This window comes from Monodon monoceros, unplaced genomic scaffold (assembly GCF_005190385.1).
Source record: "Monodon monoceros isolate NGI ecotype Baffin Bay Population unplaced genomic scaffold, NGI_Narwhal_1 Super_Scaffold_10, whole genome shotgun sequence".
Lineage (NCBI taxonomy): Eukaryota > Metazoa > Chordata > Mammalia > Artiodactyla > Monodontidae > Monodon > Monodon monoceros.
This window is the reverse complement of record NW_021703766.1, coordinates 14,645,212-14,768,154: the sequence shown is the minus strand read 5'-3', so window position 1 is coordinate 14,768,154 and position 122,943 is coordinate 14,645,212. Positions and strand designations below refer to the sequence as shown.

The following is a 122,943-nucleotide window of genomic DNA, read 5'->3' as shown; positions in this document are numbered from 1 at the left end:
ACTTAAATATCCCCTCATTGTTGCAAATTTAAGGTGATTCTAATTTGTCTTTTATAAATATCTTATATAAACACAGGGAAGTGAGGTAGGAGGCCAGGCTCACTTTATTCCATATGGATATACAATTGATTCCGGCATCATTTACTAAAAATCTTAAGTGTTCAGCTTGATGAATCTTTATATAACTCCTGTGTAATCAATACTCAGATCAAGATTTAGAATATTTCCAGCCCCCAAGAAGCCTACTTTGGGTTTCTTCCAGTCAACGCCCAACCCCCCAAAAGTAACCATTGTTCTGACTTCTCTATCTTGATAGAATAAGTTTGCCTGTTCTTGAACTTCATATAAATAAAATCAAATAGTAGTCATTCTTTGTTTCTGGCTTCTTTTGCCCATCATTATGTCTGTGAGAATCATCCATGTTGTCATATTAGTTTACTTCTTTTTTTTTTCTTTCATTGCTGAGAAGTATTCCACTGTATGAATAAACCACAATTGATTTATCCATTCTCCTGTTTATGGATGTTTGAATTTATTCCAGTTCAGGGCTATTTTAAATAAAGCTGCTTTGAACATTCTTGCATGTCTTTTGGTGGATGCATGCACTCATTTCTCTTGGATAAATACTTTGTTGTGTCAACGGTAGGCATATATCTAGCTTTGATAGATACTACAGAATGGTTCTCCAATATACACTCCCAGCAGCAATATGGCAAAGTTCCAGTTGACCCATATCCTCGCCAATGCATTATAATTTTAGCCATTCTGGTGCATATGCAGCAAAATATAATAATGACTTTAATTTGCATTTCCCAGACATCAAATGATATGTAGAACACTTTTTATATCCTGTTGATCCATTTAGATATTCTCTCTATGAAATGTCTTTTCCTTGTTGATTTGTTAGGAGCTGGGGTTTTTTGTCTTTTTTTTTTTAAGATATTTTGAACACTAATCTTTTGTTAAGTAAATGTATTGTCAACATCTCGCATTCTAAGGCTTGTCTTTCACTCTCTTAATCGTGTATTTTGATGAACAGAAGTACAGTATTTTTTTTAATTTGTTTATTTTTTAGTTTTGGCTGCGTTGGGTCTTCATTGCTGCGCATGGGCTTTCTCTAGTTGCAGCAAGCGGGGGCTACTCTTCGTTGCGGTGCACGGGCTTCTCATTGCCGTTGCTTCACTTGTTGTGGAGCACAGGCTCTAGGCACTCAGGCTCCAGTAGTTGTGGTGCACGGGCCTAGTTGCTCCACGGCATGTGGGATCTTCCTAGACCAGGGCTCGAACCCGTGCCCCCTGCGTTGACAGGCTGATTCTTAACCACTGCGCCAGCAGGGGAGCCCCAAGTTACAATAGTTCTGAATTTTAATGTCCTAATTTATCAGCTTTTTAAATTTTATGGTTAGTGTTTTTTGTCCTGATTAAGAAATCTTTGCCTATAAGATTATGACAACATTCTCTTAAATTTTATTCTAGAATTCTATCTTCACATTTAGGTCTATGATCCATATGGAATTAATGTTCATGTATGATGTGAGATAAAAGTTCAGGTTCATTTTTTTCCATATAGATAAGCAATTGCTCCAGTATCATTTGCTGTAATGATCATCCTTTGCTCCTAATTTGCAGTGGTATCTTTGTCAGAAGTTAGATGACCATATATGTGTTGGTCTCTTTCTGTATTCTTTATTCTGTTCCATGAATCTATTTGTTTAATCTTAGGCCAATGCCACAGTCTCAATAAGGAGTAGTTAATAGTAGATCTTGCTATCTGGTATTTCAGGTGTTCCAAATATATTCTTCTTCCTCAAGATTGGTCTGACTGACTACTCTAGGTCCTTTGCATTTCATCCTCATATTAATTTTATTTTTTAATTAATTTTATTGGAGTATAGTTGATTTACAATATTGTGTTATTTTCTGCTGTACAGCAAAGTGAATCAGTTATACATATACACATATCCAGTCTTTTTTAGATTCTTTTCCCATATAGGCCATTACAGAGTATTGAGTAGAGTTCCCTGTGCTGTACAGTAGGTCCTTATTAGTTATCTATTTTATATATAGTAGTGTGTATATTTCAGTCCCGATCTCCTAATTCATCCCTCCCCCCCTCTTACCCCCTGGTAACCATAAGTTTGTTTTATACATCTGTAAGTCTATTTTTGTCTTGTAGGTAAGTTCATTTGTACACTTTTTTTTAGCTTCCACATATAAGCAATATCATACGATATTTGTCTTTCTCTGTCTGGCTTATTTCACTCAGTATGACAATCTTTAGGTCCATCCATGTTGCTGCAAATGGCATTATTTCGTTTTTTATGACCGAGTAATATTCCAGTGTGTGTGTGTGTGTGTGTGTGTGTGTGTGTGTGTATCCATATATATATATATATATATATATATATATATACTACATCTTCTTTATCCATTCCTCTGTTGATGGACATTTAGGTTGCTTCCATGTCCTGGCTGTTGTAAATAGTGCTGCAATAAACATTGGGGTGCATGTATCTTTTTGAATTATGGTTTTCTCTGGATATATGCCCAGGAGTGAGATTGTTGGATCATATGGTAGCTCTGTTTTCAGTTTTGTAAGGAACCTCTATACTGTACCAACTTACATTCCCACCAACAGTGTAGAAGGGTTCCTTTTTCTCTGCACCCTCTCCAGCATTTATTGTTTATAGATTTTTTGATGATGGCCATTCTGACTGGTGTGAGGTGACATCTCATTGTAGTTGTGATTTGCATTTCTCTAATAATTAGTCATGTTGAACATCTTTTCATGTGCCTCTTGGCCATCTGTATGTGTTCTTTGGAGAAATGTCTATTTAGATCTTCTGCCCATTTATTGATTGGGTTGTTTGTTTTGTTTTGTTTTGTTTTTTTGATATTGAGCTGCATGAGCTGTTTGTATATTTTAGAGATTAATCCCTTGTTGGTCTCTTTGTCTGCAAATATTTTCTCCCATTCTGTGGGTTGTCTTTTCATTGTGTTTATATTCTCCTTTGCTGTGCAAAAGTTTTAAGTTTAATTAGATCCCATTTGTTTATGTTTGTTTTTATTTTCACTACTCTAGGAGGTGGATCAAAAAAGATCTTGCTGCGATTTCTTGTACCTCTTTCATTAGATTTATTCCCAAGTATTTGATTTTTATGCTATTGTAAATTATATTTTAATTTAATGTGCTAATTGTTTATTACTAATATAGGAAAGTACAATTAATTTTCATATATTGACCTTGTATCCAGCAATCTTGGTAAATTCACTAACCAAATCTAATACTTTGATTAATGTTCTACATTTTTAGGTACACAGTCATGCCATCTGCAAATAATGGCTCTTTTACCTCTTCTTTTCCAATCTTTTTTTTTTTTTTTTTGCGGTGCACGGGCCTCTCACTGTTGTGGCTTCTCCCGTTGCGGAGCACAGGCTCCGGACGGACGCGCAGGCTCAGCGGCCATGGCTCACGGGCCCAGCCTCTCCGCGGCATGTGGGATCCTCCCGGACCGGGGCACGAACCCGTGTCCCCTGTATCGGCAGGCAGACTCTCAACCACTGCGCCACCAGGGAAGCCCTTCTTTTCCAATCTTTAACCTTTATACCTTATTTCCTTTTCTCACTTTATTGCACTAACTAGAATTTTCATTACAGTGTTAAATGGAAGTAGGGAGTGGACATCCTTGTCTTGTTCCCAAACTCAAGAAGGCAGAAAACATTCAAAATTTCACTCTTAAGTTAGTTGTAGGTTTGTTTTGTTTTGAGGTTGTTGTTGTTTTGTTTTGTTTTTAGGTATCCTTTATAAGATTAAGGAAGTTACTTTCTATTCTTTGTTGAAGTTTTGTTATTTTTTTTAACATAAAGAGATGTCAAATGCTTTTTCTTTATCCACTAAAATTTTCTCTTTATTGTGTTAATGTGGTGAATTACATTGATTGATTTTTGAACGTTAAACCACCCTTGCATTTCTGAAATTAACTTCAATTTCTCATAATGTAGTCGAATTTTTAAATATTGCTGGGTTTCATTTGCTGATTTTTCTAAAGGATTTTTCCATCTGAGTTCATGGTAAATATTGGCCTATGATTTTCCTTTCTTGTAATGTCCTTATCAAGATTTCATATTAAGGTTATGTTGATCTCGTAACACAAGTTGGGGAGTGTTCCTTATTTCTCTATTCTATGAAAGAGCTTATGTAGGACTGACACTATTTCTTCCTTAATTGTTTGGAGGAGTTTGCCAATGAAGGCCTACAGGCCTATAGTTTCCTGCGGGAAAACTTAAAATTTCAGATTGTTTCTTGAATAGATAAGGGACTGTTCAGAGTTTCTGTTTTTTCTAGTGGTAGGTTGTGTTTGTCTAGAAATTTACCCATCTCAGCAAAGTTGTCAAATTTATTGGCATAAAGCTGTTCCTAACATTACTCTATTATATTTGTAATATCAGTAGGATTAGTAGTGATGCCCTGTCCTGATATTGGTAATTTGTGGGGGATTTTTCCCTTTTTTCTTGAAAAATCTTGCTAAGGATTTATCGATTTTATTAATCTTTTCAAACTTCAAACTTTTGCTTTAGTTGATTTTTTCTATTGTTTGCCTCTTTTTCTTTCAATGATTCCCACTCTTAACTTTATTATTTCCTCTTTTTTTCTTACTTTAATTTTTTAATTTTCTTTTTTGAACTTCTTAAAGCAGAAACTTTTATCAATTTTAACTTTTCATTTCTAATGCATGTATTTAAAACTATATATTTTCCCCTACATGCTGCTTTACCTATATCCCATAAGTTTTAATAAAATTTTTATCAATCAGTTTAAAATATTTTCTAATTTCCATTTTATGTCTTGTTCATTCCATGATTATTTAAAAGTATGCTGTTTAACTTGCAAACATTTGGAGATTTTAAAATTATTTTTCCACTGTTGATTTCTAGTTTAATTACACAGTGGTCAGAGAATATACTCCATATGATTTTTTAAATTTATTTATTTATTATTTATTTTTGGCTGTGTTGGGTCTTTGTTGCTGCACGCCGGCTTTCTCTAGTTGTGGCGAGCGGGAGCTACTCTTCATTGCAGTGTGCAGCTTCTCATTGCTGTGGCTTCTCTTGCTGTGGAGCACAGGTTCTAGGCGCTCGGGCTTCAGTAGTTGTGGCACGTGGGCTCAGTAGTTGTGACACTCGGGCTCAGTAGTTGTGGCTCGCGGGCTCTAGAGCTAATGCTCAGTAGTTGTGGCGCACGGGCTTAGTTGCTCCGCAGCATGTGGGATCTTCCCAGACCAGGGCTCGAACCCGTGTCCCCTGGAATGGTGTTAAAATGGAGCTCTGCTTTTGAATCAGTGTAAGAAATCAGGAATTTGCTTAATTATGGCTCCAGGAAATAGTATGAAATTAGTCCTGGCCACAGAGAAATCAGCATAGCTGTAACCTGCTAAGCCCCCAGGTGGCCCTCCTCTCTGCTAGGGAAGCCCTGGGCTCCTTCCTCTGTTGTTGGGTGTAACCCAGTGGATTCTGGCCAGTTGTGTTTGTACAGTTGACCCTTGAATAAGGGTTTGAACAGTGTGGGTACACTTATACACAGATCTTTTTCAATAAACACGTACTACAGTACTGCACGATCTGTGGTTGGTCAAATCCGGGGACCATAAAGTTATACACAGATTTTTGACTGCACAGAGGTCACTGCCCCAACCCCTGCGTTGTTCAAGGGTCAACGGAATTTGTGTCTTCGGAGATTTGGAAAGATGGTGGAAAACTCAGCTATCTTCATCCCCAACACATGACACGGCCGCCAGCAGGAAGTAGGATCTCAATAAATGATTCTTGGAAGAATGAGTGAGTGAAAGAACAGATGAATAAGGGTCAGCTGTATTCACACACACATATGTGTATACATACATGTGTGTATGTGTGCATATAAATATATATTTGTATGGTTGTGTGTTTGTTTTTTAATGGTTATGTTAGAGTCTCAACTGTAGTTGAAATTCTCATCTAACCAGAGTGAATTTTTTAGGATCCAGGACATGGATTCCACACTTTTTGCTCCGTTGAGGTAGGAAGGTGTCACTAGATCCAGTAACCTTACAAATTCCACATCCAATAAAATGGACGAGGCTCAGCAGGCTAGCCAACTTCTCGCATAACCGAGGGCTGAAATGGCAGCACCTCAGTTATAGCTTGCGCTCGTCTGGGCAGGAAAGGGGTTGTGCTGCCCCAGGAGGCTTCTGACCCTCCAGGCACAGCTTTGTTCCTGGGTCCAACCAAGTCGACCCTAGTGACTAAAGGGGTGGCAGGTGGTGCGGGCAGGTTGCCTTCACGTGCTGTAACTCTTTCTGTTTCCTGTGGGACACTTGCCAAATGTGGCTTTCAACACCCAGGAAACCTCTCCCTGGCTGGCAAGAATGCGGGGAGTTTTCATGGTAATTGCATTTCCTCCCCAAAAGGCCCTGCCCTTCGGAGCCTGGCCCCTGTGTTGCTGCCCAGGTATTTCACAAACACCCCCTGCCTGCCGGTGCTGGGTCATTCCCACCCTGCCCCTGCACACACACCTCTCGGCCCTGCCCACCGGTGTCCTCTTAGCTGTGACAGCCACACTAACTTCATTTCCCACATTTACAACAACAAGTTTCTTAGAAAAAATTTCCCTGACTGCCAAGATTCCACAGGTAACATGATAGTCTGATTCCACAGGTAACATTCTCACACTGTGCTAGCACCAGAGATCGGCACCTGGAGGAAAGAGAAATCTTGACATGGGTCTTAGCCAAGTAGAAAGCAGATAACATATCTTCCAGGTAAGTACAAGATTACAGTATGTCTCAATCTGGCTTCTTTATTAGCTGGGATTAAATTTGGCTAAATATGAGGGAAAACCCCAATTGACAGTGACTTAAGCACACAAGGTTTTATTTTCTCAAATAAAAGAGGTAGGGAAATAAGCAGACAGAGCTGGCATGAAGCCCTTTCCAGCTTATGCCTCTGGGATGACCTTGATCCTCAGGTCTAAAAAGGCTGCCAAAGCTCCAGACATCATGATCCGGGCAGCGGCAGACTTCCCAGAAGTTGCACACAGTACTTTCATACGTATCTCACTGAGTAGAATTTGGTCATATATCCACATGCAGCTACAGCAGAGATCAAAGGCTAAAGGAAATATAGCCTTTATTCTGGGAATCCAGAATGTAGAACCGTTTATAAGACAACTCGCCTGATGTCTTCAGAGGTGACGGCTTTAGATTTAAAAAGACTAAAGAAACATACAGGTGAGCCTTGATTGACTCTAGAAATTATTTTTAGGGCAATGGGGAAACTTGGAATATGGACTAAATGTTAGATGATATTAGGAAATCATGGCTGTTTTCTTAGGTAAGATCATAGAGTTATGTTTTCATAGGAACATATCCTTATTTTTAGCAAATGCAGGCTATGAAGTACTTAGGAGTGAAGTGTCCTGACATCTACCATTTCCTTCAAAATGGTTCATCAAAATACTGTATATAAATAGATTAAAAAGATTGGTAAGAAAAGCATGGAAAAGATAGAAAGAATTAATGAGTCTAGGTGGAGGGGGGTATAGATGTTTGTTACACTATTTCAACTTTTCTTATGCCTAAATGTCTTATAATAAAAATTGGGGGAGAGTAATTCTCTATTTGGTTTGGCTGTTCCACGGTCTTTTTCACATAAGGTTGACTACCTCCTGATGAACAGGAATGCTGTTCCTGTCGGCACTCTGGAGCCAGCCAGTTCAGAGGGTCTGCGGGTAGTGGGTTGAATCCTGAGTCTTAGCCAGGGTGGATCTCAGAGTTTGTGGGTGTGGAGAGAGAAGATGGCATCTTGGCCCTCAACTTCTCCAAGGGTATCCCCTATCACCGAGACTGCACACAGCAGCAAGGATCCACAAGTCCCATCACCTATTTGAGATAACAAATAGATAGAAAATGAATCCAAGACATCTTGTATAGCAGAGGGCTCAGTGGTATATCAGGATACTACTGGGTAGAGTAGAGCAAGTGCTAGACTTGAAATTAGGAGACTCTGTCCTCCCTCTGCCATTTCTGCCCATATCATCTTGGGGCAGGCACTTAACTTCAGTTTCCTCATCTGTAAAATGCAGATCATAATCTCTACCTCACCTACCTCACACAAAGCTGTCTGAAGATCAAAGAAGACACTGTGTGTGATTTGCTGTAAATTTACCAATGTACAAGATAATTAGGAAGATGACCTTGCTTGTCTGAGAACTATTTCATCCTATTAGGCTGCCATGCAGTTACCACAGACACCAGGACCAAATGAACTTTTCAAAATTCTGCTCATGGTGGTTTAGAAATATCTCCACAAATTCTTTAGACATACCTCCCTTCAAAAATGGAAACTAATTTCCCTCCTCTTGTACTGATATGTGTGCTGGACTTAGTGTCTTGCTTCTAACATAGAGTTGCCAGGTAAATTACGTTATGCCCAATTAAATTTGGATTTCAGAAAAACAACAATTTTTTTTTTTTTTTTTTTTTGCGGTACGCGGGCCTCTCACTGCCGTGGCCTCTCCCGTTGCGGAGCACAGGCTCTGGATGCACAGGCTCAGCGGCCATGGCTCACGGGCCCAGCCGCTCCGCGGCATGTGGGATCTTCCTGAACCAGGGCACGAACCCGTGTCCCCTGCATCGGCAGGCGGACTCTCAACCACTACGCCACCAGGGAAGCCCAACAAGTAAATTTTTGCATAAGCATGTCCCAACTATTGCATGGGATGTACTTATACTTAAAAGCATATCCATTGTTTATCTGGAATTCAAATTTAACTGGGTATCCCGTTGTTTTTGTTTGTTTTACTAAAACTGGCAACTCTATTCTAATGAAGAGAATGAAAGTGACATAAGTAATGGTGTATGACCACCAAGACGAGGTCATAAAAGGCATCGGAGCTTCCACCTTGCTGTAGGTCACTGGCTCTGGGAGAAGCTGGGTGCCCTGGCATGAGGACACTCAGGCAGCCCTTCCTGCCAACGGCCAGCACCAGCTCCCAGGCCATCTTAGAAGTGGATGCCCCAGCCCCAGTGAAGCCCTAGATGACTGCAGCCCTGGCCAACCTCCTGGGAGACCCTGAGCCAGAACCACCAACTGATTTGCTCCTGAATTCCTGACCTGACACTGTGTGGAACAGTAAATGATTGTTGTTTCAAGCTGCTATGTTTTGGATCCTCAGGCTCAGCCCTGGCTGGCACTGTGGTCCCTACAGAATGTCCCCCACTTCTACGGGACTCTGAGCTTCGATCACTAGATCCCATTTGACCACCTTATTTCAGACCAATCAAGTGCCCAGGGCAAGTATCTAAGAAAGCTTTTTTATAAAAAGTAATTGCACACAGGAAGTCTATATGTTAAAAGAAGATGAACTTTTGAGGGAGAAGAGAAGGGAAAAGGGACTAATAATACTTGTCAGAGGTCCTGTAAGGACCTTTACCTTCATCAGAAGGAGATACTCAGGCCCTGGGGCCCAGTTCCGCTGATTCCCAGCTGCCTGGTTTGGGGAGGTTATTTAATCTCTCAAAGCCCTCATTTTATCTGTGAATACAAGCACAGTAATACCTATTTGCAGGACTTTTTTGATGATTAGAAACATTGAAAATATTGTTTATTAAGAGATTAGGATGTGCTGAGCCATATTGCCCTTAGTATTTAATCCTCAGAACAGCCCTTTGAGATGGGTCTGTCCTTCTCCCCATTTTACACATTAGGAGACTGAGGCCCACAAAAGTTACATGATGCCCACAGCAGGAGGAAAGACAAGCAGGGTCGCCTGAAACAACTGAGAATGGGTGAACCCAGGGAAAGCTACACCCCTTCTGTTGCCCTTCCCTGCAGGTTTTTTTTTTTTTTTTTACATTTATTTATTTATTTAGCTGTGTCGGGTCTTAGTTGCGACACGCGGGATCTAGTTACCTGACCAGGGATCGAACCCGGGCCCCCTGCAGTGGGAGTGCGGAGTCTTAGCCACTGGACCACCAGGGAAGTCCCCCTGTGTCTTATTTGAAGTCTCTTCTCTCTCTCTCCCAGATACACACACACACACACACACACACACACACACACACAAATGGATGTGGCAATCACACTGGCTGCTGCCCGAAGTGGCTTGCTAAACCCACAATTCCTTTTTTCTTTTTCCACCAAGGAAGAGACATAATGGAAACTATCTCCAGTGAGAAAGTGGAGAAGGAACAAGTTTTTTCCAGGGCAGTTCTTGAAAATTCCCACGTGGAGCAGCCTAAGAGGAAAGGGGCCTCTCTTACAAAGTTGTAGAGAAAGTATAAACTGAACAACCCCCTCTAATGGCAATCTGGCGGTAACTATCAACATTTTAAGTGCACATGACCTTTGCCTGAGCGATACCATTTCTGGGAATCTATTCCACAGAAATTTTACTGGAAGAGCACAAAGATACATAAACCAAGAGACTCGCTGATGTACTGTTTGTGATGTGAAAAACAAGCAGCCTACACGTCTAGCCATAAGCAAATACTGATATATCTGAGCTGCGGAAAACCAAAGGTCTGTTAGAAAGAGCAAGGTAGATTGAAGGGACGGACATTGAAAGACTCCATGTTTATATGGGGGAAAAAAGCAAGTTGTGAAATAAGATTTAACTTACTACTTATTTAACTAATGTGAAATTGGCAGGGGATACACACAACACAAAATGCAAGCGTCAATAATGTAAATCATATTAGCAATTCTGCACACTAATCCACCCAACAGTCCTGGGCCTCACGGGGCATTGGCAACCTGGGCCTCCTCCCATGTGTCTCCCAGCATCGAGCTTCTCTGGGCTGAGTGTAGTTTCCAGCGTTAAGAAAAACAGGTACTCCTTACAGCACAGGGCCCCTGAACGCAAGCCAACTACTTACGCGGGTGCTCAAGAGAAACAGCAGCCCGCTAAAGCTGTGCTAAAAGACAGATTGTCAGTCTCCAACAGAGAATCTTCCAAAGGGCAACTCTTCCCCTTTCCTTCCCCCTTTCCCTGAACAGTTCAGTCATAAAGCCATTAGCTGGCACAGAGCAAGGTAGGTGCCTGCAGTGGCAGCAAAAGAGGAGCAAGGGGCTCAAAGTAGAAAATCAATCAATACCCACACAGGACAAAGAGGGCGCCCACAAATTGTGTGTGTGCGTAAGCATTTGGTGCGGGGCGTCAGAGTCCTAGCTTACAAGGAAAGTGGCCATGCAGGGAGACAGGCCAGCAAAGAAGTCAGAGCCTAAATGAGGTGAGGGGGATGTCTGCCCCCAGGAGCAGCCTGGAGCAGGTATCGGAGCTGTACAAAGTGAGGACAGTGCCCAAGGGGTAAGGGATGGTGAAAGATGTCAGGACCCAAGCAAGGAAAAAGGATGCCAGCACATGGCAGGGGGTGGAAACCAGAGATTACTTACATATGAGAGGACTGATCAAATAAGAAAATAGAGTAAGTATAGAGGTAGTCAGGGTTTCCACAGTCAGAGAAGAGAGTTACAAATATGGGAAGGGAAGAAACTAGAATTAAACTTATGGTTTGGTATTGGAATTGAAGGTATCAGTCTGAACTCATGGTTTTCAATATAGAGAGATATAGAAATATAGATGTATGTGTACATGTATACTCCCTAGCTCTATCCCTGGTCAGGGCACTAAGATCCTGCAAGCCACGCGGTGTGGCCAAAAAAAAAAAAAAAATAGTTCTTTGTACTATTCTTGAAACACTTTTATATGTGTGTGTGATAGATTTTTTTAAAAAGACAGAATAGCTATGGGTATGTGCTTGCATATACAAAGAAAACTGGAAAAATCTAGATGGATACAAAAGTTAACTGTGACTACCTCTGATATGTGGGATTGTTTGAGGAGGGAAGGAGGTAGACAACATTTATTTGGGGGCTATACTGTTTAATTCATGAATAGGTATTATTTTCATACTAAGATTCTTTTTTTTTAAGAGATCATTACCTCTATTTTTTATTATTTATTTATTTTTGGTTGCACTAGGTCTTAGTTGCTGCACGTGGACTCCTTAGTTGCGGCTCCAGGGCTCTGTAGTTGTGGCTCACCAGCTCCTTAGTTGTGGCATGTGGGCTCCTTAGTTGCGGCACGTGGGCTCCTTAGTTGTGGCATGCAAACTCTTACTTGCAGCATGCATGTGGAATCTAGTTCCCTGACCAGGGATCGAACCTGGGCCCCCTGCATTGGGAGCACAGAGTCTTATCCACTGCACCACGAAGGAAGTCCCTAAGATTCTTTTTTAAGAGACAGGAAAAAGATCTTTGTAAAAGACAGCAGGAGACTGACTGTTGGCTTCTTGGCAGAGGCAGTGGGCAGAGGCTGAGGGCTGAGGCCGAGATTCAACGATGAGGCAAGGACATATTACCTCTACAGCAGCCACAGGCCTCTCTAGAGCTACCAAGAAATTTTAAAATCAAACCTGCACTGAGGTGAAGGGAATAAAGGTAATTTCCTGTTGGCTGCGAAGGCGTACTGACATCTACAGCACTTCCCAGCCGAGGTTTTCAACTTCCAATCACCATTTGCTTTTCAGTTTTGAAAAGGTTAGCGTTTCTGTTTCTTTAGTTAATGACTAGACCTCTTGAGCCTCTTGTCTAGTGTCTTCAAGCACCTCGAGAACCTGCCTGCCCAATGGCCCACAAGTCACAGATTTTTAAATAAGGGGGATAACAAGCCCATTTTCTGAACTATGTCTCTCCAAAATTGCCATGTTAAAATCCAGACTGGCAGTATCTCAGAATGTGACCTTGTTTGGAGACAGGGCCTTTACAGAAGTAATCAAGTTAAAATGACCAGCATGACCAGTGTCCCTCTGCGCACAGAGGGAAGACCAGGTGCAGACATGGAGAGGACGGCCATCCACAGCCCTATTCTTGCAACTTTTATCTAAGTTTGAAATATTTTCAAAATACAGTTAAAATTTTAAATAAAAATAAAGATAGAATGAAAGAGAGTCAAGCTCCTGGGAAGCCCACTACAGATCCCGGGGGAGCAGAGGCCTGGAAGAACCTACAGGATCTGGGCAAGAGGGCTGGGATTTAAATCCAGTTTTTAAATGACTTTATTTTACCGTGATTTTCCCTCCAAATGTCTAATGTCCTTGTAATATTAAAGGATCCTGGGATTTGAATCTAGAAAGAATCATGGATGCAGTTCCTGTCCGACAAGTGGTTGAACAAAGCCTTGCATTGCTTCTGGTGACCCTCATGCTTGGCTTTTACAGTCCAGCCGGTGGAGGGGCCCCTGTGGTTTGGGGATGTGGTCTCCTCTCTCCATCAGCCACAAAGGCTCGCTTGATTTAGCGGGACGGTTCCAGATCAGGCTTCCTACCGACCCATCCTCACCTCCGATGATCTGCTCCAATGGCATCTGTGACTCTGGTAAAACCCTGCTCCCTGGAGAAAGAAAACAAAGCAATTTCAGCAAATGGTAAAGGAAAGACCTGGCTCTTACTGGAAGCCCACACTCAACCAGGCTCTATCTCGTCCATAACTGCACCTGCCTCGCTCTCCCAAACGCATGCTCATGCCCTGTACAGTGTCTAAACCCTGGAATCTACCCAGGTCTTCAGGCCAGGGAGGGAATCAATTTTAAGTACCGACAGCTCCTGACATCAAGCCAGTGTTACTGAATTAACAGGAATGCCACCAGAACTCCTCGGGCCTATAAACACCATTGCCTTGGAAGTTAATCTTGAATTCCTTGGCACTGTTTGACCTTTGTCAAAAGCGCAACAGGGTAAGTTTCCCCTGCGTTTGGGGTGTGCCCCTCACATACATCTTCAATGAAGAATAAAGGCTGATGAACAGCATCCCCTTGATTTGAGTCAGTCTGAGTTGATACCACATTAACTTTGCCTGGTTCAAGCCACAGGTGGCCCCACTCACTTCAAAAGGGCCTCCAGCTCCCGCTTGACTCTGCCCACCAGGGGTGGCCCCCGGTAGGTGAGGGCTGTGTACAGCTGCACCAGGGAGGCCCCCGCCCGGATCTTCTCCAGCGCGTCCTGCCCGCTGCTGACACCGCCAACCCCAATGATGGGAACTCTGCCTGCAGAGAAGCACACAGCACACTGTGAGGAAGGGTGGGTGACAGGAGAGCCAGGAGCTGTTTGGCTGCAGCCCCGGCCCCCTGCTGAGTGCGGCAGTTCAGGAACCCCGATACCATCACAGACCCGGCGCCTGAGCCACACGTAGATCTGAAGACAGGGACACCAAATTCTTGCCTTGGGTGAGTGCATACATCTCCCTGATGGTTTGCGTTGATAAATCTCGGAGGGGCTTCCCGCTCAGCCCTCCCATTTCAGAGCGCAGGGCCCCCTGGAGGCTGGCAGGGCGACTCACTGTGGTGTTCGTGACAATCAGTCCATCGATGCCCAACTGCAGTGTGAGACAGAGAAAGAGTCCCTAAGTCAGGGCACGATGGACTTGGAGAAGCTTCCCCGGGGGTCTGAGAGAGCAGCCGGGCTGGGCGCCTACACCTAAGGCCACAGAAGCAAGAGCTAGACCAGGCCTCACTCACTATGCTTTCTGGGCAAGTGTCAGAGTGAGCCTCAACATGATAGTAGCAGCCATCATGTACCAGCCACCCGTACAGTTCCCCCAGGACACGGTTTAATCCTTAGAACAACTCAATCTAGAGTGTCCTGTCCAAAGCCTCCAGGTAGTAAGTGGTGGAATCAGGATTTCAACCCCGGACTGCCGGGCTCAGTCTGTGTTTGCGCTACTCCCCTATGACACAGAGACCCAGGGTTAGACTGGAGAAAGACAGAACACTGCAGTCTGACCAAGACTGAAGGATGCACAGCCTTAAAGCCCTTGCTGAAGGAAGATGAGGGAAGAGGAGGGAAGAGGCAGGAGAAAAGGACCCATTCAAACATTTATTGAAACGTTTACTTTCTATTCCAGGCATTGCCTCATTTTATTGCACTTCACTTTATTGTGCTTCACAGGTACTGGTTTTTTTTACAAGTTTCTGGCAACCCTGCACTGTCAGATGATGGTGAGCATATTTTCAGCAATAAAGTTTTTTTTTTAATCTGGATTATTACACCTCAAATGTTTTAATAAAACAGAAAATAAGAATAAAGTATTTTTTAATTAAGGTATGTACATTTTTTTTAGATGTAATGCTATTGTGCACTGAACAGACTACAGTAGTGTAAACATAACTTATGTGCACTGGGAAACCAAAAAGTTCATGTGACTTGCTTTATTGCAGTGGTCTGGAACTGAACCCACAATATCTCCAAGGTCTGCCTGTATACGATAAATTACATCCTGACAGCCCTCCATATAACAGAAAGGAAACCACAAAGACTGCCGTCTGGGCTAACCCAGCTGGCCAGGTGGCCTCTACAGGCAATGAAGGGCGTCCCCCAGGCACCGACCCTCACCTCTCTCACCACACTGGCAATATCCTCCTTGTCCTGGGCCGTGAGGTCAGGAGCGATCTTCACCAGCACGGCTGGCTTGTGCACTACCTTCAGGGCATCCCTCTCCTGCAGCACCTAGAGCAACATGGGGCCAGAGATGAGGACCCCCAAGACTGCAGTTGACAGTATAACCGTGACCTGCAGCCGCAGACCAGTGTGTTTTCACACTAGCTGTCAGAATAAAGCACCAGCAATTTCTCCTTTTCAGGAAACACTGCTCTCAATTATGCAAAAGACCCCACCAAGTCAGAGCTGATTCCACTCTCTTGAACCAAGGGATCCCCAAGAGTGAGTCCCTAATGTCATTGGCATTGGCTAATATATCAAGGTTTATTTAGACTTTTGTTCCTAAAAGAGACAGCAAATACTGTCACAAGCACGGTTTAATGAAAAGTCATTCTATTCATTCATTCAATGTGCTAGACGCTAGGGACAGGGTGGTAAATGAGAGATGTGGTCCCTGCTCTCACGGACCCTGTGGGTTAACAGCAGGGATAGATTACTGAGCAGCTGACTAATACTGAGCACAATCAGTGTTATATAGGGAATCAGAGGGAAGCAAGGGATCCTAACTGGTCCAGGTCTTAAGGACAACTCCTCGATAGTGGATAGCAACGTTGAAGCTTTGCCCTAGAGGATGAGCAGGTAGGACAGGCTGGTGGAGCGGGATGTAATTGCCCACCTTGGTCAGCAGGCGGCGCAGCTCGGCCTTTCCCTGAAGGCTCCTCAGCCCAGCTGTGTTGGGACTGGACACATTCACTACCAGGTAGTCAGCCAAGGGGCCCAGGACTCGAACCCCCTCTGTGTAGTCCGAGGCAGCGTCCACCGAGGTCTTATTCTTCCCCAGGTTTATTCCCAGTGGCAGCCCATCTGTAAATATCACTGGTCAGGATTTTGTCCCCACTCACCGTTTCCTGTGCAACATTTTGAAGCCATCCTTGACCGAAGAGCCCACGAACAGCCTCACAGGCTTTCCAACTCCAAATGTGACCTCTCCCGCGCCAGCTGACAAACGCTGACCTATGCACGGCGCTGTTGCCTGCGGGCCAAGAACCGAGCCCTCCACCTTCATCTGCGCAGCTGGGTTTGGGCAGCTCCTAGGATGTTTTACCGCTTTGTGCCCTTTTTCTTTTTTAAAATTTAATGGAAAATGGAGAAATTAGGAGCGCAAATACTAGTGTTTAAAAAGGTAGGGCTCGTAAATGAAATACGACTGAGAAGAGACAGAAGTCAGTAGCATGCCACAGGGGCAGCTGTTTACCCTCAAGGGCTGCTTGTTAGACTTGGGTCACGTGACTGGGTGTGCAGTCGTGAAGAAAAAGCAAAATTAAAGGATATGTATAAAATACTGGAAAGTATTTTCGAATCTCATGCCTAAAATGTAGAGGCATAACGGTTTTATAATTTCCATTCTCTGAGAAGGGACTCCCCCTTGTAACTAGGGTGACCACACATCCCAGTGCTCCCAGGACAGCCCTGAATACTCCTGTAGCCTGGGCATAATTATTCATGCCTGCATTCCTTCCACTCTCAAAAGTGTTGTCTCAGTTTGCACAGTAAGTAATATGGTCACCTTACTTTAAAATCCAGGGAATTATCACCTGACTTGTATTTTCGACTTTCAGTGTGTTTCTGAAATGTATTTTTCTATGTGTGAAAGCAAGGGCTTGTCTGTACTTGACTTCTCCTAAGATACTACCTTATCTGCAAAGGCTAAAGTATATCCATGGTACCACCTGCTTTTTCCAGCTAACTGGGACGTCCAGTTAGCTCACAAAATATATGTCAGGTCAGGGAGGATCAAAGAACAACATCCAGTACTGCTAACTACCTTCTCATACCTTAAATGCAGTCACCTGTTTTATCATCAACTTGAAAGTAAATGAGATTCGTGTCACTCACTTCATGGGTGGAAGGGAGGGGAGGGGTTTAGCATCCAGTTAGACAAATTATATAACAAGGTCTCCAAGCCTCCCAAATCAAGTGAAGATGGTTTGGAAACTGTAATTCTTTTCCACACAGGTAAACCGGCTTAATAGAGAATATCACTTTCATGTAGCCAGTGGATCTTTCATTAGTAGTCATTTGCCCCAAATGACAAGATTTTGGAGTTAGACAAAAATTGCTGAATTACTCTATCCGCAAAGGGCACCACAGCTCTTAACAACTCATGTTGCTTGGTATGATGCTAGCAATAAGCTGTCTTCAAGGCTTCTAGCTGCCGGTGAACACTATGTGCAGAGCTCTGCTGTGGGATTTTGTCTCACTGCAACAAATGTTAGCACCACAGTGGGGGGCGAGGAATGGGCAAGGGAGAACAGGGGAGAAAAGTGGTATAAGGGGCACTGTGAACAGTTAAAAGAAGGAAAGGGAGACAAGAAGGCAGGAGAGTATCACAAACCATGAAAGTCCTATCATGACCTTCAAAGCCCACAAGTGGCAAGGTCTATCTACAGTATAGCAGGGTCTGGTTCTGCCAGAGCCAGGGAATTCCAAACAAGGTCATTTCCTACTCCCCAAATCAGAGATTGCTAACTGCCTCGGCCCTTTCAATCTCGCGTTCAGAAATGAATCCAATACCGCAGGTTTTTCTCATCTCACCACCAGGACATCTAATGAGGCTAAACTCCTGGAAGGAGTTCCAGAAAGGCCCACCAAGGAAGATGGCCGCAACCCCATGCAACCCTAGAGGGCACCTGGGAAGGTACAGTGAGGATGGCATGGTGCCAAGACCACTATGTTCACCCCAAGGGACAGCAAGGCAGAGAGCCCCAGGGAATGAGTATCAGCACCTCCAAGGCAGCCTTCAGAAGTGCATGGTGTGGGCTTCCCTGGTGGCGCAGTGGTTAAGAATCCGCCCGCTAATGCAGGGGACACCGGTTCGAGCCCTGGTCCAGGAAGATCCCACATGCCGCAGAGCAACTAAGCCCCTGCGCCACGACTTCTGAGTCCGCGTGCTGTACCTACTGAAGCCCACGTGCTAGAGCCGGTGCTCCGCAACAAGAGAAGCCACTTTAATGAGAAACCCATGCAATGCAACGAAGAGTAGCCCCTGCTCGCTGCAACTAGGGAAAGCCCTAGTGCAGCAACAAAGACCCAATGCAGACAAAAATAAATTAATGCATTAAAAAAAAATGCATGGTGTTTCCAAATAAGTCATGAAGGATATTTTCCCCAATGCCGGGAGTAGTTATCTCTGAGTAGGGAAGAGTGTGAGTAATTTTAATGTTCTTCTTTATGCTTCCCTGCATTTACTAACACTTCTATAATTAGCATTCATTATTTATAATGGAGAAAAAGGACAACAGAGCAGGATGTACAAAGATGGCACCCAAGCCCTGCTCGCATCAACTGCCTATGTGATCACAGAGCAGCCACTCTGCACTGCTTACTTCCAAGCTGTCCCAGTTCGACACAGGTTACATAACGAGGCAGGAACTAAGTGTATCTTTGCTCAGTTGTGAAATTCAGTTAAGAGCTTGGAGGGTGTGATGGAGCCAGGAAAATTCCTCTAGCAGAGGAGCCCTGAGTTCCATACTGTTTTTTCCTATTGTTCAATCATGTTCATTTCACTAGGAATGTTCCTGACTTTCTCCCACAAGTTTCCTTCCAACAACTGAAGAACAGCCCTCTTAGGCAGGCCCCCTTTACCTTCTGTGAGCCTGGCCTGCGTCTGCTGTCTGGCCCGTAACCTGTGTTCCACCACTGAGAGTCCATGACTGTTGAATCCGTATCTGTAGCACAGAAGAGCGTTAGGGAGGAGATAAGGTTACAGCCCTCAGGCAGAAAGCAAAGACTCTGGAGGGATGGCTCCATGGCCATTTTCAACATATATTTATGATGTAAAAACCAAAGAAAAAAATCAGAGTCAGTTCTTAGACTTCTAAAGTCTAAACACCCCTGGAAGTCCTAGAGAACTTGCCAAAACACCATCAAATACAAAGGGAAAGATTAAAATTTGCCAACAAGCCACTTAGCCAACTAGCACTGTAAACAGCCCAGACCTGTCTGGACCTAGCCCACTCCTGCTTCCCACCCAACGGGGCCCTCACCACTCTGATGACCCATCCTCCCACCTCCTGCCTGTGCCCCACGAACACGCTTCCTGGAACCCATCCTGCCACTCCATTCCCCCATCCTTTCTACCTATTAAATCTCCCTCTTCCTGGCCCAAGTCAAATGCACCCTCTCCTCCTTGCATAAAGCTCCCAGCCACAAATGATCCCTCACCTCCTGGCATTCATGGAGTGCTTTGTACCTATCTTTCTCCTAGCTTGAGATGTACGTATATGCTTCAGTTCCCCTACTGGGTTCCAGTCTTCTCGAGGACAAGGGACACGTCTCCTCCCTCACCTGCCACTAGACACTCCGCAAAGGCTGGGCCTCGCCCCTCTTGCTCATCTCTACGTCCCCAGCCCCACTGTGGGTTGTTGGCCTAATGGCCATCCCCACTCCCTTCCTCCTTGCCTGTGGAACCCAGCTCCCCTGACACGGGGTGAAAATGCCAATGACTCCTTTCCCAGCCTCGCTGGCAACTCAAGCATGAACTTGAGACGGGGCTTGGTCACTGAGACACAGGGTGATGCCTACCAGGGAGCTTCTGGGAAAATATCTCCCCCCATATCCATACTTCCTTTCCCTTTCTGCTCTCTGATGTCCTCATGCGAGGACGTATGCTTGCAGCTGGGGTAGGCATCTTACAAACGAGAAGGGAAGGCCCACAGAGGTTGGACCAGAGTACTGACGCCTGGGCTCAACCAGGCGTTGAGGGCAGAACCCTGCCGCTCAACCAACCGTAAAACTGCCTACTTCACCTGTTATGAGAAGAAAATAATAACAAACGCCTATTGTTTAAGCCACTTTGTTACTTGCAGCCAAAAACACCTAACAGATACATGTAGTTGTTGACTCATGTTCATTCAGCACCCACCCTGTGCGAGGCAGAGCAGGGAGCCTGGGCACACAAGTGCTTGGAGCTCAGGCCCGGCCCTCTTGTGCCACTTCTCACCCGCGGGACTCTGCCAGGCACTGTCTTCCTGGTACCTGCAGTTATTTGTGGCAGCCGAATCATCAACAAATATCTTTTGCCTGAACACTCTGAAGATATTGACCCCAGCCTACAGGGGAAAGGTCAATAACTCGATGTCTAATGCTGGAAATTTTCCCCGAAACAAGCACGATGAAGCAGGACGTGCAGCCAAATAAACCTTCCACACGTCAGTCTCCCAGGAGGCCCTTCATTATCCCAAAGGTGCCTACCAAACACCCCCAACGAGGCTCTCAAAACTCTGTTACCAAAAAGAAGGAACTTTTTCACTCTCTGGGTTAGCTGTAGTGAAAACTGCCCAGGGCTTACAAAGAGAAGGGCTTTACACAGTCTAGAAGGACCTCTCTTCCTGAAAGCAGCCGTCTATGTTGATTATTAAATTTCCCAGTTACTAAAGGCTGGAGCTGTGCTGTCAGGTGCAAGAGCCACTAGCCATGTGTGGCCACTGAGAGCGAAGCCCGGCCAGTCCAAAGCAAGAGTGCCGTAAGGAAAACATGCTGGATTTCGAAGACTTGGTACAAGTGGAAGAAGGTAAACAGCCAGTCATTTTTATATTGCTTAATATTAAAATTATGATAGAGTATATTAAGTATTTCTAATTAAGCAGTATAATAAATAACTGTTACAAATAATAATTAAATAGAATATATTATTAAAGTTAATTGCACCTGTTTCTTTTTGCTATTTTATTGTGGCTACCAGAATATTTTAAATTACATATAGGGCTCATATGATATTTCTACTGGACAGAGCTGGGCAAGGACACTGGAGTAACAATGTGGAAAAAGCACAAACTCTAAAGTCAGATAAGCCAACATCCATTCCCAAGTTCTCCTGCTTCTGATCTCATGACTGTAGCTAAGTCGTGTAGCTCTCTTAACCTCATCGTGTATACGCGTTAAACTGAAATCATAAAACCTGCTTTTACGCCCGCACAGAGTAGATGCTCAACATGGTTCCAGAACATTCCAAATGACAGAAAAATGTCCACACTGTATGGCAGAAAAAACACCCCGAGTGTCCTGCTGGGGAGAAGGCTGCTCACCTACCTGTTAATGACAGCTTGGTCCTCAGGGAGGCGGAAGACCCTGGGCCTGGGGTTTCCTTCCTGAGGTTTTGGGGTAACACTGCCTATCTCAACAAAACCAAAGCCCATCTTGTAAAGTCCATCCACAGCTTCCCCGTGCTTGTCAAATCCTGCAGCGATTCCTACTGGATTTCGGAATTTATGGCCCAGGACTCTCACTTCCTAGGGAGAAGGAGACAAAGTCACAGGTACACAAGGCCACGTTGGTGTTTCTCAAAGCGTGGTCCACGGCACGCCTACATCAGAATCACCTGCTTGTTAAACAGCAGATCCCAGGGCCCATCCCCGGACTAAGGAATCAGAATCTCTGGGGGAGGGTGGGGAAGAATGGAACTCTGAGGGAACCTGTTTTTAACAGTGCTCTCCAGGTGATTCTGATGCCAGCCAGAGTTTGAGAACCATCGGGCTTTATCATCACTGAGGAGAAAAACAGTGTTTCCACCATGGGTTGAGCAGGAGACAGGTGCTGCCTTTTCCAATTACGGTGAAGAACTGTACCTTCTTATCCACTATTTAGCCCCTAGATGGTGCTATTCTGAAACAGTCAGGCAGCAAAATCCTTTAATCTTAGTAAGTCAGCGCCCGCTGTGTCCCTCCTCAGCCAGGTGATACCAAGGCCCAGCTGTGTCCTCACGACTCCAGTGCTCGACCCAGCAGCACTGATTGCTGGGCCCCAGAACCAGGCTGGGCTGGAAGCAGGTTCTTCCCTGGCAAACATGGGGCGGATTCCTGATTGTTCTCTATGATGAAAGTGACTGGGGCTTAATTACTGTCAAGTCTAGCCTAACTCCTGAGGGACTTAGTATTCGCACCCTGATCTAGCCAACAAATCTAGAAGCAAGATAAATACGTTAAAATGTGGGAAAGGAATCGGGATATCGTAAAGTCAGCAGTTGCCAACAGAATCGTCACTGTCAGCTGATATGGCAGGAAAGCCTGTGCCAGGACTAGCAAGGACCTCTAAGGGTGGCACCATCTGGCCTTGGAAGCAGGAGGAAGCAAGGCTGCCCCACGGAGGGGAAGAAGAGATGGCAGTGAGTGTGTGCATGCGGTGCCTCGGGGACTGGGAGGCTGGGAGGGTGGCCACACTGGGGGCCCTGGGGGCCATGCTCCAGGACGGGTCTCTCGGCCCCGGCTGCTCAACAGGCTCCCTGGGCAGCCTTCAGTCCTCAGGCCCAGAGATGACCGTCAAATGGGGCTGGCACCAAACCAGAGCATCTGCGTACAGGTCTCCCCCACTTTTCCGAAGTTCTCTTTATGCCACTTTGCTTTTACGAAAGACCTACATTTGTACCTGTTTTCTCTAACCAACAGGAATCCAAAGAGGATTTTCACTTTTACAGAAAAAGGTGCCACGTGTGCTCAAAACTGCAGGATGGGAAGTGAAAGGGATTCTAAGACAAAAAGGGAAAATGTAGAGAAGGCCCCTTTGATTGCTAACAGTGACCCTTCCCCAAAGAGGTCTGAGTGTGTTTTCTTCATGTTCACATCATTCTAATGTTCCCCATTTGGTAAGAAGTCTCCTAAATGGAAACTGTCTGGGCTTGCACGAGGATGTAGATTCTAGGAGGACGTGGATTCTTGCACTTTGTTCGCTGCAGAAACCCCAGCACACAGAAGAGTAAGGGGATACGGTGGGGCCCCTGTGTTGAATGCAGGACGGAATGAGGCTGGGACAGGAGTCGTATGCTTTCCTCAAAGGGCTTGGCTAGACATGCCTACATCACATTAGATGTTAGTGATGCTGGCATGCTTCCCTTTTCAGCAGAGCTGAACACTGAGCTACCCGAGACCTCCGCGAGGCAGGATGGCGGCTAACGGACGGATGCTGAGCCAGACTCCATGGGTTTGATTCCTGGCTCAGCCACTTCCTAGCTGTGTGCATTTGGGTAAGTCACTTAACTACTGTGCACTTCAGCGTTCCTGATCTGTAGATGGGGATGACGGTTTGGGGTGGGAGGCTAATTTGGGACTCTGGTTTTCAAAAGGATCAGCCCCAGCTAAATAAATTAGGGAACTTTGACCTTGACCCTCGTGTCTATCGCACAAGGTGTTACAGGAGTACCTACCAGCATGTCAGAGTCTTGAAACGTGGCACGAGGAAGGAGCCCCAGGGAGGTGACGTGAACAGCCAGCCTGTGGGCTGCCTCGGGGTTCAGCAGCCCCTGCAGAGCTGGCATCAAGTGGTCCGCGTAGAAACGTTCATCCCCCGTGGCCGTCAGGTAGGAGGCGAAGAGAAGTCCTCCGCCCCCCAGGATCACCATGGCATCCTGGGCCCGCTTCTGGAAAAAAGAGCCAATGGGGCCCCCTCAAGGCTAGGCTGTAGCACCTTCTCTGAACCCTTTACACGACTTACACACACACAGAGGACATAACATGCAGTGATGTCCGTGGCCTTCTGCTAACGCTGGTCTCCTTGGGTTCTTGCTCACGTATTGCCTCTACAGTCAGAGGCTGTATCTGCACTTCTGCTGACACGCCCTCCTCTAGCCCTGAAGGACTCCAGGCCAGGGATTTCAAGAGGGGCAAGGCTTCCCTGGCGGCGCAGTGGTTAAGAATCCACCTGCCAATACAGGGGACATGGGTTCAATCCCTGGTGCGGGAAGATCCCACATGTCGCGGAGCAACTAAGCCCATGCGCCATAACTACTGAAGCCCGCACACCTAGAGCCCGTGCCCTGCAACAAGAAGCCACCGCAATGAGAAGCCCGCGCACTGCAACGAAGAGTAGCCCCCACTTGCCGCAACTAGAGAAAACCCGCGTGCAGCAACGAAGACCCAACGCAGCCAAAAATAAATAAATAGTAAAATTTTTTAAAAAACTTTAAGAGAGGCAGTATTGCCCCCTAGGGGCATGTGGTGGGCACCCGGAGGAGAATGTTAATAGATTTAGTGAGCAGGAAGTCAGTAAAGTCAGAACGGTCCCTATCGTGTGTGACTTTTGAACAGACTACTGACATTCACTAGGTAAAAATATATGTTCATATTATCTGAGCCTAGAAATGCAAACTCTGTTTCCCCACATAAACACAATCTCCTGTGCGGTTTTCATCTGTATTGACTTTCCAGGAATGCAATTACCTTGTAGATTGAGGGATGACTATACTGTTTTGCACAGAACATTACCAAGAATCACTCACCGTTTCAGAAAATCCATGTGGAATGGTTCAGTGCTTTGCTTAGATGTTTGACAATAAAACATTCCTGTGGCACTAGAATTTCTAAGTAGAGGCTTAAACACCTGACTCACTACCTAGGTGACTCATGCCCTAATATTTATGGGTTGAAATGCATATTATTTTATTATAAATTTACTTCTCCTTTATATTCCAGTTAGGACATTATGTTGACTTTTTAAAATTATATATAGAAAGATTACATTATACATAAATTCCACTTCAGGATAATAAAGAGGGTTGCAAAAAAATTTTTTTAAAGGAGCATCAGGTCTTTTTTTAAAATTTTATTAAAGTATCATTGATTTACAATGTTGTGTTAATTTCTGCTGTACAGCAAAATGATTCAGTTATACATGTATATATTCTTTTTCATATTCTTTTCCATTATGATTTATCACAGGATATTGAATATAGTTCCCTGTGCTATACGGCAGGACCTTGCTGTCTATCCATTCTACATATAATAGTTTGCATCTGCTAGTCCCAAACTCCCAATCTTTCCCTCCCCCGCCCCCACCCCCTTGGCAACCACAGGTCTGTTCTCTAGAGAGCATCAGGTCTTCTTGGATCAAGCTCAAACATCGCTCATAATACTTTTCTCTAATTATCACTGCCCAATGCTGAGTCCCTCACTCATTCATTCATTCAATCATTCAGCACATAGTGACTGTGCACTCAAGGATGGGCTACAGACCGAGTCCCTGCCTTTACAAGGAGTACAACCTCAGAAGGAGACAGAAATCAATGATCATGCAAACATATAACTATGACAAAGCTATGAAGAAAAAAGTGAGAGAAGAACCTAACAATCAAAGAGGTAGAGAAAGGCTTCCTTGACCAAGTGCCTTAAAGCTGATATTCAAAGGATAAATAGAAGTTAATTAGGCGGCAGGGCGGGGCGGTGTAAATGCGCTCTCCACTCTTGGCGGCAGAGGAGAATGAGATGCACCCAGGTGATTTGAGTTTCGTTCCCTGAACAAGGAAGTGACCTGATCGGATTTGCCTTTAGGGTCACTCCTAGCCGTCAACATAGATCTAGCATTCATTTTTCTCCCTTCTCCTCCAGGAGACTGTAGGAACGCCCCTTATGTTGATCAACAGATTTCTGAGCGCCGTTACAAAGACCCTGCCCTAAACTTTTATCTAAAAGGGTTGGCACCATGTTTTACTGTAATTTCATTCCAGGTTGGATGCTGCACACACTGCTAGGCGATCCTGTGTTCGCTAAGCGCCCTGTGCCTGGCTCAGTAAAGGCCCACGTGCGCTGACACAGATCGGCATCTACTCCGTTTACACGTCCGTTTACACAGTGACCACGTACATGTGTAAATGCACACACATGATCATTTGCAGGTGTCCCCAAAGACACACAAACGTGCCAAAGAGGCCCACCCTCTCGGAGCCGCCTCCCGTCCACACCTCGCCCAGGCTAGCCTTCCCTCCATCCTCCCCGCGCCTGCCTTCCCGCAAGTTCTCTCTTCGCCGCTGCAGGGCCGCACCAGCTGAACTCACTTTGAGCTGTCTCCACGCCATGCTCCTTTCCGCCACTGGGCCCGCCTCTGTCTCGTTTCCATTGGAGAAGATGGCGGTGACTCCTCTAGTCTCCGCCCCTCCAGCTGCCTACTCACCAATCGCTGGGCAAGAGGGTGGGGCGGGGCCCCCTCCGCGGAGGGAAAAGCCCCGCTCAGCTCCGAGAGCCTGGTTGGGTGCTCACGCGCGGGCGCAATCCCCGTGTGCTCGCCCGCCCGCCCGCCCGCCCGCCTCCTGGCGTCTTCGCTGCGCTTTGCGGAGGCTCAGCCGAATCTGGTTGGGTCGCTTCGCAGAGCTTTCCTGCATCCTGCAATCTGGAGAGAAGACTAACTGTATGTTGATTCTTCGATTCTAAGCCACACTCACCAGTTTTTTTGTCATTTAAGTTAAACATGCTATTGATAGTGTTTGTGCTTTAGATAAAGCATGGGTTGAATATATACCGGGCACTAAAAAGGGTTGAAATGATTTACAGCGCTGTGTAAGATACCTGAGTTGACTTTAAAAGAAGATTCCTTGAGCATCAGGTTTCACTTTTTTAAAATGCCTAAAACATATGTATGTATGTTTGTAAGGATATTGGGAAATTAAGACTGTGAACTTCGAAAAGTGAAAGTGTCCTGCACCCAAACTGTTCCATTGCAGCCCAGACTTGGACTCCTCTGCTCAGAAATCTTCCCCCCAAATTGCAAACTCTTATTTTCTTGGCGTTTGAAACAATTCAGTTTTCTAGTTTCAGTTCCCACTACTGTCCCTCTAGCCCCCCCACAAAGAGAGCATTATTTCTTTCTCTGTATAAATGCCTTCCACTGTCTCACCTCCATGCATTTACTCTCGTGGACGCTTCTGCCAAGATGCCTGTTCCGTTTTCCTAGACATGGACACCCTTATATGTTCAAGTGCTGGAAATACATCTTCATCTGAACCTTCACAGATTTAAGCTATACCTCTGTAGTGGAACTTTATTAACTACACTTGTTACGTCTTTTCTCCCCTAATTAGACTGTAAACTGTTTGAAAGTAGGGACCATACTATATTTCATCGTACCAGTTGTTTATTGCATTGGTTTTCAAACTGAGGGATGTGTTCTTGGGGTTTACACTTCAGAGGATTTTTGATTTTGGTGTCCACTTCCACAATGATTTTTTTAAAGTAATGTAAGCATCATTTGGACCATTTGGATAACCAACTGAACCCTGAAAGCTGCTAGGAAATTTCAGTGCCCACATTTATTTGTATTTGTGATCTCATTTTGGTGCCAAGAAAGAGAACTGGCTAAAATACATAGATGATGGATGTGCTACAGGTGAAGATCAAATGACATGCTCTATGAACAGAGGTTATTTATTTTATTTATTTATTTTTGGCTACGTTGGGTCTTCGTTGCTGCATGCGGGCTTTCTCTAGTTGCTGTGAGCGGGGGCTACTCTTCGTTGTGGTGCACGGTCTTCTCATTGCGGTGGCTTCTCTTGTTGCGGAGCACGAACTCTAGGCGCGCAGGTTTCAGTAGTTGTGGCTCGTGAGCTCTAAAGCGCAGGCTGAGTAGTTGTGGTGCACGGGCTTAGTTGCTCCGCGGCATGTGGGATTTTCCCGGACCGAGGCTCGAACCCATTTCCCCTATACTGGCAGGCGGATTCTTAACCACTGCGCCACCAGGGAAGCCCTGGACAAAGGTTTTCAGCAAATTAATTAAAGAAAAGTGGTGAGAGAATTGATTCTTCCCTACAGTACGAAGTAGCGTGAATGACAAAATCAAAAGAACCTGTGCAGTCGTAGGCCAGAGCTGTGTTTATCTGCTAAGTGGCTATTTAGTTTGGCAAAATTTGAATTTCATTGGTTTTCAGTTTTGTTTAATTTCTATTCATTCTTTCATCAAATATTTATTCTTTGGCTTTTATGATTATGTAAGAGCTTTAGGAGAGAGATTACGCCTAGGTTTGTGTATAAATGTATTTAAGAAACAATACGATAATTTAAATCCATCGTAGGGGGTCTGCAAGAATGGTTTTCTTTAAAAAAAAAATACATTACTAAATTTTTAGCAACACTGACTTAGATATTCATCGTCCTCTATCCCCTTACAGCTTAGACTTAGCAAATAAAGATCTATTATAAAGTTAAAGGTATAGCCGGTTGTGTAGACACAGGTGGTGCTACCCTAGCTGTGAAGGCCCATTGCTTTATTGATCTCTGGCATTTGTTTTCAGCTTATAGGAACTCCACCTGGGTCCTTAAAACCTTTTGTCTCCTTGACAAATTATTACCAATTTCTAAAAGAATAATACTAATAAGATAAACCCACCAAGAATGTATTTAAAGGACCAGGCAGCTGCTGAGCCCCAACACGTTTTTTAAAATTTATTTTATTTTATTTTTTATTTTTGGCTGCGTTGGGCCTTCGTTGCTGCGCGTGGGCTTTCTCTAGTTGCGGCGAGCAGGGGCTACTCCTCTTTGCGGTGCGCGGGCTTCTCATTGCGGCGGCTTCTCCCGCGGAGCACGGGCTCTAGGCGCGCGGGCTTCAGTAGCTGTGTGAGCCTCTACACTTCTCATGTGCACAGTGCACAGAGAAAATGTTCTTCAAAGGAAGAACCTGGCTTTGGTTATACATCACAACAGGTATCGTTCTAGGAAATGAGCTGGATAGCCCAGAGCAACATGGAGAACATAATTGTTATCAGCTTAACAGGTTTCATTGCAGCTTTCAGGAAGCAGAAGATTACTGTCGTGCTCAGAGAGGACACCCTGCTTTCACTTGGAACCAGGAGGTTCAAGACCTCCTCCGGGACTTTCCGGAAGAAGGAAAGAAGTGGTAGGTTGGGGAAAATTTAACGCTGCTGGGAAAACATCAAGAAAAAACAACCCAGGTAAGGCTCTGAGGTTTAGCGTTTGTGAAGGAAACTTCCTTACTTATACTCTGAGACAAGAGAAGGAAAAAAAATTAAATCTTTCCCCTTTTGTATACAGAAAAAGCAATCACTTCACTTTGTTACCATCATTCCTCTGAAATATCTTCACTTTTGTGCTCCAGCCTTGGTTTGTCTGTGTCAGAAAAATGATGAGATTTTTCTCAGAGCCTCTCTAAAGTTAACTTACCTGCTATTTCACTAAAAGTGTCGTGCGAGATTCTGAAATGGGAATCCTTTTACGGTCACTTTTTTTTCCTGGTAAATATCTCTTTATCATTCTCTGCCCCACATTTCCTAACAGAACCTTGGAGAGAAATTATTTGCCTCTTGTCTTTCTTACACAGATATTTTCAAAATTATGCACCATAATCCTGTGGTCTTAGAGAAAAATCCAAGGCGTTATTATATCATCTTCATTGACGTCTAGGTAAATTAATACTAAGCCTTGTGATAATGCATAATATGAAAAAATAAACTATAATTTGTTGGGGGGGCAATCCTAAATTTCCATCTATTGGAAGCTAGCAGGATTTGGTCTTCATAGTTATATTTTTCTAAATGTTCGACTTTTGAGTATGAGCCTCATCTGGGTCTGGTCTCCCTGCAGCAGATGTCACAGCCCACTGGGCCCCCACGCCCACCTGCATTTACCTGTTCCGAAACCCCAGTCGGATCTCGTCAAAAGTGGACTTGTGCTCACTGGGGCGTTAGTTCATTTGCCAGGCTGTTAAGTGATGAGACCACATGCTGCCAAAGACCTAATTGTCACAAACTGATTGTAAACAAGGAGAATGTGTGAGAGCAGTAGGTAAAGAGTCTGAGTGATGGACGGGAGAGGCTTCCTCCTGCAGCCCCTCTGGTAGTTGGGCAGAGCCGTTCCTTGACGTTCCCTTCACTTCCTGACTTGGTGGGCTGTGGGAGAAAGTGGACTGATAAACCCCATTAACCACATGTACCCCTCCAGTCCTTTTAGCATTTGGGCTTTAGGGGGAAGAACAGGAAACAAAGGAGGAACACAGAGTACAGTGGAATATAGGGGAGCTTGTTATCATTTAGAGGTTTGCCTCTTCAGAGGTAGGAGGTGAGAATTAAGCAGGGGGTGTGCGTAGTTGCGGTTTTTCTTCAATTAACGTTCTTCATGCAGTAGTCACAAAGCATTTGTTCATAGCTCAGTGAATTGACAGAGAATTCTGAGAATTCTCAATGATGTCTCAGACTGTTTAGGTAAAAATTTTGTTGCACTTTTTTTAAAAAAAATCACAAATACATTCTTATTAAAATATACAGCAGCTCTGGATGCTTCATAAAACAGAATACATTGCAATATTTCTCTATTACAAGAAAAAAAATCACCTTCCTCAAATACTGGCTATTGAAAGGACGCAGTATTTCGAAGTAATATATTTCTAGCTTCAGACCTCTCCTTCGTCACCCTTTCAAGCTCTTTGTGATATCTTTGTCCCTTTTGCCATGATAACATGCATGCTATTTTAAAAAATTAATTTGTATCAGAGTATAGTGGCTTTACAAAGTTGTGTTAGTTTCTGCTGTAAGCATGCTATTGTTAATGAGGCCAAGGCTGTGAGCATAATCTCTGCACAAGTCAAGTGCCCAAGTGTTTCGTTCTTACAAACTGCATCCCTAGAACTGGCAGCCATCTTACAACTGTGCGCTTTTCTCATCATCACAGGAGTTTATTTCGCCAGACCCATCTCCAGGATTGGAAAAACAACCCCTAATGTAGTCTAAATAGTGTTGATTATCCATCCATTTTTCACTCTCCAAGAATTGAGCTTTTAGACTTTCTCAGTTACTCTTGGTTTTGGAGTGAAGATGCATTTCCCGGTATTTTTCACGTACTGGCAAGAGATTTCTGCTGTAGAACATAGAAAGTTTGTGCAGAAGAAAATCTTGGACAAAAAGAATTCTGTTCAATTTACCCAAGCCAGTTCTGTAAATTCTGAGTCTATGTTCCGATAATGAGAGGAAGTAGGTCACTGCGGTGAAGAGCTGGAGCTGTGGAGTCGGGCTTCCTGGGTTCCCATCTTGTTTCTGCGACCCTGGGCAAGCAGCTTAACCTCCATGCAGCCCAGTGTCCTTCCAAGGATGGTTATGAGGATTAAGTAAGACAATACAAATAAGGTATTAGAACAATTCGCGGCATACTATAGCAATTATTACTGTTAACGTTATTGTGCAGTTTCAATTTTTTGTTCAAAGTTTACCTTCTGCTTCTAGATAGCTTCACATTCATGTCAAAGGTGAAAACACTTTTGGAGATCCAATATTGGTATTAAGCATTATTATCAGAGTGTTTATACATCTTATTATGAATTTAAGAAATGCCTCTTCCAAAATAAGATGCTGGTAGGAGAAGTATTTGTAAATGTTCAAATACTTAACGTTCAAAAAAGAAGTCTGATGCTTCATATTGTACAATATTACTTCAGATACTTACTGAGTTTTTCAACATTTGAATAGTTGAACTCATTTTTCATTTACTTTAAAAATAAAAACACTTAAAGCTCACATGTAAGAGCATTAAGAAATTGGAACAGTAAACAAGTTGGAATAAAAAGTAACAGTTTGTGTTAAAAGTGGTGTTACAAGAGGAATATTAACCCTATTACAAGTGCCAAGACAGCCGTACTGGTTGTGAAAACTTTGAAATACTTCCATGCCATTGGTAAAGTAAAGTAATATTATAAACTCATTACTTCAAACTAACGATCATAGGATGATATGACAGCCATTGATAAATGGAGATCTATCCTAGGGACATCTGAAAAATATTTTTAGACCTATCTGCCATTCTGGCTAAGGTCACAGTGTTGCACATCCTTTGAAACACTCTGTGCTTTAGGAGAAGCATCAGCATATCATTAGCTTAAATTACATACTTGCTACTACTTCTGAATCATGTAGCTTTGACTCTGGTTTTGTTGTTAGTGTGTTATAGCTCTTGTTTAAGTAGTACATGCGTGATGTTTTGATATTTATAAATTCAATAGTTTGTAATAAAATATGAAACACAAGTTCCCACAATCCCTAATGAAAAAATGGATCTAGGGAATAATCACCAATGGCTGCTAGACTAATAGTTATTAGTTGTCACACAGGCATTATGTGACTCCTGATGGAAGTACTTGACACCACCTACTAAGTATTCTTATAGAAAGTAGAACTTGAATCTGACTTAAGCCTCTAGAGCCAACCAGTTTATAAAAAGTCAGAACCGAGAACATGTGAGATGGCACCATGGGAATACAGTCATCAAAATCCAGAACTGGGAAGCTTTACAGGATAAACAACTCAGGTTTTAACAATAAAGACATCGCAAGATTGAGGGGAGAGAATGAGGAGGAAGTGGGAAAGGGCCACCCAGGAGAGTGGAAGTGAGAATAGACTGAGGGAAATACTTCGATTACCAGGCAGGGTGAAGGCAGGCCCCTCGTAGTTCATGATCCTGAATTTAAGCTGAGATGTAGTCAACGGGGTTGTATGATTTCTCCAGCCACGTTCAGCAGCGTGATAAGAAACAGCAAGTATACACAGAGAGGCACATTCAAGAATGCTGTTGCCCACCTTCTGAACTCTTTAATCTCTACCAATAAGAATTACCGAATACAAAGGAGAATCTTATGCTTAGAATGTAATTTCCTAAAGTAAACTTAATTCTCTGTCTTCTCACTGTTGACCCAATTGGTGGACCTAATTTTGAGATGTTGTGACTGTGCTCCAGAGCAAAAGACCTACTTCAGAATTCCTACATTGTTGTTCTTTTAAAAAACAACTGGATAGTTATCTTTAATTTGTTTTCTTTAACATATGTTTTAATTATCACATATGTGCATGTACTGATTATTTTACAGACTACCACCTAACGTTTTATCCTATAAGTTAACTTTTGCATTGGCCTCCAAATAGATGCCTTTTCAGACCAAGATGCCAGTTATGAAAGAAATGGGAATAATTCTCATTCACATAGGAAACCCAAAAGGACAAAAAGAGAAGTCACAATACCGAGAAACAAAATGACCTCAGGTAATGTGTAGTGAAATCAATTCCACCCTTAAGGGATGCACAAGACTTAATTAATGCCGAAATGTGTCCACATCACGGGTAGTCAGTAAATATTCTTTACATTCTATTTTGTCTGATCTTAATATTGCAGTGTTTGCTTTCATTTTTTAAAATTTATTTGTTTTTATTTTTGGCTGTGTTGGGTCATCGTGCTGTGCGTGGGCTTTCTTTAGTTGTGACGAGCAGGGGCTATTCTTTGTTGCGGTGTACGGGCTTCTCATTGTGGTGGCTTCCCTTATTGCAGAGCATGGGCTCTAGGCGCGCGGGCTTCAGTAGTTGTGGCACGTGGGCTCAGTAGTTGTGGCTCGCAGCCTGTAGAGTGCAGGCTCAGTAGTTGTGGCGCCCGGGCTTAGTTGCTCCGCAGCATGTGGGATCTTCCTGGACCAGGGCTCGAACCCATGTCCCCTGCAGTGGCAGGTAGATTCTTAACCACTGTTCCACCAGGGAAGCCCTAAGAAAAGTTTTTTTCCCACAAAAGTTTCCATCAAAAGAGTCGTGTTAAAGCCCTTGCAAAGTCTTTCATATCGTGGTATTCTCCCTTTTTTAAAAAAAAAATTTTGAAAAACAAATACTATTTGGGGAAAATGCCTGGGTATGAAATGACCTCAATCAATATCAATGTTGGCTAAGGATCTAGGGTTTCCCTGGTGGCGCAGTGGTTGAGAATCCACCTGCCAGTGCAGGGGACACGGGTTCGAGCCCTGGTCCAGGAAGATTCCACATGCTGTGGAGCACCTAAGCCCACGCGCCACAACTACTGAGCCTGTGCTCTAGAGCCCGCGAACCACAACTACTGACCCCACGTGCCACAACTACTGAGCCCACGCACTTAGAGCCCGTGCTCTGCAACAGGAGAAGCCACGGCAATGAGAAGCCCGCGCACCGCAACGAAGAATAGTCCCCGCTCGCCGAAACTAGAGCAAAGCCCGCACGCAGCAACGAAGACCCAACGCAGCCAAAAATAAATAAAATAAATAAATTTTTTAAAAACTCTTTAAAAAAATAAAATAATAAAAATAAAGTGGATCTAGTGATATTCTTAGGGGTGGCAGCGCACAACTTCAAGGGTTGGGTGTCCTTGTCAACAAGCCCCTTAAGTATCCTTTAAAAAAGCAATTTAGAAGGTGTGATTGTTGCAGAGATATTCTCTCATCTAGAGAGAATATGTATCTAAAGAACAAATGTAAAAATCAGCTTTTCTGGATACTTTGTAAATGAGTACTTGTGAGTTAGGGAAAAAAGATAGTGATAGAATTAGACCGAAGTAAAGATGAGATATTTTGGAAAACCTAAATAATTCTGAAATTTCTTCTGGTTATAATGAAAGCAGTGATGTTGAAGATGCATTTGAAAAGTTTGAGTAAAGCTATGTCATGAAATTGAGTTTCAGAAGAGCAAAGCTTCTAAATTAATATACTACTTTGTATAACGTGATTTTAATTATGCCTTTGTAAAACTAAATTACTGAATTAAATAAGTAGACATTTGTTTTACATACATCCTTCAAGTTTATATAGTCAAATTTGCTCAAAAATAACTTTAAAAAAATCTCATTGAGAAAGGAGGTCACCTTATATTTATGTATTTGGGGTCCTTTAAAAAATTTTGTGTCACTTTGCTTTAGGTGTGTGCCTACTAAATTTCATGTAAATGCATCTAATTATTTCACTCACTGAGAATATTTTTATAGTAGAGTTTATCATATTCAACTTTATTTTAATAACATGTCATTCCTTGCCTTGTTCTGTGCTTTCTGGTTCTAACGCTTCCTTGCTTTTGTCTTTTGTTGAAATTTTGTTCTTCAGTAGTCTTGTGTTAATTATTTACCTTCAAGAAGTTTTTTTTTTTTAAACACATTCTTATGTTTTTCTAGTTGTCGGGCTTAGGAATGAAACAGTCTCTTGAAATCCCCTCATCTGGTTATAGAATTATAGTACAGGTTAGTTTTTTCACCTCCCTACCCTCACTCACTAGATCTTGTTAGGATATTCTGTGGGTTTTATTCAGGTTATTGTTATAGTAAATAATTATTTTTATACTATACGACTTAACACTTGTTTCATGCTTTTATGAAAGCCAGATTTCCAACAATAATTTAGAATTTATTTCTGTTTTAACTGGTTTCGTATTTATCACCAGCCACTTTGTACCATAACTTCCCACTTCCGAGTTCTTAGTTTCGTTTCATCTCTATTCCAATTGTTTTTTCAAGAAAGATCTATTGGTGGAAATATTTTGGGAGCTTGTGAATAATCAAAAGGGGTCTTTCTTGTCCCTTCCTAATGTTAAAGGAAAACTTTCCCCAGACAATCTACTGATCTAGTAAGCTTTTATTCAGTGACTCATGAGTTGGGCAACATCCACCCTAGCAGACAGAAAGGATCTCTTAAGAGCTGTACAAGGGGAGAGATTTTTATAGACAGAGATGAGCAGGAGCAAGGAGGTTATACTGGGCATTTACTAAGTGGTTAAAGCAAGTTTACTTATAAGGAGCAAAGGGAAGTGATGGAGCTGGGTTATGTAACTTGTACTGGGCAGGCAGCCACTGACTGGTTGACTTTGGCCTTCCCTTCCTGGAAGAGCTGTTTGCTGATGCGGGGCTTAGCATGAGTGACTCCATCTTGGGCCTGATCTGGTTACTTTAACACCAGTGAGGCATATGTTAGCAGGGTGTACAGTTAAAAGGTAGGATCAGTTGCTGTAACAAAGGCCAAAATGGTAGCTTAAACAAAATAGAAGTTCATTTCTCTTTTACATAACAGTCTGAGTAAGAGGCCTAAGGCTGAAAGGATCAGTGGTTTACAGGACCCAAGCTCTTCCTTGTTCTGCCATCATCAACTTGTAGCATCCATCTCAGGTCTATAAAAGCTGTTTTATCACCCTGCACTCTATGTTCACATTCCAGCAAGTGGGAAGGAGAGAGGGGTGGGGTGGGGACTGATCCTTTTTTTCTTTTTTAAGGGCACAGCCTGGAAATTGCATCTACTACTTCTCATATCCTATTGGCCAGGACCTGATCACATGTCCACACCACTGCAAGCAAGGAGGGCTGGGAAACGTAGTCCTTAACTGGACTGCCATGTTCTCATGGAAGGAAGGGAGAACATAGTAGAGAATAACCAACACTCTACAATGAAAGTGATGCAATTCTTTCCTCACAGTCTTCCCCCTCAAAACTCTGTAGACATCATTGTCTTTTGGCACTTAATGCCATAGTGGAAAAGATTAAGGCTAGCCACTCCCCCTTTTTTTTCTGGTAGCCTTTTTTTCCCATATCAGATTGCTTGTAGAATTTTTTAATCCTTGTGCTACAGAAACTTTTTTTTAGCATGCATCTAGGTTACTTTTCACCGATTTTGCCTAGAATGTGATGTGGCATATATACATCTTTCTTGGCTTATGAAAGTTTTATTCAATTCTGCCCACTTATCCCTTCTATCTCATTTGCTCTGGTTTTGTCCCTGAGCAATACCAGTTATCTATGTGCTATCCTGCTGGCTTCTGTCCTCCATATCTTTCCTGTCATTCTTTTAAGTGAAACGATGGTTTCCTATTTATCACTCTTTCTGGTACATTCTGAAAGAACTCCTGACATTTATCCTGCGTACCACTGATTTGACTTTTCCACCTCAGTTCTGTCCTGTATTACCTCCAACATGGATCTTAATTTTTCTGTAGCATTTTTGGTTTTCTTGAAATCCTCTGCCATTTATTTCTCTTTTAATCTATCTCATTCTTATGCATATTAGCTTCAGTTGGTTTATCTTTAAGATTCTCTGTTTCACGGTACAGCCAAAAAAAGAAGACTTTGTTTCATTTAAGGATGTTAAACAGCTTTCTGAAATATTCTTCTGGATTTTGCTGTTGATGATTTTCAGAGCTACACTTTCCTCTGTGTCCTTTGGAGTCAATTCCCAGGTTCTAAAGTGCTATTCATAGGCTCCATTTTATTCTTTGTTTTTTCCCTTATCTTTTAAGGCAAGATCTGTCAAAACGCATTTGTCTAAGACTAAGAAATTGTATCACCCTAAATTCAGCAGCCTGTTGGCTTATTTAGTGGTCATAACCCCTTCTCAGATCGACAGTTGAAGTTCTGGGTTAGTTTGCTGTTCTCAGCAAGCTGTCAACCTAATGACCCTAATCTGAGGTGAGGTTTTACTCAGCTCTACATACATTGCTTTAATTTTCACATCGTTGGATATTATTGCACCGGTTCTCAAGATGAGAGAACTAAGAGGTTAAGTCATTTGCTCAAGGCTTCATAGTTACAGTGAAAGGCAAACCAGCTCTGGACCCCAGATTTTTGACTTGTAGAATCCAGTTTCTGTTTTCAGTCCTCCATCCTGTTAGTCAGTCTTCTGGCTTGTCTACAGATGTATCAACAGTGGGAAATGATCACTGTGGTTTCCTATATAAGACAATTTGTGTTGTTTTTAGCCGTGAATAATCCTCAAGTAAAATAGAAATATTTCTATCCTAAAACTTTTCCTTGAGCTTCATTGACTTTCTTTTTCCTATATGACTTTCCTTTTTCCGCTCATCTTTCAACCACATGTCACCAACCTGCTCTTGCTAGTCTGATAAGTACTGACCTTCACAGTGCACATCTTGAAATATTATTCTTTTTGTCATTCTTGGTGGGTCCTGGCAGAACTCTACTGTCTCGTAGAGGGCTCTGGATATAATTTTTGAAGAAGGAAAGGAAAGTACTTAAGTGCAGGAAAGAATCAGGTTTGGTGGATGCTTTATTAAAGAAAATTTGAAAGCCTCTGTTTGGCTTTCATGTTGGTATAGTTAGCATTTGTTTGTTGGTTGTTGGTTTATTCCCTGCTTCATCCCAAAAAAGGACTTGTGGCATCTTACCAAAATATATGCAATGCAATAAAATTTAATAATTCTTTTAGGGGCTTCCCCGGTGGTGCAGTCGTTGAGAGTCCGCCTGCCGATGCAGGGGACGCAGGTTCGTGCCCCAGTCCAGGAGGATCCCACGTGCCGCAGAGCGGCTGGGCCCGTGAGCCATGACCGCTGAGCCTGTGCGTCCAGAGCCTGTGCTCCACAATGGGAGAGGCCACAACAGTGAGAGGCCCACGCAAAAAAAATTTTTTTAAATAAATAAAATTAATTATTTTAAACGGGGAAAAAGAAAGAAATCTGAGTGAAAGGAAAATAAGTGTAGGACCTCTGCATAATCTATAAATTTCACCTTCAAGAGAATTCCCTGGCAGACCAGTGGTTAGGGCTCCATGCTTCCACTGTAGGGGGCACGGGTTCAATCCCTGGTCAGGGAATTAAAATCCCGCAAGCCACTCAGCATGGCCAAAAAAAAAAAATTCACCTTCAAGAAATTTCTCAGCCTTCTTGCCTCTGTGTCCTGCATAGAAACCTTTTAGTGGATGTCTAAATATAGGTGCATATTTATTTGATCCAACATTAACTGCAAAATGTAAGTTTTCCAGCAACATAAAAGAGAACAGGGGTGAAATAAATACCCCTTAAAGCAGCATTTCCCAAGTGATATTCTGTAAGATAACAACCAACATTCTTAAAATGTTGCCAGAAGGAAGGAAAAGGTTTTTGACCTTAGGACTTCTCAGAGCCTTTCATGTGCTGAAGCCTAACCACTGCGCACCGTCTCCGAGCGCCCGTCATCTCCCATCTACACTGTGCATGTGCCTCCTCCTGATCTCCCTGCTTCCAGGCCTGGCCCCTTGCTGTCCCTTCTCAACCCAGCAGTCCGAGGGGGTCCAGCACAATCAGATCATCCTGCTGCTCCTCAGAGCCCCCAAGTATTTTCCTATCTCATGCAGAGTAAAATCATACTCTTCTTGATTGCCTGACATGACATGCTCTCTCCACCCCCGTCCCTTCCTCCCACCCCACCCCAGGATCTTCCTGGCCTCCCCCAATTCCCCCTTTTGCTCCTTGTTCCTCAAACAAAGCCAGCAGGCTGTGGCCTCAGGGCCTTTGCACCCCTCAAATGTCCATCTCCAATGTATTGGCAGAGCTCTCTCTCTCCCTATATCCAACTGTCAGCAAAAATGCCCTCTCCTGATAGCTGAGCACCCTTTCTCTTCATCTGCTTACCTTTGTTTTTTTGTTTTTTACTGTACTTTATTCAGTACACGATACAATTTGTGTATCTGTCACCATCACAAAAATGGAGGCTCCGTGAGGGCAAGAACTTGGCTTGTTTTGTTCATTGCTGTATCTTCAGTTCCCCAGAACATTGCGTCACATAGTAGATGTTTAATTATAATTTAGTGAATGGTTGACAGTAAGCCCAGTAATATAAATTGTGAATTTTAAAGAGGGTACTATGGTGTGCCACTTTCTCAAAACTGTGAGCGCACAGGATCTTTTTGAGAGAAATGCCTGTTACTACTTCACAGGGCATGGGGGTTCTAGAACACTTTTAGAAATACTGCCTTAATTATTCATCATTTGATATAATCATATTCAGCCTTTTCCTTTGCATATTTTAATCTTTTAGTCCAAGACCCCGCGCCATTCCATCAGCCCATTTCCTTCAATATCACCTGGAGTCACACCACAGGGAGTATCAGTCATGCCTGTACCTACCAGCCAGCCTCTCCCTGTGCCACCAGAGCTCACCAGGCCTGCATCTGTAACACATGCTGGAAAAGCTCCAGTAGAAATAACTTCAAGCCCCAAAGAGGACTCACATTCCAGGTGTCTTCACCACTCATCCACAAGCATCATTTCAGAACACATCTGATCAGGTAAATATGGAAAATTGAAGTCACAACTTGGGTACCCTTGTGACCCTGAAAAAACACTTTTACTCTTTCCTTCTAATATGGTGATGTTTCAAGAAAATGATGCTGGAAAGGAGCCAGGTTCACCCTTTACCTCTAGAGCGGAACCTAAGAATGCCTGACAGCTGATGGGGTTCAGGGCAGGCTGCCCCAGAATGTGCCACTGTGGCACGAGGATTATTTCAAGCCGAAGATGGTGAAGGCCCAACGAACTCAAGAAGAGCTTTTTTTTTTTTTTTTTGTGGTACGCGGGCCTCTCACTGTTGTGGCCTCTCCTGTTGAGGAGCACAGGCTCCGGACGCACAGGCTCAGCGGCCATGGCTCACGGGCCCAGGTGCTCCGCGGCATGTGGGATTTTCCCGGACCAGGGCACAAACCCGTGTCCCCTGCATCGGCAGGCGGACTCTCAACAACGGCGCCACCAGGGAAGCCAAGAAGAGCTTTTTACCTCCCTCTTAATTGCCAAAAAGAAATTAGATAGGGAGCCTGTACCAGGAAGAGAGCTATTACCAAAGATAACTTTTCTTGCATTAGAAACACATCTCCACATGGTGTGGCAAACTATTTGTTTACCAGACCTTTCCTCTTCTCATCTTCTGTGAAATGTCTTCCTCCCCTTTGATGTCCCAGACCCCTACCCACTTCTCCTTAGCTCAGGATGGCAGCTAAACCTCAATAGCCTGTCCTTGAGTCTCCCATCTTTGGGACTCCCATACATACGTAATTAAATTTCTTTTTCTTTTGTTAATCTGTCTTATGTCAACTTAAAAATTACTAGACCAGCCAAAGGACCTGGAAGGGAAGAAGGGAAAAGTGTTCCTCCCCTAACAAACAAGCCTATATCCCAATTAAAAGCAAAAACTAAATAAGTCCATGAAAATATTCCACAATGGGTTTTATACCCATTTCAGGATTTAATGTCTTCTTTTTTTAATTTATCTTTTTATACAGCAGGTCCTTATTAGTCATCGATTTTATACACATCAGTGTATACATGTCAATCCCAATTGCCCACTTCATCACACCACCACCACCACCACCACCCCGCGGCTTTCCCCCCTTGGTGTCCATACGTTTGTTCTCTACATCTGTGTCTCAGTTTCTGGCCTGCAAATCGGTTCGTCTGTACCATTTTTCTAGGTTCCACATATATGCATTAATATACGGTGTTTGTTTTTCTCTTTCTGACTTAGTTCACTCTGCAGTACGCGGGCCTCTCACTGTTGTGGCCTCTCCCGTTGCGGAGCACAGGCTCCGGACGCGCAGGCCCAGCGGCCATGGCTCACGGGCCCAGCCGCTCCACGGCATGTGGGATCTTCCCGAACCGGGGCACGAACCCGTGTCTCCTGCATCAGCAGGCGGACTCTCAACCACTGCGCCACCAGGGAAGCCCAGTTCACTCTGTATGACAGTCTCTGGATCCATCCACATCTCTACAAATGACCCAATTTTGTTCCTTTTTATGGCTGAGTAATATTCCATTGTATATATGTACCACGTCTTCTTTATCCAGTCATCTGTCGATGGACACTTAGGTTGCTTCCATGTCCAGGCTATTGTAAATAGTGCTGCAATGAACACTGGGGTGCACGTGTCTCTTTGAATTATGGTTTTCTCAGGGTATATGCCCAGTAGTGGGATTACTGGGTCATACGGTACTTCTATTTTTAGTTTTTTAAGGAACCTCCATACTGTTCTCCATAGTGGCTGTATCAATGTACATTCCCACCAGCAGTGCAAGAGGGTTCCCTTTTCTCCACACCCTCTCCAGCATTTATTATTTCTAGATTTTTTGATGGTGGCCATTCTGACTGGTGTGAGGTGATACCTCATTGTAGTTTTGATTTGCATTTCTCTAATAATTAGTGATGTTGAGCAGCTTTTCATGTGCTTCTTGGCCATCTGTCTTCTTTGGAGAAATGTCTATTTAGGTCTTCTGCCCATTTTTGGATTGGGTTGTTTGTTTTTTAAATATTGAGCTGCATGAGCTGTTTAGATATTTTGGAGATTAATCCTTTGTCCATTGAGTCATTTGCAAATATTTTCCCCCGTTCTGAGGGTTGTCTTTTCGTCTTGTTTATGGTTTCCTTTGCTGTGCAAAAGCTTTGAAGTTTCTTTAGGTCCCATTTGTTTATTTTTGTTTTTATTTCCATTACTCTAGGAGGTGGATCAAAAAAGATCTTGCTGTGATTTATGTCAAAGAGTGTTCTTCCTGTTTTCCTCTAAGAGTTTTATAGTGTCCAATCTTACATTTAGGTCTCGAATCCATTTTGAGTTTATTTTCGTGTATGGTGTTAGGGAGGGTTCTAATTTCATTCTTTTACATGTAGCTGTCCAGTTTTCCCAGCACCACTTATTGAAGACACTGTCTTTTCTCCATTGTATATCCTTGCCTCCTTTGTCATAGATTAGTTTACCATAGGTGCGTGGGTTTATCTCTGGTCTTTTTATCTTGTTCCATTGATCTGTTCCTCTTTTTGTGCCAGTACCATATTGTCTTGATTACTGTACCTTTGTAGTATAGTCTGAAGTCAGGGAGTCTGATTCCTCCAGCTCCGTTTTTTTCCCTCAAGACTGCTTTGACTATGCGGGGTCTTTTGTGTCTCGATACAAATTTTAAGATTTTTTGTTCTAGTTCCGTAAAAAATGCCATTGGTAATTTGAGAGGGATAGCATTGAACCTGTAGATTGCTTTGGGTAGTATAGTCATTTTCACAATATTGATTATTCCAATCCAAGAACATGGTATATCTCTCCATCTGTTGGTATCATCTTTAATTTCTTTCATCAGTGTCTTATCGTTTTCTGCATACAGGTCTTTTGTCTCCCTAGGAAGGTTTATTCCTAGGTATTTGATTCTTTTTGTTGCAGTGGTAAATGGGAGTGTTTCCTTAATTTCTCTTTCAGATATTTCACCATTAGTGTATAGGAATGCAAGAGATTTCTGTGCATTAATTTTGTATCCTCCAACTTTACCAAATTCATTGATTAGCCCTAGTAGTTTTCTGGTAGCATCTTTAGGATTCTCTATGTATAGTATCATGTCATCTGCAAATAGTGACAGTTTTACTTCTTCTTTTCCAATGTGTATTCCTTTTATTTCTTTTTCTCTGATTGCCACGGCTAGGACTTCCAAAACTACATTGAATAACAGTGGTGAGAGTGGACATCCTTGTCTTGTTTCTGATCGTAGAGGAAATGCTTTCAGTTTTTCACCATAGAGAATGATGTTTGCTGTGGGTTTCTTGTATATGGCCTTTATTATGTTGAGGTAGCTTCCCTCTATGCCCACTTTCTGGAGAGTTTTTATCATAAATGGGTGTTGAATTTTGTCAAAAGCTTTTTCTGCCTCTATTGAGATGATCATATGGTTTTTATTCTTCAGTTGGTTAATATGGTGTATCACACTGATTGATTTGCGTATATTGAAGAATCCTTGCATCCCTGGGATAAATCCCACTTGATCATGGTGTATGATCCTTTTAATGTGTTGTTGGATTCTGTTTGCTAGTATTTTGTTGAGGATTTTTGCATCTATATTCATCAGTGATATTGGTCTGTAATTTTCTTTTTTTGTAGTGTCTCTGTCTGGTTTTGGTATCAGGGTGATGGTGGTGTCATAGAATGAGTTTGAGAGTGTTCCTTCCTCCGCAATTTTTTGGAAGAGTTTGAGAAGGATGGGTGTTAGCTCTTCTCTAAATATTTGATAGAATTCACCTGTGAAGCCATCTGGTCCTGGACTTTTGTTTGTTGGAAGATTTTGGGTTTTTTTTCTTTTGCGGTACGCGGGCCTCTCACTGTTGTGGCCTCTCCCATTGCGGAGCACAGGCTCCAGACGCGCAGGCTCAGCGGCCATGGCTCACGGGCCCAGCTGCTCCGCAGCATGTGGGGTCTTCCCGGACCGGGGCACGAACCCGCGTCTCCTGCATTGGCAGGCAGACTCTCAACCACTGCGCCACCAGGGAAGCCCCTTTGTTCCTGATCTTAGGAGAAATGGATTCAGTCTTTCACCATTGAGAATGATGTTGGCTGTGGGTTTGTCATATGTGACCTTTATTATGTTGAGGTAGGGTCCCTCTGTGCCTACTTTCTGGAGAGTTTTTATCATAAATGGGTGTTGAATTTTGTCAAAAGCTTTTTCTGCATCTATTGACATTATCATACGGTTTTTATCCTTCAATTTGTTAATATGGTGTAGTACATTGATTTGCATATATTGAAGAATTCTTGCATTCCTGGGATAAATCCCACTTGATCATGGTGTATGATCCTTTTAATGTGCTGTTGGATTCTGTTTGCTAGTATTTTGTTGAGGATTTTTGCATCTATGTTTATCAGGGATATCGGCCTGTAGTTTTCTTTTTTTGTGACATCTTCATCTGGTTTTGGTATCAGGGTGATGGTGGCCTCGTAGAATGGGTTTGGGAGTGTTCCTCCCTTTGCTATATTTTGGAAGAGTTTGAGAAGGATAGGTGTTAGCGCTTCTCTAAATGTTTGATAGAATTCACCTGTGAAGCCATCTGGTCCTGGGCTTTTGTTTGTTGGAAGATTTTTTAATCACAGTTTCAATTTCAGTGCTTGTGATTGGTCTGTTTATATTTTCTATTTCTTCCTGGTTCAGTCTCGGAAGTCTGTGTATTTCTAAGAATTTGTCCATTTCTTCCAGGTTGTCCATTTTATTGACATATAGTTGCTTGTAGTAATCTCTCTTGATCTTTTGAATTTCTGCAGTGTTGGTTGTTACTTCTCCGTTTTCATTTCTAATTCTGTTGATTTGAGTCTTCTCCCTTTTTTTCTTGATGAGTTTGTCTAATGGTTTATCAATTTTGTCTTCTCAAAGAACAAGCTTTTAGTTTTATTGATCTTTGCTATTGTTTCCTTCATTTCTTTTTCATTTATTCCTGATCTGATCTTTTTTTTTTGTTTTTTTTTGTGGTCGTGGCCTCTCCTGTTGCGGAGCGCAGGCTGCGGACGCGCAGGCTCAGCGGCCGTGGCTCACAGTCCCAGCCGCTCCGCGGCATGTGGGATCTTCCCAGACCGGGGCACGAACCCATGTCCCCTGCATCGGCAGGCGGACTCTCAACCACTGCACCACCAGGGAAGCCCTAGCTACTCATTTTGATGTGTGATTATTTCGTTTTTCTAAAACTCATAATACATTCTAATTCATTAGCTCTAAGTCTTAATTTATCAAAAGCATATGATTTTTTTTTATTGGAACAGGAGTCATCCAAAGTCCCAGACTATATCACCGGTCATTTTCTTTAAAACCATTTGTGATTCTAGGCTTATCATTTCCCCATTTGTAAAATAAAATAATGATAATAGACCCTTCTGAAGAAAGGTTCTAATGGTATTTTTATGCCCTTTGAAAGGCAGCTAAGTACTCTTGTTTGTTCTCAGATGAGCAATATACATGGGTGCTGACTCCAGAGAGCCTGCAGTATGGGGTTGGCACCTACTACATAACAGCCTTGTTGAATAGAAGCAAGGAGGGTGCCCAGCAGACGCCCGCCCTGTTTCTGGTGGTCCCTGCAGTCACCCAGTGTTATTTCTGGGACAGCGGCAACCACGTGGGGGAGCAGTGGATGCCAGGTCAGAAGCTGCCCACTTGTGCCGCTCTCCCACCTCGGCTGGCAGTAAACTCAGTGCTCTGTCATCTTATTTGGGGCGGCCCAGAAAGTAAAAGCGTTGGAAGGGAAATAAATCAGCCTGGTTAAAAGGAAGAGGCGTGTGTGTGGTGGGCTGAGAGAACGTGTCTCTTTGGAGCAGCCTTCTGCTTTAGATTTGTCATTTTTTCCCCAAACATTAGTCTGGGGTGAATCTGACAATCTACATAAAGTAAGACAAGTGGTATATGGAAGCTGATCAATTCTACAAGTACTAAATATGCGGAGGGTAAAATGAGGCCGACTTTCTGCTACATAAAAGAGAACTTTTATTGCTTCTTGGCCTTTTGGCTAAGATCAAGTGTAGTATCTATTTATATCAATTTAATATCTGACACAGCCTCTATTCAAGGACAATATAGCAACTGGATTTTTGGAGCAGGGAGTTGGAATAGGAGCTTGGTCCATTCACTCCAAAAAAAAAAAGAGAACTTTTGTACTTAAAAATAAGCTAACAGATTCCTGTACATTCTAAGCCAGGGGGGGACAGACTGTCACTTCTGCAATTACTGCCTCGTTCCAGGTGTCTGACCGCTTTAAAAGGGTGCTGTACATTTTCACACTAGTGGTCCTGTGAGATCCTGTCTGGTTTCATGTGCACAAAGAATGGGCTGTAAGTGTCTGGAAATCCTGAGGCAGCTCTTCCTAAAAGATCTGATAGGGCTTCCCTGGTGGCGCAGTGGTTAAGCATCCACCTCCCAATGCAGGGGACACGGGTTTGATCCCTGGCCGTGGAAGATCCCACATGCCACACAGCAGCTAAGCCTGTGCACCACAACTACTAAGCCTGCGCTCTAGAGCCCACGAGCCACAACTACTGAAGCCCGCGTGCCTAGAGCCCATGCTCCGCAACAAGAGAAGCCACTGCAATGAGAAGCCCGCGCACCACAACAAAGAGTAGCCCCGGCTTGCCACAACTAGAGAAAGCCCACGCGCAGCAATGAAGACCAAACACAGCCAAAAATAAAAACAAATACATCTTTTTTTTAAATGTGAGAGAGTGTTATCCAGATTGAGAATACAAGGAAAGAGGATTCCTTGGAAGGCTTCCGCACCATTCATGCAACCCCCTCAGACTGGGAGCTTGTTAAAATGCAGAGTCTGTCGCAGTAAGTTGGGGCGGGCCGGAGAGTCTGCCTTCTGACAAGTGTCCACTGCTGCTCAGCAGGGAAACCCCACGGAGTAGCAAGGTGGGGGAGATTTTCTTCTCTCCCAGCAGTGGCCACCAACTGCAAAAGGCATCAGGACATTTCCTGCCTCCTTGAAGCCTTTGTTATTTGGACTCCATGAAAGTATCAGAACTCAGAGTGCACGATGAGAATTCCTCCAACAGCCAAAAGTGGACTAGGAACTTAACCTTGTTCTGTGGAAGGAAATCAGTCATCCTGACAGCATTTTAGGCTTTTCATCTACAAAATCAGGTGTGGAATTGGTACGTTCCATTCATTTGCTTAGTGACATTTTAAAAGATATTTTTTATAAAGAAATGTTACAATATATGAAAAGTTATAGGGAATAATATGATTAAAATATTAAAGACACCACTCAGCTTTATCACAAAGTTTGTATTTTGCTGTATTTAGTTCAAGTATTTTAAAATTTAAAAAAACACTGGGATAATGGAAGATCTGGATCTATCCCTCTCCAACCTCATTTCCTCATTCTTACTAAAGGGTCACCCCTGTCCGGAATTTGGTATATGTGTTCATTCCTTTTTTTTTTTTAAAGGATCAAACTTTTCTTTTTTAATGTATTTATTTATTTATTTGGCTGCATTGGGTCTTCATTGCTGCACGCGGGCTTTCTCTGGTTGCGGCAAGCGGGGGCTCTTCATTGCGGTGCACAGGCCTCTCATTGCGGTAGGTTCTCGCTGCATACATAGCACTGGTTCTAGGCGCGCAGGCTTCAGTAGCTGTGGCTCGCAGGCTCTAGAGCGTAGGCTCAGTAGTTGTGGCACACGGGCTTAGTTGCTCCACGGCATGTGGGATCTTCCCGGACCAGGGCTCAAACCCATGTCCCCTGCACTGGCAAGCAGATTCTTAACCGCTGTGCCACCAGGGAAGTCCTATGTGTTCATTCTTTCAGCAGATATTTATTGAGCATCTAATACATTCCAGACCCACGTATAGGAACTAGTGTTGGACAAGAATGTCCTCATGAGCTTACTTTCCAGTGAGGGAGGCTGACAAACTGGATTCATGAATGGTGGTTTGCACACTTTTGGCCTTTGTGTAAATGGTACGATACTATTATATTCTTTTTTTTCTTTTTAAGTTTATTTATTTTTTTGACTGTGCCTCACGACATGCAGGATCTTAGTTTTCTGACCAGGGGTCGAACCCGTGCCCCCTGCAGTGGAAGCACAGAGTTTTAACCACTGGACCACTAGGCAAGTCCCTATTATATCCTTTTTTTTTTAACGTGCTTTGTTCACTCAGCATTCATCCAAGTTGATGAATCCAGCTTCAATTCACTCATTTTTAACTGCTGTATAGCAGTCCATCAGTTGTGGATTTTAAAAATTATTTATTTTATGTTTGGCTGCGTTGGATCTTCGTTGCTACACGCGGGCTTTCTCTAGTTGCGGCGAACAGGGGTTACTCTTCGTTGCGGTGTGAGGCCTTCTCATTGCGGTAGCTTCTCTTGTTGCGGAGCATGGGCACTAGGCGCCTGGGCTTCAGTAGTTGTGGCATATGGGTGCAGTAGTTGTGGCTCGCGGGCTCTAGAGCACAGGCTCAGTAGTTGTGGCGCATGGGCTTCGTTGCTCCGTGGCATGTGGGATCTTCCCTGACCAGGGATCTAACCCGTGTCCCCTGCATTGGCAAGCGGATTCTTAACCACTGCACCACCAGAGAAGTCCAGCAGCCCATTAGTTTGCCTCTACTTACTTATGTGTTTGTTTGTATGTTCTGCTGTTACTGGACACACAGGTTGTTCTGATATCTCCTAGTTGTAAACAGTGTTGACAGAGACATCCTTTTTCACGTTTCCTTGTGCACATGTGCAAAATTCCCCCAGGATATACATTCAGAACTGGAATCACAGGATTCAAGGAGTTTTGCTTCTTCAGTTTTACTAGATGTTGCCAAGCTGCTGTGCCCATCAGTTGTCCCACTTTACACCAGCAGAGAATAAGCAATCAGCCCTTGTTTCCCAAATCTAAATGCGTATGTTTGTTTTACATGCGTCCTTTTCTTAGCACGCCAGTTAGAATTAACGTCTTGACTGTTATTCCACGTTGGGCCACAGAGCCCACTTTGGAGGACACAGTGTCTGTGTAACCACCTGACCTACTTTGGCGGCGATTTCTTCATTGTGCCTCGGGCAGTGAAAGTGGAAGACACAGTTGAGCTGTTCCTTCATGTGACCAGCAACACCATCGGGGTGTCCCTGCTGGCCAGCCTTATTGGAGTCTATATGCTCATTTTTGTGTGGGCATGGAGAAAGGACCAAGCAGATATGCAGAAGGTGATGAGACTTTGATTCCAAAAACTTTGCCACAATGTCTTAAATATGTGGAACAAGATGAAAAAAGAAACAAAACCCCTTCATCAAAAGAGGCAGGTAGGGGGTTTCCCTGGCGGCGCAGTGGTTGAGAGTCCGCCTGCCGATGCAGGGGACACAGGTTCGTGCCCCGGTCCGGGAAGATCCCACATGCCCGCAGAGCGGCTGGGCCCGTGAGCCATGGCCGCTGAGCCTGCGCGTTTGGAGCCTGTGCTCCGCAACGGGAGAGGCCACAACAGTGAGAGGCCTGCGTACCGCACAAAAAAAAAAAAAAAAAAAAAAAAAAGAGACAGGTAGGGACTTCCCTGGTGGTGCAGTGGTTAAGAACCCGCCTGCCAATGCAGGGGACACGGGTTAGATCCCTGGTCCAGGAAGATCCCACATGCCACAAAGCAACTAAGCCCGTGAGCCACAACTACTGAAGCCCGTGTGTCTAGAGCCTGTGCTCCGCAACAAGAGAAGCCACCGCAATGAGAAGCCCACGCACCGCAACGAAGAGTAGCCCCCGCTCACCGCAACTAGAAAAAAGCCCACGTGCAGCAACGAAGACCCAATGCAGCGAAAAATAAATTAATTAAAAAAAAAAAAGAGGCAGGTAGCATGGTAGTCGGTAGTGTAACAATTCAAGTGGGGCTTCTCTTAAATTTCTCGTCATACCTTCTGGCTCAAGGCCCAGGGACTTAACTCTTTATCTCCATTTTTTTTCTTTTAGCCAAGGTTGAACCCTCATATGACTCATTTAGGTTGGGAATAAGCCAAAAGAAAACACCCAGAGAACTTAACTATAATCAAATGCAAGTTTATCTCACTTAATACATTGGATATGAAAATTCTGTGTAAGTCAAGTTATAATTTAATGTAACGGCAATATATAGGAAACCTGTAAGTGATCTTTATTTATTTTTTTTTGGCTGCTTTGGGTCCTCGTTGCTGCGCGCAGGCTTCCTCTAGTTGCGGCGAGTGGGGGCTACTCTTCATGGTGGTGTGAGGGCTTCTCATTGTGGTGGCTTCTCCCGTGGCGCAGCACGGGCTCTAGGCACGCGGGCTTCAGTAGTCGTGGCATGCAGGCTCAGTAGTTTCTCCCACGGGCTCAATAGTTGTGGCCCGCGGGCTCTAGAGTGCAGGCTCCGTAGTTGTGGCGAACGGGCTTAGTTGCTCCGCAGCCTGTGGGATCTTCCGGGATCACGGCTCGAATCTATGTCCCCTGCATTGGCAGGCAGATTCTTAACCACTGCACCACCAGGGAAGCCCAGAATCTTTATTTTGAAACAAAAAAATTCCTTTGATGACAGCTTCTTTCTAATTTCTGTTCTATATCTTTCTTATGCTTAGATTTTCCTACATGTGGAAATTCTAGAATACACAAAATATCTGTTTCTTTATGGCTGTTGGTCTAGAATTAGCATTTTTAGTAAATAAAAATACAAGACAGTTAAATTTGAATTTCAAATAGTGAATGCATTTTTAGTATAAGTATGATCCCAAATTATTCATCATTTGTCTGAAATTCACAGTTAACTGTGTGTCCTGTATGTTATCTGATAACCCTTTCTGGGTGGGTGGGAGGTGGAGATATTTAGAGGTCCAAGACCCGATCAGTTGATTCCATGAATATTTCATTTTAGAGACATAAACTCTGGACTGTCAGCCCTTATTCCCCCCTTTTGTCACTTAACTTAGGTCTACTTATCTGTACATCTTCTCCCCACACCTCACCCTTTCTTGCCACAGAGCTGCCGCAGTGCATCCTCCTGTTTCTAGCTGGAGAAGGCAGGGGTCTATGCTAAGTGAAGATCGGCTAGTTTTCTTGGTTCTGCTTTTTCCTACAGGTGAGGGTCACTGTCCTGGCTGATAATGAGCCCAGCTCTCAATTCCACTACCTTATTGAGGTCTCCACGGGCTATCGAAGAAGGGCTGCTACAACAGCTAACGTTAGTGAAATAAATGTTCCTCATTTGTTACTTGGTGTCTTCTGCCATGTGAGGTACAGTCTGACTTGGTAATATCCCTGTGTCCAATTGTCCTTTACAAGGATCCCAGACAGTGATCTTTCCTGGTTCTAAACTGTACACCTGAAGAGCTCTTTCTGCTTGTCTCAGACCCCAAGACTTCATTTAATTGCAGTTTTCTCTGTCCTCATCTTTCTCCTTAGAGATAAACCAAAAGAATCACGTTATAACTTCCTATACCGTATCTTTCATTGTCATGTTTTAGGTGGTTATCACCCTTTATGGATCAGAGGGGCAGAGCGAACCCCCATCATCTTTGTGATTCCCAGAAAGCAGTCTTTGAACGAGGGGGACTGGATGTCTTCCTCCTGGGCACTCCGTCTTCTCTGCGGGAATTACACAGCCTGCAGCTCTGGCATGACAGTTCTGACGTCAGCCCTTCTTGGTAAGTACCTGTATCAGGCTGGCATGTTGCTTCTTCTCTGTGGATCTTTAGCATTCTGGGGAAAGACCTGCGTGGCTTTACGATAAATAACTATAATGCTTTGGGCCAAATAGTAACAAATGACTGTTAGATTTTAGTTTCAGAGCTGTCTACACAGAAGAAACCCTGGAAGGACATATGGAAAATTAACAACACGATTTTTTACGGGTGGTAGAATGGTAGATTTTTTTTTCCATTAAATGTTGTCATGATGGTGAACGGCAAATAATAACAATGAAATAGTGCCCGAAAGTACCATGAATTGAAAGTATCTTTAAATATGAAAACTATCTTCAAAGAGTAAATTTAGTAAATGACTATATACTGAATATACTTTGGGTTAAAATGAAGAGCTTCAGGAGAGGGGAAGGAACGGAATTACAATGTGGGATGTGCCTAGAGAGTTAGAGAGACAAGCGGTCAGTGATGAGTGCGTGCACCTGCCCTGTGCTAGATCCAGATGATTCTGCATCTTCCTTCGGCAACACTCTAAGAATTAGGAGAGGAGGGTGGAGAAATTATTGAATAGACGATGAAAATTAATTAAGGTTGAGGATTATTGGCTTGTTGGGATTAGGAAAAAAGAAGGGAATGAAGTCAAAGGTCACAAGTCAGTTGCTGAATACTGGCCACCTGAAAACAGTATGCTCCTTGCCTAAAATTGATAGCAAAAGAAGTCCTTCCCTGCTAGGCTAGATGCACCAACCGCTAGGCCAGGATAGCCTGATAAGCTGCTTGCTGCTTGCATTCTGTTCAGGTATCTACAAAGCGGTTTGTTGCACCGTCATTCCACTTTCATTTATAAATAACGTATAATAAGCACTTGAAAGAGCCTCAGCATCTGCAAATTAAAGCCATAGTGATGGCGCTAAGCACCCACCAGAATGACTGAGCCTGCGCGTCCGGAGCCTGTGCCCCGCAACGGGAGAGGCCACAGCAGTGAGAGGCCCGCGTACCGGGCTCATACAGTGCCAAAAGTATAGTAGGACTCAATAAATATTTGTTACAATTGGTAATTACAGTCAATATTGTAACAATAAATATTTGTTACAATTAAATTCTCAGAGTTACCCGTTCACCTCTAGAGCTTCATATCAGCTTGTTATTAAGGCTCTTTTGAAGACTTTCTTTAGTCAACATTTGCTTTTCTTTCTTTAATTGCAAAAGTAATAGCTGTTTGAATGGAAAAAACTTGGAAAACACAGAAAAGCAAAAGAACTACCCACCCCCAATAAAAAACAGACGGCCAGCATTTTTTCTTAGGAAATGATAATGCTTTCTATATCTTTCTACTGGTCATACTGAATGCATTAACTAGATTTTTTCTAACACACATTAGAGTCTCTGTTTCTCTTCTGTATGAAAGAATAAGAGAATAAAAGCACAAAAAAAAAAACCCGTGACTAGTTTCTCACCAATCAGGAAATGAGTATTTTCTCCTTTTTTATACTTTGCTCTTAAATGAAAGCTTTAACAGTAGCTAAATTTATCTTTCTGCGAATGTGGTTTTCGTTCCACAGGCTGCAGGATTGTAGTTCTTCTTGCTTCTGCTGTCTGCTCTCTGGTGGATGAGGCTATCTAAGAGGCTTATGCAAGTTTCCTGGTGGGAGGGACTGGTGGTGGGTAGAGCTGGCTGTTGCTCAGGTGGGCAGAGCTCAGTAAAACTTTATCCGCTTGTCTGCTGATGGGCGGGGCTGAGTTCCCTCCCTGTTGGTTGTTTGGCCTTAGGCGACCCAACCCTGGAGCCTACCCGGGCTCTTTGGTGGGGCTAATGGCAGACTCTGGGAGGGCTCATGCCAAGGAGTACTTCCCAGAACTTCTGCTGCCAGTGTCCTTGTCCTCCCGGTGAGCCACAGCCACCCCCTGACTCTGCAGGAGACCCTCCAACACTAGCAGCTGGGTCTGGTTCAGTCTCCTCTGGGGTCACTTCTCCTTTCCCTTGGTCCTCACGCGCACACTACTTTGTGTGTGCCCTCCAAGAGTGGAGTCTCTGTTTCCCCCAGTCCTCTCAAAGTCCTGCAATCAAATCCCACTAGTTTTCAAAGTCTGATACTCTAGGAATTTCTCCTCCTGTTGTCGGACCCCCAGGTTGGGAAGCCTGACGTGAGGCTCAGAACCTTCACTCCAGCGGGTGGACTTCTGTGGTATAAGTGTTCTCCAGTCTGTGAGTCGCCCACCCAGCGGTTATGGGATTTGATTTTATTGTTATCGCGCCCCTCCTACCGTCTCACTGTGTCTTCTCCTTTGTCTTTGGATGTGGGGTATCATTTTTGGTGAGTTCCAGCGTCTTCCTGTCGATGATTGTTCAGCAGTTAGTTGTGATTCCTCGCAAGAGGGAATGAGCACACATCCTCCGACTCCGCCATCTAGCAGTAGCTAAGTTTAAATCAAATGCAGCTCAGTCACCTGTGATTTTATAAACTGCCTCAGTAAGAGAGTCCCAGAAATATTTTAGCTTTAAAGCAATCTGTACTCCTTGCACAGAAAATAATTTCCAACTAAAATTAAGCAAGACTTTTGACCAGAGAGATTTGAATGGTTTCACAGAGACTCTTGGGGAAGTAGCATCCTTACAGTAAAGGAGGGGATTAGCTGACTAGGTACAGATGAAGTCAAAGAGGCCGAACGACTAGGGGTCCCCGAGGACAAGTTCATTGATGATTGAAATTAGGGGAGAAGGTAAACACATGGTAAAACACTGTGGTTGGAAAGAGGATGCAACTTCAGGGCCTGTGGCTCTGAAGCCAAGACGAAGCCACAGACCCAAATAGGACAAGTCATTAATATAAACATTAAAGACCACTCCCCACCTCACCCCCCAAAGACACCCCCTCAGACCCTGGTAATTAAAGATAGAGGCCGATAGGATGCTTACAGAGGTGGCAGGGCACTGTCACATGTGGAACAAGAAAACTTATAGAATACAAACACACACTGAACTATTCCTAGGTTATGGAAGTCTGCATTCTGGTGTTTCGTACATGAACACCCTTAGAGGCTGGGAAAGAAAAAACGGGATCAGCTCTGGTTTCTTTCTTTAATTCTTGCCTCATGATGAAACAGAATCCATTTACTTGGACACTCACTGTCAGTGAAAAATTACTTTTTTTAAATTAATTTTTATTGCAGTATAATTGACATACAACTTTATATTAGTTTCAGGTCTACAACATAATAATTCGACGTTTGTATATATTGTGAAATCACCACCACCATAAGTCTAGTTAACAACTGTCACCATACATAGTTAACAGAATTTTGTTTTTCTTGTGCTGAAAGCTCTTAAGATCTACTCTTGTAGCAATTTTCAAATATGCAACACAATATTATTAACTATAGTCACCATGCTGTACATTACATCCCCATGACTTGATAATTTTATAACTGGAAGTTTGTACCTTTTGACTCCCTTCCCCTGGTTCACCCAGCCCTCCACACCCCACCTCTGGCAACCACTAATCTGTTCTCTGTATCTATGAGCTCCGTTCTGGTTTTGTTTTTTTTTTTTTTCTTTAAACCTATGTGATGAACTCTGGTGTGTTGTTTATTTATTTATTTTTGGCTGCACTGGTTCTTAGTTGCAGTATGCAGACTTCTTAGTTGCAGCACGTGGGATCTAGTTCCCCGACCAAGGATTGAACCTGGGCCCCCTGCATCTTACCCACTGGACCACCAGGGATATCCCTGGTTTTGGTTTTTCGTTTGTGTTTTGCTTTGTTTTTACATTCTACATCTAAGTGAGATCATACAGTATTTATTTGTCTTTCTCTATCTGACTTATTTCACTTAGCATAATGCCCTCTATTCACGTTGTCACAAATGGCGAAATGTCATTCTTTTTTATGGCTGAATGATATTACATTTGTACACATACCACATTTTCTTTATCCATTCAGCCATGAGTGGACATTTAGGTTGTTTCCTTAAGATTACTTGTTATTACAGCAACTGATTCATGCCCACCTCCCTAACATGATTGTCTTTATTTTACTGTAGGTATGTAAATTGTCACTGACGTGGCAGGTAAAAGGAAATGGCATTTCCTGTGCAATTGTTGGCTGGCCATGGACCTTGGAGACTGTGAGCGTGACTGGATCTTCATACCGGTCTCAAAGAAGGAGCTCTTTTCCTTTAGGTACTCTTGAGAAATTATGGTGCGCTACATGTCTCTGAGGCTCTGTTCATTTTCTTCACTCCTTTTTCTTTCTGTTCCTCAGACAAGACAATTTCAATTGATCTCTCTTCAAGTCTGCTGATTCTTTCTCCTGCCTGCTCACATCTGCTGCTGAGCCTCTAGTGAACTTTTCATTTCACTTATTGTATTTTTCAGCTGCAGTCTTTTTATTTTTCCAGCTGCAGACTTTCTATTTGGTTCTTTTTAAAAATAATTTCTGTATCTTCATTGATAACTCTCTGTTTAGCAAGACAGCATTCTCATTTACTTTGCTTTAGTTCTTTGATATGGTTTCCTTTATAGTTCTTTGAAGATATTTAAAATAGCTGATTTGAAATCTTTAGTAAACTGAGTGTCTTGGCTTCCTCAACAATAATCTATTGACTTGTGTGGGGGGGCTGTGTGAGAGAGAGAGATACTTTCTTGTTTCTTTTCATGTCTTGTGATCTTCTGTTGAAAACTGGACATTTTAAATAATAGAATGTGGCAACTCTGAAGATCAGATTTCCTTCCTCTCCCCCAGTATTTGTTGTTCTTAGTGTTTGTTGTTGTCTAGTGTCTGTTTCTAACTAATTCTGTAACGTCTGTATTCTTTGTCATGTGTGAAAATTGAAGTTTCTGCTCAGTTAGCTTAGTGGTCAGCTAATAACTAGACAGAGACTTCTTCAAATGCCTGAACCAGTAAGTCTCCCAGTCTTTGCTGAGGGGTTTTGCATGCATGTTGTGCTATGCCTTTAGCACTCAGCAAGGCAACTGACAGCTCTGCCTCAGCCTTCACTTCCTGCTTGCTGAGAGCTTCAGGGTCATCCAGGGGTGAAAGCGTAGGGCCTTCTCAGGTATTTCCCGAGCATGCATACAGCCCTGGGCATGCATGTGGCCTTCTAGATTCCCAGGACTGTGTCAGAGCTTTTCAAAACTCCTGTGGACTTCTCATTTTCCAGCTTTTCCATTTAAGCTTTTTGGTTAGCCTGTCGTTTGCCTACCATATCAGGCAGCTGTGAAGGTAAACTGTCGCCTCTGAATATTTTTGACAGTGCCCTCAGGGAAAAAGCCTTTTTCACTGGATGAGCCTCCAGTCACATCATATAAGGACAGCCTTGCAAGTGGAGTTTTCCAAGGAACTATCAGACAAATCAAACAATGACAGTTCTCTGGGGAAAGGAAGCTTTTAAGGAGCTCCAACCCCATTCTCCTCCCTCTAGTGACTGCCAGGCTGCTGGTTTTCACTGTGATCAAAGGCTGTTGGTTTTAAGGTTACCGTGGAGCTAGAGAAAGGGAGCTGGGAAAATAGGGCAATTTAAAATGCCACAAAATTCACTGTTCTTACTAATATTCAGCCATTTTTCTTGAGTAAACACTCCCAGGTTAATACAAACCTTTGGTTATTTACCTGAGTTCTGAAAATTTTGATTCTGGCTTTTTTGTTTGTTTGTTTGCGGTACCCGGGCCTCTCACTGTTGTGGCCTCTCCCGTTGCGGAGCACAGCCTCCAGACGCGCAGGCTCAGCGGCCATGGCTCACGGGCCCAGCCGCTCCGCGGCATGTGGGATCTTCCCGGACCGGGGCACGAACCCGCGTCCCCTGCGTCGGCAGGCGGACTCTCAACCACTGCTCCACCAGGGAAGCCCTGATTCTGGCTTTTTAAGAGAAGTTTTATCATTGCTTTTATGGAGGAATTTTCAGAGGTCTTTACTCCACCGTTTCCACTGACCCAAATGGATTTAGACAATTTACTACTTATAGCAGTAGTAGCAACCAGAGCAATATTTTATGTCAGTTCCCAGATTCGACAGGGTGATGTAATGAGAGCCAGGTGTTAGCTGCACATGCAATGGAGGTGCCTCACAAAAGAGGAACCTCAAGGTTAGGAGACTCTGATCTGATATACCAGCTGCCAGAAAACCTGCCTGTCCTTCCCTGTAGAATGAGACATTATCTTCATTAGCCTGGAATGTAGGGAAATCTCTCAAGGGGTGAGAAGAGGGCATTTCTATCTTTATTACCCTAGAATGTCTCTGGGGAGTAGGATGTCTCTATCTTTACAATCTGGAAATGCAAATAAGTTGGCTCCAAAGAGAGTTCCTTACTGTCTGTTTTCAGGGCTGTCTGCTTATACAAAGATATTTGAAAAGACAGTCCAGGAGCAAAGTTTTTATTAATGCCTAAATGGGAAGCATTCGTGGAGAATTGCCTTCCAACACTGCCTATGTTATGTCAGTCTAGCTGTTATAAAGTATGTTGTCTTTTCTCTTTTTAACATTTTCTCTTTATCCCTGATGTTCCAAATTTTACCATAATTCTTTTCACTGTAGATTCACTGTTTATACTGTATAGTACTCAGAATGTACTTAAAATTTTTTTTGTTGTGGTAAAATACACATAACATAAAATGTAGTTGTTGATATACAGAATCATGTCTTAAATTCGCAGAAATTCTCAGATGTCACTTCTGAAAATATTGCTCCTCTGACATTGCTTTACTCTATGCTGGAGCCTCTCAAACTATCCTCCACGTTTTTAAGCCGCTCTTGCGTGCATATCTTTTCTGTCTCTCTGTGATGTGTTCTGGGTGAATTCTTTCATACTACCTTTTGGTTCACTAATTTTCTCTTTAACCAGGTCCCTTTCTCCCAATTTTTTTGTTTTGAGGACCATATTTTTCAGTTTCAAGAGTTCTAACTTATTCCTGTTTTTCATAATTTTTTATTATTTTAAAGTGAACATTATTCCTTGTATCTTTGAGCAACCTGAAATACTTAGTCTTTTTCAGACTGTCCCATGAAATTAATTTCTTCTGGACTGAATTACTGATTGTGTTGGCTGCCTTTCTTAGCATTAGATTTCTTCATGTGTTTAGGAATTTGGGGTTGTAGGTTGGTTTCATTTTTAAATCTCAACCTCTCTCTCTGTGTTTCTCCACACATCCCTGACTAGTACTTTTTTGATGTTTTCATCCAACCCTTCACATCGCTAATCTAGAACTAGGTCTTATTATACCATTTTGGAGCTCCTATTCCTCCGTGAAATTAAAGAAACCAGATCTGTTGCACGTCCTGTCATGAGCCAGTGGATCTCTTGGCTCAATTCCTGGTCCTGGGGCTGTCCACTCTCACCCACCTCCCTCCTTATACATGTGTAGCCCTGTGGCAGTTTTTTGTTCTGCAGAATTCTTCCATGAGCTCCAGCCTCAACCCTGGCTTCAGGCAGTGAAGTTGGCTTTGCTCTCCCTTTCCCCACTCCATGAATCACTTTCAGTTCCAGTTACTCTGTGGGAATCCAACTTTGACCTGTGTATGCCTTCTTCCAGACCTGGAGCACAGAATCCTGTGGCTTCTTCCCCACCTACCATCTTGTTTCTCATTCCAGTCCTCTTTCTCAGAGACTTTTATTTTGTTTTTAAGCCCATGCAGTGTTTCGGGTTCTTTCTTTTTATATCATATTTATAGTTCCTTTTGGAGTAGAGAAGGGGCTCCAAGTATGAATTTACCAAACTGTCTTGAGTGGAAGCTTAATGCAAACTTTCTAAGAGTAAAAGATTTATCGAAACTCTGATAAAGCGAAAACAAGTTTTGGTTTTAAAATCTCATGCAATAAAATTACCCTTATCTTCAAAACCTTTTACCCCAAAATAACAAAAAAATCGTATCATCAAGTCGTCTGAAAGCTTCTTCACGGAGGTGCTGAACAGTGGCCGAGTTGTTGCTGTGCAGCTTGCTGCCAGGCAAACCACATTCTAGACTAGGGCACTTTCAGAATGAAATCTCCTGCCTTTCCTGTTCTAATTTATCTTGTTAGACACCTGTTCTCCTCCATGATTGTAGAAAATCTCACCCAGGATTGTCTGTGGCTCTCAGTCACAACTTGACATCCCTGGACCCAGTTTACAAGAGTCCAGCGGCTCACCTGCTGCATGACCCTCCTTCTCTGCAACACGGTCACCTATGTCACGTTCTAGAAGATGAACGGCACCACCACCAAGAGACATGAGCACGCTGTGGGTGAGCCCTGATGTGTGCTGTTTGTGGCACGTCATCCTTTGATTACTCCACTCTCCTTCCTTCCAAAGTTAGAAACAGAATGAGTATGTGCCTTCATTTTTCCTCTGCTGCCCTCACATTAGAGTACTCATTTAATTCTGCTCTTAAAGGAGAATAATCATTTATTCTAACATTACACATTTTCCCACAGATCTCTTTTATTAACACATGATCAGGATCTTTACTGCCACGATAACTTGTTATCCTTAGATAATCATAGTTAAATTGCTACATAAATACTTAAACCTGGGAGAGGAATGCCTTGGAGATGATTTTAATTTTTGAGAATGAGGGTTGTACGTCCTGCTTTTCTTTCAGTGGGCCCATTTGCTGTGACCTGGTCTGAACTGCTCGTCAGCATCCAAACTGCTGTCATCCTTTTCCCCGTCAGTCTTGGGATTGGATGGCTTTTCCCGTTGATTCAACCACAGGAACCTCTACCTCTCTTTCCTCCCATCCAGGCCTCCTGCCTCTCAGATGCTTCTTTTGAGCCTCTGTCTCTCTCACAGAGATAGTTGAGGTAAGCTTGGTATCAAATTTTACAGGTAAACGTCATGCTCCCTCCCCCATGTAGTGGAAAAGGTCAGTAGAAAGGATCTCCTGCAAGGCTCCTGAGGTCCTGTTAAACTTAATAGTTTTTCTCTAATTCCTGTCCCCCGGGTCATCACTGTGCCTCTGGTTTTTTCCTCTTCATTATGGAGTGATGTGAGCACTGATGTGAGTGCAGGATGTCCTACTCTGGAGGTGTTTTAGTTTTCTACGTTTGATCAAACGGTCTCTTCTTCTTTCATCCTAGATTCTCTCATAAAACTAGTTCTGAAGCTACTGTGAGGTGACTTCTTTCTGAAAGAGGAGAGAAAGTGAAAAACTGAGGTTCTTTACACTAAGCATATGCCCCTCCAAGTAGAGAAACAGCCTTCCTACCATCTGTAATTGCTACCGGTCCTGGGTTTAATGTAAAACTAACTTTTCTCATCTTGGTTCTACATTCAGGAATTAAAGGAAACTGGGGGATTCCTGCTCAGAAGAAACAACGTACCTACTCTGAGTGTGAACAGTCTTCGTGGAGTTCTTTCTTCCAACGTTAACCTGCTGGTGAAGCTTTTATCCAGCCTCATCTGTTCTTACTTAGAGGGTCAAGGCCGTCACCAGCGGGCAGGACCCTACTGGGCAAATGGTAAAGTTCAGTAAGTTTCCATATCTAATCTTTTATCTGCCTCCCACTCTCTTACTTTCGTATTCATTCTTACCTCTCAGCGTAACCAACAGGCATGGTACGACCTTCTGCTTGTTTTAATTTCCTTAAACTTCTAGTATGGAGCTGATAGCTTAGATCCCTCTGAAGGCTTCTTAGACAATATATCTGGTCTTACAAAGTAAAGGATTAAGGAAAACCCACAAAAAATGTCCTGTCTCAGACCCCCATATTTCATCTACTTTGTCGGGGGCTATTGAAACTTGTCCTTCTTTTTCTTCTATGGAATGATGAGATTATGCGATTTATGGATTCATGAATATAGTTTGGGCCTTCTGAGCACTTAGAGTTTACATGTACTGCAGTTCTGATGAAAAAGTGCAATTAACTTTACAAGTTTTTCGATTCTGTATCAAAGTATAGAATTTTACAAGTTGCTGTGAATTCACCAGCGTGCTCAGAGAAGACGATAATTCTGCAGGTGTTGGGTCCAGTCTCCAGTGACTGGGAAAATTTAACCTCATCATCAGGTAATGAGTTGCTAATTTCTACCAGGAATTACTATTTATTGAAATCTTCCACTTGTCCAAGTGTCAACCTGGAATGTACTTTCAGTGGTTCCTGAAAACCACCATCATTTCCACAGTTACCTGCTCAGAGTTCTGCGGAGGCTTCAATCTCACTTAGGCACACTGGGTCCCGCCCAGGCCCATCAGCCTTGTGACTTCCTAGATGCAGTCAGCCAACTGCAAGAACTCCAGGAACCGCTGGAAATGCGTATTCTTCCCACAGAGCAAGGGCCATCCAGGTAATGCATAGCACCAGGCTTTCTTTATCACCTGTAATCTTCCTAAACCTGTCTCTCAGCTGTTGGCTATGAGATTATTCCTTCAACTTCTGTTCCTAAGGGACGCAGCCAGAGCCCAGACGGGAAGCAGCCCATCTCTAATGGCCGGCTCAGATGGTTGACTTACTTCTGCTGGCTCCTTCTGGTGTCACTAGCCTGGCCTCAGCCTTTTTTGCAGCACTTTATAGCCTGGAACTGAACAAAGACCAAGCCACCAGCTGGGTTATTTTGATATTATCATTGCTTCAGAACATCCTCATCACCAGTAAAGGTATTTGAGAAACAGTGACACCGGCATGGGAGGAAACATTGTAGTTGCAGGAAGCTTGGGAAACCGAGGTCTGTGGGTGTCAATCCAGGGTGTCTAATGATTCTTACAACTTGACAAAAACAAGACAGAAACTGGCAGAGTAAAATTCGTTAGGGGTATGTGTGCAGTAGTCACAGAAAAAACTAAGTAGAACTGATGGACTAGTAGAAGTTTAGCAAAAAAGGATTGGGAAGTTAAGAGGGACAAGTAAAAAACTAAACTACCTTAAAAAAAAAAAAAAACCAGAAAACTTACCTTTTAAAAATCTTCCCTTTCCTGGGCTTCCCTGGTGGCACAGTGGTTAAGAATCCGCCTGCCAATGCAGGGGACACGAGTTCGAGCCCTGGTCCGGGAAGATCCTACATGTCGCGGAGCAACTAAGCTCTCGTGCCACAACTACTGAGCCTGCACTCTAGGGCCAACAAGCCACAACTACTGAGCCCGCGCCCTAGAGCCCGAGCTCTGCAACAAGAGAAGCCACTGCAATGAGAAGACCGCACACCGCAACGAAGAGTAGCCCCTGCTCGTGACAACTAGAGAAACCCGCATGCAGCGATGAAGACCCAATGTGGCCAAAAATAAAAATAAAATTAATTAATTAATTAAATGGATAACCAAAAGGAACCTACTGTATAGCAAAAAAAAAAAAATCTCAGTTATCATGGTATATCAACTGTGAGTGATTGCATAAAGTACCAACTGCTTCTAGCCCTTCAGCCCATAATTCACTACATAAATTAACAGGTGCACATCATGATCAGTGATCAATCATGTCAGTTCTCAAAGTCTGGGTGATTGGTCACCTGTTATCCTGTTTATGTACAGACAGCAAATTGTGTAGTTGTGTTATTTCTTTGTCTCCCAGTCATAAACTCTGTGACCTTTACCATGAAATGGATAATTGAAAGAGGACCTTGGCCAACAGAGATGAAAATGCAGCAAATTAACAAAATAACACTGAAAGTGAAATTTGAATAGAATGTAAATGGAGTTATACAAGAAGCCGCTGACCATGGGAAGATGGCCTGTGTTCAAGAAACTGTAGATACGCAGCCAGGTGAACTTAGTAAAGTCAAACTTACCAACATAAATGTAGAAATTGGTTATGAAGAAAAGGATGATGGTGTCCCAAAGGAAGTAACACTGGCAAAAAACTAACATTAAAGTGACTCTCGGAGATATTTCACAGCATTGAAAGCATAAAGGATAAGATGCTGGAAGCCAATGCAAAGTTAGAACAGTATGACAATTCACCAAAGGCACAGACAAAATGCTCTCCCCGTATCCTAAGTTATACAAGAGGAAGGCCAGCACTGTTCAAATTATTCTTGATAAATTTTCTACAAAGAAGTAACTTTAATTCTCAACATTTCTAATGTTTTAAATTACATATTAGTTTTACTACTTCTAAATTTTTCCTTGTACCTTTATAACGAACAATAAGAGATTTTAATATTTTGACACAAATCTTTAAATGTCACAGAATGATCATAATTTTTCCCCACTGATGATTAAGATCACTTTGCACAGTTTCAGCTTGCTAGGTCATTTGTATGATCCCACACTACCATGTAAAGTGAGAATTACCTTTAATTAGGTGTGAAATGTCATGTCTGTTATTTTCAAGTGCTTCAGCAAAAGAAGCAAAACAAATACGGTGAAAAGTTAACTTTTGTATCTTCCAATTTTTATGTATGTTTTTAAAATTTAATAATAAAATGTCAGATAAAAATAACTCAATGGGGACTTCCCTGGTGGTCCAGTGGTTAAGATTCCACACTCCCAATGCAGGGGGCCTGGGTTCGATCCCTGGTCGGGGAACTAGATCCCGCATGCTGCAACTAAGAGTTCACATGCCGCAGCTACGAAGCCCACGTGCTGCAATTAAATATCCCGTGTGCCACAACTAAGACCCGGTGCAGCCAAACAAATGAATAAACAAAATAAATATTTAAAAAAATAGTAACTCAGTGGATCATATACTCAAAGGTAAAATTACAAATCTTTTAGAAGGAAACATAGGTGAAAATCTTCGAAACCTTAGGCTAGGCAAAGAGTTCTTATATACATACATTACCAAAAGCACAATCCAGGAAAGAAAAAATAGGTAAATTGGACTTCATCAAAATTAAACATTTTGCTCTATGAAAGACACCTTTTTTATTGAAATGTAGTTGATTTACAACGTTGTGTTAGTTTCTGGTGTACAGCAAATGATTGAGTTATAAGTATTCGTATTCTTTTTCGTATTCTTTTCCATTGTGGTTTATTAGGGAATACTGAATATCCCTGTGCTATACAGTAGGACCTTATTGTTTATTTTTTATATAGTAGTTTGTATGTACTAATCCCAAAGTCCTAATTTATCCCTTCCCCACCTCCTTTCCTGTTTGGTAACCATAAATTTGTTTTCTCTCTGAGTCTGTTTACATTTTGCAGATAAGTTCATTTGTATTATTTTTTAGTTTCCACATATAAGTGATATAATGGTATTTGTCTTTCTCTTTCTTATTTACTTCACTTAGTATCATAATCTCTAGGTCCTTCCATGTTGCTGCAAATGGCATTATTTCATTCTTTTTTATGGCTAAGTAGCATTCCATGATATATATGTACCACATCTTCTTTATCCATTCATCTGTTGATGGACATTTAGGTTGTTTCCATGTCTTGGCTGTTGTAAATAGTGACACCCCTATGACATAGGGGTGCATGTATCTTTTCAAATTACAGTTTTGTCCGGATATATGCTTACGAGTGGGATTGCTGGATCATATGGCAACTCTATTTTTAGTTTTTTGAGGAACCTCCATACTGTTTTCCATAGTGGCTGCACCAATTTACATTCCCACCAACACTGTAGGCGGGTTGCCTTTTCTCCACACCCTCTAGAGCATTTGTTATTTGTAGACTTTTTAATGATGGCCATTCTGAGCGGTGTGAGGTGATACCTCATTGTAGTTTTGATTTGCATTTCTCTAATCATTAACAGTGATGAGCATTTTTTCATGTGCCTGTTGGCCATCTGTATGTCTTTTTGGAGACATGTCTGTTAAGGTCTTCTGCCCAGTTTTTGATTGCGTTGTTTGTTTTTTTGTTATTGAGTTGTATGAGCTGCTTGTGTATTTTGGAAATTAAGCCCTTGTCAGTTGTATCATTTGCAAATATTTTCTCCCAGTCCGTAGATTGTCTTTTCATTTGATTTATGGTTTCCTTTGCTGTGCAAAAGCGTATAAGTTTGATTAAGTCCCATTTGTTTTTTGGGTTTTTTTGCTTTTATTTCTGTTTCCTTGGGAGAGTGACCTAAGAAAACATTGGTATGATTGATGTCAGAGAATGTTTTGTCTATGTTCTCTTCTAGGAGTTTTATGGTGTCATGTTTTATTTTTAAGTCTTTAAGCCATTTTGAGCTGATTTTTGTGTGAGGGTGTGTTCTAACTCACTGATTTACATGCTACAGTCCAACTTTCCCAGCACCACTTGCTGAAGAGACTGTCTTTTCTCCATTGGATATTCTTGCCAGCTTTGTGAGAGATTAATCGACCATAGGTGTGTGGGTTTATTTCTGGGCTCTTTATTCTGTTCTATTAAGCCATATGTCTGTTTTTGTGCCAATACCATGCTGTTTTGATTACTGTAGCTTTGCAGTATTGTCTGAAGTAGAATGACTAAAATATCGATAATACTAAATGCTGGTGAGGACGCAGAGTAACTGGGAACTCTCATTCATTGGTGGTAGAAATGAAAAAATGGCATAGCCACTTTGGAAAGCAGTTTACCAGTTTCATACAGAGTTATACAGTTACCATATAACTTAGTAATTGCACTCCCAGGTGTTTACCCAAAAGAAATAAAAACCGGGACTTCCCTGGTGGTCCAGTGGTAAAGAATCTGCCTTCTAAAGCAGGGGACGTGGGTTCAGTCCTTGGTCAGGGAACTAAGATTCCCACATGCCGCAGGGCAGCTAAGCCCATGTGCCACAACTACTGAGCTTGTGCACCTCAATGAGAGAGCCTGCGTGCTGCAAATTACAGAGTTCATGCGCCCTGTAGCCTGCGCGCCACAACTAGAGAAGAGAAAACCCTCATGCCACAACTAGAGAGAAGCCCACATGCCTCAGCAAAGACCCGACACAGCCAAAAATAAATAAGTAAATAAATAAGTAGAAATAAAAACTTATGTTCACACAGAATTGTGTGAATATTTGTAGCAGCTTTATTCATAATTGCCAAGGATGGGACCTCCCTGGCAGTCCAGTGGTTAAGACTCTGCGCTTCCACTGCAGCGGGCACGGGTTTGATCCCTGGTCAGGGAACTAAGATCCCACATGCCACATGGTGTGGCCAATAATAATAATTATAATAATTGCCAAGGATGGAACCAACCCAAATGCCCATCAGCTGGTGAATGGATAAGCTGTGGTACATCCATACAATAGACTACTCAGCAATGAAAAAGAACAAACTACTGGTACATGTAGTGACATGGAAGAATCTCAGATGTATTATTGTAAGTGAAAGAAGCCAGTTCCAAAAGCATACTTTATGATTCCATTTATATGACATTCTGCAAAAAGCAAAAACTACGTGGATGAAGAATCTATCAGTGGTTCCCAGAGATGGAGGTAGTAAAAAGGGCTGATCACAAAGGGGCAGCATCAGGGAATTTTGGGGGGTGATGAAACTGTAAGGTATCTTGATTATAGTGGTGGATACTCTATGTATTTGTCAACACATAGAATTATACACCAAAAAGAGTGTGTTTTTTTAATGTGTGTAAATACATTTTTTAAAGCTAAAAAACCTTTGTTATTACAATGGCTAAAAACTGTAAAAAGTTCCTCTTCTCTGGTCAAATAACTTAGAACAGTAAGATTCAATTTTGCTTTTAAAAATGGCAAAGGAAAACAAATGATAATACACAGTGATACCAGGGAAAATGGGCACTTAATGCTGGTTGAGGAAAATCTGGCAGTAAAAATCTGGCAGTAAAAATCTGGCAGTAAAAGCCTTCAAATTCTGCATCCCTTTGATGAGTAAGTTTCATTTCTAAGGATCTATTCTGAGAAAATTCAGAGTGGTTTATAATAATAAAATGGCAACAACTTAAATGTTCAAAAATAGGATATTGCTTAATATAAGACAGCCATATCTGTGTAATGGGATACCGAGCAGCCATTTAAAATGTTATAGAAAATGTAAGGATGTGGAAAACTGGTCCAGATATATTAAGACAAAAATGATTAATGGATGTATTCCAAATTTTTGAAGTTTCTTAAAAATCTCTATTTTTGAAAATTTTTATAATAAATGTATATACGTTTTTAAAAGTTGGAAAGTATAAAAAGAGGAACAGGAGATGGAAACCAATGTGTTAGCTTAGCTATCGGTATTGCTAAAGTGCAGTTTGGTTGAACTCATGGCCAAGTGTACTTTTTGGTAATTTCCCCTCAAATGTAATGCTTGGGACAATCCACTAGAGGGCGACTTTAGGTCTGCAGAGCAGACACACCTGGAATTGCCACATCTCAATAGGGGTGTGTGGCAACGGGCCGGAAATACTACTCTTGTCCTTTGTTCTCTGAGGACTGGAGCACTTTCCTCCCCTCCAAGGAAATTTAAGGAGCGGGGGATACTTGTTTCCCCTAACAGAGGCTTAAGGTCTTACTCAATTCTAAGATTCCATGCCTGCTTCGGCAAAACTGGCACTTTCAAAAATGTAGCTGCTTCAGTCTAGCACATCAAAGTTGTTCCAAAAACAGGTGTCAGTGAACACCTTATACAGATCATCACAAATCATTTAATAGTTTAAACTTTCCTAGCCAAGCAGATTAAGGACTACAAGCAAAAATACAAAGATTAACATGATATCAACCACATCCTCATGGTTATGCAAAAATAATTATGAATTTACTTAATTCTCAGTTTTCCATCAAAATAAAGGGCCAAGTCACTGAAATGTATTAATCATACCCACCTTCACCTTTACCTAATGGCGCCACCTTCCTGGTTCCTGTAATATCTGCTCGTTAAGTTTCTCCTCTGACTTTCCTGTCCAGGTGATCTTCCTCACATTGTTTCCCTCACTGCTGCTGAACAGGGTGCTGTGCTTCACGAGGAGAAGGAACATCAGACCAAGAGGATCTTGGCAGTCTTGGGTAATTCAAGTAGTTCTAACTAATATCTAATTTTGCAAATAGCAAATTGTATCAGAACAGTGGGCTCCTAGCCACCTCACTGGCTCAGAGGAATCTATCCATTCAGGATCTTGTCTCTGACCAGCTGTTGCACCTTCTTCCCAGCCCAAGACTAACCAGTGCGTCACCAACACTCTTTGTGATCCATCCCTCCCTAGATCTCTCAATGCTTCTACTCTTCCCTGTATTCTAGATTCCTTCCTAGTGTTTCTAGCTTTGAGCCCCAAGTGCTGTTTCCAACTGCTCACCCTCTGTATCTGAATGCCTGCAGGTATCTCAAATTAAACATGCCCCAAGCAGAATTATTTGCCTGCTCCGCAAATTCACTTCTTTACTGTTTTCTCATTTCAGTTAATAGCATCACCATTCTCTAAAAACATAAGAATAATCCTAAATCCCACCCACCATTCAGTCACCAAACCTGAGGGAGTCTACCCTCTAAATAACTGACTAGAGCCACTCATATTACATGGATGAAACTCACAAACACAAAGATGGCTGAAAAGCAAACTGCAGAAAAATTAACACATTTTTTAAACATCTTTATTGGAGTATAATTGCTTTACAATGGTGTGTTGGTTTCTGCTTTATAACAAAGTGAATCAGTTACACATATATCCCCATATCTCATCCCTCTTGCATCTCCCTCCCTCCCACCCTCCCTATCCCACACCTCTAGGTGGTCACAAAGCACCGAGCTGATCTCCCTGTGCTATGCGGCTGCTTCCCACTAGCTATTTTACATTTGGTAGTGTATATATGTCCATGCTACTCTCTCACTTCGTCTCAGCTTACCCTTCCCCCTCCCCGTGTCCTCAAGTCCATTCTCTACATCTGCGTCATTCCCATCCTGCCCCTAGGTTCTTCATGACCATTTGTGTTTTGTTGTTGTTGTTTCTTTTTGTGGTATGCGGGCTTCCCACTGCTGTGGCCTCTCCTGTTGCGGAGCACAGGCTCCGGACGCGCAGGCTCAGCGGCCATGGCTCACGGGCCCAGCCGCTCCGCGGCACGTGGGATCTTCCCGGACAGGGACACGAACCCGTGTTCCCTGCATCGGCAGGCGGACTGTCAACCACTGCACCACCAGGGAAGCCCGACCATTTGTTTTTTTTAACACACCATTTTAATCATGCAAAACAATGCATGTCTTGCTTGGAGACATATATTTTAATGAAGAAATGCATAGGATGATACACTCCAAAATTTAGGAGAGGATTCGCTCTCTGAAGGAAAGAAGGGATACCATCACAGAGGCACACAGCGGATTTTATCTTGGCAATCACTTATTTCTTAAACTGAGTGGTGGGCACGCTGCTAAGGGGTTGGTATCTTATTCCTTATGAGATTAAAAAGTTAGTAATCTGACTTCAAACTGCCTTCCTAGCCCTCATTTCATAGGTCTCTTGAATTGCTGTTCCCTCTACTAAAATGACTTTTTTCTTGTCCTTATCCTTGTCCATCTAGAGAATTCTTTCTGACTCAACATTCAAAACAGATGTCATATGTCACTGCCTCTGGGCCACCTTCTCTGAATTCCTCAGGGAGGTTTTTCTTTTCAGTGATCCCTCAGCATTTGGTTCTTACAGGCTGACAAGTTTTAGGTCATATTCGAACTCCATTTCTCTCTCCGTCTTGATTTACGTGTCTCTATATTCTTCTGCTTACAGTGTGGTCTGGAGACCAGCAGCGCTGGCATCTCCTGGAACTGTCAGATATGCAGAATCTTAGGCCTCACCCCAGAAACTGCATTTTAACAAAATTCCAGGTGATCCCCTGGCACATTAAACTTTGAGAACCACCACTCTGGAACAGTGCTCCCATCGGGTGGTCCACTGACTAAAACTGTGTTTCTAGTCCAAGATAAGTACAGAAATTGAGAATAAGCATTTAGAAACTTTTAGAGCAGTTGGGCAGACTAATTTTAGGCCTATTGAATCTAATTTTCAAAATGGTGCTTGTATTTTGTAGGCCTCTGTTCTATGTCATTTTCCTAGTAATTCGTTTTTACTGTATTTTTACAACAGTATCAGTCCCTGATGGATTGGAAATTTTTTTTTAAGTCTTTCATGATAGTTTGGGAAGGGCTGCTTAGATAGCTTTATTCTCTATTTCAACATTTAACAGGAGATACTCATAGAAGATGCTCAACAAATGTTGATGAATAACTACTTAATGAAATATACCCTTTTTTGGCCTATATTTGAATTTTTGACAGCAAGATGTCCTTCATCATTACCCGGTTCAAGAGATGAAAACAACCCCATCTACATAGCCCCAGCTATGAATGGTCCAGTTAAGTGCCCAGAAAGAACCTTGAAAGAGAAGAAATTCTTCAAGTTGACAGGAGATATTTTGGGTATGGAGAAAAAATGGTAACCTGTTGATACAGCAGCACACTTCCCAGCAAGGAAAGGGGGAATGAGAATTAAATGGAAAATATAGAAGGGTGGAAAACTATTTTAAAATATTCACCTCGAAAAATTCTGGATTCCCTTAAGCAAGGCTGTAAGGTGAATGGAAGGACTCCTGAACTTGGAATCTTGAGATCTAATTGTGTGTTTCAGTAAGTCACTTTCTCTACCTGCAGAATGTAATAATGAAACTTGATCTACATCGCATGGTGGAGGGAAAATGAATATGCTTTGAAAAATAGATGTCCTGGGAATTCCCTGGTGGTCCAGTGGTTAGGCAGGGGGCACGGGTTCGATCCCTGATGGGGGAACTAAGATCCCACATGTCACGCAGCATGGTCAAAAAAACAACAACAAAAAAAACTGCTGTCCTGTAAGTGCAAGGTAACTGGTTCAACACGTCTAGTGTTTGGGTTATTGGATTCTCTGGACCAAAGAAGAGAAATTCTGTTTTTATCATGCCTTCCCTTCTTGTGAACACAAGACAATCTATAGATAACTGGGGAGGGGAAGGGGAGGAGATGAAAGGAGTGGTCTGGGAGGACATTTAGACCTAAGAAATAAAATACAACACTTGTGTGAGATTTTATGTATCTTATTTTTAAGTAAAATTTCTGATCAGTGGCAGAATAATTCTGGGAAGGATATATGTAGATATCTATAGATATCTATATAGATATTGCTAAGAGCCAAATGCTTTTGCTTATCTGTTTACAATTATTAGGTTGAACCATATCAAATTGCCAACTTTTGACTGTTTTTGACCTGTAAAAGTCGGTCAGCTTAGGAAAAAAAATGAAAAACATAGAGGATTTCTAAGCTAACTACTCACCTGTGATTTTCTCTTCTAAAACTAGTACAAATACTCTTATCCTGTTGATGACTGCAGTCTACTCAGCACACAACTCCAACAGATTTTACCTCCGTCAAGCTATCCACAAGAGCTTTCCTTACCGCTTCTCAGAGATCAAACTTCTTAAGCATTCCTACCCCTGGGCCAGTAGCACCGTCCTTCCTAACCTGTACAGGGATTACAGAGGTAAGAACACAGTCCTGGGGCCCAGCCCTGCAAATGTGGGGTGCAGTTGGTTTTCCAAACACCCCTGCAGTAACCCACTAGAACACTGGAGAAAGGTCTGCTGGCTTTTTCAAAATGACTGCACCTCTGTGGGCACCCAAAGGTCCACTCCCAGGGCCCCATCTAAGCAGGTTCAGGTTTATGTCTGTTCACCCAAGGGTGATCAGGCCCATGAAGGCTGATTGCCACTGATGAGTTTCACAAGAGGCTGATAAACAAAATTGAGACTTTATTCACTAACAACATGAAAAGTAACTGGAGTGATCCCTGGGACTGGTTGCCTCCTTGTGAAGGGGGGAACCACATGTAGCTGAGAAGTTCTATAAGCACAGAACCACGAAAACAGTGTAACCAGAAAGATCTCCACACCAGATGATATTTTGATATATTGCCTGATGTGCAGTCATTCCCAAGTCTGTGATGTGTCTGTGTAACTTTTCTTGGTTATCCACTTCAGTTCCACGAATATGTAGTGAACACCTAGTATGCTGGGAACTGTCCTAGGAGCTAATAAAATGATGGACATTATATGGTTTGTACCCTCAAAGAACCTCACCATCAAGAGGAGTTAGTATGGGGACTTCCCTGGTGGCACAGTTGTTGAGAATCCGCCTGCCAATGCAGGGGACACAGGTTCAAGCCCTGGTCCGGGAAGATCCCACATGCCGCGGAGCAACTAAGCCCATGCGCCACAACTACTGAGCCTGTGCTCTGGAGCCTGCGAGCCACAACTACTGAGCCCACGTGCCACAACTACTGAAGCCTGTGCGCCTAGAGCCTGTGCTTCACAACAAGAGAAGCCACTGCAATGAGAAGCCCGTGCACCGCTATGAAGAGTAGCCTCCGCTCACCACAGCTAAAGAAAGCCCACGCGCAGCAACGAAGACCCAAACACAGTCACAAAAAAAGAAAAAAAGTTAGTATGAATGCTTGTTTTTTTTTAGATAATTTTTTATTTTTATTTTTTTCATTTAGCTGCATCGGGCCTTAGTTGCAGCACGCAGAATCTTTTCATTGCAGTGCACGGGCTCTTCATTGCGAAGCGCAGGCTTCTCTCTAGGTGTGGCGCATGGGCTCCAGAGCACGTGGGCTCAGTAGTTGCGTCCACAGGCTCTCTAGTTGTGGCGTGCAGGCTCAGTAGTTGCCACGCTCGGGCTTAGTTGCCCCACGGCATGTGGGATCTTTGTTCCCTGACCAGGGATTGAACCCACATCCCTTGCATTGGAAGGTGGATTCTTAACCACTCACCCACCAGGGAAGTCCCAGTATGAATGCTTCTTGTTCAGTATCTTTCACCAGTTACCAACACCTTGCCATATTATAACTTTATATCTTATTAAGCTGTATTCTGGAAATTGTTACATTCATTAATCTCAGGATTGGTGGCTTTCTGTTGGGATTTGGAACATCTCCTAGGTTCCTGAAAAAAATCGGAATGATATGTTCATCTCAGCAAACATGTATAGTCCTTTTTTTTAAATTAATTTTTATTGGAGTATAGTTGATTTACAATGTTGTGTTTCTGCTGTACAGCAAAGTGAATCAGTTATACATATATCCACTCTTTTTTAGAATCTATTCCCATATAGGTCATTACAGAGTATTGAGTTCCCCGTGCTATATAGCAGGTTCTTATTAGTTATCTATTTTATATATAATAGTGTGTATATACAATCCCAATCTTCCAATTTATCCTTCCCCCACTTTCCCCCTTGGTAAGCATAAGTTTGTTTTCTACATCTGTATAATCTTTTCTTAAACATGTACTTGTTGCATTTAAGAGTTTTAACAGATGGCAACTTCTGTACATTGCATGTTGATTCTTTCTAGTTGAGTTTTAAACGGTGACAGTTCTAGGTTGAGGGCATATTCTGTTTGCAGTCAGTAACTGTCTATACTGACTTAAATAAAAAGTGAATCAGACCCTGGGTGGCTAAGGCTAGTGCCATCACAATAGGCATGTTCTCCTCTTAGACTCCTTTGCTTTACAGTATACTGTTGTGGTCCAAAGGCGCAGACTCAGAAGGCTGCCCAGACTGCCCAGGTTCACATCCTTGCTCTCCACTTACCAGCAGTGTGTTCTTGGGTAAATTACTCAACCTCCTGTGCCTCAGTTTCCCCATCTGTACAATGGGGATAATCTTAGGACCTACCCTGTAAGACAGATGTGAAGATTAAAACCTTAGCAGATCTAAGTGCTTAGAACAGTGTCGGGCACATACTGTTCAGTCGATGGGTGTTAGCTATTGTTATTAACTGGGGCAGTTGGAGCTCTGGTTGTACTAGAACCACAGAGTTTACATGAGTTACCTGGACATACTAAGGAAGAGCAACAGCTATCTGTAGATGTAGATAATGAAACAGAATTAAGTAGATATGCGGTAAACAGCAGTAAAAATTGTAACTAACATTTTTTAACTCTTCAACTGCTAAAAAATTTTCGCTTTCAGAATTGATGTAGCCCAGTCCCATTAGTCCACTTGTTTTCAGGAATATTGAAGCCCAAGCCATTCATGGCAGATAATCTGTATCCTGTAAATAAATCTGTATCCTATAAAAACAGAACTCTCCTAAATAGCCTAGTCCAATGTTGAAACACATTTAGGGAAGAATTTTTTTTGTAGGATTTAATTAAAATTCCTCTTGCCGCAATTTAAAGTTTATCTCTTTTGACTTTCTTCTGAGGTGAAAAAACACTAATCACAATTCTACAATTGCACAGTTTTTAAGAAATATAAAGTAAGGCCATCTTTGAAGTTTTAAGAAATATAAAGTAAGGCCATCTTTGAAGGTTAAGTCACCCTTTACCTTTCTCTTTTATCTTCTGCAGGACCCTAGGTCCTTTAATAACCTACTGCAAACCTCTCCCTGCCAAATTTTGTAACATAATCTTTTTCTTTCATGTTAAAACATTTTTCATAATTAAAACATAAATATGTAGAAAATCCATATGTACCATGATGTATATTGTGCAACTCTCCTTTATCCCCTGATCCCCCTCCTCTCTTTCCCAGAGACAACTACATTCCCAATTGATTATACAGACATACCTCACTTTACTGCATTTCACTTTACTGCACTTCGCAGATACTGCATGTTTTCTTTAACAAATTGAAGATGTGGCAGCCCTGTGTGAAGCAAATTCATTGGCGCCACTTCTCCAACAGCATTTGCTCACTTCGTGTCTCTGTGTCACATTTTGGTAACTCTCGAAATATTTCAAACTTTTTCATTATATTTGTTAGGGTGACTTGTGATCAGTGATCTTGGATGTTACTATTGCTAAAAGAAGGCTCAGGTGATGATTAGCATTTTTTAGCAATAAAGCATTTTTAATTTAGGTGTATGTACATTGTTTAGACATAATGGTATTATACACTTAATAGACTATAATACAGTGTAAACATAACTTTTTTTTTTTTGGCCACACCGCACGGCCTGTACGATCTTAGTTCCCCAACCAGGGATTGAACCCGGGCCCCAGCAGTGAAAGCGCAGAGTCCTAACCACTGGATAGCCAAGGAATTCCCTAAACATAACTTTTATATGCACTGGGAAACCAAAAAACTCATGTGACTTGCTTTATTGCAGTGGTCTAGAACCGAAGCCACAGTATCTCCAAGGTATACTTGTAAATTCTTTCAGAGGTAATCTATACATTTGCAAATACATTTGATGATAAATAGCAGCATACTATAAACATTGTCATGCCTTTTTGCCTTTTCCCCTCAATTTGCCTGGAGATTGTTCCATCAGCATATATAAAGCTGTCCCTTTTTATGTTTTATTCATTTACTATATAGTATGCCATTGCGTGGATGTACCATAAGTTTTATGACCGGTTCCCTTTTAATAGACATTTAGATTGTTTCCACTCTTATACTGTTAACAATAATACTACCATTTATACCCTTTTACATATGTAATTTCACTCATATGCAAATATATCTGTAAGATAAGTACCTTGAAAAGACTTGCTAAAAATGTATATCCATTTTTCATTTAGAAAGATATCGCCAAATTGTTCTCCTCAATTGTACCAATTAATGTTCCCACGAGCAATGTATTAGATCTGCCCACATCGCCAACAGTTCAGTGAACATTGGTGTTTTCATACAATACAGGTAACTCTGAAATATACAAAAGGTTTGCAACTGCGCTCATGAGAAAATGCAAGTTTAAACTAAGGAACCATTTTTCACCTCTCATATGGACAAAACTTGCCTCTGCTCTTGCCCGTCTTCATTCCATCTTCCCCATATTATTTTTTTTACAACATAAATGTGTTTTGTCGCTGTTCAAAACCTCCCAATGGATTCCATCATACTTAAAATAAAAGCCCAAACCCTTTCTAATGTTTACTCTAGGGCCTTCCCTGTCCGGAGCTGTAGCTACATCTGTTACTTCTCCTACCCTCATTCTGACCCTCATTCACTCTAATTCAGCCACACAAGCTTCTGTGCTCTCCTTAAACACGATGCACATGCTCTTGCCTTGGAACTTGCTGTTGCCCTGACTGACGTTTGCATTGGGAGCTCCAAACTTTATTAGGGTCTTTCTCATAAGCCACCTCCTCTGAGAAACCTCTAATCATCCTGTAAATAAATAGCACTGCTCCCTCCTCACAGAACACTCTATCCCCTCTTCCTACTCAGTTTCTTTTTTTAATTAATTTATTTATTCATTCATTTTTGGCTGCGTTGGGTCTTTGTTGCTGTGCGTGGGCTTTCCCTAGTTGCGGTGAGTGGGGGCAACTCTTCTTCGTTGTGGTGCGCGGGCTTCTCACTGCGGTGGCTTCTCTTGTTGCCAGAGCACGGGCTCTAGGCGCGCAGGCTTCAGTAGTTGTAGCACGCGGGCTTAGTTGCTCCGCGGCTCAGTTTTCTTCATAGCACAATCATTACCTGAATATTGTTTGGTTATTGCCTGTCTCCCACCCTCCTCAAATGTGAATGCTCTGTGGACAGGGACTCTTGTCCACTGCTGTGTTCCCAGCACCTAGAAGAGGACCTGGTGTATGTGAGCACTCAATACATACTGATGGAGAGAAAGAATGAATCAATGTCATTCTATAATTTTTGCCCGTTTTTCATTGGGCTGCTTGGTTTTGTTTGCTTGTTTTGACAAATGGGAGCTTTTTATGTATTAAGAGCTCGTTCAGTTGTAGAGATTTAGATATTTATACAGAAACAAAATAAGGATTTATAAAAATTAATTTAGGGAATTGGTAGCTTATGATGTTCTATCTGGGAGTGTGGTATGCTTTTTCTATTCTCATCTGCATTTGTATCCCTCAGTAATATTAAATTCTCTTCATATAATTCTTGCACATCTCTTGTTAGGCTTATCTTTTGTGGTCTATTGTGAATGAGATTTTATTTCACTATAGTTTCTAAGTAAATATTGTTTGAATATATGAAGGCTATTGATTTTATTATATTTAGTACCCAGCCAGCTTGCTGAATTTTTTTGTTAATAGTTTTTAGGTTCTCTTTTCTCCCCAGCTTTATTGAGGTACAATGGAGAAATTAAAATTGTATATATTTAAGGTACAATGTGATGTTTTGATATATGAATACATTGTGAAATGTTTACCACAATCAAACTAATTAACATATCCATCACCTCACACGGTTACATGTTTTTAGTGTGATAAGAATTCTTATTCTCTAAGCAAATTTCAAGTATACAATATATTACTATTAACTATAATCTATAATCATGCTATATATTAGATCTCCAGGACTTATTGATTTTAAAACTAAAAGTTTGTATACTCTGACTGACATCCACCCATCCCCCTCCCCACCCCAGCCCCTGGTAACCACCATTCTACCCTCTGGTTCTGTAAGTTCGACTTTTAAAAATTGCACTTATAAGAGATCATACATGTTTCTTTGTTTGGCTTATTTCATATCTTCACTTTCGTGAATAATCCTGCTATGAACATGGGAGTGCAGATAGCTCTTCAAGATGCTGATTTCATTTCCTTTCAATATATAGCCAGTAGTAGGATTACTGGATCATCTAGTAGCTCTATTTTTAATTTTTTGAGGAAACTCCATGCTGTTTTCCATAATGGCTATACCAACTTACATTCCCACCAACAGGGCTCCTTTCTCCAAACCCTCACCAACATTTGTTATTTCTTGTCTTCTTGATAATAGCCATCCTAACAGTCGTGAGGTGATATCACATTGCAGTTTCGGTTTGTTATTTCCTTGATGATTAGTGATTTTTACATATACCTGTTGGTCATTTGTATTTCTTTAGAAAAATGTGTATTCAGGTCCTTTGCCCATTTTTTAATCAGGATGATTTTTTTTTGGTATTGAGTTGTATGAGTTCTTTATGGATTTTGGATTTTAACCCCTTATCAGATATATAGTTTGCAAATATTTTCTCCCACTTCATAGGCTGCCTTTTGTTTCCTTTGCTGCGCAGAAACTTTTTAGTTTGAGGTAGTCCCACTTGTTATAGCTTTTGTTGCCTGTGCATTTAGCGTCATATCCAAAAAACTGCCAAGACCAGTGTCAAGAAGCTTCTTCTATTTTCTCATAGGAATTTTGCAGTTTCAGGTCTAAGGTTTAAGTTGTTAATCCATTTGGAGTTGATTTTTTGTATATGGCAAAATAAAAGTGTCCAACTGCATTCTTTTGCATGTGGAAATCCAGTTTTCCTAGCATTATTTGTTGAAGAGACTAGCCCCATTGTGTATTCTTGGCACCCTTGTCATAGATTAGTTGGCCGAATCTATGGGTGTGGGTTTAATTCTGGGTTCTCTATTCAGTTCCATTGTTCTATGTATCTGTTTTTATCCCAATTTCATAGTATTTTGATTACTATAGTTTTGCAATATAGTTTGAAATCAGGAAGTGTGATGCTTCCAGCTTCGTTCATCTTTCTCAAGATTATTTTGGCTATTCATGGTATTTTTGTGGTTCCATACAAATTTTAGGATTTCCTCTATTTCTGGGGAAAATGCCACTGGAATTTTGATAGAGATTGCATTGAATCTGTAGATCACTTTGTGTAGTAGGGACATTTTAACAATATTAACTCTTCCAATCCATGAATGTGGGAAATCTTCCCATTTACTTTTGTCTTTTTCATATCTTTCATCAATCTCTTATAGTTTTCATTGAACAGATTTTTCACCTCGGTTAAATTTATTCCCAAGTGTATTATTCTTTTTGATGTTATTGTAAATGAGACTGTTTTTTTAATTCCTTTTTCAGCTAGTTGTTAGTGTAAGAAAATGCAACTGATTGTTGTATTTTGATTTTTTATTCTGTAGTGTTACTGAATTCATTTTTTTTAACAGGTTTTTGGTGGAGTCTTTAGGGTTTCTATATATAAGACCATGTCATCTGCAAAGACAGTTTTACTTCCTCCTTTCTTATTTGGATGCCTTTTATTTATTTTTCTTACCTAACTTCTCTGGCTAGGACTTCCAGTACTGTGTTGAATAGATGTGGTGAGAGTTGGCATCCTTGTCTTGTTCCGTATCTTAGAGGAAGAGCTTTTAGCTTTTCACAATTGAGTATGATGTTAGCTGTGAGCTTGACATATATGGCCTTTATTATGTTGAAGTACATTCCTTCTTGCCTAATTTGTTGAGTTTTTATCATTAAAGGTTGTTAAATTTTGTTGAATGCTCTTTCTGCATCTGTTGAGATCATGTCTTTGTTTTTTTTTAACATCTTTATTGGAGTATAATTGCTTTACAATGGTGTGTTAGTTTCTGCTTTATAACAAAGTGAATCAGTTATACATATGTCCCCATATCTCTTCCCTCTTGCATCTCCCTCCCACCCTCCCTATCCCACCCCTCTAGGTGGTCACAAAGCACCAAGCTGATCTCCCTGTGCTATGCGGCTGCTTCCCACTAGCTATCTATTTTATGTTTGGTAGTGTATATATGTCCATGCCACTCTCTCACTTTGTCACAGCTTACCCTTCCCCCTCCCCATATCAAGTCCATTCTCTAGTAGGTCTGTGTCTTTATTCCCATCTTACCCCTAGGTTCTTCATGACCATTTTTTTTTTTCTTAGATTCCATATATATGTGTTAGCATACGGTATTTGTTTTTCTTTCTGACTTACTTCACTCTGTATGACAGACTCTAGGTCCATCCACCTCACTACAAATAACTCAATTTCGTTTCGTTTTATGGCTGAGTAATATTCCATTGTATATATGTACAATGGAGATGTTTTTCATCCTTCATTCTTTTAATATGGTGTATCACATTTATTGACTTACATGGGATCTTAGTTTCCTGACCAGGGATCGAACCTACAATCCCCTGCAGTGGAAATACAGAGTCCTAACCACTGGACCACCAGGGAAGTCCGAGAATTTAAAAGTTTAAATGTTTGATAGAATTCACCCATGAAGCTATCTGGTCCTGGGCTTTTCTTTGTTGAGAGGTTTTTGATTACTGCTTCAGTCTCCTTACTTATACTTCGTATGTTCAGGTTTTCTGTTTATTCATTATTCAGTTGTATGTTTCTAGCAATTTATCCATTTTTTCTAGGTTATCCAGTTTGTTGGTGTGTAATTATTCCTAGTAGTCTCTTATGATCCTTTGTATTTTTGTGATATCAGTTGTAATGTCTCCTCTTTTGTTTATGTAATTTTATTTATTAGAATCCTTTCTCTTTTCTTGGTTAGTCTAGCTAAAGGCTTGTCATTTTTGTTGTTCAAAAAAGCTAACTTTTTTTTCTGTTGTCTTTCTAGTCGCTATTTCTGCCCTAATCTTTATTACTTCATTTCTTCTTTTAACTTTAGGATCAGTTATTAGTTCCTTGAGCAGTAAAGCTAGGTTTTTTGAGATTTTTATTAATGTAAGCATTTATTGCTATAAGCTTCCCTCTTAGAACTGCTTTTGCTGCATCTAGCGTCTGTCTTTTCCTAAGTGCTGTAGTCTTGGAATCACATTGCTTCCCTTAGAAAAGGTCACTAAATGGAAAACCATCAGTTCAAGTTGGCAATGAGTTTTGGAGAAGACAGTGGAGCTGGTTTTAGTTGTGTAGGCCCACAGTTAACTAGCAGTATGATAAACTCAAGACATTTGTTTGATCTCTAAAATGGGGATAACATTTAGTTCACAGGATGAACTATATGGAAGTCAAATTTATATGAAAACACTGTAATTACAGAAGAATTCTGTGTAGTTTTTAGGCATAGCAATTTGAATGGCCACTAAGGAACTTCTTTAATTTCTATTCCATTGGTTCTACCTTGACCTCACCATTATCAAGCACCTCAGGACCCAAAGAAGTGCAGTCCCCTCTACTACTCTCCACCCCCATCTGACAGTTTTTTCAGTTTAACCTGCTGTTTGGATGGAGCATCTCTGACTACCGAACTTGTCTCAGTTCAGCAGTGACTGTTGTTGGTCTCCTGATGGGAATCTCTCATCACAAGGAGGTAAAAACCCTATTCCTGGTTTCCCTGCAGAATTCTATTTGGTTTAATATATCAAACAAGGGGAGAATTGCTTATAAAAGCAGCCCCTACTGTACCACTGCATACTGGAAAAGGGAGAAACTTAGTTCCTTTGCCATTATTTTATGGTATTACCTACAGATACTGTATAGCTTTTGAGTGGCTGTTACCTTCAGAAATCCTTCCTTTCCTAAGCACATAGTCCCACCTTTCTCACTTCTTCTATCCTTAATCTTACAGCCAAAGACACTGGGCCTGAACTTGTGTTCTCACACCTGGCCAGATTAACATGATTGCTGCTGCTTTCTCAACGGCCCTTTGAAGGGTATAATTGGAAGTGACTTAAAAAAGAAAAATTAGGGAGGTACAAGTCCAGAAAGAACTGCAGTTATTTCTGTCTATAAATACTAATTTCAGAGAGGCTGTTATTTTCTCCCAGGAACTACCTACACAAATCCCTTTCTACTCAACATAAAAAATAAAGTAGGAAACCCAGGTGAGGTTTTGGGTCCCAAACACTAGCACATATAGATTTGATAAGAAAAAAACTGCAATTCAAATTAGTGAAACTGGCAAGATTTTCATCAAAGCTCATCATTCTGATACTCTAGAAATCAAAGGTTACTAATTAAAATGGGTAAATTAACATAGTTTCTAACGTGGAAAGTTACCACCACCTTCCTAAAATCTAAGAAAGATTAACATAACTGCTATTTTGGGTGGACTGTTTTGTTATGGTTCCAGCCCCAATCACTAGGGAATGAAGTCCTCACCCCTGGAACACTTTATATACTAAAGCTCTTAAAGAAGTAACAATCATAATAAACTTTTGCTGACACCTACTTTTTGACTTAAAAGGGAAAATGGAGTATACTTACTGGGAATAGTCTTGCATCACAAACTCAACGTTTGCCCAAACTGTTTGGTTTACCTGGAGTTATGATTAAGTTCTTTTAAAATAAGTAGATATAAGCTGGCAGCCATTATAATATCTCTGTCACAGAGATTTCCATCACAATAGTATTTATTGCAAGTATTCATCCTCTAAGTTGTTGGGTGTTTTTTTTTAAAACAGTGCCCAGTGGCAATAATGAATCAGCCAATACCAAAGGAAAATAATCATTTTTAAAAGGAACACCTAAATTTAAGAATTTGGAAACCAAATTTTACTGGAAACCATTCTAGTAAGCCCTACATTTGAGAAAGATCTCTTTGTACTGAAAAGGCAAGAATGGCAAAACTCAGTAATTATACTTTTAAAGATAACGATTAAAAAAAATCTAGAAAAAGCATTAAAAGCCAGTTTTCTATGGCTAACCTTTTAAACTGTATTGAAATGCTCCTATGTTCAGAGTAGAAAGTGCTTGGAACGGCAGGGACAGTTTTCATTATCACTGCTGGTATCTGTGTATTTTTTCAACACACTTTTGCTATTCCTTGAAGCTTCCATGTTTAGAAATATTTTCCAGAATTCCCAACAACTCACAAGGGCTTTGAGTCACTTATAATTCCATTACAACTCACCTGTTTTCTTCTTGTGAAAGCCCTGAAGGCACAATTATTTACACTCTTAGAGTCAGTCACTCTTGCTTTTCTGTCCACTCAAAAGTATTTTCCTTTTTAATATTTTTGCTTTTCTAGTTTCCACCAGACATAAGTGTTTCCTTACATGAATATATCCCAAATGTTAGCATGTATCTTACATTTTTAAAGTAGATATTAAACTCTCAGTGTTTAAACTCGAAGTGTCCTATTGTCTTTTCAGGTTATTGCTTTAAACCCAGTCCTGAGCTCCTTTCTTATTCTCCTAACCAGTGCCGTTTTGATGGTATTTGTGATCATTAACCTTTTTGTTTCTGCCATTTTAATGACCTTTGGTAAAGAAAGAAAGTCCTTTAAGGTAAGTAACTCTGACTCAGTAATTGAAATATAAACCCTATCATGATTTTATCACTGGAAAAGCTCAATTGTAGCTGCTCTTAAGATTACAGACTGACATAACGCACAGTATCAGCATACTCCCTTTATTAGTCTCCACAGCTCTGCCAACCATTTTCCTAGGAAACCCAATTTACCAAAAGTACATTATGTTCTACATCCACTGTCCTATAAATAGCTGGCCCTCCACTGTTAAGTAGCAGAAACACTCCAAGGCCTGACAGTAAACCATTAAAGGAAACAGTATCTTTACACTTAATATCTACTTTTTAAAAAATATATCTTTGGTACTTTTTTTCCTCCACCACTAGCAGCAATTTCGATTTCCTTGCTTTTCTCTTTTTGTCTTCCAACAGACTCAGAAAGAAGCTACACTGATGGTTATGCTGCTACTGAAGCTCTCAAGTTTGTTAGGAATACAGCAACACCAGAACACATGTAAGTAAGCAAACAGCTGTAACAGCAATGGCCACTGACAAATGAAGTTTCAAAAGATTAATCCTGTTACCTCTTCGCTTGGCTTATTACTTCTTAGTATATTAATACTGATATTTGCATGGTGTACTTTAGAAAATTATAGATGTTTATAATATACTTAGTTAATTTTGTTAGTGAAGAATAAAAATCCCCTTGGCTGCAGATTCTTATGTTTATGGAACTTGGCACTATCAGAGGGTTAACACTGCAAGAGTGGTGCAGGATAAACCAGCTCTGCTGCCAAACAAACACCAAGTAACATCATTCATGTTCCAGGATGACTATGGGAAATATGAGTCAGAAGTAAGCTCACTGCAACTTTAATTAAAGATACAAGCATGAGATTTGGCTAAGGGGGAGCCCTGTCACACAGAAGTAACCAAGCCAACTCACAGGTAACAATCTGGGCTTAAATACTGAGATCGAAATGGGCCCCTTACTCCCCAGGCATCCTACCCAGGGAGCCAATAAGGTCTGGCTTGTGCCCAGTATGTGTCACTTGCTTAAAAACTCTCCACTAAAATCTTGACCCTCGTCATTTGACCAAAACAATGGAGAAAGCGGGGCACAGAATTTTTAACTTTATTAGCAGCTACTGAGCCATGACATACAAATCAATCAAAAACATTAAAGTTGCTTGAAACAAGTGTGTACAGATACACCACACAGAAGCCGAAGTCGTATCTTCCGATCCCAAATCCATCCTTGTGGGGAAGGATGGCCTTAGCTAGGGGGCAAAACAGAGTCTCATCCGTCAAGGGAAGGAGCAAAACACCTACAGCCACATGGGCACCAAAAATTTATCTGAGATCAGTTTTTAAAGGTTCTCTTGATCATAACGTTTTCAAATGAAAACAGGAACCCCTCTTCACCTGTAGGCTTTCCAGCTCACTACTCAAGAGACTTGAATATTTCTATTAAGGCTACTGGAAGCCCACTTAGCCTTGAATGGTGACTTTTGCCCAGTATGTGGCCAGCAATGCAATCCAACAGAACATGCCATGGGGAAAAACAGGAATTTATATACAGTGCTGCCCTCTATTAAAAGGGAAACACAGCACTCAAAATAAAGCAAAAGGCCACAGAGGGCTCCCTGAGAATCCAGTAGAACTAAGAGAGGCCTTCAACTTTCCAAAGTTTGCAACTGGATCCAGGTGGAACAGTGCCCTGCAGCAAGGAGTAGTGTGTATGTCAATGAGAAGACCCAGCTTCTAACAACTGTTACAATGGCTTCCTGAGCCATTTTCTCTCTCCCATTCATATTAGAGCGAGAAAATCGACAACTTGGCCTTGAATCTCACTCACCACCAATCCCTCTGTACGGAGGGCTTTGTTTCTAAGTCTAGAACCTCAGCACAGAGCTGAGACACTTCATGAAGTACTCTCCTCCACCATCCGGCCATCTTTGACAGCTCTCCCCTTCTCACTCCCCTGTGGAGAGATGGTGGGACAGGAAGGAGAGAAATGGGATCACATTGACAGGAAATGGACAAGCAAGGCTGCCAGGAGCCAGCTGCTCCAACCTCACAATCTCCAGTTGTTAGTCTCTCAGGAGCAGTGGAGAACCGGAAGGCAGCAGAGTGTGTCAGAGCAGGAAGAGAACCCAGAGGAAGAGTGTACTCAGTGATGGTTAACAGATGAAGCAGAATTTCATGGAGATTCTTTGTTACAAGGAGAAACTGCTCAGTCTCAATTCCCAGAACTTGGACCTTGCCTGGTTTAGGAAGCCTATGTTTTCTTTTTCAGCTCTTCAAATCTCCGGGAAAGATCATCGAAGTCAATGTCTTCAGAGGCTGAGGTGTTGGCACCAGCAGATGCAGTTGGTAGTGTGTCTGGCACAGATGGCAATTCTGGCAGTACAAAGTTGTCATAGGTATCCACGGGTCTGGAAGGGGGCTTTGCAGAAGCTTCTGGCTTGGGTCCAGGACCTAATTAAATTACAGTAAGGAGCACAGTGTTAAAAATGCCAGTGGCTCAGATCCTCAAACCCCACAATCCCCCCTGGCAGAAACAATAAAATAATCAAAATACTGGAGAAAACATTGTTTTTTAAAAAATAATTCTAAAGGTCAATAAAAATTTTCAGGACAATTAACAGCTACGTTTTCTAATTATGGTTGAATATGTTTTACTTTCCTACAGTGAGAAAAAAGTTTAAGGGAAAGTCAAAGTGTGGTGCATGGGGCTTAGGTACACAGCATTCATTTCAATGGACTGTCCCCTTTCACAAAGGTCTACTCCCATAATAAGAAAGTCCAAGAAATGGTACTAGAATTCTATTGGGATGAGCTACTCTTTAAGGCTTATGGGAAAAAAATTTTATATGGAATGTTAACATCCATACCGTTTGATGTAACAGAATGTGATCTGTATTTCTAGTCTTCCGTTTTAAATCATCGCCCTCTCTACCTACTGTATGTTTCCATTTGTATCTAAGTTCTAGAACAGGCAACCTAAACCATAGTTTTAGGAAATAAGAACAGTGCTTGCCTCTGGGATGGAACTAACTAGAAAGGAACACAAGGTAACTTTCTGGGGTGACAGAAATGTTTTGTATCTTTACTGAGGTGGTGGTTACATAATGTATGTGTGGAGACACATCAAAACTCATCACAATATACACTTCTGTGTATTTTTTGTATGTAAAATATACCTCAATGAAACTGTCCCAATTTTAAAAAATATTCCCCTCTGGGTTTCTGAAGTGCTGGTAGTGTTTTAATTTTTCAGTGAATGGCTACATGAGCATGCTTGCTTTGTGAAAAGTCACTGAGCTATACACTTATGATTTATGTGTTTCCCCCTCTTTAATGCCCAAATTTTAAAAAAATTTTGGTATTTCCAGGCACAGTGGAAATGGAAGCAGCAGGAATACACCGAACCTGAGGATGACTGAAAACTGCAAGGTGAAAAAGAATAATGATATCACTAACAGAAACAGGGAACTGGGGAGATTCTTTGGAGCCACGAAAGATCTTTTCTTTTTGGAAGTGGGAAATCCTGAGTTCTATTTCCACCATACTGCATTTGGGGAGAGAACGTGGCACGTAGGTAGAATGCCACAAGCATAAAAACAATCTGAGGGAGGAACAGAGATAAGAAAACAGCAAAGGGTTCAGTACTGAGAAACTCTCGAGGGTTTCTGACTCACCAATGATCTGTGCAGAAGAGACATTCTTATCAGCATTAATGTCATCAACCTGAAACACAAAGATCATGACCAGAGGAGTAAGCAATGGCATCACTGGTGAAAGTAATGGTATAAGCCCATGTGTGTTGCAAAAGCTAAGCTGCTCAGCAAAAGCAACAGAAACTGCTCCAAAGAAACTGCCCCTCCGCCCCCTATACTCCTTTCCTGATCTTCTTCCAACCAGACAGATACCATGTTGAACTCATAACTGCCAAGCAGAGGAAAAGAAAATTCTTACCACACCATAACATCTCTCTTTAATCTGTTACCTTCACCTTCCAGGCAGAGAGAAAGCATTCTAAACCGCCGCATTCATCTCCAAGAACCAAGTCCTCAAATACTAACGAAGATCTTCTACCTCGTTCCTAGAAACAGCTGTGGGCAATGCTTCAATGCGTGCAAAACCAAAACATAAAAATTCAGGCCCAATGTAAAAACCAAAGGAAAGAACACTAAGCAAGCTCAGGAACAGGGCGATCTCCCTAGATGAGCAAACAAGGCTGGCAGGAAAGTCATCTAATTCTGAACCAAAACCGGTACAACCACCTACAGTTCGAGGCATCATTACCATATAGCAATAACAGCAAGCTCTAACTATAAGACTAAAATATAAAATAAATGCTATAGGCTGAAATTTACTAGACACTTATCTGTTTAAGACAAAAATCTGGTTCTTATTCCTTTACACAGTGTTGAGAATTTATAAAACTGGTATTTCAATTATTCTAGTACCAAGACTGTACCAGCTCAATATGATTCTCTGCCTAGTCTAAAAAAAAAAAGTCTGATCAAGTGCCCTACCACAACTTTCCAGGATCTGCAGCTCCTTCCTGATTCCTGGCTTAACTGCAGACAAAGCATTGCCACCAACGATGCTGCCACCACCACCACCACCACCCCCCGTTTCCAGGGTAATATTAAAGCAACACAAGAATCCAAAGCATAGAGCAATGCCAGTACTAGTTGATCAAAACTTTGCCTTCCCTGTGGCCATTATTTTGCTCTCTCTTCATGGATTCACTCTCCTGCTGCTTATAAAAGAGGCTCAGGCACTTACAGATTCATACGATGGGGGAGTTGCTGGTATCTGAGGTGGATGAATATTGGGAAAGGCCTGATAAGTTCCCATTGGCAATCCATTGAAATCCGACTGCAAGAGGAGAAAGGCAACATCAGAGACATTACCCCGATCTGCAATTTCTGAAGTGTGTAAATAGGAAAGGAGAAATAAATATGTGTGTGTATACAACTATTTTCTCAATGTGAATATATTCACATTGAATACATATATATATTCAAGATATATATTTAATACATGTATTCAAGAGCCCCAAAAGAAAAAGTGCCTAAAAGGACCACATGTGATCAGGAAGAATCCAGATTTTTAAAGATCTGTACCCAAAGGCTATTCTTCAAATTACTAAATTGCCTCAATGTCTACAAGGGAAGCTTCTTACCAGACTTTCTTTTTTGGGGGAGAGGAGACGACCGCACTGCACAACATGTGGGATCTTAGTCCCCTGACCAGGGATCGAACTCACACCCCATGCAGTGGAAGCATGGAGTCTTAACCACTGGACTGCCAGGGAAGTCCCCAGACTTTCTTACTAGCAATGACTTTCATCTTCTTATCTACGAAGGAGGTAGACCTGGTAATAAGTATTGGTTATTCATTTTTGGAAAATGCTACTAGTATACCTACAAGTCCCAAAGTTTCAAGAAACTTACGTGAAAAGGAGTTTTTCTAGTACCATCTCTCTAGATTTTCCCACTTCATTACCTACAGATGAACCAAAAGATTTTCTCCAAATCCCAATGCTATTTTTTCCACAATATGATCAATAAACTAATACCAAATATTCTTACTGCTAAATCCTCTTGATAACCTACAATTCCTGAGTGTATTCACAGAGCCAACTTGTCATCTTCTGTAACATTTTCTAGAATTTATATCCATATTTATTTGTATGTGTACTTACTGGTCCCTTTGGAAGAGGGTATGAGAAAGGACTGTGTGGAGATGGCATGGGCATGGGCATTGGCACTGTTCCATCAAGTCCACCAGCTGGTGCTGTGAATCCGCCCCCACCTCCTCTTCCAGGGCCCCCTTTCTTCACATCATCTGTGAATCCAACATCAATAAGATCTGTATCTACTCCAGGAGGAGCTTCTGCCTAAGAAAAAGAGAGAAACCCGTATCATTAGGCCTGTCACCAGCTAGGTTCCCCAGGAAGCTGACTCTGAGATGGAGATTAGCGTTGACAGAAGTTTACTGGAGAGGTCTCTTGGGACAGACACCTGTGGGGACATGAAGGAAGCCGGGCTGGGCAAAGGAAGAAGGTGGGCTGCCATGCATTCACAACGAAGGGGTCAGCTAATTCCCCCAGGGAGTTCTGGAGCTAGGCTGGGACTACAGCAGGTGCTCCCAACTGGGGACAAAGGGGCAGAGTCTTTAATCCCCTGCAATGACCAGTTACCAAATACAGGCTGCCCCCAGGAAAGACCCTGGGTAAGGAAGCTGTCTTCTGAGGGCCACTGCTGGAGGGACACTCAGCTGCGTGAGCCACCAGTCATCAATACTCTCAAGAGCTGGGAGAGGGGCTTCCCTGCTGGCGCAGCAGTTAAGAATCTGCCTGCCAGCGCAGGGGACACGGGTTCACCCCCGGTCCAGGAAGATCCCACATGCCGCGGAGCAACTAAGCCCACTACTGAAGCCTGTGCACCTAGAGCCCATGCTCCGCAACAAGAAAAGCCACTGCAATGAGAAGCCCACATACCGCAACGAAGACCCAATGCAGCCAAAAATAAATTTACTTAAAATAAAAAAAGAGCTGGCGGAATAAATGTTTGTCCTGAAATGTGTAGTTCAGGCAGGGGGAGGGTTGTCTGAGCAGCACACCAAAACATACTATACCCGGTCAACATGAACTGCTGATTTACTATTTGCATATCTGCCCTTCTTTCACTGTAAGCCTCTTTAGGACAGGGACCTTGTTTATATATTTTCTGTATTCTCAGCTTTCTGGAGCACATGGCAGGCACACAAAAGATGTTTTCAGGATCTGTTCTGGGTCTTGAGGCTTTTCTTGCTACCCATAGGGGCCTCTCAATTCCTTGAACTTCATTGAAAAGTAGCAATAATGCCACTTTATATTTGTATCAAAGTTTGTACCTTTTCAAAGTGTTTTCAGTCATTCATCTCATCTGATCCCTAAATACTCTGAGAGATGCAGGCGTATTTGTTACCCCAGAGGCATTAACTGGACAAAGGCTTAAACTCCCACAGGCAAACTTGAGTGCAAAGAAAATGGTTAGTTTTCAAAGACAGTGATATCGAGAGACTCATTTTCCTTTGTATTCTAAAAGACTCTAAACGTACCATGACCACAGAGTCAGGCTCATAGGGCACATTGTAGTTCTTGGCAATTTCAATCAGGTATCTCTCCACCAGGATTTTGGGTGGGGCCTCCACACTCAGTTTGTGCATTAGCTGTAAGTAAAAGATCCAGGGTTAAGATGCATCTGCATCAACCAGCCTAAGCCTAACCTGTATCAATTTTAAACTTTGTTCCTCACATTTCAAATTGAGAGGAAAAAAAGCTCCATCCAGTTAAATTATTTTTTTCAATCACAAAGCACAAGACCCGTATATCTCTCACATTCTCTGGTTACATATGCCTCAAAGACTGATATTGCTGCCTTCCACATGTGAAATCATCTCCCCTTCTCCCCACCTCACTTCTACCTCCATAAATCACAAGTGGCACAAAGGATAAGGTACAAAATCAGGAATGACACAGGATGATGGAAAGCTTCACAATCAGAGGTGTAGGACAGGGGTAAGGAGCTGACTGCACTGCCAGACAGCATTCTTCTCTTACTATGAAAGGTGCAATCCCAGATTAACCCTACATTACAGTGGTACCCACTGGACTCACTGCAGGCAATAAAAATAACCTGCCCCCACCCCACCCATTGCTTCATGTTTAACAATTATGTTCATTACCCGGTCATTCACAGTTCCAATCTGGTTGGTCCTACATAACTTGCCATATTCCTTGCTATACTTGGCACAGAGTTGATCAGCAACCTACAGAGAAAAAGAACAGTAAATAAAAATGGAAACCACTCCTACAGAGGGCTTCAAGCGTCCTCCTATTAACAGTAAACAGGATTTCCAAAAGACTAGATCTGTAAAGCCTTAAAGGGTACATATTTATTCATTTAGTTATTTGTTTATCCAGCCATCCACTGAGCTGCAACTATGTGCCAAACTCTATTATAAGCATTATGTTATACACTACAAATGATGAAGAAAAACAGACACTGTACTTACTCTTATAAAATCTTACAGTCTCTGGGTAAAAACAATCATTACTCAAATAATCACAAAGATAAAGGTACAAATGCAGCTGTGATAGGGGAAAGGAAAAGTACACTAAACTATCTGCTTACAACAGTAGAATCAGACCTGATCAGAAAAGTCAGATAAAGTGATGCTTCACTGAGATGTAAAGGATGATCAGGACTTAACTAAACATGGAGGGAAGGAAGAACATTCCAGGAAAAGAAAACAGCATGTGCAAAGGCCTCTGCTGGAAAAACAGGGCCAATCCTCAAGCCAAAATAAAATCAGTGAGCCTCTTGTGCAAGGCCCAAAGGAAGAGTGTGGTAGGAAATGAAGAAAGGCAGATGGGAGCCAGACAGTGCAGGGCCGTGTAGGCTTTATTAGTTTTGTTTCTATCACAAGAACAACAGGAAACTACTAAAGGACTTTAAAGCAAGGGGTAGTGACAGGATCAGATCAGTGTTTTGAACAGAACCCTTAGTTGAGTTGTTCTGATGGAATGGTGAACAGACTAAAGGAAGCCAAAGTAGATGTAGAAAAAACGTTCAAGAAGTTACTACAGGGCTTCCCTGGTGGCACAGTGGTTGAGAGTCCGCCTGCCGATGCAGGGGACGCCGGTTCGTGCCCCGGTCTGGGAAGATCTCACATGCTGCGGAGCGGCTGGGCCCGTGAGCCATGGCCGCTGAGCCTGCGCATCTGGAGCCTGTGCTCCACAACAGGAGAGGCCATAACAGTGAGAGGCCCTCGTACCGCAAAAAAAAAAAAAAGAAGTTAGTACAGGCAGGAGATGACAGTGCTATTAGACCAGAGTGGTCCCAATACCTGGAAGTTCAGTGAGGGGGCACTCAGTGTTAGGTAGACTTTCAGTGGTACTGGGTACTTATAAGTTTGTTATTTGTCTTTTAATGATGGTTTCTGTTCTGCTTTATACTATGCAGAAATCTTTTTTACTTATATTATCACTCTTTGTTTATGGCTTTTAGGTTTTGTGGCATGTTTATGCCTTTTCCACTATGAGATTATTTTTTTTAATGCCTAACTTTGTTTCTTTAAGGTTTCATTTTTTTTAAAAAAACATGTAAATCTTTGTTTCGTCTGGAATTAATCTTGATATAAAGGAGGAGTATAAGAGAGGCTATAAACAAGATTTACATTAAAAGTAGAAGTAGTTGCCTCTCCTCTCCCATTCCCCTACCCACAAAACTGTATAACCACCCTCCCTACCCTATCAGAATACAGGAGGCTTACTCTCTGGGGAGGTTAAACTAAAGGAACTGTGGGCTCCATGCACAGCAGAGAGCAGATACTGGCAACAAGAGAATTACGTGTAAATCTTCTCTAAGAGAGGAATGATACCTTTGGCTTCCTTCTCCCTGTGCTCTCAAAAATGCAGCCAGCTTATACCTTCCAGGTAGAAGACAGAACTCCTCTCTGAGGAAAATGACCAATCCAAGGAAAGAAAACTAGTTCCTGACAGTCTAGAGTTCCCTCAAGAAAGGGCTTAGTCAGATCATTTAACAATAAGTTGGTGCTGGAGGTATCATGCTCCCTGATTCCAAGCTATACTAAAAAAGCTGCAGTCATCAAAACAGTATGGTACTGGCATAAAAACAGACAAATCAATGAAACAGAATAGAGAGCCCAAAAATGAACCCATAGTTACATGGGCAATTATTCTACAACAAAGGAGGCAAGAATATACAATGGGGAAAAGACAGTCTCTTCAATAAATGGCGCTGGGAAAATTGGACTACTCTCTCAACACATACACAAAAATAAATTCAAAACAGATTAAAGACTTAAACCTAAGATCTGAAACCATAAAACTTCTAGGAAAAAATACAGGCAGTACACTCTTTGACACTGGTCTTAGTAATACTCTTTTGGGTATGTCTCAGGCACGGGAAACAAAAGCAACAATAAACAAATGGGACTACATCCAACTAAAAAGCTTTTGTACAGTGAAGGAAACTATCAACAAAATGAAAAGGCCACCTACTGAATGGGAAAAGATATTTGCAAACAATATATCTGATAAGGGGTCAATATCCAAAATATACAAAAAACTCATATAACTCAACACCAAAATACAATCCAATTAGAAAACTGGCAGAAGATCTGAACAGACATTTTTCCAAAGACAACAAACACATGGCCAACAGGCACATGAAAAGATGCTCAATATCACTAATTAAGGAACTGCAAATCAAAACCACAATGAGATATCCCCTCACACCTGTCAGAATGGCTATCATAAAAAAAAAGACCACAAATAACAAGTGTTGGTGATGATGTGGAGAAAAAGGAACACTAGTGTACTGTTAGTGGCAATGTAAATTGGTGTAGCCACTATGGAAAACAGTATGGAGATTCCTCAAAAGATTAAAAACAGAACTAACATCTGATCCAGCAATTCCACTCCTGGGTATTTATCCAAAGAAAACAAAAACACTAATTAGAAAAAACATATATATGCACACCTATTCTCACTGAAGCATTATTTACAACCACCAAGATATGGAAGCAACCCAAGTGCCCATCAATAGATGAATGAAAATGCAGTACATATACACAATGGAATATTACCCATAAAAAAGAATGAAATCTTGCCATTTGCAACAACATGGACAGACCTAGAGGGCATTATGCTAAGTGAAATAAGTCAGACAGAGAAAGAAAAATATCATATGATCTCACTTATATGTGGAATCTAGAAAATAAAACATATGAACAAACAAAAACAGAAACAGAATTATAGATACAGAGAACAATCAGGTGGTTGCAAGAGGTGGGTGGGAGGAGGAAATAGGTGAGGGAGATTAAGAGGTACAAAGTTCCAGCTGCAAAATAAATGAGTCACAAGTATGAAATGTACAGTGTGGGGAATATAGTCAATAACTAAGTAATGTGTTTGTATGGTGACATATCATAACTAGACTTACCGTGATCATTTTGAAATGTATAAAAAAAATCACTATGTTGTGTAACAGGAACAACATAATGTAGGTCAATTACACTTCAAAAACAAACAAACATGCAACAAACTCATAGAAAAAGAGATCAGATTTGTGGTTACCAGAGGCAGGGAGTGGGAGGGAAGGGGGAATTGGATGAAGGCACTCAAAAGGTACTACAAATTTCCAGTTGTAAGGTAAGTAAGTACTAGAGATGTAATGCACAACATGATAAATATAATTAACACTGCTGTATGTTATATATGAAAACTGCTGAGAGTAAATAGTAAGAGTTCTCACTACAAAAATAAATTTTTCTATTTCTTTAATTTTGTATCTATATGAGGTGATGGATGTTCACTAAAATTACTGTGATAATCATTTCATGATGTATGTAAGTCAAGTCATTATGCTGTACATCTTATACAGTGCTATATGTCAATTACCTCTCAATGAAACTGGAAGGAAAAAAGGGAAACAAACAAACAAACAATGAATTGGCATCTGGCAATAAGCCCACCCAAGCACACAAGAGGTTCCAATCCACTTTTTAGTACCTCACTCTTAAATATGAACAGCCAAGGGCCATGAAACCTTTCAGAAAAGCCTCTATTATAAAAATAGTTTAAATCTAAGAAATAGATAGAAGGAAACAATACAGAAACAAGAAAAGTTAAAAAGGGACTATAATATCCTCAGAGAGTTAGAAGACATTGTAGCCATGAAACAAAAATAATAGACTATTAAAAAAATACATATTCAGAGACTTAAAAAGAGCTCTTAAAAAATAAAAACAGGGCTTCCCTGGTGGCGCAGTGGTTAAGAGTCCGACTGCCGATGCAGGGGACATGGGTTTGTGCCCTGGTCCGGGAGGATCCCACATACCGCGGAGCGGCTGGGCCCGTGAGCCATGGCCGCTGAGCCTGCGCGTTAGGAGCCTGTGCTCCGCAACGGGAGAGGCCACAACAGTGAGAGGCCCGTGTACCGCAAAAAAATAAAAAAATAAAAAATAAATAAAAACATACAGAAGACAAGGAAATCTCATAAGACAGGTTGGGAGATAAGACTGAGACAATCTCCTAGTGAATAACTGGCAAAGATGTAGAAAATAGGAGAGAAAACAACTCGACTGAATTTGTACCTGAGCAGTCAGTACCATATCCACGATGTGGCAGGCAATTTCTCAGTGAATTTTTCTGTCTCTTCTACCAGACTCTAAGCTACAAGAGTAGGGCTGGTGTCATAACTTTGCTCACCACTGTGCTCTCAGTACCCACCCAACTCACAACATCTGCTCAATAAATATTTGTGGAATGAATCAATGAAGCAAAACATCCGTTCCCTTAAATTAATGTTATTTTAACTTTACTGGTTTACAGTTGTATAAAAACTCTTCTATTTTTACATACTTAAATAACGTTACAATAAAAATAATTTAAGAAAAAACCGGGGGATATTTGTAACTTTGCCCCTTAGAAAAATTACTCAAGTTTGGAAAACACTGTTCTGTTCCATGATATAAGGCCTGAAAAGGAGGAAGAAACAAGTCTACAAAGACTTTTTCAAAGGCAGCATGAGAAGGGTACAAAAATATGTGGTCAAAAAAGCAGAAGTGACTTATTTATCAACCTTTCTAATAGGAAAAACTTCATGCATCACTGAAACTGGTTGTACTCACAATTTTCAACTCAGCCACTTCTGACTGGAGTCGAGGAGCAGCCCAAATCAGTGTAGACACAGATTCAGCCAGACCAGAATCTAACTCCCTAATTAAGGTAAAATAAATAAATAAAATTTAACATTCTTTCAAACAAACAAAACCCCATCATCTGTATCCCATACTTGATAGCCTCTAAGGCAATTTCACAAATCTCATTGGATTCTCACAATAACTCTAGGCTTCAAGCCATCACTGTCATCCTATTTTGGAGGGGGAAACACAAACTAAGTAACAAGCCCAAGGTCACAAAGTCAGAAAATGGTTGAGCCAAGACTCAAACTTAGGCCTCTTGATTTCAGATTCCAAATTTTCTTTTCACCAGTTGTCTACATTGAGATCAAGCCTTCAAGTGAATAGCAGGAAGAATGTTGTTCGGTATGTGAAGTGGTAGTCCCTTAGTGCTATCGCCCTACGTGTAGGAAGAGACCAGTATTACTACTCCTTTCTCAAATTCCAGAGGTGATTTGACTTAGGTCTTCAAATTAAAATACCTTACTTCATTACAGTTATACAAGATGAAAAAGTGCTAGAGGTGTGCTGAACAACACTGTGCCTACAGTTAAACAATACTGTATTGAGTGCTTTAAAATGTTTAAGGCAGATCTCATGTTAAATGTTCTTATCAAAAAAAGGGGGACACAAGGAAATTTCTGGAGGTGATAACTGTTTTCTAACTTGATTGTGATGATGGTGTACAGGTGTATGCCTATGTCCAAACTCGTCAAATTGTACACATTAAATATGTGAAGTTTTTTCCTAAATAACCATACCTCAATGAAGCTTAAAAAAAAAAAAAAAAAAAAAAAGACAAACCAGCTTACTTCATAGACTGGATGAGGCCAAACCGAGCCAGCAGCAGGTCACAGTACAGCTCCAGGATCTCCATGGCCTCCACAAGGTAGTCTTCTCGAATAATGTGCTCCACTCGGATTCGAGCTCGTTCATCTTTCCCAGCAGCCAGATAGTCAGCAATCTCCTTCCTTGCTTTCTGGGCCAGTTCCGCTAAAGCACAAATCCCACTCCAGTCACAAAGTAGTAGTATACTGGGCCCTGGCCTGCAGGCAGACATCCACCCCAAAACAGAAAAGTGGGTGTTTCTACTATATCCTAGCTCACCCTCCCTTAGCAAATTTAGTCTCATCTCATCTAGTCTAGAATTTGCTACCTCGTCCAAATGAGAATATTGTTTGTGTAGCCAGAAATTTCCACCTATGGAGTCACGTTACCTATTCCACAGCAAGAGTATGTTCCTTTCCCTGCAACAAAGTGATTCAGTCTAACTAGTCACAAAGGACAGCAGAAATGTATCCAAAACCTAAAGGATATGGGATCCTTAAGACTTCATAGTGCTAGCCTGAAAGAGCCAATATTGAGGTGCTAGAACTCAGTGGTGTATTTTGGGAAAGAAAATATAATGCAATCATGCATAACTCACTTTTTTTTTTCTCCAAGAGTTTAAGACGGTTTATGACTAATCTCAAATTGACTCGTAAACGCTCAGCTTTAAATCCAGAGCCCAGCATGCTGTGCTGTTCCTCCTGGAAAAAGGTAAGAAGCACAGTGACTACTTTCAAGTTAAAATTAGTTCAGGAACTAAGACCAAGTTAGAGGGTGGATTATTTGACATTATAAACCAGAGTAGTTTTCTAATACAGGTAAATAACATAATCTGACTCACATTTTTTAAAGGTCATTTGGCTGTTGGGTGGAGAACTGATTGGGGGAGGATAATAATGGAAGCAAGAGAACCAAGAACAAGGCTATTACAACAGTCCAAACAAAAAATGAAAATAGCTTAGACTGGGATAGTTAGCAGTGGTGATGGTAGAAGTGATTGGATTTGAGATCTGTTTTGAGCACAGAGATGAAAGAACCTGGTGATGGATAAAATGATTATCTATCTCTGTACTGGTGTAGGAGTGGGGTGATAAAAACAAAGAAGCTGGAAGGCCTCCTACTTCTCCCCCAAAAAAGATAAGAGGTAGTAATAAGAAAAGATTATCAAATTTAGAACTAAATTCAAAAATATTATCACCTTAATTCCTCAAATCCTCCTACTAAGTCTTAGCCTTTGGAACAAGCTACTGCCCAAGATCACAGAAATATCATTAACATCTACCCACCTACAAAGAAATATACAAAGAGGTAAAAAAGTTAAAAAAAAAAACTGCTCTATAAAATTCGACAACAGGGATAAACAACAAGGTCCTACTGTATAGCACAAAGAACTAAATTCAATATACTATGATAAACCATAATGGAAAAAATATTAAAAAAAAAGAATGTATACATATATACAACCGAATCACATTGCTCTACAGGAGGAATGAACACAACACTGTAAACAACCATACTTCAGTAAAAAAAATTTAAGAACAAAAAGCAAAATAAAATAAAGTTCGACAACAGAAGGCTATTATTTACTAAGACTTTTACTGAACAGCAGAGTTAAAGTCAACAAAACCACTCCCTCCACCCATAAGACTTTAGGGTATAACACTGTGCATTGACCACTGTGCACTCTGTATCAAGACAGCACTATTTCTCTCTATTAATTATGGACCTGAACTTCAAAACATGTAATATCCAAACAAAAGCTAGGCCTAACAAAGTAACCAAAGGACAGACAAACCAAAAAACATACCCAATGTAAGGACAAACACTAGGAATAGTATGTCTGCCTGTGCATAAACCACTAACAGAAAACATCAGATGTATTTTCCTTTTGTGAAATTGCCTGCAGAATCCTTTATACTTCATTTAATAATTAACCCAAGTCCCAGTTTACAATGGTAAATATCTGGGATCCATGATAATACTAAATTATGTTCAATCCACTTAACAAATATTTGCTGATTATCTCTATGACAGACAATGGCTAGATGCTGGAGATAAAAAAATTTAGAAGGCACAGTCCTTGTGATCAAAAGAACTTAAATTCTATTGGAAAAAAAACAGCTAAGAATATCTGGCAACTACATTACTATTTGCTAAGAACTAGAATTCTAGAATAGTACTCAACTGGAAGTGATTTTGCCTAGAGGGGACATTTGGGAATGACTGGAGACATTTTGGTTTGTCGTGATTTCAGGAGATGGTACTAGCATATATAGTAGGCATACAAGGATGCTGCCTACATCCTACAATGAACAGGACAACACCCCCGCCCCAAACAAAAAAAAATCCAGCCCAAAATGACAATAGTGTCAAGATTAAAAAACCTATTCTAGAGAAAAGACATGCAACCTGCTCAGGGATGTTACAGAATTCTTTCTAGGAGAAGGAAAAGCCTAAGCCAAGTCCTGAAGGACAAGCAAGATATTCGTAAGGTAAAAAGAGGGTGTGACTATCCTGGGCAGAGGGAGTGATGTGTGTAAAATTCAGGTACTAGAAAGAACAAGAAGTTTTGTGAGAAACACAAGTTCAGTACAGCTGAAGCATGGTATTAATTACAGCTTATGCCACATGTCTCATAATCCTAAATTCAAAACTTCAATTCAGGGCTTCCCTGGTGGCACAGTGGTTGAGAGTCTGCCTGCCGATTCAGGGGACTCGGGTTCGTGCCCCGGTCCGGGAAGATCCCACATGCCGCAGAGCGGCTGGGCCCGTGAGCCATGGCCGCTGAGCCTGCGCGTCTGGAGCCTGTGCTCCGCAACCTGAGAGGCCACAACACTGAGAGGCCCGCGTACCACAAAAAAAAACAAAAAAAAAAAGAAACAAACTTCAATTCAAAAATTATTTAGATGATGTCAGGTGCTATAGTAGGTTCTGGTGCTGACTAGATCCATACAGTATTCCTGTTCTGAAGGTATTCATAACCAGAGATAGATGGGAATTAGAAAAACAGCCAGGGAAACAGTAACTAGCACTAACATTTACTCTACCAGGCACTTGCCCAAGATCAGCCAGCAACTAAGTGGTAGAGCTAAGGATAAAACCTAAGTGCATCTGAATTCAAAATCCAATTAAACAATCCTAATCATACAGTGCTACATCATTTTTGGTACTAACAATTGTGATACAATATATATTTTTAACCCCCTTCAACAAATATTTATTGAATGCCTACTATACTGTGACAGGCCCTGGAGATAATATTGGTAAGGAAAAACAGACACGGTTACTGCCCTTATGGAAGTTTATAGCCTAGTTAGAGAAACTTATCACATCAGTAACTAAAATAACAACTGCAGTAAGGGCCACAAAGAAATAATGGTTCTCTGGAGTTTATTATTATGGGATTTGAATTCTTCAGTGGATACCGTCTCACAGATAAAAGATAACAATACTGGGGGTCTGATACAGTTATGACAGAAAAACGTCAAGATTTCTCGGTGGTTCTTAAGTAGTCTATAATCATCAGATGCCGTCAATACTTGCAAACAAAATATTAGTCATATCTGTACTTTATTTTCAGAAGCCTTAAAAACATATACATTTTGACCTAGTAATTCTACTCCTAGAAACTTAACCTAAGGAAATAATCAGAGCTTCATGCACAGAATTTTATACAAAAATATTTATCATGGGGCTTCCCTGGTGGCGCCGTGGTTGAGAGTCCGCCTGCCAATGCAGGGGACACGGGTTCATGCCCCGGTCCGGGAAGATCCCACATGCCGCGGAGCGTCTGGGCCCGTGAGCCATGGTCGCTGAGCCTGTGCGTCTGGAGCCTGTGCTCCGCAACGGGAGAGGCCACAACAGTGAGAGGCCCGCGTAACGCAAAAAAAAAAAAATATATATATATATATATATATATATTTATCGGCACATTTTAAGACCAAAAAATTGAAATAATGAACCATATGAATAATGAAATACTGTTCTTACTAGTTAAATTATATATATTTACGATGGAATTTTAAGTAGCCACTAAAATATTTTTAAAAAAGCATTTACTGGGACTTCCCTGCTGGCACAGTGGTTAAGAATCCGCCTGCCAATTCAGGGGACATGGATTCAATCCCTGGTCCAGGAAGATCCCACGTGCCACGGAGCAACTAAGGCTGTGCACCACAACTGCTGAGCCTGCGCTCTAGAGCCCACGCGCGGCAACTACTGAGCCCATGCACCGCAACTACTGAAGCCCACGCGCTCTAGGGCCTGTGTGCCGCAACTACTGAGCCCACGTGCTGCAACTACTGAAGCCCGCAAGCCTAGAGCCCATGCTCTGCAACGAGAAGCCACCGCAATGAGAAGCCTGCGCACCACAATGAAGAGTAACCCCCGCTCACCGCACACAGAGAAAGCCCACACACAGCAACGAAGACACAACGCAGCCAAATAAATAAATAAATAAAAAGCATTTATTAACTTATTTATTAATGATATTAGTTTAAAAAGCATGACTATATATGCAGGATGACTCCAAATTCTGAGTTTTAAAAAAAGCACATATGTAAAGACAAAGGCTAGACTAAAAAAACAAACAAAAACAGATTGTTTTTCCAATATGTAAAACTCTTTTCAAATCCAAGGAATTTGAACTAACATTAAAGCTAACACTAAAAATGAAATCTACCTCAGAAAGTATATAATTCGGAATTTCTATCAAAAGACAAAGAATAATATAAATAAATTCATTTGCCTCCTTAGAAAAGCAAAATGTTAACTCATCAGTAAACATTAAGATCAACTTATCAGAATAGGTATCTAAAGTGGCTAGATACTGAAAGACACAAAAGTGTTAATGGAAGAGACAGGTAATAAGGGGGTAGCTTTAGCAACATGAAGAAACTCTGGAGGGTGTAAAGACATCTCTATTTCACATATTTGCCTAAAATGGGTCAGCATCCACAAATGCTAATTTGGGACCATAATGAAACAGCTTGGAAAAGAAAGGAACCCAAACAATCATAAGAATAGGGACTCTGAAGAAGAAAGCGCTAAAATTCTCTGAAAGAGGAGCTTAAAAATATTTTATGCTGCAAATATAAATCGAACTCTGCGAATGAAGTTGAAAACACTGAAGTGAGGTCTGTATTTCACTGTTAATCTTTTGGCTGGGAATGTGTGGGGGAGTTTCTCTCCCCCAAAAACCCTACTGTAAACCTACTGTAGAAAGCAGATAAAAATAAACCTAAATTACTAATCTTACGATTCAGTAATAGTATTTGTTCAAATTTACAAAAATAAGTAAAATCACAGTGCCCCTTTAAAGGAGTCTAACAATCAGGGTCCTAGCTGGAAACACATAGTATCCACATCTGGGTACTGTGAGACTTTAATAAAGAGACTACTTACAGGACCTCCCTGGTGGTCCAGGGGTTAAGACTCCGAGCTCCCAATGCAGGGGGCCCAGGTTCAATCCCTGGTCGGGGAACTAGATCCCGCATGCATGCTGCAACTAAGAGTCCGCATGCCCCAAGTAAAGATCCCACGTGCCACAACAAAGATCCCACATGCCACAACTAAGACCCAGAGCAGCCAAATAAATAAATAAATATTTTTAAAAAGAGAGACTACTCATGCAGCTCAATAACAAAAAAACAAACAACCCAATCCAAAAATGGGCAGAAGACCTAAACAGACATTTCTCCAAAGAAGATATACAGACTGCCAACAAACACATGAAAGAATGCTCAACATCATTAATCATTAGAGAAATGCAAATCAAAACTACAATGAGATATCATCTCACACCAGTCAGAATGGCCATCATCAAAAAATCTAGAAACAATAAATGCTGGAGAGGGTGTGGAGAAAAGGGACACTCTTGCACTGCTGGTGGGAATGTGAATTGGTACAGCCACTATGGAGAACAGTATGGAGGTTCCTTAAAAAACTACAAATAGAACTACCATATGACCCAGCAATCCCACTACTGGGCATATACTCTGAGAAAACCATAATTCAAAAAGAGTCATGTACCAAAATGTTCGTTGCAGCTCTATTTACAATAGCCCGGAGATGGAAACAACCTAAGTGTCCATCGTCGGATGAATGGATAAAGAAGATGTGGCACATATATACAATGGAATATTACTCAGCCATAAAAAGAAACGAAATTGAGCTATTTGTAATGAGGTGGATAGACCTAGAGTCTGTCATACAGAGTGAAGTAAGTCAGAAAGAGAGAGACAAACACCGTATGCTAACACATATATATGGAATTTAAGAAAAAAAAAATGTCATGAAGAACCTAGGGGTAAGACAGGAATAAAGACACAGACCTACTGGAGAATGAACTTGAGGATATAGGGAGCGGGAAGGGTAAGCTGTGACAAAGCGAGAGAGAGGCATGGACATATATACACTACCAAACGTAAGGTAGATAGCTAGTGGGAAGCAGCCGCATAGCACAGGGAGATCAGCTCGGTGCTTTGTGACCGCCTGGAGGGGTGGGATAGGGAAGGTGGGAGGGAGGGAAACGCAAGAGGGAAGAGATATGGGAACATATGTATATGTATAACTGATTCACTTTGTTATTAAAAAAAAAAAAACAATAAAAGTGAGGTACCACATACTCATTATTAGCCCCTAATCCTATCAAAATTCCATCTTTAAAATAATATAATTAATGTTAGTGAGGGAAAAAAATGAAATAAAATGCAGATTATTCATTTGGTTAGGGGAATAGATAGCTATATGGGAGATCAGAATCTAAAAGTGGTATTTAGAATCCATAAGGTAGTCAATTTATCACTGTCAAAATTGATTTTTGCATGTAATGGAAAGAAACATAAGTTCTTGCTGCTTTTAACCCTTCTAAATGAGTCAAAAAAACCCACAAAATATATCGAGTATATTGTGCACAAATAAAGACAATGAGGGTTTGAAGGAACTTTACTGATCAATGATAGAAATATACTCTATTTCTGTAAGCCTCTCAATTAAATAATGTGAAATATTTGTGATGTACAATAAAGACATTTAGAAGAATAAAAAAAAGAAGAGAGACTACTTACAAAGGTGTGGGTAAGACTTAGAGAAACCAACAAAGGACAGTGAATTGCCCCAGAACCATTAACACATCTAGGCCTGAAGGGGCAAGATGAGGAAGTAGAATCTGGAGAGGGTAGCTATATGGAAAGGGCCACCAGACAGGAATCACTGGTAGAGGTATGCAGACCACTTGCAGCAACCTGGAAGGGAAGCAGCAGGGGAATAAATACCTAGCCCTCATTCCTCCTGCCAATCCATCTACCCTTCAACTGGAAGCCAGAAAGCAAAGGGGCCCACAGACACGGTACACGTGAATGAGCCTCCAGGGATGTAGATCAGAGGGAAAAGGATGGTATGTGGCTCTGGAGGAGGAAACAGAAAGTATCCAGCCCAAAGACTATTATTTTTCCACAAGACCAAAGAAGCCAGAACCTACATCTACCAAAGCAACCTCAAATTTACACTGTACTAAGACTTCAGTTAACCAAGCTAGAAAATTGAAGCTAAATGGTCTTTCTACAATAGTAAGTACGGTATAGTTAATATAATTTAAGTTCTTACAACATAATCTCTAAAGTCCGTTTCAACCCTATGATTCTGCAGGACACTAAATATCCCATTGTACTGAATTATATGAAATAGGCAAAAAGGCATAGACAATTGAGATTAATCCTCAAGACATCTCTTGCAAATCTTACTTCTTAAAAGTAACGCAGGGCTTCCCTGGTGGCACAGTGGTTGAGAGTCCGCCTGCCGATGCAGGGGACATGGGTTCGTGCCCCGGTCCGGGAAGATCCCACATGCCGCGGAGCGGCTAGGCCCGTGAGCCATGGCCGCTGAGCTTGCGCGTCCGGAGCCCGTGCTCCGCAACGGGAGAGGCCACAGCAGTGAGAGGCCCGCGTACCGCAAAAAAAACCCCCAAAAAACCCCAAAAAAACAGTAATGTAATCTGCACACCCATGTTCATAGCAGTATTCACTATAGCCAAGTGGTGGAAACAATCTGTCCATTGACAGATGAATGGATAAACAAAATGTATATACATGTGTGTATATACACACACACAACGGAGTACTAATATTAGTAGACTCCAATAGTCCATGTTGTAGCACATGAGTTTTCTTCCATTGAAGGTTAAATAATACTCTATTCATCTATCAGTATTCTAGCAGTATTAGTCTATCACTATTTAATAATATATATATATCTTAATGGTAAATGTATGCATATACCTTAGGATCCAGCAATCCCATTCCTGGACATATACCCTGAAAGAAATCTGTACAGAAGACCATGAAGACACATGTATACAGATTCTGTGGTAGTAAGGAGGTGGAGGAATGCTAAGTGTCCATTACAAGAAGACTGATAAAATGTCACAGAAACATGACAGAATACTATCCAGAAATCAGAATTAATGAACTAGCTATACTTAGAAAAACATGAATAGTCCTTAAAAAACAGAAGTAAAGAACAGGGTTCTAGGTTCAGCATTCCTTTCACTGAATGAAGCTATAAATCCTGAAGAGCACGTATGGAGCAGCTGTTTGAGAATTCTGAAAAGTAAATAATAGAAGCTGGATGGAGACCAGAATTTGATATGCCAATAAAGTGGTAGTGAGTTTATCACTTTTTTCCCTCTTATATTCCCTGGCCTAGATGCAAGGCAGCCTGAAACCCAGAAGTGAGCACTGATAGAGAAAGGAAGAATATCAAGAGAAGCTCTCTAGTCCTGCCTTGAGAAACCAGAAAGGGGACCCCCTGGTGTGGACAGAGTGGGTGAAATACACCAAACCAGGAAAGTCAACTCATGGAAAAGACAATCAACATACATCAATGCTGAGATTATACAGATGTTGGAATTAATTGACAAAGACTTTAAAGCAGCTACTATAGGGCTTCCCTGGTGGTGCAGTGGTTGAGAGTCCGCCTGCCAATGCAGGGGACACGGGTTCGTGCCCTGGTCCGGGAAGATCCCACATGCCGCGGAGCGGCTAGGCCCGTGAGCCATGGCTGCTGAGCCTGCACGTCCGGAGCCTGTGCTCTCCAACGGGAGAGGCCTCAACAGTGAGAGGCCCGCGTACCGCAAAAAAAAGCAACTACTATAAAAAGGTTGCAACAATTCAACTATACTTCAATTAAAAAAAAATTTTTTAAAAACGTTGCAACAGGGGACTTCCCTGGTGGTGCAGTGGTTAAGAATCCGCCTGCCAATGCAGCCAACACGGGTTCGAGCCCTGGTCCAGGAAGATCCCACATGCCCCGGAGCAATGAAGCCCGTGCGCCACAACTACTGAGCCTGCGCTCTAGAGCCCACGAGCCACAACTACTAAGCCCACGTGCCGCAACTACTGAAGCCCGTGCACCTAGAGCCCATGCTCTGCAACAAGAGAAGCCACCGCAACAAGAAGCCCGCGCACCGCAACGAAGAGTAGCCCCCGCTCGCCACAACCAGAGAAGGCCCGCACACAGCAACAAAGACCCAACGCAGCCAAAATAAATAAATTTATTAAAAAAACAAAAACAAAAAAAAACGTTGCAACAGGTAAGGCCAAATACTCTTGAAATGAATAACAGAAAGTCTCAGTAAAGAAACAAAAGACATAAAGAGGAAACAAACTTTTTTTTTTTGGCTCTGTGGAAACCAGCCCCGGCAGTGAAAGCACCGAGTCCTAACCACTGGACCACCAGGGAATTCCAGAAGAAACAAACTTTAGAAGTGAAAAATACATCAAAAGTAAGAAACTCACTGTGTGAGCTGGATAGCAGAAAGCAAATGACAGCAGAAAAAGCCAATGCACTTCAAGATAGGTCAATACTACGTATCCAATCTGAAAAACAGAGATAAAAAACATTGAAAAAAGTGATCAAAGCCTCAGATATCTGTAGAACAAACAGCAAAGGACCTAATGTTTGCACTGTCAGAATCCCAGAAGGATGGGAGAAACAGTTTGGTACCAAAAAACTTTTGAAAACTTCCCAAATTTAGCAAAAAACATAAATCTACAGACTGAAAGAGCTCAGAGAGCTCCAAAGAAATGTATGCCTGTACTCATCTTAATCAAATTGAAAACTAAAGACAAATTTTTCAAATACTGAAAGCAGTCAGAGAAAAACATGTTACCAATAGATGACCTATTCAAATAATAGATTTCACATCAGAAACAATGAAGGCCAAAAAGAAGTGCCAAAAGAAAAGAACTGTCAACCCAGAATTCTATATCCAGAGACGATATCCTTCAGAAATAAAGGTGAAATAAGTCATTCTCAGATAAGGGAAAATTAATAAGAAAACTTGGAAAACTAAAAAGAGGAAGAAATGGCAAGTATTTATATCTTATATTACAGAAATGGCAAATATCTGGGTAAATATAATAGATGGTTCTTCTCTTGAGTCTCTTAAAACGTATTTGAGGGACACTTCCCTGGCGGTCCAGTGGTTGGGATTCTGCGCTTCCACTGCAGGGGGCGTTGGTTCGATCCCTGGTTGGGGATCCTGCATGCCAAGTGGCATGGCCAAAATAAAAAAATTTGTATTTGACAGTTAAAAGCAAAACTAATAACATTGTCTGATGGGATTTTTTTCAATGTATGTAGATGTAATACATAAGATAACCACAACATAATAGTATTAAGGGGGGCAGGGCAAAGGGACCTATATGTTTCTATATTCCACAATAAGTGATAAAATACTGATTCTAAGTAAATTGTGAAAAGTTAAGTACATCCACTGTAATCCCTAGAGTGACCAGTAAAACATACTATATCAAAAACTAGACTAAAAAACTCGACAGATTTTAAATTTGACACTAAAGTGTTCAAATAACCCAAGAGAAAGCAGGAAAGCAGAAACAGAAATGAAAAACAAAACAAATAATAAAATGGTAGAACTGAAGTCAAATATACTAATTACATAATTAAAAAGAAATGATCTAAACACAAAACACAGAGAATTGTAACTCTGTATGGTGAGAGATGTTAACTAGACTTACTGTTGTGATCATTTCCCAATACATACAAATATCAAATCATGGTGTACACCTGAAATTAATAAAATGTTATAGATCAATTATATCTCAATTTAAAAAAAAAAAAGCTGAAGGGGCTGAAGTGTTAAAGTAGACTTCAGCAAGGAAAACCAGGGATACAAAGGAATATTATATAATCATTAAAGGGTGAATTCACCAAGAAAATGTAGCAATACTAATAGTGAATTCAGGGAACAACAGAGCTTCAAAATACAAGAAGAAAAGACAGGACAAAGAAACAAATCCCTAATTGTAGTTGGAGACTTCAACTGTACTTCCCTCTGTAATTCATCAACTAGTAGACAGAATATCAGGATATACAAGAACTGAACACCAACTGTATCTTACTGATGTTTACATAGAACACTCGACTCAACACAGCAAAGCACAGGGAACATTCATGAATATAGACCGTATCCTGAAGTACAAAACAAATCTTAACAAATTAAACAGAACTTAAGTCACCCGAAGTATGTTCTTTAACTGCAATGGAAATTAACCAGAAATCAGTAACAAGAAAGATAACAGAAAATCTCCAAACACTTGGAAATTAAACACCATTACTTCTAAATAATCCATGTTAAAGAGGAAGTTTCAAGTGGAAATTATTTTTAAAGGTTTAAACTGTAAGAAAATGAAAATTAAAATATAACACCAATATTTGTGGATGAAGCTAAAACAGTGCTTAGGGCAAAATTTACAACTCTAAATGCTTACATTAGGAAAGAAGAAAAGTCTCGAGACTTCCCTGGCGGTGCAGTGATTAAAAATTCGCCTGCCAATGCAAGGGACATGGGTTCGAGCCCTGGTCCAGGAAGATCCCACATGCCGCGGAGCAACTACTGAGCCTGCACTCTAGAGCCCACGTGCCACGACTACTGAAGCCTGCACACCTAGAGCCCGTGCTCCGCAACAAGAGAAGCCACCACAATGAGAAGCCCGCGCACGGCAACGAAGAGTAGCCCCTGCTCACCGCAACTGGAGCAAGTCTGAGCGCAGCGACAAAGACCCAACGCAGCGAAAAATAAATAAATAAATAAATTTATATTTAAAAAAAGAAGGTAGGTCTCAAATTAGTAATCTAAGCTTCCACCACAAGTAACGATAAAAAGAGCAAAATTAACCCAAAGCAAGCAGAAAGAAACAATAAAAACAAGGCAAAAACCAATGAAACAGAGAAGAGGAAAATCAATGAAACCAAATGCAGGTTCTTTTGAAAAGAGGAAGGACGGAGAGAGGGGGAGGAAGAGAGAGAGAGAGAGGAGACACAAATTACCAGTATCAGGACGGAAAGAGACAGATATCATTACAGATCCTACAAAAACATTAGAAGGGGACATTATTACTAATCTACACCTATAAATTCAACCATGAGACAAAATGAACAAATCTGTTAGAAACGCAATTTACCAAAATTGACACAAAGTGAAACTATATTCAACATCTTGTAATAACCTATAACGGAAAAGAATCTGAAAAAGAAGAGATATACATGTATAACTTAATCACTTTGCTGTACACTCAAAGCTAACACAACACTGTAAATCAACTATACTTCAATTTAAAAAAAAAAAAAAAAACTGACACAAAGAAGTCGAAAATGTAATTGCCCCTAAACATTACAAAAATTGAATATAAAATTAGGAACCATTCCAGAAGAAAATCCAGGCCCAGGTAGCTTCTCTGTTAAACATTTAAGGAAAATTAGCACAAATATTTACATGAACCCTCACACCTCAAAAGGCTGGTATGAGGATTAAATGAAAATCTGTGGAGTTTAGGGAATTCTCTGGTTGTCCAGTGGTTAGGACTCTGTGCTTTCACTGGCGAGGGCCTGGGATCAATCCCTGGTTGGGGAACTAATATCCCGCAAGCCTTGCAGTACGGCCAAAAAAAAAAAAAAAAAAATTGTGGCATTTAGAACAGTGCCTAGAACGTATGTACACAATAAGCACCATATAAACGTTTGTTAAAATAAACTCTAGGGAGTTCCCTGGTGGCCCAGAGGTTAGGATTCCGGACTTTCACTGCTGTGGCCCAGGTTCGATGCCTGGTTGGGGAACTGAGATCCCGCAAGCCAAGAGGCGCGGCCAAAAAATAAACAAATAAAATAAAGTAAAATAAAATAAACTCTAGTCAACAGACCCATACTCTGGGCTTTTCTGGTGACACAGAGGTTAAGAATCCGCCTGCCAATGTAGGAGACACGGGTTCGACCCCTGGTCCGGGAAGATCCCACATGCTGCGGAGCAACTGGGCCTGTGCACCACAACTACTGAGCCTGCGCTCTAGAGCCTGCGAGCCCCAACTACTGAGCTTGCGTGCTACAACTACTGAAGCCTGCATGCCTAGAGCCGGTGCTCCGCAACAAGAGAAGCCACCGCAATGGGAAGCCCGCACACCGCAACGAGGAGTGGCCCCCACTCACCGCTAACTAGAGAAGGCCCGAACGCAGCAACAAAGACCCAATGCAGCCAGAAATTTAAAAAAAAAAAGACCGATACTCAAAGAAAAGGTCTAATAACCTAAAGATCAGCTGATAAATAAAATTTAAAAACTGAATAGTTGATGTACAATATTATATGTTACAGATATACAATACAGCGATTCACAATTTTTAAAGGTTACACTCCATTATTAAATGGAATTTTGTATGTGTCTTAGGTTAAATAAAATGTTAAAGGTATGCTTTGTATCTTTTTTCCCCTGCTTTAACTTTTTTGATTAACTGTTTTGACCTCATTGGAGGATTTCAACTGTATATAATCAGTATAGCTCTTCTTGAAGGCAAACACTATTTCTGAGGTTCCACTGTTATTCTCACACTGCCTTACAGTACTTAGTACAAAGCTGTCACTCATTCATCATGTTAATTAGTGGAAATTTAACTTAAAATAACATTGATTTTTAGGGGCTTCTCTGGTGACGCAGTGGTTGGGAGCTCGCCTGCCAATGCGGGGGACACGGGTTCGACCCCTGGTCCGGGAGGATCCTGCATGCCGCGGAGCAGCTGGGCCCACAAGCCACGGCTTGAGGCCTGCGCGCCTGGAGCCTGTGCTCCACAGCGGGGGAGGCCATCGCAGTGAGAAGCCCGTGTGTGGCAGTGGAGACCCAATGCAGCCAAAAATAAATAATAAAAATTAATGAAATAATAACATTGATTTTTGAATTTCACAAACTTACAGAATCTAGCTTTGTTTTAGATTTAAGGAAAGGAAAATAATTTGCCAAAACACTTTGTCAACTTGAGTTCTGAGGATTTTCAACTTTCAGAAATTAGATTCCTGGACTTCCCTGGTTGCCCAGTGGTTAAGACTCCGTGCTTCCAATGCAGGGGGCACAGGTCCTAAATAATTACCAATATATTTTAAAAATCATCAGACCCAAAACTTATCTAATACAAAAGATCAATTTAATTACCATTTCAGGATTTTTTGGGGGGGGGGCATGCAGCACAGCTTGCAGGGATCTTAGTTCCCCGACCAGGGACTGAACCTGGGCCCCAGCAGTGAAAGTGCCAAGTCCTAACCATTGGACCTCCAGGGAATTCCCACATTTCAGGATTTGAACCTGTGCTTCCAAAGCTAACTACCATAAACTTTGTATCTTACATGATTAGGAATATTAATTTTAGGAATAACCTAAAAGTTGATAAACTGTTCTGGTAAACAGTTACTGTTTTATACATATACAAACATTTACACACATAAAACAAACATATATACATTACCACATACTAATATTGTCCAATACCTAATTTAAAATTCTCTTCTGATTCAGAGGTTATTCTGAGATCATTTTGTGCCTCAACATTTTTACTGTCACTCATCCACTCACCAAACATTTGTTGAGTGCTATTCTATCAAGTACTGTGCTAAGCCAACAGAGACAAGAGACATTTAAGATGTGACCCTGGTGTTTCAAGGAGTTCACAATCTAATGGGGACAAGTGACACAAAAACAACTATAAGATACATAAACAACTATAACATAAACCTTATAAAAGGATTATGAACTAGTGACTGCAAATCTACTTCTCAGTATTCTAACTACTATTTTTATTAGTGTAACACCATTATGTCACACACTGGGCAGCAACCTCATGTTCCCTTCTTGGCTCTTTCCAATCCCTCACTTTACCCCAGACCTTAACATTGGAACAACAAACTGATCTAGTCCCTCTTTTATTACTCAGCTCCAGGAGCCTTTTAAAACTGGATAATCTCTCCATCCTGAATAAGGGAAAATGTAAAACCATGGACTGGCTCATTCCTCATTTTACTTGGGGGGAGAAGGGAAAGACTGCTGCAGCTCAGAACAGCTAGCCAAATTAGTGAAGCTGCCTAGAGGCAGTAATCCTGAAAACTTAGCTAGAAATAGCAAAACAGACCCTCATGTCCTAAGAAACCAACTTTAGAGTCTTGTAGCTCCAAAAGAACCAAGCTGGGAAGGGAGGCAACAGAGTCAATAGTGGATAGAATGATATTTTGTAGTACACAGGAAAACTTCTGTATTTGAAATGTATTATTTTATTTATCCTGAATGCTTCTTTCTTACAAAATAAGTGATGTAAACAGATTTAGGTATGATTTAGGTATTGCAGACATGAAGATGTGACATAAAGTACAAGCAAGCTAGAAAGCATTTCCAAGATAATATAGCCCAATTCTTAAAACCATTTCATTTACAGAATGCCAAGTTTACTGTATTTTCACACTATAATCAAATCTCCAGTGACCAAACTAATCAAGATTGAAAATTTAATAAAATGAAGAACCACAAAACCAGTAGCATCATGTATAACTCACAACAAAAGTACAGGCTTCAGAATTCAGAGACCATCAAGATTTTCTGGAAGGAGCTATAAATACTGAAATGTGTAGGCATTATAAAAGGATCTTTATCTCGTTTCTCAATAAAAGTAACATTAAAAAAATTACAAAAAATTCTTTGGGTACGGCTTCCCTGGTGGTGCAGTGGTTGAGAGTCCGCCTGCCGATGCAGGGGACACGGGTTCCTACCCCAGTCCGGGAAGATCCCACATGCCACGGAGCGGCTGGGCCCGTGAGCCATGGGCGCTGAGCCTGCGCGTCCGGAGCCTGTGCTCCACAACGGGAGAGGCCACAGCAGTGAGAGGCCCGCGTACCGAAAAAAAAAAAAAAAAAAAAAATTCTTTGGGTATGCTTTTACCAAGAGTTTCTCTTAAGGCATATTTTTACAAAGTTGTTAATGATGGACTCTGATCACTAGTGAATCCTTATATCACTTAACAGCATATCTGCTACAGCCTATAGAACCTTATTTTAAATGGCTGCCTAATGCCACACTGAATAATCATTTTTACTTAATTCCTCAACCTTTTTATATTTGCTATGTAAAATAATGCTGAAGTTAGTATTCATGTGCATACTACTTTTCCTGTATTTTAAATTACTTCATTAGACTACACTCTTTTCTAGTTTTATTTTTAAATCAAAAGAGACTACACATCATTGGGAATTGATTCTGATTTTAAAGGAATGAGAGCTTAAACTAAGTAGACTAGAGTTGGGGATTCTGGAGCTCCTATCATTGAGAAGCCAGAGGCACAGGAGTAGAGGAAGAAAGAAAACAATTTGGACATAATAACACTACTTTAAAAATGAGAAAACTTGAGAAACTGGGTGGCTTTAAAATGTAATACTAACACTGAGCTTTCAAAACAATCTTTTATCCTCTAATAAACGGATATTACTAAGTCCTCCTATCCCAGAAGATGAGGTTCTGAGGAAGCTGTAAAAACAAAATTTCCCTTGGAAATTTCGCCGTAGGTAAAGGAGTCAGAGGGGGGGAGGGGGGAGGGGGAGGAAACATATATATATATCAACTATTTATTAAATAAATACACAACGGGGGTATAAACGAAACAAGATTGGACATGAACTGATCGTTGTTGAAGCTGGATTAGGAGGAAATTCATTACAGTCTTTACCTTTGCCTGTTTGCAATGTTCGTAATAAAAAATAATGAATACGCAAGCATAATAGAAAAACTATGACCAGCTCTTAATTTCAATCTTACCACTTCAGAGAGTGGAAGTCGCTGCCTCTCCTATTACCTAATCATTAAACCGGACACTCTTCGGTCCCGATCCCGGTAAAACTATGCAGGTCGAGTTTCAAGTCCTCTCACCTCCAGCACCGCGGAAGAGGAGCGATGAGAACAGAAAGAGGAAGGGGGCAAGGACAGGGCTACAGGCTCCTCACTAGATTGCTCATCAGACAGGCAGGGGTCTGCGAAAGGGGGCCAAAGGTCGCTTTTTGCTTCCGCTAAAGAAAAACGCAGTTTCTTCCGGGGCCCCCAGATACCTTCCCAGGAGGCCGCCCCGCCCGGGGGGAGGCTGCCGGGCTCGGAAGCGAACAGACTCCCGCAGGCACCGGGGACACAACCTTACCGAAGTCTCCCTGGGCCAAAAGGGACCGGGTAAGGGAGTCCCCGAGAGCGCCGGCCCGGCCCTGTCCCTGTCGGGTGCCGAAGCCCAGGCCGCGGCGTTTCCGCCCCGGGGAAGTGACGCCTCGGAGCAGGGAGGACAACAAGAGTTTGGCGGCGTCAAGTATTCGGGACCAACGGTGTCCAAGTTGCCTGCGGCCCTGCCACGCCCCCGGGCCCGGCCTTGGGCGGCCTTCCGCGCCACAGCCCTTCCGGCCCGACCTCCAGGCCGACCCTCACATCCAGCATCCTTCTCTTTCTCCTCACCTGCCACCTCAAGGTCCTCTGAATCCTGGGCTAGGGACTTCTAAATCCGGAGCGCAGTGTGAGGAGGAAAGCAAAGATCCTTGACGCTGAAGAAGCCACACTCACCTGACCGAATCCGGACCTGAAAACGGAAGAGACAGACTTGGGAAGAAGGCTCGGCGTCCAAAATGGCGGCTAACCAGTCCTCAGGACAGTGAGCACGGGCGGAGGGATCCTCGGGGCCGAGCTAGCCACGCCCTCTTCCCAGGGATTGGCTGCGCGCCCTCCGCTCGGGACTCACGCCCCGAGGGCGTCCGGGCTCCACCGCCCAGCTCCCTTCGGCGCAGGCGCAGCCGAGGACTACTTCCAGCGGCGGAGGCACGGACGGCAGCGGAATACACGTGACGTCTTCAGAGTCACCTGCTGGGGCGCTCGTTGTATTTCGCTGGTGTTTCCCCGGCCGCAGGGAGGCTGGCGGAGGATGCTTGTTTTCCGAGTCCGCGCCCATGTTTAGCGTTGTTCCAGTATATGGAAAAACCGGCTCCAGTACCGCCTCCCAACTCCCTGAGTTAGTCTCAGATTTGCTCTTGTTCCTTGCTCGACTCCACTCGCCATGGAGGCATCCCTCCTGCGTTTCGGTTTCTTTTATGAAATGACCTGCTGAGCAGGATTCCACCCTTCTCTGGCAGCACACAGCTCTTTATCCGACTCTAAGCACTCCTCCCTCAGGCCACCCACCCTGTCCCCTAAGCACTCTTAATACTCCTGCCCTGCTGTTTTTTTTTTCCCCGGTAAGCGGGCCTCTCACTGTTGTGGCCTCTCCCGTTGCGGACGCGCAGGCCCAGCGGCCCATGGCTCACGGGCTCCGCGGCATACGGGATCCTTCCGGACCGGGGCACGAACCCGCGTCCCCTGCATTGGCAGGCAGACCCTCAACCACTGCGCCACCAGGGAAGCCCCGCCTGCCCCCCCCCCCCCCCCCCCGCTTTTAAAGCGAGTGTGATTGCTCTTGCAATCAGAATATCTACAGTATTACTTATTTAAGATGTTTCCTCAGCACCACATTCTCTGGGAATTTACTTTATCTCTGGATTGAGAGGAAACTTTTTCATTTAGTTATCCTTGTGTTCAACTTGAAAACCATTCTCTCTGCTTAACGTTGGAAGGGGATTCCTGAGCTTTGGCTTCCAGAAGGAGGTAATCCTGCCCCCTGCTGTACAGGCTGCATCTACCAAGACCAAAATCGTGGTTTGCTAAATTGTGATGCGGTCATATGACAAGGATGGAGCTACGTGTATCCATAAGAGGGTCATATGGATTTAGAAATAACGTGTCTGTATAACCACTTTCAGTATTTCTAAATTAAAACCAGCTTTCAGAACCTCAAAATACACTGCTTTTTTCATTTAATATGTGGTGGATTTTTTTTTTTGGTAAATGTGTGCATATATGAATTGAGTCCATTTTGCAATAAAGTAATAGCATCTTAAAAAAAAAGAGAGCAAATTGCTCGAATTTAAAGAGCCTTAGAAACACAACAACCAAATGTTACCTGTGTGGACCTTGTTTAGATACTGATTCAAACCAATTTATAGTCTTTTTTTTTTTTTTGGCCGCACCTAGCGACAAGCGGGATCTTAGTTCCCCCACCAGGGAAGAAACCCTTGTCCCCTGCGTTGGGAGCTCGGAGTCTTAACCACTGGACCGCAAGGGAAGTCCGCCTATAGCCTTTTATAAAGATATTATTTTAGACAATTGGGAAAATTAGATGATGGGCCATGTATTATATGGTACCAACTAACCAAAGCATTGTTACTTTCTTAAGCATGAAAATAGCATTGAGATTTTATAAGAATAGGTCCTTTTATATATATATATAAATTTATTTATTTTGTTTATTTATTTATTTTTGGCTGCGTTGGGTCTTCGTTGCAGCACACGGGCTTTCTCTAGTTGTGGCATATGGGGCGGGGGGGGGGGCTATTTTTCGATGTGGTGCCCGGGCTTCTTGTTGCTGTGGCTTCTCTTGTTGCGGAGCACGGGCTTTTAGCACATGGGCTTCAGTAGTTGTGGCTCACGGGCTCTAGAGCGCAGGCTCAGTAACTGTGGCGCACGGGCTTAGTTGCTCCGTGGGATGCGGGCTCTTCCCGGACCAGGGCTGGAACCCGTGTTCCCTGCGTTGGCAGGCGGATTCTTAACCACTGCGCCACCAGGGAAGCCTGAGAAGAGATCCTTTTTAAATTGTTTAAGAAATGCATACTGGGAGGGACCAAGAGTAGCCCCCGCTCGCCACAACTAGAGAAAGCCCACACACAGAAAAAAGACCCAACGCAGTCAAAAATAAATAAAAATTTTTTTAAATGCATAGTGTAGGTAGGGGCAAAATTTTTGATAATTATTTAATTGGATGACAGTTATTATTTTACTATCTTCTCTCTATATATACATATTTTACCTCTACTGACTTTATTTCAGCATAACCAGTTAGTTAAAAAGGAAAATTTTTCTTTTTTTTTTTTAAATTGAGTATAGTTGATTTACAATATTGTGTTAGTTTTCGGTGTACAACATAGCAATTCAGGTGTTTCTTTGCAGGTAATATTCCATTATAGGTTATTACAAGATATTGGGTATAATTCCCTGTGCTAGTAGTTTGTATCTGTTAATCCCATATCTCTAATTTGTCCCACCCCCTGCCCCACCCCGTCCCTCTCCCCTTTGGTAACCATAAGTTTGTTTTCTACATCTGTGAGTCTGTTTCTGATTTGTATATACATTCATTTGTATTATTTTTTATATTCCACTTATAAGTGATATCATATGGTATTTGTTTTTCTCTGTCTGACTTATTTCACTAAGCATAATACTCTCCAGGTCCATCCACATTGCTGCAATATTTCATCTTTTTATAGCTGAATGATATTCCTGTGTGTGTGTGTGTGAGACATCTCTTATTTTTTTGGTTGCGCCGTGAGGCATGTGGGATCTTAGTTCCCTGACCAGGGATTGAACCTGCACCACTCCCTGCGTTGGAAGCACTGAGCCTTTTTTTTTGGCTGCGTCAGGTCTTAGTTGCACCATGCGGGATTTTCGTTGAGGCACACAGGCTTCTCTCTCTAGTTGTGGCTCGTGTGCTCAGTAGTTGCGGCATGTGGGATCCTAGTTCACCGACCAGAGATCGAATCCACATCCCGTGCATTGGAAGGCGGATTCCTAACCACTGGACCACCAGGGAAGTCCTCACATTTTCTTAATCCAGTTTTCTGTTGATTGGCACTTCGGTTGCTTCCATGTCTTGGCTATTGTAAATAGTACTGCTGTGAACATTGGGGTGCATGTATCTTTTCGAATTAGTGTTTCATTTTCTCTGGATATATATCCAGAAGTGTAATTGCTGGATTATATGGTAGTTCTATTTTTAGTTTTTTAAGGAAGCTTCACAGTGTTTTCCATAGTGGCTGCACCAATTTACCTTCCCACCAACAGTGCAGGAGGGTTCCCTTTTCTCCACATCCTGTCCGACATTTATTGTTTGTAGACTTTTTGATGATAGCCATTCTGACAGGTATGAGGTGATACCTCATTGATTTGCATTTCTCTGATAATTAGCGATGTTGAGCATTTTTTCATGTGCCTGTTAGCCATCTGTTTGTCTTCTTTAGAAAAATGACTATTCAAGTCTTCTGCCCATGTTTTGATTGGGTTGTTTTTTGGGTTTTTTAAAATTATTTATTTATTTATTTATTTTATTGAGTTGTGTGAGCTGTTGGTATGTTTTGGATATTAACCTCTTGCCGGTCGCATCATTTACAAGTATTTTCTCCCATTCCATAGGTTGTCTTTTTGTTTTGTTGATGGTTTCCTTTGCTATGCAAAAGGTTTTAAGTTTAATTAGGTCCCATTTATTTCTTTTGGCTTTTATTTCTTTTGCCTTGGGAGGCTGATCTAAGAAAATATTGCTGCGATTTATGTCAAAGATGAATGTTCTGCCTATGTTGTCCTCTAGGAGTTTTATAGTATCTGGTCTTATATTTAGCTCTTTAATCCATTTTGTTTTTGTTTTCATTTATTTATTTATTTGGCTGCATCGGGTCTTAGTTGTGGCATGTGGGCTCTTTGTTGCAGTGCATGGGCTTCTCTCTAGTTGTGGAATGCAGGTTTTCTCTCTCTAGTTGTGGCACACGACCTCCAGAGCACGTGGGCTCTGTAGTTTCTGACACGTGGGCTGTCTCATTGAGGTGTGAAAGCTCAGTAGTTGTGGCGTGCAGGCTTAGTTGCCTCGCAACATGTGGGATCCTAGTTCCCCAACCAGGGTTTGAACCTGCGTCCCCTGCATTGGAAGGCAGGCTCCCCACCTCTGGACCACCAGAGAAGTCCCTCTTTAATCTGACAGGTATGAGGTGATACCTCATTTATTGTATGGTGGATACCTCATATTTTTGTGTATGGTGTTAGAGAATTTTCTAATTTCATTCTTTTACATGTAGCTGTCCAGTTTTCCCAGTACCACTTGTTGAAGAGACTGTCTTTTCTCCATTGTGTATTCTTGCCTCCTTTGTCGGAGATTAATTAACCATAGGTGAGTGAGTTTGTTTCTAGTCTCTCTATTCTCTTCCCTTGATCTATGTGTCTGTTTTTGTGCCAATACCATGCTGTTTTGATTATTGTAGCTTTGCAGTATAATCTAACATCTGGGAGGGTTATCCAGCTTTGTTCTTTTTTCTCAGGATTGCTTTGGCAATTAGGGGTCTTTTGTGGTTCCGCACAACTTTTAGGATTATTTGTTCTATTTCTGTGGGAAATGTCCTGGGTATTTTGATAGGGATTAAATTAAATCTGTAGATTGCTTTAGGTAATATGGCCATTTTAATAGAACTGATTCTTCCAATCCAAGAGCATGGGATATCTTTCCATTTCTTTGAATCATCTTTAATTTCCTTTATCAGTGTTTTATAGTTTTCATGAGTATGTTTTAAAATGTTCATAGTCAGGGAACTTCCTCAGTGGTGCAGTGATTAAGAATGCACCTGCCAATGCAGGGGACACGGGTTCGAGCCCTGGTCCAGGAAGATCCCATATGTCGCAGAGCAACTAAGCCCGTATGCTACAACTACTGAGCCTGCACTCTAGAGCCTGTGAGACACAACTACTGAGCCCACATGCCACAACTGAAACCCGCAGGCCTAGAGCCTGCACTCTGCAAAAAGAGAAGCCACCACAATGAGAAGCCTGTGCACCACAATGAAGAGTAGCCCCCACTTGCCACAACTAGAGAAAGCCCACGTGCAGCAACGAAGACCCAATGCAGCCAAAAATAAATAAAATAAAAATTTAAAAAGGTAGTAATAAAGTGAAGGAAATTCTGACACATGCTACAATGTGGATGAATATTGAAGACATTATGGTAAGTGAAATAAACCAGTCACCAAAACACATGTACTGCAGGATTCCAGTTCTATGAGATACTTAGAGGTCGAATTCAGAGAGAGAAAGTAGAATGGTGGTTGCCAGGGGGGTTGGGGGAAGGGAGAGTGGGGAGTTATTGTTTAATGGGTACAGAATTTCAGTTTGGGAAGATGGAAAATGCTCTGGTGATGGGTGGTGATGATGGTTACACAACAATGTGACTGTACTTAATGCCACTGAACTGTACAACTAAAAGTTATTAAAATGGTAGCTTTTATATTATGTGTATTTTACCACAATAAAAAAATGTTCACAGTAAAAATTTTCAAATTAATTCTATGTTGTGGGGGAGAATTAAATAAACAGTATATATACTAATAATTAAATGCAAAATGTGGAATCTTCTACAAGAAAACTGGCTCTACATTAAAAAAGACTTAAGAGATATAATAACCAAATGAAATTCAATTGGATCCTGATTAGAAAAAATAGACATTTGGGGGAACAACTTGGGAAATTTGAATATGTACTAGATATTAGATACTATGGAATTATTGTTAATTTTCATTGGTGTAATAACATAGTTGAGTAGGAGAATGCCCTTATTCTTAGAAGATGCATGCTGAACTGTGTAGAACTGAAGGATCATGGTGTCTGCAACTTACTTTCATATAGTTCGGAAAACAAAAAGTGTGTGTGTGCATACTAGGCTATTACATATCTCAGTGGGAAGTGGTAGTTTTCCCCCAGAAACTACCAGACTAAGCCAAGATCCCAGCAGTTAAGTATATTCTGATTCTGTTCTGCATTGAGTTTAAAAGCAAAATAAAAGGGACTGAGTTCAATACCTTCTTTTTGTTTTTTGAGGAGAGAAAAATGTTTATTGTTTTTACTAATTTGAGTATATATATATGTAGAGTATAATGAAAGAAAAGCCTGTGTAACACTCCCCATGCCATTATTAATTTTTAGAATATATTATTCCAAAATTTTATTTATTTAAAATTTAACACAAATAGGATAATATACACTCTGTTCAGTAAACCTGCTTTTTATACTTTATATATTCTGCGTATCTTTTTATGTCAATACATATAGATCCACATTATCTTTAACAATGGAAGAAGTTATATCATTATTTAGCCAATCTTTTATTGATATTTAGGTAGATTCCAATATATTCTGTAATATGCCATTATGAATATCCTTCTAAGAATATCTGTGCATATTTTCAGATTATTTCTTAAGGACAGATTCCCACAAGTGGTATTGCAAGTTTAGGGAGTATGCATGTATGAAATTTTGATACCCATGTTATTTATGGGTTGAATTGTACCCCACAGATACATGCGTTGAAGTTCTAACCCTCAGTGTCTCAGAATGTGACTTTATTTGGAGACTTTGTTATGGCAGCACATGCAAACTAGCAAAACCAATCACCAGACTTCTCTCCCAGAAGGTTCTATGACTTTATCCTCCTAGCATCCAGCTCCTCATACTCCCCAACTGCAGGCATTATCAACCTTTCTAATCCTTTTGAAACTAAGCAGTTATTTTAATTTGTATATCTTTCAAAATTAGTAAGATTTGCATATCTTTGAAAATTAGTAAGATTGACTCTCTTGTAAATAGCGCTCACGATAGTCTTCTGCTTATTTTCCTAATGGTGCAGATAAACTTTTAAAAATAATTTTTAAAGTAAGGCATAAATATGGCAAAACACACACACACACACGCACACACACAAAACTGAAAAAGATGTACAATGAAAATTAAGTCTCCTTCCTCAGACCCTTAGTCCTTCAGTCCCTTGCTCTAGAAGTAAAATAACCATTGCTACCAGATTCTCGTGCCTTTGAGCAAGTTACTTAATCTCTCTGTGCTTCAGTTTCTTCATTTGTAAAATGGGAATAATATCACCTACCTTAATAAAGTTGTTAGGACAATTAAATGTGTTAATTATGAAAAACTCTTAGAACAGTGTCTGACAATGTTTAATGCTATCAAAATCCTTCCAGTGATATTATCTGCATGTATAACTATATGTATAAATGTCTTTTTTTTACACATATAGTAGCATACTATACATACTACAGTTGTCTCTCAGTATCAGCAAGGGATTGGTTCCAGGATCCCCCAAGGATACCAAAATCTCAAGTCCCTTGCATAAAATGCTGTAGTTTTTGCGTATAACCTATGCACATTCTCCAGTATACTTCAGATCATCCCAATACAACGTAAATGCTATGTAAATAGCTGCCAGTGAGCAGAAAATTCAATTTTTGCTTTTTGGAACTTTCTGGAATTTTCCTTCCCACTGGTTTCAATCCGAGGTTGATTGAATGCATGGATGTAGAACTGTCCGATATGGAAGGCTGACTGTATACTGTAACTTGTCTAGTACTATAACTTGCTTTAAGATACATATCTCGGAGACTGTTTCATATCAATAGTTATCAATAATTCTCATTCTTTTAAAGAGCTGCATAATATTCCACTGTATATGTGTACCATAGTTTTAAAGTACTGCTCTATTGATGGCATTTAGGTTATTTCCAGTATTTTGCCTATATAAACAATGCTGCAATGACTAGATATTTGCCTATATGGATTGTACGAATTGGGTATAAATTCCTAGAAGCAGAAGAACTGGTGACAGGGTAGGTATGTCTTTAATGCTGATAGATATTGCCAAATCACCCTACAACGAGGAAGTATTGTTTTACACCACCACCACCAATGTATGAGAGTTTCTATTTCCCCATGCCCTCAGTAACACAGTGTGTTTAGATAACTTTTGGAATCCTTGACATTATTGCACCCTTGAACAAACCATGAAAGTAAAGATGAGTGAAAAGTGTCATTGAGTCCATGTCTTGCTAAAAATGACATGATTCATTTAGAAAAATTG

At 41.6% G+C, this 122,943-nt stretch overlaps 3 protein-coding genes and 1 pseudogene across 9 annotated transcripts; 2 read left to right on the top strand and 2 right to left on the bottom strand.

Moving 5' to 3' along the window:
* Positions 1 to 9,966: 9,966 nt before the first annotated feature.
* On the bottom strand, positions 9,967 to 26,318 carry DHODH (dihydroorotate dehydrogenase (quinone)). Of its 2 annotated transcripts, XM_029213265.1 has the most exons (9): positions 26,289 to 26,318; positions 23,667 to 23,879; positions 21,560 to 21,759; positions 19,115 to 19,197; positions 16,146 to 16,333; positions 15,425 to 15,538; positions 14,373 to 14,408; positions 13,920 to 14,079; positions 9,967 to 13,427 (listed from the first exon to the last, which is right to left on the bottom strand). In XM_029213265.1, the coding sequence occupies exons 1-8, from the start codon at positions 26,307 to 26,309 to the stop codon at positions 13,921 to 13,923; spliced, it is 1,014 nt and encodes a 337-aa protein (XP_029069098.1). In that variant the 5' UTR covers positions 26,310 to 26,318; the 3' UTR covers positions 9,967 to 13,427; position 13,920. The 2 variants fall into 2 exon arrangements, with proteins under 2 accessions (XP_029069098.1, XP_029069091.1); XM_029213258.1 differs by lacking the exon at positions 9,967 to 13,427 and having other exon boundaries at positions 13,930 to 14,408.
* Positions 26,319 to 28,877: 2,559 nt separating this feature from the next.
* Positions 28,878 to 85,261, top strand: PKD1L3 (polycystin 1 like 3, transient receptor potential channel interacting). Its single transcript, XM_029205635.1, is given in 29 exon segments — positions 28,878 to 29,171; positions 31,824 to 31,899; positions 33,141 to 33,257; positions 39,787 to 39,837; positions 39,872 to 39,981; positions 39,983 to 40,036; positions 45,448 to 45,641; positions 45,643 to 45,667; positions 48,979 to 49,209; positions 51,075 to 51,176; positions 51,460 to 51,498; positions 51,500 to 51,642; positions 55,670 to 55,813; positions 59,647 to 59,849; positions 60,207 to 60,433; positions 60,882 to 61,065; positions 61,699 to 61,924; positions 62,000 to 62,070; positions 62,073 to 62,201; positions 65,790 to 65,842; positions 68,340 to 68,397; positions 70,652 to 70,792; positions 71,705 to 71,716; positions 71,719 to 71,910; positions 71,913 to 71,955; positions 74,376 to 74,382; positions 81,248 to 81,358; positions 83,142 to 83,276; positions 83,677 to 85,261. Coding segments are annotated over 29 exon segments (3,456 nt in total). The 3' UTR covers positions 83,761 to 85,261.
* LOC114890120 lies at positions 46,013 to 46,186 on the top strand (annotated as a pseudogene).
* Positions 84,360 to 114,884, bottom strand: IST1 (IST1 factor associated with ESCRT-III). 6 transcript variants are annotated; one of them, XM_029242658.1, is made up of 11 exons: positions 114,648 to 114,823; positions 97,439 to 97,541; positions 96,825 to 97,005; positions 95,962 to 96,049; positions 90,988 to 91,071; positions 90,361 to 90,471; positions 88,961 to 89,155; positions 88,039 to 88,131; positions 86,943 to 86,991; positions 85,506 to 85,719; positions 84,360 to 85,222 (listed from the first exon to the last, which is right to left on the bottom strand). In XM_029242658.1, the coding sequence occupies exons 2-10, from the start codon at positions 97,524 to 97,526 to the stop codon at positions 85,520 to 85,522; spliced, it is 1,089 nt and encodes a 362-aa protein (XP_029098491.1). In that variant the 5' UTR covers positions 97,527 to 97,541; positions 114,648 to 114,823; the 3' UTR covers positions 84,360 to 85,222; positions 85,506 to 85,519. The 6 variants fall into 6 exon arrangements, with proteins under 6 accessions (XP_029098491.1, XP_029098482.1, XP_029098509.1 ...); XM_029242649.1 differs by adding an exon at positions 106,635 to 106,715 and having other exon boundaries at positions 84,360 to 85,719; positions 114,648 to 114,822; XM_029242676.1 differs by adding an exon at positions 106,635 to 106,715 and having other exon boundaries at positions 84,360 to 85,719; positions 114,753 to 114,814.
* Between the last annotated feature and the right edge of the window lie 8,059 nt (positions 114,885 to 122,943).

Bases quoted from the DNA above. Each gene is read 5' to 3' on its own strand.
- IST1 (XM_029242639.1), bottom strand. From the start codon at position 97,526: ATGCTGGGCTCTGGATTTAAAGCTGAGCGTTTACGAGTCAATTTGAGA. The intron at 90,472-90,987 runs GTAATGAACATA...TTTTACTTACAG, and splicing joins TTGGAACTGTGAATGACCGG to CTAATGCACAAACTGAGTGT. The intron at 89,156-90,360 runs GTACGTTTAGAG...TCTTTTTCTTAG, and splicing joins AGCCTGACTCTGTGGTCATG to GCAGAAGCTCCTCCTGGAGT.
- DHODH (XM_029213258.1), bottom strand. From the start codon at position 26,309: ATGGCGTGGAGACAGCTCAAA. The intron at 21,760-23,666 runs GTAGGTACTCCT...CCTTCTCCCTAG, and splicing joins TTCAAGACTCTGACATGCTG to GAAGTGAGAGTCCTGGGCCA. The intron at 16,334-19,114 runs GTAAAGGGGGCC...TGATATTTACAG, and splicing joins GCAGGCCAGGCTCACAGAAG to ATGGGCTGCCACTGGGAATA.